The 144179-nt window shown below is 44.4% G+C and overlaps 1 protein-coding gene across 1 annotated transcript; it reads left to right on the top strand.

Annotated features, from left to right (window-relative positions):
* Positions 1-42682: 42682 nt before the first annotated feature.
* LOC311230440 (retinol dehydrogenase 12) lies at positions 42683-103254 on the top strand. Its single transcript, XM_084316711.1, has 6 exons — positions 42683-42930; positions 51647-51886; positions 68638-68727; positions 73911-74099; positions 74940-75049; positions 100231-103254. Exons 1-6 carry the CDS (start codon positions 42768-42770, stop codon positions 100408-100410), a joined length of 972 nt encoding a protein of 323 aa, XP_084172837.1. The 5' UTR covers positions 42683-42767; the 3' UTR covers positions 100411-103254.
* Positions 103255-144179: the final 40925 nt, after the last annotated feature.

Genomic DNA, 144179 nt, shown 5'->3' with positions numbered 1-144179 from the left:
TAAAAGTTGGATGTGTTAGTTGGTTGGATGTCTTAGTTGAAAGGCAGTTGGATGTGTTAGTTGGTTGGATGTCTTAGTTGAAAGACAGTTGGATGTGTTAGTTTGTTGGATGTCTTAGTTGAAAGACAGTTGGATGTGTTAGTTGGTTGGATGTCTTAGTTGAAAGGCAGTTGGATTCCAATAACACACAGTTGGATGAGTTAGTTGGTTGGATGCACTTCCGAGCTGCTTCCACATGGAGGCAATTTCTCTTTTTTGCTGTTGTGGGAACAACTTTTTCTGGCGGATGGTTTTTCAATAAATCTTCGATTAATGTGTGTTTATTGTATAGCAATAAGGTTGGATGAATGTGGCAGTTGTATAAAAGCATTACACCACTTGCAGTCGTGATTTGTGAACAATAAACCATGCCTAGGGGGGTCTAACGACCCTCGGCTGCGCCTCGGACCTAACGACCACCCCTAGGCATGGTTTATTGTTCACAAACCACTCCTGCGCGTGATGTAATGCTTAAATATACAGTTTCTCACACTAGGCAGACCCGGCGCCATGGGCGGGCATTAGGGGGCCGGGCCCGCCCACTGAGTCAGCTGTGCCCACCCTGGTAATTTTTTTTTTTTTTTTTTTTTTTTTTAATCAAAGTCGACTATCCAAATCCTTAGTCGGGGACAGCCCTAGTGGGCACTGATGTCAACAACAACACTACTGAAGCTAGCACGGCACTCTGTGAGAATTCGTTTTCTACCCTCAAGAACGTCTTTACAGAACATCGCCTTAGTATGCTTCATCGACGCAAGGCCAATTTAATTCAGTTGGCATTTGAGAAGGACTTAACAAAAAAGTTCAGGAATGAGTGGAGAGGGGCAGTGTTTTAAGAAGATTTCACTCTGTCCCCAAATGCCGCTTGCCGCTCTACTAATGATGGTGAGTAGCCTGTGGAGGAATTTTGTTTGCTTTTTTATGCACCTTATTTTTGTCAGTTCAGTTTGTCAGTGAATTCAGAAGTGTTGAATAAATGGAGACTTTTCAAAGATATAGAATAGAATAGAATAGAATAGAAATGTATTATCCTTAGGGAAATTTGACACTGCAAATCACTCAACATTAAACAGAACAAGTCACGAATAAGAATAACAAAACAAATAGCCTAAGAATAGAATAAAATGAAATAGAATAAAATAGAATAAAATATACAGTAAATAAATACAGTAAAAATATACTGAAGTCTACAGTAGGTGTAATATTGCACAGTGCTGTTTAAAAAGTAAGAGTCCAGGAAGATGGTAACTGTCACTCTGTGCTCAGTGATGCAGTGAGGCACAGTGATGCATTGTATAGTCTGATGGCTGTCGGAATGAAGGACTTCCTGTGCCGTTCAGTGCTGCATTTAGGTAGTGTGAGCCTATAACATGCTCCTCCTGTCAGCCAAGTCTGTGTATAGTGGGTGGGAGGGGTTTTCCCTGATGGCCTGGAGCTTAGCAAGGCTCCTCCTCTCCGCCACCCTCGCTAGAGTCCAGCTCCACCCCAACCACGCTACTGGCCTTCCTGACCATCTTCGCGCAGCCTGTTTGTGTCCCCTGCTCTCAGTCCGCTGCCCCAGCAGGTCTGATATCCGTTCAGTCTGTTTTTGTATAAGTGAATGTTCTTAAGATAGAGAGAAATTAGATTTTTCAATTGCCTCTCTGCTGTTTAGTTCAGCACCGTGGGCAGCGCCAAGCAAGCCACAGTGCCGTTGTCCCAGCTGAAACGTATAAAAGGGAACTTGTGTTGAAAAACCATTGTGCCCCCCCGAGAACATTTTATGCCCCCCCACTAATTTGTTTCTGCAGCCTGGTCTGCACTAGGGCGACAGTCCTAACAGTGTTCTTAAAACAACGACCAAGGCCCAGGACAGTTTGTCTTAGATATGTCATATTTTCAGAATATGCCATCTTGTCCTTTTTTTAGTTGTCTTTTGTTTCATATCAATCCTGTGTCAGACACGACAAAACCCCTAAACCCATCTTTGTTTTCCATTTTGTCATCTTTTTTTTTAAATTTGTCATTCCAAAATGGTGTATTTAATTTATAAGTCTGACCAGAGTTCTTTCTCACTTTCTGGTCAGACGCTTGTGTTACACTTGTATCTGATTGTAAACGGAGGATACTTTCTGTGGCCACAGAAAATAAACTACTATCTGAATTTCTACAGTTTCACTGTTTGGCTCATTTAAAATATTCCACGACAAACCTGACGTATCGCCGCTAAAGCCTTCTTTCTTTCCTGCATGCACAGGTAAATCTACTCTCAAAGTGTTAGCACTGCGACTCTGCTGCACAGACCTAAAAATAGCTCTAATGTCCGTGCGGACAATTTCAGTTTATAATGTCATCTGAAGTATTGACAGTTTTTAATTTTTTATGTTTTTGTATTATCTTTTCCCCCCTCCTTTTTCCGTTTTTCTCCCATCCCAATGTTAGTTGTTATACCAATTCCCAATCCCCTTCCTGGTCGTTGCGCATGTAACCCAGGTTTCAGATTCATAACTATTTAGTTATAGGAACATAAATAGTTAATGCCATTGAATAAGAACATACATAGTTAATGCTATTGTGTAAGAACATAAATAGTTAATAAATATGAGATTAGCAACGTTTGACCAAATCCTTTGAATTGCCTCACTGCCCTTTAAATTACCTCATGACGCGAGATAGATGTCACGACAGCCACGCCTTGCCTTACGGCAGGTGAGCCTTGCCATACGGCAGATGAGATTACAGATTGAAATGAGACTGACACAGCTGAATGCTGCTGGATACTGAAATGAACTAGCACCACGAAATAGTTATATATCGTAATAGCTTACGCTCTGCTCCCATATCAGTCTAATACCGAATAAATTTCTTCACATGTACACACCCATCCGCCTGGCAGTGGCCACACCCCCATCTGCTCCTCTACATAAGCGGGGATGTGGCCATACTAACAGCTCCTTCCCTATTTTCACCACCGACAAGTGTCTGTATACACCACTTGAGTTTAGTGCCGAAATAGTTGTTGGAAAGGAGCTACGTGGACATTGTATCTTATTTTTTCTCTCTCTCGCCAATGTACGAGAAAAGCTAAGTCATAATGTTTGCCCTGGGTGACGTGTATAGTGTTTTAATCCAATGAATAAACGACTCTCCGAAACCAAATTTTTGTAATGACCGGAATAAAAATGACCAGTTTACTCTATCAAAAGCTTTTTCTGCATCTAGTGAGGTGATTATTACATCGAGGTTTTGTTGTTTGATTATATTCATTAGATGGAATAATCTGCGCATGTTATTTGACCCGAGGCGTCCTTTAATAAATCCTGTTTGGTCGGGGTGAATTAGGGTGGATATGACTGTGTCTGGTGGTTAGCGCTTTAGTTATTATTTTACTATCTGTGTTGATCAGTGAGAGGGGGCGGTAGCTAGAGGGTAGGGTTGGGTCTTTGTCCGGCTTGAGCAGTAGTGAGATGAGTGCTGTGTTCATGTGTGGGGGGATTCTGGAGGTATGTTTTATTTCATTAGCCATCCTTATGAATAGTGGCGATATTGTTGACCAGAAATGTTTGAAGAATTCAGCAGGGAAGCCGTCGGGTCCTGGGGATTTATTGTTGGGCATCTGAAGTAATGCTTTGTGGAATTCAGTTAAGGTTAATGGTTTGTCCAGTGATTGTGCATGCTCTTTGGATATTTGGGGAAGATTTATAGCATCGAGGAAGGCGTCCATATCAGCAGTGCTTGGATTAATGTCAGGTGTGTATAATTTACTATACATTTTTTTAAATGTGTCGTTGATCTCTTGAGGTGCTCTCAGCGTCTTCCCTGCTGAGTCCTTTACTGCAAGTATAATTGATTTCTCTTTGTTTTTTTTTAGTTGGTTGGCTAGATATTTTCCAGATTTATTGCTGTGTTTAAAGTGGTCCTGTCTTAATCTCTGTATCAAAAATTTAGTTTTTTTTATTTTGTATTTCATTAAGCTGAAATTGTAATTTGCGTAAATCCCTCAAAATTGATTCATTAGGGTCATTAACATATGCATTATTTAATTCCTCTATTTTTTGTTTCAGATTATTTTCAAATTGGAGATATTTTTTTTTCTTATGTGATGAATATGATATGATGTTTCCTCTCAATACTGCTTTGGCCGTTTCCCATAGTAATGTGGATGAAATTTCTGGAGAGTCGTTCGTTTCCATCAAGGATGTCCACTCTTTCTTGAAATATGTGTCGAATTCAGGGTCTTCCAGCAGTGATGTGTTGAAGCGCCATCTCTGGGAAGGTGGTTTGGGGTGATTAGTATTTAGAGTGAGGGAAACAGGTGCATGGTCACTGATTGTAATGGGATGGATGGGCGTGGTGCTTTTATGTTCTGACCGTCTTGGTGGTGCCCTCTGTGATGTTTTAGATCGACACGCGTACCTACCTCCCTCTTAGGACTGGGGATGGTGGCGTAATTAGGACACAGGCCTGGTTCTGGTCGAGCCGGACCAGGTCAGTTAACCCGTTGTCCGCCGGGGCGCAGATCTGCTGTTCTGGTACCCTGAAGGACTTGTGCTTTTTCGGGGGGAAAATGCCGGGTTGGCCCGGGCGTTGCAGGGGTTGATGTTATGGAGGTGTTCGTGGTTATGTCACTGCGTATTATCCTTCACTGTTGCTTGGTCCATATTGTGTTGTACCTTGCGCTGTGCTAAAGGAGCCTGGTCCTTCTCCATTCTTTTTTCGCCCCTCTTTTCTCCTGCTTGGCGGGGCTGAGAGGGGGCTGTCGAGGTGGTTCTTGTACCCTTCTGGCATCCCTGTGTACGTCCCAGTCCGCCGGGCCCAGGTCCGGACTCGTTCTCGTCTACCTGTTGGCCTGGGTTAACCCCTTCTTGAGAACTGAAACACTTGTACTGCTGTATAGCCGGTGTATACCCGCAGTTGTGTTTTGGAGTTTTTTCTTGGGGGGGTTATAGGAACAACCGCCTCCTGTTAAACTAGACATAGGGTGGTGGTTGGTTTCCAGGTGTGTTAGTAGCAGAGTCGATTCTCGGGTTAGGCCGGGCTTGACCCCGTCTGCCTGCGAGTGTGCCCCCGCACCTTTCATAACGTCTGCCAATCGTGTCAGCCTTCTCTGCCTCTGCCTTTCTAGAGGGTCGGGGTTTTTTTGTGGAGGCTGCGACATGGTGCATAGCATACCGAACGGCCCTTCCGCCGGGGGGCTGTTTTCAGCAGACCCCTTAGGCGCCTGTCTAGTCCGCAGTGCTCCAGGCACAGGTCGAGTCCTTTTGACCTGTTGCCTGGATTGAGGAATCAACCTCTTTGGGGGTTGTCTCCCCGGTGCGCTGCCTGGTCCCGCTCTGGGGGTGTAGCCTCTTTGAGTGCTTCAGGGCGGCGTGCTGTAGGGGGGAAGGGCCTGCTCTTGGATGGGCCCTGTCCGATATGCTGACGATGTGGGGGGTGGTGTCACTAGTGACCGCCTGGTGGGGTCTCGATGCTGCGGCGTCGTTGGCCTCACCAGGCCCCCTTTTCCGGGGGGTTCTAACCCTTCCTGGGGCTGGGTCCTCCTTCGCGGTCCGCTGCTACGGCCTTGCCACAGGGTTGGGTTATTGACCTTGACCCTGTGATATTAGGGATTGTAACAGTTTTTTTTCCTTCCCGTTAGTTCCCTAGTGGCCTGTGGGTTGCGCGCCTGTGTAGTCGTGGGTTCTTCTGTGGGAAGGTAAGTCCCACGATCTGCTCACCCTGTGCGTTTGAGTTGCTAAATCCTCTTCGCACAGTCGGATCCGATTCCCTCCCGTCCTCCACTAAGGGGGTCCGGGGGCTCGGGTCCTCCCCGGTTCTGATGGTTGTGGGGGGCCTCAGCGGGTACATTTGTCGAGCTTCCACTCTGCTCAGCTCCTGTGTTCCACTACGAGCAGAGCGTAAACTATTACGATATATAACATACGGTTATCCTATAACCATAGTTATATGAGTATAGCAAGCGCTCTGCTCGGACTCACTGAGGACCCCGTGGTCTTCGCCTTTGGTGGTGAAAGACTTGGGAAGGAGCTGTTAGTATGGCCACATCCCCGCTTATGTAGAGGAGCGGATGGGGGTGTGGCCAGGCGGATGGGTGTGTACATGTGAAGACATTTATTCAGTATTAGACTGATATGGGATATGTTCCACTACGAGCAGAGCACTCGCTATACTCATATAATTATGGTTATAGGATAACTGTATCATATGTTATCAAACAGTCATAAAAGATTCCCCCAGTTACAAAACCGAAGAAGTTGTTGCAGTTAAAGAGCATACCATTTCCAGAAGCGGTTTTGGTGAGTTTCATCAATATTGTGCTGTCCATTGTCGAATGTACAAAATCGCTAGCTCAAGGCTAATCAGCTAATAATGTAGCTTCATCCTGAGTCATGCTAGCGAAGCTCCAAGCTCAATTTGGTTAAATGAAAACTAGAAAGAAACCATTTCAGAAGTACTTATATATTGCACGATAAGAACATGGTCTATATACATTTTGACTGCTTTTGAGAGTTTAATATGGAATGTGAGGAATGTTCCCATATGCTAGCGCACTTTAGCCTAACTTAGCATAGGACAGATGGATATTCCCACGTGCTGTGATAAGGTAGCCTACTTTAGCTTAGCATAGCTAAAAGTAGCCTGATTGATTATTCATTCTAAAAGCAATGAAAAGATGATGAAGCGATAAAATATGGTAAATAGCTTTTCTTTTCTGAATGCCTGTATAACGCAGGCCAGGTTTTTCTAGCACCCCGTTCCACCCCCGGGAAGAAGTTCCCAGGAGTCCCGGCCGACCACCATTCACCACCACGTGTGCCCACGCGGGACGAGGCAGTGTGCCGGACCGACACAAGATGGCGAGCCAACCCACTGAACCTCAGATCTAGATCAAGGCTATGCCGGCCTGATCTGATTACCCCTGTTGCCTCAACAACTGTTGCCTCAACCGCCTGGTAGGATTGTGAAATTGCCTTCCTCATTCCCAGTGAGGAGGTGGATCAGGAATTAACGAACTAATTGAACTTGAGTCACAAGAACTTCCAAGGACCATCATATCCTTTTCTATGACACAAACGGATTGAACGAGAACACAAGGACTTCCAAGGGCTTTGACCCCGTTCACCTTTTGTATTTTGATGTTGTATTTTGTACTTGATTGATGCACATTGTATATATGGGTACTCATATTTCTCCTATAAGAAAGGAGAGTTAAAGGGTAAATGCACCCAGTAAGATACTTGAACCACTGATATTTCTCCTATAAGAAGGGAGAGTTAAAGGGTAAATGCACCCAGTAAGATACTTGAACCACTGATATTTCTCCTATAAGAAGGGAGAGTTAAAGGGTAAATGCACCCAGTAAGATACTTGAACCACTGATATTTCTCCTATAAGAAGGGAGAGTTAAAGGGTAAATGCACCCAGTAAGATACTTGAACCACTGATATTTCTCCTATAAGAAGGGAGAGTTAAAGGGTAAATGCACCCAGTAAGATACCTGAACTACTGATGTTCTCCTGTAAAGAGGACGAGTTAAAGGGTCAATGTACCCAGTAAGATACTTGAATCTCACTGATAACATATTGATTATAGTTGAATCACTGCTGGTTCTCCTGTAAAGAAAGATGGTTTAAAGCAGTGGTTCTCAACTGGTCTAGCCTCGGGACCCAACATTTTCCTTAGTCATTAAGTCGTAACCCAAAATTTTGAACCACTATGATTTATGTAAAAAAAGAAATTGCAGTAATATGCAATCTTTCAAAACATAAAATAAACACAAAAAAGTGCAACAAAAGTGCAACTATTGCTAAAAACCCAATGAAATAAAATAATAATATATGCTTCTTAGCAGATTTCTTAGCTTAACATAACAGACCTAAGTTTGGGGGAACTAATGGGATAACTGGGGTTGCAACAAAAGTACAACTAAGGGCTAAAAACACAATGAAATAAAATAATAATAATAAATAATATCCTTCTTAGTGTGACGGATCATATTGGTCTGTGTTGTGTTGTTGTTAAATGTTAATGTCCCGAGGGGGAGTCGAACAGGGGAGCTCCCGCGCCGCGGGCGACGACACAGGCCGCTGCACTAAGAAGTGAATTCACCCCTATGTACCGTACCTATGCGTCTGTTAACCCTGTTATGAGGAAGTGAGTTTAACTTACCAGCCCGTAATGCCACAGTCACTTGTCAACACCCCTGTTTCTGTGACTGTGGATAGACTCACGGGCTTCCCCATTACACTCACCTCCCTAAACTCACGCCCCTCAGGACATCTGGGTCACTGGGCACCACTGTGACGGATCATATTGGTCTGCGTTGTGTTGTTGTTAAATGTTAATGTCCCGAGGGGGAGTCGAACAGGGGAGCTCCCGCGCCGCGGGCGACGACACAGGCCGCTGCACTAAGAAGTGAATTCACCCCTATGTACCGTACCTATGCGTCTGTTAACCCTGTTATGAGGAAGTGAGTTTAACTTACCAGCCCGTAATGCCACAGTCACTTGTCAACACCCCTGTTTCTGTGACTGTGGATAGACTCACGGGCTTCCCCGTTACATTAGCAGACTTCTTAGCTTAACATCCCAGGGAACTAATGGGATAACTGGGGATGTTGTTTGCTCCTGACAAGAGTCTCAAAGTCGGGGGTAATGGTAGACAAAGCAACTCTGAGGTCATGCTCAATGTCCAATCTGTTCCTCCGCTTTGTCTTCAGCTGGACCAGAACTGAGAAGCCACTTTCACAAAGATAGGTAGTGCAAAAAAAGGAAGAGTGTAAAAAAAAACACACACACATCCACGACCCACTCAAAATGGCCCTGCGACCCACTTTTGGGTCGCGACCCACCAGTTGAGAAACACTGGTTTAAAGGGTCATTCCATCTGATAAGGTATTTGCATTCCTATAACCTTGAATATTTCTATTGGTACTTTGTTCGTATTACACCTGCAAAGGAAGAGTTTAAAGGGTCATTTAACCTAATAAGGTACTTGCATTCCCTGCACACTTAATGGTTTAAATTAATATGTTTAAACACTTACCTATTGAAATGATAAACTGATATACATAAATTTGGCGAGCCAGCCAGGAGGAGTATATCTCAGTTAACTGGACTAGTCTTTAAGGCTTCTGACTTAAATAGCGTGTAGTGATGGACGTAGTTCAAACTAGCAGCGTGAAAATCCCTAATTCAGTCATAGTCAGCGGTATAACCGATATTACCACTGACGATGAACTGAATGATTTTCTGATGAAACACGGCTCCATTCGGAGAAAGCTCCCTGTAGACCCTTCTGACTTAGAGCCAGATCCATGTGTTATTATTAGAGGTGGGCATAGATATTTTTTTTAATCTAGATTAATCTATCTGCAATCCTGGATTTAATCTAGATTAATCTAGATTAAAATGAAATATATATCTGCCGAAGGCATTCAAAATATGTGTGTTCTACCCAAATAATGACCAGAAGTAAGTCCTTACTTTTTCTTTCCTCCTTATGTTTCTCAGGCCAGGTGGCCCATTACACCATGAGCCCATCTCCCGTTTTCAAAATGCATTACAGACTGTTTGAAAAAGCTGTTTTGCTATGATAATTTGTAATGAAATATCAAAATAATGTTCAATAAGATGTACTTGTGTTTAATAAGTTGTTTTATTCAGAAGTTAATATTACCAGTACAGTACAGTATCTAGCACACTCTCAGGAGCAAAACAGAAAGAAGCATTTCAAACTTGAACTATGTGACATGGCTTGACTCAATCAGTCCAATCTCTATTTCTCCTTCTTCCACCAGTCACTCAGGCAGACCAGCTTGTTTTATGTAGCGGTGTCTACTTATAGTGCCTATACTATTTTTCCCGTTGGGTGCCAGACAGGGCCAAACCCTGCCAATGCAAATCAACTGCTCCAGTGGAGTTGCTCAGTGGCCAATGGTGTCAACTGTGGTTGTACTGGGCAGCTCCCAGGTGTGAATGGAACTGTGTGAATGTGAAGCAGGGCGTTCCTGAAAAAGAGCATCTGTGCTCAGCGAACCTACCCTGGGTAAATAAGGTAAATTTTTATTTTTATTTGATTAGATTAACTGCGTCAATTATATTATCGCGCGATACTAGTATCGCGTTAACGCAGCACGTTAACGCCGTTAACGGCCCAACTCTAGTTATTATAGAATACGAAAGTGGCAAAGCCACGCAAGCACTTTCCCATTACCGACTAGACACGACCAACGCCAGTTACCTCATTAGAGACTTAGCCAGCATTTACGTACCTGTAGTCAGTGTCACAAACAGGTAATTTATGACAAATAGGGAGTCCACACGTGATAACAATTTAACAAAGAATGATTTATTTAAACCTATCTAACCACACAAAAACATAAGCACATGAACACTGGAATGTTTTGTATTAGAATCAGTGGTGAGTGCAGTGTGTGGATGAGTGAGTAGAAATGCTGGGGTGTGTGTTTGGTGTAAGTATCCGTGTTACAATATGTTAAAGGATGCAGCTTGGGTGTTGGTACAACCTGTGCCTGGGAGTGGAGAAAGCAGACAGAGAGGGAATTAGAATGAGACACATATATTGAGGTGCAGGCAGCTCTGCTCTGCACAGGTGAGTCTCATACAGTTAACGAGCCACCCACTCCACCATGCTTCCTGGTGAGTCAGACTCTCCATTTAGCAGGTAGAGTGGGGGTCGTCACACCCTCCCCCTAAAGAAAAGGGTTCTTCCCTATTAACAAATTACATTTTTATTTTACAAGTGACTAACCAAACTAAATCCATACATAAACTCAAGTAACACAATATTTTGTCCCCTATATTCAAATAAAAAATAAACATTGTTTTACCCTTCACCCATTCCCCTCACCATCCTGCCTCCGCTCTCAGCAACATAGGGCCCTAAGAAGCTATTTAAGAGAGCAGGAGACAGTAGGGATTGGGGAACAGATAGAGAGAGGCAAAACAAGGTATCCTCATGGGACCAACTTAGGGTATGCGGGACAATGCGTCCGCAATCACATTCTGAGACCCTTTAATGTGACGAATGTCCAAAGAATAGGGCTGTAAAAACAAAGCCCACCTCATCAACCTCTGGTTGGGATTTTGGAGGGACTTTAAAAAGGTCAAAGGATTATGATCCGTGTACGCCACCAGGGGAGTCACCCCTGACCCCAGATACACGTCAAAATGTTGGAGTGCCCAAATCAGTGATAACGCCTCCTTCTCGATAACTGAGTAGTTAAGTTGGTAGGTGTTAAATTTCCTCGAGAAGAAGGCCACCGATTTATCCACCCCATGCACATCCGCCTGCAGGAGGACTGCCCCTGCCCCCACGTTGGAGGCATCCACCTGTAATGAAAAGGAGTCATTTAAACGTGGAGCAGTTAACACCGGTTCAGAGCACAATAGGGCCTTCACATTTTCAAATGCCACTTGGCATCTGCCTGACCAGACATACTTGGAGTCCTTCCTCAACAAGTTAGTCAACGGCTCGACTACGGATGAGAAGTTGCGACAAAAACTCCGATAATAGCCCACTAAACCCAGAAAACGCATCAAATCCTTTTTTGTCACTGGAGGGGGATAATTTACAATAGCCACAACTTTATCCTGAACCATGCGTACGCTGCCCTGACCGACCACCTTCCCTAAATAGGTGACAGTGGCTCTGCGGCCCGCCTGATATCAAACCTACCGAAGTCGGCCCATGTCACCCCACTTCTTAGGGACCTGCACTGGCTCCCCATTGCTGCACGTATCCGCTTCAAGGCCCTCGACCTAGCATACCGTGCGGCAAAGGGAACCGCTCCCGCCTACCTCCGGTCAATGGTCTCTAACTACACACCCTCAAGACCCCTACGCTCTGCATCTTCTGGCCGCCTCAGACCTACTCCTATCCAAGCTCCCGGAGGGTCATCAAAGAGAAGCCGCCTATTCTCAGTCCTTGCCCCACAATGGTGGAATGAACTACCCATCCCAGTTAGGACAGCCGAATCCCGCCCAATCTTTCGCCGTCGACTAAAGACTCACTTCTTCAACCATTATCTGAAATGATAAAAAAAAAAAAAAAAAACTAACCCTGACTAACCTTACTGTCATGCACTTGTCCTAATAAACTAACCTACACTGTAACACGCAACACTTGATGAACATTGTTACTCAGCTGATAGAGTTGTACCCTTCTTGCTGTCTTGTCGTACAGAACTTGTAAGTCGCTTTGGATAAAAGCGTCAGCTAAATGACTAAATGTAAATGTAAATGTCTTGCAAATTCACATTTGGCCAAGTTAATAGTCAACCGTGCCCAGACCAATTTTTTGAACAGTGCCCGGATACGCTGAAGGTGTTCAGACCATGTGTCGCTGTAGATCACCACATCATCCAGGTAGACGGCACACCCATCCAGACCAGCCACTACTTTGTTCATAAGGCGCTGGAAAGTAGCGGGGGCGTTTCGAAGACCAAACGGCATGACTAAATATTTGTACAACCCAGAGGGAGTGATAAAAGCACAAACCTCCTGGCCACGCTTAGACAGCGGGACTTGCCAATAACCTTTTAAAAGGTCAAACTTACTCACGTAAGTAGCCGATCCCACCTGATCTACACAGTCTTCCATGCGGGGAAGAGGAAACACATCTGGTTTGGTAATGTTGTTCACTTTACGAAAGTCAGTACATGGTCTATAGCTTCCGTCGGGTTTACCGACCAACAGGCAAGGCGACGCCCAACTTGACAAACATGATTCGGCAATTTGGTTGTCCAACATATACTGAACCTCATTGTCCAAATGCTTGCGTTTCTCGGGTGAGACACGATAGAAGCGCTGCTTTATTGGGGCTGCCTCTCCCACATCCACATCATGTTCAATTAGATGTGTGCGTGAGGGTACATCTGAAAATAAAGCATGATAACGGTTAATCAGAGCTATTAACTCAACACGCTTCGAGTCATCCAAATCTGCCAAAATCACATCCAACCTCCCCAATGACTCTGAATTTTTCAACCGCCCCTGCAACACCACATCCGGGTTTACTCCTTCCTCAGGGCCGGCTACTGGAGAGGTGGACCTGTCCACTGTAGTGGTACAAAGAGAAACCTTCTCAGTCTCCCCATTATTCACCCCCCCTTCAGCATGGCCAGAGTAGTAGGGTTTTAAAAGGTTCACATGACACACCCTATTTGCCCTCCTGCCTTTGGCAATAACATAATTCAGGTCAGACACCCGCCACACAACAGTGTAAGGGCCCGTGAACTTTGCCTGAAAGGGAGACGTTACTACCGGCTGTAAAAGCAAAACTTGATCGCCAGCCTTAAACTGCCTAAGCTCAGTGCGACGATCATAAAGGGATTTCATTTTACCCTGAGACCTCCCCAACTTCTCCTTCGCACACTCAACAGACAAAAACAACCTGCGTCTGAAACCATTGACATAATCAACCAATTTCCGAGGGGGTTCTGTCATGTCCCAGCTGTCTTTCAACACAGCCATGGGACCACGGACTTTGTGACCAAAAACCAGGTAATTAGGGCTAAACCCCGTGCTCTCCTGGACTACCTCCCTGGAGGCCAATAGAAGCCAGGGCAGCCCCTCCTCCCAGTCACCCCCTAACTCCACACAATAGGAGCGCAGCAACGACTTCAACGTTTGATGAAAACGCTCTAACGCTCCCTGAGACTGGGCATGATACGCTGACGCTTTGTTGTGCTTGATGTGCAGTTGCCGGAGAACTGCCGCAAACATGTGTGAGGTGAAATTGGAACCTTGATCACTCTGAATGACCCTGGGTACCCCGAACACAGAAATGAACTGCGTCAGCGCCTTAACAACAGACTTTGTCGTTATTGACCTAAGCGGAAACGCTGCCGGGTATCTGGTCACCTGACACATTACCGTAAGCAAATACAAATGTCCCTGTTTGGAACGCGGCAATGGCCCAACACAGTCAATAATCAAATGTTCAAATGGCTGATCAACAGCAGGAATAGGAGAGAGCGGGGCCGGTGTGATGGTCTGACTCGGTTTCCCAGTTAACTGACACGTGTGACACGTTTTGATATATGCGGATATATCACGTTTTAAACGGGGCCAAAAACAGTGTCTCAGCGCACGGTCATACGTTTTCCTCACTCCCTGATGCCCTGCCACATTGTCATGACAGGTCTGCAACACCAACGGACAAAATTTGCATGGTACCACAAACTGAAAAATGGGGTCACCCACGAAAGCATCCCCATGCGGTATCCACTTCCGAAACAATAGACCGTCATGAAGACAGTATCCCTGCGCCGAGCTACCTATGTCTTCAAATGGCACGGCCTTCTCAAACAGTTCTCGTAAAGCTGGATCATTAACCTGTTCTGCAACCAAATCAGCCTTCGACATGGACTGGAGTTGCTCAGGCAGAATCAAACCCACATGAACCGATTCAACACCTGTCGCCTGGGTAACACCCGGTGTGTCACCCGCCGCTGTCATGGCACGCGTAACCGCACAGGCTGGATACACAATGACATCAGATGAAGTGTCTAACAAAGTTGGACTAGGTGACCTTTGGGTGACTACATTAGGGAGAGGCCCATCGGCCCACACTCGTACCCCGGCCAGATTGTTACCCAAAATGATGTCCACTCCATCAACAGGCAACTCAGCACGCACACCTATCTGCACATCACCATTCCCCAAACCTGAAACAAGATAAATGTTATGCACAGGAACAGGGAACACAGACATCCCCATCCCTCGAATCAAGATAACATCCCCTGTGTCAGAATCAATTGAAAAAGGTAACACCGACCGAATCGATTGAGCCAGTGTCCCGCAGTATCTTGACCGGCACCCTAACGTCACTGCCCTGTAAAGACACAAAACCATCAGAAAGAAACGCACCATAGTCTTCCAGGCATGTCTGTCCTATGGTCTTAGCAGACGGTACCGATGGTGACACCATCCCATGGGTGAGGGAATTGGCCAGCAGAGCAGGTTTTACTTGTGCCTTAAACCCACCCCTCGAGCCAAGAAGTGGGCACTCATCCTTCCAATGTCCAGAACGCTTACAGTAGTTACATGTTTTGACAGACGCCGGTGGCTGTCTATACCGTGTGTCAGACGCAGGTGGCTGTCTATACCGTGTGTCACAATCACCCCTCCTCTCTGATCCAAACTTTGAACGAGGAGAAAAAGTCCCTCTGCTATGAGCCTTTTCTATAGCTAAACCACCGAAGTTACCCTTGTGAATCAACACATACTCATCTGCCAATGCTGCAGCCTCCCCCGGCGTCACCGCACCCTGCTGTGTAATGTAAGTTGCCACATTTACAGGAACAGAGTTTTTAAACTGTTCTAATACCAGCAGATCAGAGAGTTGTTCAAAAGTATCGACACCAGACGCTACACACCAACGGGTAAACTGGGTACTTAAATCCCGTGAAAATTCAAGATGAGACTGTTTGTCCCTCTTCTTCCACGTACGGAACCGCTGTCTGTACGCCTCAGGTACAAGTTCGTACACCTTAAGCACTGCCGATTTCACCCGCACATAAACCTTACAGTCCGTGGGACTCAATGCAGAGTACGCTTCCTGGGCTCTACCAGTGAGAACACACTGTAACATCATACAACTATCCTCACTACTCCAGTGCCTTGCATCTGCCAAACGCTCAAACAATGAAAAAAAAACATCGGGGTCCTTTTCATTAAACGGAGGAAGCAAACGCAGTTCACGTAAAACATCAAATTTACCCCCCTGAGACGGATCCCCAGTACCATCAGTAACATCAGAACTGAGCCACTTTCCCGCTCCGACCAAATCTAGCTTTCTATTCTGCACCTCTACTTTGGCAAGCTCAGTCCTTTGCTTAAGTTCCTCCAAAGCCAACTCTTGATGCTGCTGCAGTAACAGAAGTTCCTTCTGCTGCTCAAAACTAAGAGGCGGTACCCCAGCTGGCTTGAGAACACCTTTCTCCACCAACTCTGCCTTCAAACTGGCCTTGACTTTTGACAGTCTAACAGGAATCTCAATCTCATACTTCTCAGCAATCGCTAACAACTGCTCCTTAGTACACTGATCAATCAGTTCCACTGATGGTGACTGCTCAAATTCCTCCACAACAGAGGCCATAATGTACCAGTGGCTACAAACAAACCAAACTTATGTCGGGACCATGAAGCGTGAACACCAATAATAAGACAGTCTGATCCAATGAACCTCCCCACCCTGACTAACTACAGGTCCTAACTAACTAACTAACTACCTCAAAACCTCAATCTTCGTGCCACTACTTGTAGGGGGTATCTATGCACTAGAACTCTCTGGGCAGAAAAAGTACCTGTTATACAGCCACTCCTCTGAGCCAGAGACGTGCTCCCGAGAGGACAAAAGCGCCTATGCCAGTGCCTGTCTCTGCCTACGTTTTTGCGGCCGCCTAAAAAAGAAAATACCAAGACAAGTCCCCCTATTGGAAACCTGCCCTCTTCGCCTACCTGGGGATTTTTGGTTCCCAAAACACACAGACTGTATTATTTAAGGCATCAAACCCCAAAGCCACAACACAAGCAATAACAACCAAACAAACTGTAACCAAAACAAAACAATAAAACAAAATAACAAATCTCTACTACAAGAAATCTGCACAAACAAACTGCTACTCTCTCCCAAATCCCACACAACCAACACCCCCAAGAACAAATCACGTGCTAACTCCCCAACACTGGCATACAAATAATTAGGCTACAAACAAACACTAGCCAACAGGCTACAAATACTAGCTGCAAACCTTAGGTCACAGACACTAGCCCAATGAAGCAGCCTAATTACTTTCCAAAATAGCCCTCCTGTACTCAGACAGAGCCCAAACAAATCGTCCCCATAGGAACCTAAATACAAATGCCAGCCAAATACACAATACAAAATGCTAATCAAACTACAAATACCAAATGCTAGCATGAATCCAACCAAAATTCAACCACACTAGGCCAAATACAAACAAATGCACCAACTCCTACAAAAAGGCCCTACAAACGGACTGAGCCCCCAATTTGTCACAAACAGGTAATTTATGACAAATAGGGAGTCCACACGTGATAACAATTTAACAAAGAATGATTTATTTAAACCTATCTAACCACACAAAAACATAAGCACATGAACACTGGAATGTTTTGTATTAGACTCAGTGGTGAGTGCAGTGTGTGGATGAGTGAGTAGAAATGCTGGGGTGTGTGTTTGGTGTAAGTATCCGTGTTACAATATGTTAAAGGATGCAGCTTGGGTGTTGGTACAACCTGTGCCTGGGAGTGGAGAAAGCAGACAGAGAGGGAATTAGAATGAGACACATATATTGAGGTGCAGGCAGCTCTGCTCTGCACAGGTGAGTCTCATACAGTTAACGAGCCACCCACTCCACCATGCTTCCTGGTGAGTCAGACTCTCCATTTAGCAGGTAGAGTGGGGGTCGTCACATCAGCAACACGGCTACACAGACTTACCTCTCAGACCTAAAGGAGATAGTGAAACAGAGTGGCGAAGAACTCGCGGAAGTCCTCAAGAGAGAACTCTCCACCATCGGCGATGTCCTCACCCTGAGCGATCCTGAACCCCAAAGTGACGAAGAACCAGGTGGGGAATTATTCTAAATGGCAGACCAACATGTTCCGGAAGTTGCAACACAAGCTAGCATCTCACCCAGAACAGTCCCAGAGCAGCAAGTCCGACTAGAACACAGCCGGTCTCCTTCACCAGCACGCTCTCAAGAGAATGCACGACCTGCTCTGAAACTCTCCGATGCCAACCCACCTGAGGTGCAAAAGATGATTGTGGAGCACATAGTGCGAAGCGAAGACTCAGCCATGCACAGCCAAGCATCACTGAGACTCAGACTCTTCTCTGGGCGAAAACCTCGGCCCGACAGAGAAGTAGACTACGAGACATGGCGTTCCAATGTGGGGCTTCTTCTCAAAGACACAAAATTGTCTGACCTACACAAGTCCCGGAAACTCCTAGATAGCCTCATGGTACCCGCCATTGACATCATAAAGCACCTGACACCTGAATGTCCTCCAGGAATGTACCTGGAGATCCTCGACTCTGCCTTTGGAACCGTCGAAGATGGAGATGACCTTTTTGCAAAGTACCTCCATACAATGCAAAACAATGGAGAGAAACCTTCAGCGTACCTTCCACGACTACAGGTGATGCTGAATACCACCTACAGAAGAGGAGGCGTAGCCGCAACCGACGTTGATCAGCAACTTCTAAGACAATTCATCAGAGGCTGCTGGGACAACACCATGATAACTGAGCTGCAGCTAGAACAGAGAAAGAGAAATCCACCCACCTTTGCAGAGTTCCTCCTGTTACTCCACACAGCAGAAGACAAGCGCTCTTCCAAAGAATGCTGCATGAGACAGTACCTCAACGTTTCAAAACCAAGGGTATCGAGTAGGGATGCTCGATATTGGCTTTTTTACCGATACCGATATTCCGATATTGTCCAACTCTTAATTTCGATACCGATACCGATATCAACCGATACCGATATATGCAGGGTTTCCCCCCAAAAAAACTGAATAATTTCAGGTAATTAATAATTTCACTGGATGCATTCAAAAGGCTTTCTAAATGTAAGCATTATCTGTGCAAAATATGATAATTAAAAAAGTAAAAATTAACATTACATATCTCTTGTTGTTGAATTAAACCAACATGCATACTTTTGACAATAAATAAAATAAGAATTGGTTCTTACTTGCTTGCCTGGGTAAATAAAGGTTAAATATTTTCCGATATCACATTTTACTGCCGATATCGGCCGATAATATCGGTCGGCCGATAATATCGGACATCCCTAGTATCGAGTAACTACCAAGGCATCTGGAACCAGTGTGAAGAGGAATGCACTTCACAGCCGATCCCGGACACCAACTCCGAAGTCCAAAGTTTAAAGGCTCTAGTTGCAGATTTACAGACACAGCTCACAAGAATGATACCGAACGACAGCAGGAAAAGACAAGCGAGGCCAGCTCCCAAGCAAGAAGCCCCGGCATCAGTTAAACCGAAGCCGACGACTGACAGAGGTACCCCCAAGTCCCAAAAGTCAGAGACTCCAAACTCAAAGAGCAACACAAGCAATAGACCAAGACCCTGGTATTGCTTCAGATGTGGAGAAGATGGACACATAAGACCTCACTGCGAGAGTGAACCGAACCCCCCTCTGGTGGTCTCGAAAAAGAAATTACTAGAGGAGAAACAGCATGCATGGGACGCTGAAAATAGAGCCTCCAAGCCTGATTTAAACTAAATTAACAGTTTCTGCTGAGGGACAGGCGGGAACTGAGTTACGAGAGAGATGTCCCAGACGGAAGTGGCGAGCCTCCAACATGTGCTCGGCCTCTCATACCAAAGAAGTAGCCCTACCAAAAGGACTGGTTGGAGCTCAGTGCACTGCACAAGTAACCATAGAGGGTAAGGAGTGTAGCTGCTTACTCGATACAGGCTCCCAAGTGACAACGATCCCGAATTCCTTCTATCAAGAGAACATGTCTCATCTACCCATCCACTCCTTATACGACCTGCTTGAAGTGGAAGGGGCCAATTCCCTACCTCGGCTACGTCAAAACTACAATCAAGTTTCCCAAGAGCATGTTCGGAGTAGACATCGAAGCGCCCACCCTAGCGCTGATTGTGCCTGATATGCGCTCCCCTCCGTCATCAGCGTTGATAGGCACAAACGCCCTGGATATCCTGTACAAGCAGTACGCAGATACCACATCTCAGAACTACCAATCCCTGCCATACGGCTACAAGGTAGTCTTGAAAACCCTTGGAGCCAGACATAAACAGTCTGCGGACTCCAGCATGGGCGAAGTGAAAATACATAGCAAAGACCCTGAAACTATCGCTCCAGATCAGACCAAAGTCCTCGAGGGATTAGTGAGTTGCAGAGCAACCAACGCAGGAAGTTGGGTGATGATAAAGTCCCCAAGGTCAACGGCCTTGCCAGGTGGAATACTGGTATCAGATGGCTTAGCAGAGCTACCACAAAAACTGCCACATTGTATACCAGTCATCCTCAAGAACGAGTCCGACCACGATATCATCCTGTCCCTGAAGGTTGTGTTGCAGAGATACATGCAGTCATGAGTGTCCAGTCCCTCAAGACACTTGACGCAGAACTATCGACAGACCCTAACCAAAAATCAAAGCTCAAGTTTGACTTTGGAGACTCTCCAGTACCCCAAGAGTGGAAAGAGAGGATAACTGAACGGCTGAACTCCATGCAAGAAGTTTTCGCACACCACAATCTCGACTTCGGATGCACTGACAAGATAAAGCATCACATAAATCTCAATGACAAGACGCCAATCAAACATCGGGCGAGACCTATACACCCTCAAGATATAGAAGCTGTGCGCAACCACAACCTCGACGCTGAAGTCATCCGAGAATCTGAATCACCCTTCTCGTCGCCAATTGTAGTCATCAGGAAGAAGAACGGCGATGTCAGACTATGCATAGACTATAGGAAACTGAACCTTGGAATGGTCTTATCTATGGGCAGTATTAGAAAGGATGGGGTTAGGAAAAGGATTCATTGATATGATTAAAGTATTATACAAAGACCCATCGGCCATAATTACAACAGGTATAATCACCTCCGAAATCTTTCCGGTATCACGCTCTTCTAGACAGGGTTGCCCTCTTAGTCCCGGACTATTCGATTTATCATTAGAGCCTTTAGCACAATATATAAGACAATCCCAATCCATAGAACCAATCGCAATCAAGGGCACACAACATAAAATTTGTTTATATGCGGACGACGTAATACTGTTCATGCAAAACCCTAACACGCAATGCCTCATCTTCTCAAGTTGATTGATGACTTTGGCAATCTATCAGGATTTAGGATAAATTGGCCAAAGTCGGCTTTCCTTCCACTTAATGCCCCTGCAAAAAATATACTCTTTCCAGAAGAAATACCAATGGTTAAACACTTTAGATGTTTGGGAGTTGAAGTATTCCCTACTATAAGCCAAACGGTGAAGTACAATTACATAAAAATCCAAAATAAGATCAAATACGACTTTGACAGGTGGTCAAAACTTAAAAACTCAGTACAGGCACGGGTATCAATAGTTAAGATGGATGTCCTACCTAGAATCAACTTCATTAGCTCAATGCTACCGTTACCCCCTCCAGATGGTTACTGGAAAAAATTACACTCTACCGCATACAAATTTATTTGGAATAACAAACCACCACGTATAAAAAGATCCACCGCACAGAGAAACAAAACCGACGGAGGTATGGCATTTCCAGATTTTTACCACTATTTTAAGGCGTACACTTTAAGACCACTGACAACCTGGTTTGATCCCCAAGCATCAGTATCCTGGAGAAATTTAGAAGTAAATATAGTAGCACCACATAGACTGCAGGACATAGTATTGTTGAAATATGACACGTATATCACGTAAATATTATAGCAGACATTCTCCCATCATTACACTATACAAAGTCTGTATCCTCCTAAAAGGACGTCTCTCTCCAGAAGACCACTCATAGATTCTTATCAGTGACCTGCTGACCCTTGGTGCATGGTTCGGTCCCTCTCACACACAAGCATACACACACACCAGATACACACACACTTACACATAGGACAAGCACACACACACACATCCACACCCCCACACTCTCAAAGCACACACACACACAAACCTACACACACGCACACATCTCCCCCCCCACACACACACACACACACACATACATACACCCTCGCTCTCAAGGCGCACACAGTGACTCCTTTGGTGCTGAAATCCCACCAGACCACCGGATCAAATAATTCAACAAAATGCCACAAGCCAAATAATATACGACCAGGTCAAACACTGGTCGCATACTCTAGTCTCCATTAATCACAGATCGTTATCATAGAGACACACACGCACAAACGCGCACATAAGTGTGCGCATAGCCGCCTGGCCCTAAGAGCACCGGGAGCGGCTGCTCTCCCACTATTGAACTTGGGGGAGCAAGGTTATGATCTTGCTCCACCACTTTTTGATCATATGAAATATGATATATAATATAATATATATATAAATCTAACCATAACTACGTAATTTCAATCAAATTAATAATACGCAATGACACTTAATAACAAGTTTTTAAGTTTCCAAAGATTGCGAACCCCCCCCCCCCTGCCCCATTATGGTTTGATCCAGTACCTCCCATCTCCAGCGCGTAGACCTTCAGCACACAGCGCTGCAGTCTGGCTGCACGGCTGCAGCGGGTAGGCTGTGAGTGTAAATCAAAGCCCACAGAGTGTGTCATAATATTGGTGATAGGCAGGCAGGCTTTTCCAGTAAGTTGTTCAAATAAAAGGATTATGTTAGACATAAGTTACTATTGAGTGGTAGTAGAACTTCTACGGACTACGGTTCTACCACGCAATACAATAAAAGTGTTTCACGGTCCCGAATTGCGATCTGGTCATACGGTTTCCTCGAATAAATAATAATAACGTTTCCCTCTCTGGTTGGCGTTAGCTTTAGTGCTAGCCGCTAGCTAACGTTATCTAGATATGTGGTGTGAGGCACTGTGAGCTGGATGACGTTGACTTCATTTGCAAACGTTAACGCTATCTATATGGCAGACGAGCAGGGCCGTATTAACGACGGCCGCGGCCCGTGGGCCTATAGTGACGAGGGGCCTCCATTTTTTTTTTTTTTCTTTTTTTTTTTTTTTTTTTTTTTTGAGATCGATGTTATGATTGTGCACTGCAGACTCAGGGAGAAGGCAGAGAAGGAGAAAAAGAGACACAAGATTTACAGGTAATGGAAATATATCTTTTTTCTCTTTCTTATTAAAAACTTGGCCTATTTGAAAGGAGATTGATTTAATAAAAATGAATGAGCGAAAAATCAATATACAGTGTATATACAGTATATATATATATTAATATATTATTATTATTATTATTATTATAGTAATTGGCTATCATACTGCAATATAAACTATGAGTTTTATAGTGAAAAGAGCAGCTTTATTGGTCAAGATTGAAGGCTCTATATTGCAGGAAATTGCACGTACAGGTTCATTAAATTAAAAAAAATATTGGCCATGAAGGGGGTCGTGCCGGACCCCCTCCAAACCACCCCTTGCCTGTCAAAAACTAAAATTTTAAAATAGTAAAAAAAAAAGAAAAAAAAAATGTGCACCCCCACTTTCAACTATAACTAGGCTGCCATGATGTGTGCGTACCACGCACTCATGCATGGCTGACATACAGGCGGACCAATACACACAGACACACAATCTGCACTCAGGACAGAGACCACATACACACTGGACTATGGGATCGCTAATAAAACACTCGAATAGGGAAGGAGGGGGACTGCTTCTTTTTCTTGTCTGTTTTTACTTCTGCTAGAGACTGGACACTGACTGAACGGACTGACTGGACTCCACAGACGAGACTACTGGATGGACCCACAATGACTTGACTGTTTTTTCTTTCTTTTATATACTCGACTGGCCGGTTGAACAATCTAGATTTCAATTGTACCTTGCTATATTCACCTTGTATAAATACTTTGCTTATTCACTTTTTATATTACATTGCTTGTTAACTTTTTATAATAAATACCTTCAAAAGTGTTTCATCTCTTATATTTTTAAATAGCTTATTACAACTTTCACGATTGAGTCTAAAACGTGACAGTATACACCAAATTATCAATTAAGCAATGCGAATAGAAATTTGGCCCCATTATTACTCATGCGATCCGGATATGGCGTGAAACACAAAAAAAATATTCTAACCCACATAAATGGCATAGTCATATTCCCCTATTCAATAACAATGCACTCCTGATTGGAAAACGACCTATAAGATACCCTAAATGGGAAAAGCAGGGCATACACACATTAGGAGACGTTTTCAACAAACGGGGTTTTTGTAAATATGAAGAAATACATAACAAATTGTATCTCACCAGTTCCACATATTATTTTTACGCACAGTTATTGTTATGTTTGAAGGCTCATGGAGTCCCATTAAGGATACCAATTGAACACCACAGATACCACAAATCCTTCTATGAAAGAGAGACATCGAGAGGTTTTGTATCAGATTTTTATCATCAATTACTAACGTCTTCGTATGGAATCCTCCACCTAGACTCAGTCTGGAGGAGGGATATACCAGACCTGGAAATACATTTTGATTGGCAAGAAGCCTGGGCAAACGTTCGACTTGCGTCACGTAACCCGGACCATCAACAAATCAATCTTAACTATATTCATAGGACATACCTGACTCCTATAAGATTGAACAGAATGGGACTTAAACAAGACTCCAGATGCTCCTTATGTACAAATGGGGATGAGGGTACATTTATGCACATGTACTGGGATTGCCCACCAGTTAAGATATTCTGGAAAGAAGTGTCCCAGCAATTATCAAATTTCTTAACTCTGAATATACCTGTACACCCCTCTGTATTGCTGTTGAATGATGTTTTTGAGTTTGCAGTCCCTATACAGCTAAAGAGATTAGTTTTATCTGGTATCACAGCGGCTAAAAAGCTGATAGCATCACGATGGTTTCAACCGGAAAAAATTTGCCGGAAGGTTTGGATTCTTACATATCTCGCTGTGATTTATCTAGAAATATCTACAGCAAGAATTTTGGGTGTCAGTGAATCCAAAATTGCAATGTGGTTAGAAGTGGTGGAGAGAATAAAAGCTAGCATATGAATTGTAGTGCCTGGGTAGGAGCGAATGATAATGGATGCATTATCCAAGTGGGGGTCCGGGGGGCCTGTTACTGTTCCGCAACTATAAGTTACTTCCGGGGTAGGCCTGATTGGCCCCGACAGGCACGTGACAGGCGCGGCCACGCCCCCGCGGCAGCCTCAGGACGCGCAACTATATTACTACTAAATTACATGTACTGTAGTAATACGCCCTTTTTCACTATCCAGAAATAGCTCAATTGGCAGTGTTGCATTGGTGTGGATCCTACCGTCTGTTGCTGGTGAGTTCGATTCCCTTCAAATTATAATTTTTTTTTTAACGTGCATTCGTTCGCCGTTAAGTTTAGGCATGTTAACTTTAAGCATTGTTTCGGAGTTGGTTAAGGTTAGGCATTGTTTCGGAGTTGGTTATGGTTAGAAAGGTTAAGTTTAGGCGCTGTTAAGGAGCTGGTTAAGGTTAGAGTTTGTCTTAGAGAATGGCAATATTCTTTCGGAGTTGGTTATGCCTTATGGTTAAGGTTAGGCATGGTTAAGGTTAAGGTTAAGGTTAGGCATAGTTTCGGAGTTGCTTAAGGTTAAAGGGTTAAGTTTAGGCGCTGTTAAGGAGCTGGTTAAGGTTAGAGTTTGTGTTAGAGAATGGCAATAGACAGCCTATTTCCGCGCGACAGCTCTCAGCAGCGGGCGTGGCCGCGCCTGTCACGTGCCTGTCGGGGCCAATCAGGCCTACCCCGGAAGTAACTTATAGTTGCGGAACCGGTACAGGCGTCCGGGGGGGGGAGCGAGCGAGAGCATATTTGATTTGATTTTATTAGGGATCCCCATTAGCTGGTGCGATAGCAACCAGCTAGTCTTCCTGGGGTCCACACACAAAAAAACACACAAAAACAATCACTATTGCAAAAAATTAAAAGTCAGTACACACAATGCATAATGAACCTACTGTAACAATTAATATAGCTAAAATTACATTAGTGTAAAACAAAAACAAAAAATTACTTTACAGTGTTAAAAACAATTTAAAAACAATTTAAGATTCTTTTTAAAAGTGAATCTACTGAGCGGTTAGGTGGCCGAGCGGAGATTGCGTTCGTCACCAACCCCGGAGCTGTGAGCTGGATTACAGGCGAATCCAGCTCACAGCTCCGGGGTTGTCACCAGCTTGGCTGGCCGTCTGCACTAATACAATTGGCTGTATTAGAGGGTGGGAGAAGCTGGCGGGGTGGGTCTGGGTCGTTGTAAACAGCGACTCCTACAGTTCGGTCGGGGCGCCTGCTAAGCGCGGATAGGACTTGAGGGGGATAGTGTGATCCTCCCACACGCTACGCCCTCTCGATGAGAATCCGCGCTGCCAGGTGAAAAGAAGCGGTGATTGGCTGGACGTGTGTCGGAGGAAGCACGTGGTAGCCTCCACTCTCCCAGATGATCTGACTGTGGGGGGTAAGTGCGCAGCGACCAGGAAGGGACTGGGAATTGGCATACGACTAACATTGGGATGGGAGAAAATCGGAGGAAAATGGAGGTCAAAGATCAATAAAAAAATTTAAATAAAAAGAGTGAATCTACTGTAAATGCAGCAGAGGTTCCGAGGCAGGCCATTCCACAGAGTTAATGCTCTAAAAATAAAAGATCTCCCCAGAGCGCTGGTTCTAGGACCTGGCAATTCAAGCTGCCCACTACTGGAACCTCTAGTGTAATGCTCGTGCACAGTATTACTAAAAACAATCTGATTATGTATAAAAACAGGAGTCTTACTGCTCATGACCAACTTGAACAGCACAAGTATATTAAAAGACAATCTATTTTCAACGTTAAGCCAAGAGAGGCGGGCATGCATACGGCTCACATTAGACCTTAGTGAGCAGCCCAGTACCAACCGTGCTGCCCTGTTCTGGACCACCTGGAGCTTCCTGAGGTCACCACTGGCAGCAGATGACCACATCGCAGAGCAATAGTCAAGATGACATAAAACTAAACTTTTCACTATCTGACATAAAAGGGGACGGGCAACAAAAGAAGCACATTTCCTGGAAATACCAATTGCTCTTCCCATTTTTAAAACAATATAATTAATATGCTGAGACCAAGACAGAGTGCAATCCAGCATCACTCCAAGGAGTTTAGTACTTTCAACTTGTTGAACTGCTGAATTACACAAGTTTAAATGAAGCTTTGGATTTGTAGATAACCTGTGCCTTGTTCCCAGCACAATACATTTAGTCTTGGAGATATTAAGGACAAGTCTATTACATACTACCCAGTCATGCACAACTTTAAGTTCTCTACTCAAAACTTCATTAAGTACATTGCATGATGGTGCCGTGTAATACAATGTTGAATCATCTGCATAAAGAACTGTTGTAGCACATTTGGTAGCCCAAGATAGGTCATTCGTAAATACAGAGAAGAGCAAAGGTCCTAGGCAACTTCCTTGCGGCACGCCACACTCTAGACCTCTGCTACTGGACAGGCTGCCATTTAGATACACCTTCTGTGATCTAGAGGACAAATAACTTAGTATCCACTTTAAAGCAGAAGAGTTAAAACCATAACATTTAAGTTTATCAACCAGTAGAAAATGGTCCAGCACATCAAATGCAGCACTAAAATCTAACAGCACAGCTCCCACCAACATAGAGTTATCTATAGCTTTAAGCCAGTCATCAGTCATCTGTATCAAGGCAGTAGAAGTAGAGTGACCAGCTCTATAGGCATGTTGAGAATCTGTTGCAAGCTTGTTTGAAACAAAATACTCTTGAATTTGTGAATGCACCAACTTTTCCATGATTTTGCTCAAGACAGGTAAAATACTTATAGGTCTAGAATTTCCCTCATTAAAAGCAGCTTTGGTATCCTAAGGGAAAGGAAAAACCTTAGCCTCCTTCCACATCTTTGGAAATAGACCCACATCCAAACATCTATTCATAATATGACATATAGGAGATGCTATAATACCAGCAGTCATTCTCAGCACTTTACTATCCAGGTTATCTAGGCCTGCTAACTTACTATCAGGAAGAGAGCGGAGTAACCGCTCCACCTCACTGACTTCAGCCTGATGAAATTCAAATTCACACATTTTGTCTTTCATTATGATATACTTAATACAGTCATTTGTTTTCCGGTTGTTTGACATATTCATAGCATGCCTTAGTTTAGATACTTTACCCACATAATAATCATTAAAATGATTTGCAATCTCACCTGGTTTCGTGAGAACAAATCCATTTGATTCCACTAAGGGTGTGCACACAGTTGTCTTTCGACCCATCATTTCATTAAAAACATTCCATATTTGTTTGCTATCATTTCTCGCATCATATAACCTTTGTTTAAAATAGTCCCTTTTTTTTACCTTGTTTAGTTTTGTCACCTGATTGCGTAAAGCACAGTATTTATGCCTGTCATCAATTGAACCAGAACTAACTGAGGCTTTTTTGGCCATGTCTCTCTCTTTCATTAGGGTCCTGAGACTGCTGTCAAGCCATGGGGCAGATCTATTTTTGACCGTGAATTTTTTTAAAGGAGCATACTTGTTTACAACACTCATATATCTTGACATAAATAAATCCAGGGCAGCTTCAGGGTCATCTTCACTACACACCATGTTCCAATCTATACTGGATATTTCATCAATAAATGAATCTTCATTAAATCTTGTATAGGACCGTGTTAATATGATTTTAGCTTTAAGTTTTGGAACCTTTGTCTTTCTAGTGACAGCTATTATATTGTGGTCACTGAACCCTACAGGGACAGAGACAGCCTTAGAGCATTGTTCAGAAACATTTGTATAAATATGGTCAATGCATGTCCCAGAAATAATACCATCACTGCCTAGACTTATTCTTGTTGGAGATGCAACAATTTGAGACAGATTACAAGCATTTAACATAGAGAGCAACTTATTCTTGTTGGGACATGACTTCACCATCCAGTCTACATTCATATCACCTAACAAGAAGATTTCTCTATTTTCATCTGATATCTTGTCAAACATCTCACACAACCCATTCATATACATAGCATCTCCACTAGGAGGCCTGTAGAAACAACATACTAGAATTGGTTTTAAATAAGGCAAGTGGACTTGCACACAGTTTGCTTCAATGTCTTCCCTCATTAGATCATAACGTATTTTGGCAGGTAAATTATTTTGAACATAAATAGCCACTCCACCTCCAAACTTATTTCTATCTTTTCTAAAAACTGAGAAACCCTCAATAGCTACATTGGAATCAGAGAAAGACTCATCAAGGTGGGTCTCAGAAATAGCAATGATGTTAATACAGTTATCTCTGACAATACACTCTACCTCCTGATGCTTATAACGCAGACTACATACATTCACATGAGCTAAAACCAGGCCCTTGTGAAGGCCTAACTTAATGCAGGGTATATCAGTATTGGATGTAGTAATAGCAATTTATAGAAAACAAAAACAAAAATGAAATGAAAATACAACATCCTCCATCTAAAAGAGCCAGGGGGTCACCTTTGAGTCTCTATACAGTTGTCCATTTATGTACAGTTTATCGACTGACAAAGCCACTCTGTGATTCAGGGCCCTGTTTTCCCTCATGATAGGAAGCAGTTGTTTTCTCCTGTCATTGATTTGATTTTTGATTTTATTTTATTAGGGATCCCCATTAGCTGGTGCGATAGCAACCAGCTAGTCTTCCTGGGGTCCACACACAAAAAAACACACAAAAACAATCACTATTGCAAAAAACAAAATTATTAAAAGTCAGTACACACAATGCATAATGAACCTACTGTAACAATTAATATAGCTAAAATTACATTAGTGTAAAACAAAAACAAAAAATTACTTTACAGTGTTAAAAACTATTTAAAGGGGCTATGCATTATAAATGTCATTTTTCAGTCTCTAGCATTGTATTATAGTAATAGGAGTTCGTATCAATGTGTTTTAGGGTCTAAATACCATATTGGCGGATTGCTCCGATTCAGCCCAGCCCCTCTCGTCCTCTAGTAAATCGGGTCATTTTGATTTGAAGGCCTGAGTCACGTCATTCGGCGCACAGTGATGAGATTGGCTCTGTGGTTGGAGCTAATGCCCGCCCCCATTCTACCTAGACTAGACAGCGAGTGGAGCTGCAGGGCTGTGCGCTTTGGAGGGAGAGAAAGGAAGAGAGAGCCGAGAGGGAGAGAAAGGAAGAGAGAGGGAGGGAGGGAGAGAGAGGGGGCACTTGGGGGGGGGGGGGGGTACCTGCCGGCCGCGCGCCACACGGGAGATTGAAAGAAAGAAAAGAAAACAGCTGCCCCGTCTCATCAGCGAGAGCCGAGTGGGAGAGAAAGGAGAGAAAGGAAGAGAGAAGGAGGGAGGGAGAGAGAGGGGGCACTTGGGGGGGGGGGTACCTGCCGGCCGCGCGCCACACGGGAGATTGAAAGAAAGAAAAGAAAAAAGCTGCCCCGTCTCATCAGCGAGAGCCGAGTGGGAGAGAAAGGAGAGAAAGGAAGAGAGAAGGAGGGAGGGAGAGAGAGGGGGCACTTGGGGGGGGGGGGGTACCTGCCGGCCGCGCGCCACACGGGAGATTGAAAGAAAGAAAAGAAAAAAGCTGCCCCGTCTCATCAGCGAGTGGAGCTGCGGGGCCGTGCGCTTTGGAGGGAAAGAAAGGAAGAGAGAGCCGAGAGGGGGCATTGCCTCTCTCTCTCTCTCTCTCTCTCTCTCTCTCTCTCTCTATAATGGTATAAATGATTATTTGTGTAAATAAGGTTATACGCCGACCATTAAGAAAATACATGTTAGTTTAGGAATAAGGGGCAGGTAACTATAAGATTTATTCTTCTTCCTGCTCCTTTTGTCCATGGAATGACTATTTAAGATTTTTTAATGAAGAAACTATGATTGTATTATTCCATGTGGCAAATAAAAACTCTGAACTGAACTGAACTCTCTCTCTTCCCCCCCCCTCCCTCCCTCCCTCTACCAGTGCAGACTGTGGTCTGACTGTCACTCAAAGTGCTTATGGGCGGAGCCAGGCCATAACAGCCTGATTTCTTGAGGCTGAAAAATGATGGTTTTGAGTACTTGATTAGAAATATAAAACAATAAATTTTTTTGAAAAAAACCTTACAAATGTCTTCAATAGACTAACAGGAATTGTGTAAAGTTGCCCAAATAGTGCTAGGAATAGCAGTGCATAGCCCCTTTAAAAACAATTTAAGATTCTTTTTAAACGTGAATCTACTATAAATGCAGCAGAGGTTCCGAGGCAGGCCATTCCACAGAGTTAATGCTCTAAAAATAAAAGATCTCCCCAGAGCGCTGGTTCTAGGACCTGGCAATTCAAGCTGCCCACTACTGGAACCTCTAGTGTAATGCTCGTGCACATGTAACGGGTGTAAAACTCACTCCCCAGAGGCATCCAAACTGAGCGCTTAGAAGGGAATTCCTTTCTTGGCGCAGCGGTTTGTGATGTCGCCCGCAGTGCGGACGCCTGGGGTTCGACTCCCACTCAAGGCATGGTCGAATTCGTGGCAGGGGCGAGTTGCCTCTGTTACACTGGTGCCGTAGACCCGGATGCCTTGGGTGGTGTGAGTTTAGGGGGGGTGAGTGTAACGGGTGTAAAACTCACTCCCCAGAGGCATCCAAACTGAGCGCTTAGAAGGGAATTCCTTTCTTGGCGCAGCAGTTTGTGATGTCGCCCGCAGTGCGGACGCCTGGGGTTCGACTCCCACTCAAGGCATGGTCGAATTCGTGGCAGGGGCGAGTTGCCTCTGTTACACACAGTATTACTAAAAACAATCTGATTATGTATAAAAACAGGAGTCTTACTGCTCATGACCAACTTGAACAGCACAAGTATATTAAAAGACAATCTATTTTCAACGTTAAGCCAAGAGAGGCGGGCATGCATACGGCTCACATTAGACCTTAGTGAGCAGCCCAGTACCAACCATGCTGCCCTGTTCTGGACCACCTGGAGCTTCCTGAGGTCACCACTGGCAGCAGATGACCACATCGCAGAGCAATAGTCAAGATGACATAAAACTAAACTTTGCACTATCTGACATAAAAGGGGACGGGCAACAAAAGAAGCACATTTCCTGGAAATACCAATTGCTCTTCCCATTTTTAAAACAATATAATTAATATGCTGAGACCAAGACAGAGTGCAATCCAGCATCACTCCAAGGAGTTTAGTACTTTCAACTTGTTGAACTGCTGAATTACCAGGGGTGTAAAAAGTACCCAGAAATTATACTTAAGTGAAAGTATGGGTACCGTCTCAAAATCTGACTCAAGTAAAAGTCAAAGTATCTGGCTAAAAACACACTTGAGTAAAAGTCAAAAAGTCCTACTTTTAAATGTACTTAAGTACTAAAAAGTAAAAGTAAATTTTTTTTTGAAAGGGATAGACCAGGGGTCTCAAATTCATTCCATCGTGGGCCAAGTTTTCATTTTAACTATACATTGCACCAGGTGAGTTAGTTGAAGAGGTGAGCCAATTAGTGAAATCATCAGCTGGTGTTTAGGCAAGGCTGGAATGAAACCAAGCATACACTCTGCCCACAATGGAATGTGTTCTGCGATAGACAATGCTGAAGACAGACAGAAGACAGAATACTGGAGTACCCTGAATAATATCACAATATTAACCACAGCACAATGCGGATCTGACTGTCTATTCTTCTGATAGCAGGTGTTTAATCAAAGATCCCTGCTTTCTAGTGTTGCACAAGGACCAATCAGCATGGGTATGGGCGGGTTCATTTTCCATTGATGGGGATTTGATTGGCTGTTTACCTGCGGTTGCAGGATTAATAACATTAACGTTAGTTCGGCCAGATAAACAATTAAAATATACTAATTAAATGGTTGGACCTGTGAGATTTGTACTTTGTACTTTGTAGGTCTGCATTTTAAATGTAAGGAGTAAAAAGTATGTATTTTTTCTCTGAAATGTAATGGAGTAAAAGTACAAAGTATACAAACCTAATAATACTCGAGTAAAGTACAAATCCCCCAAAACAGTACTTAAGTATTGTAACGAAGTACAATTACTCAAGTACTTTACACCCCTGTGAATTACACAAGTTTAAATTGATCTCCACAGGAAAGTGGTCATTTAACCACAGAGAGGACCCCTTCAACTCCTTACCACGGCTCTTCACCAACTCCTTATGCTTGTAGTGCTCAAACCGAGCTATAATTGGTCTGGTCTTTCCATCAACAGGTCGGCCCAGTCTGTGAACCCTAGAGAAGGTTATGTCCCTAACCACCTCAGGGGACAGTTTGAGTTTTTTTTGACATAAAGTCTCTTACAATTTTTTCCGGCTCAGCTTTATCCTCAGCTTTGTCCTCACTGATACCAGAGAAAATCAAGTTGTCCCTCATCTCTCTGCACTGTATTCCCAGTAAGGTCTCTTTCATATGCTTCTTCTCCAAGGTGAGAGAGACAGCAGATTGCTGTACCTCCTTCACCACACCCTTAAGGAAGGCATTTTCCTTCATCAAGTCCTCAATCTGCTTTTGACTAAACTCCAAGCTGGTTTTCAACTCACGGATGTCATGTTGTAATGAGTCAAGGATATCCAACTTGGTTAGTCTAGCGTTGATTGACTCCAACAGTGCTGCATCCACCTCCACGACACCACCCGACTCACCCACACTCTCCGACCAAGGTTGATTAGATCGTAGTAGTTTCTTGGGCAGTGGTTTATCAGCAGCCTTTTCAGGTGCCACCTTGTCACCGGTTTTGGGAGGCATCCCAGCAGGTTAGAGGGCTTGAACAGTACAGACCTCAGGTAGGCCCAAGGCTTGAGCAGTACAGACCACAGGTAGGCCCAAAACTGAATCCTCCAGGTATCTTCTCTTTTAACCATCAATCCACAACGACCCTTCACTTAAAATCACTTTACTACTACAAACAGTAGAATAAAGCTTATATTGACGTAAAATCTTTAAAAACTGAGTAAAATATCATAAAAAAACGACAACAGCAGCAGAAGAGCAATCTCCAGGTGCAGCAAACAGGAAACAGGAAACGAAGTAGATATGTGCATATGTGTGTAGTGTAGGGTATTAGATAACAAGTATTAGGTGTATATCTCGTATAATACATTTATTTAAATGGTGATTTCATTGGATGTGTACTGTTCATTAATGCTTGTATATCTAATTTTATGTTGTTATGTTTATGTTTATGTGTATGTTTAAAAAATAATAAAAAAATAAAATAAAAAAATAAAAAGGAAACTGAACCTCCAAACAGTGAAGGACTCATACGCCCTGCCCAACCTGGAGGATTGCTTTTCAGCACTGACTGGATCCAAATGGTTCTCAGTGCTAGATCTCAAATCTGGTTTTTACCAGATCGAAATGGAAGAAAAGGACAAGCACAAGACAGCATTCATCTGCCCGCTGGGATTCTTTGAGTTCAATAGGATGCCTCAAGGAGTAATAAATGCCCCAAGCATGTTCCAGAGGCTTATGGAGTGGTGCGTGGGAGAACTGAACTTGAAGCAAGCCCTCGTCTTCCTGGACGATCTAATCGTTTTCTCTTCAACACTAGAGGAACACGAGGAGAGGCTCATGCGAGTCCTGAGCCATCTGAAAGAGTATGGGCTAAAACTATCACCCGAAAAGTGCAAATTCTTCCAGACATTCGTAAGGTATCTAGGCCACATAGTGTCTGAGAAAGGAGTCGAAACGGACCCAGAAAAGACAACCGCACTCAAAACCTGGCCAAAGCGAACCAAACTGAAAGAACCGAGAGCATTTCTAGGATTCTGCGGTTACTACCGTAGATTCGTCAAAGACTATTCAAAGATAGTGGACTAGTGCAGTGCAGACAGTGTCATTGTGCCAGTGTCACTTGTGGGCAGAGGGGGGGGGGGGGACCTGAGGCATTGATCAGCCTGGCAGCTGAGGGGAAGAAGCTCAGTCTGTGACGAGCTTTCACAGCCTTTGGGATCCTCAGCCTTCTCCCAGAGGGGAGCAGGGTGAAGAGGCTGTGACCGGGGTGGGAGGGGTCGGCCATGATCTTCCTCGCCCTCTTCAGCGTCCTGGAGTCGTGCAGGGACCTGAGGGAGGGCAGGGGACAGCCGATCACCCTCTCTGCAGAGCGAATCACCCGCTGCAGCTTGGCGAGATCTTTTGCCGCTGCAGCGGGGAACCAGGAGATGATGGAGTGGGTGAGGATGGACTCAATGATGGCCGTGTAGAATTGGGCCATCATGGTCCTCGGCAGTTTGCTAAGCTTGATGCCGCAAGCTACAGATGGTTATCTGATCTATCAACCTTCGATTTCCAACTGCAATACAGAGCTGGAAAACAGAATCAAGATGCTGATGGGCTGTCCAGACGACCACACAGCAGACCAGCTGATGACCCAATATCGAGAAAAGAGATGGAAATAATACAACAGTTTGCGAAAAGACACCTCTCTGAACCAGAGCACGCAAACATGAGTGAAGACATCATTAGAGCCATCTGCAAAAGACACTTAGTTCGCGAAGTGACCGACAACGGCTCTAAAGAGACACCATCCAGCATTGCATCGGTGGTATCACTTGCCCTCCACCCAAGTGCAATCCCAGACAGCTTCCAAGGAGAAGATCAGCTGGGTGGCCTACCCGTTGTTCCGGTGATAACTCCAGCCGAAATGAGAGAAAAGCAAAGAGCCGACACCTGTATCCGTCAAGTACTACAGCTTGTGGAGTCAGGGGAGAAACCTCCACCGATACTCAGAAAGGAGATCCCCGAACTTTACCTTCTACTAAGAGAGTGGAACCGGTTAGAAGTATTGGACGGAGTCCTGTACCGGAAGAGACAAGAAGGCGCACAGACCCACCATCAACTTGTGCTGCCTGAAGACCTGAGACCCATGGTCTTAAAGAGCCTTCACGATGACATGGGCATGGACCGAACCCTAGACCTCGTCCGAAAGCGATTCTATTGGCCCAGAATGTCAGCTGAAGTAGAAACAAAGATCAGGACCTGCAACCGATGTGTACGGCGTAAAGTTCCACAAGAGAAAGCTGCCCCGTTGGTGAACATCACAGCCACACGACCACTCAAGTTGCTGTGCATGGACTTTCTCAGCCTGGAACCAGACTCTAGCAACACAAAAGACATCTTGGTCATTACGGACCACTTTACGAAATACGCAATAGCGATCCCTACCGCAAATCAAAAAGCGCTAAATGCCTGTGGGACCACTTCATTGTCCACTATGGTATCCCGGAGAAGCTCCACAGCGACCAATGTGCGGATTTCCAGTCCTGCACAATTAAAGAGCTGTGTGAGCTAGCCGGCATCAAAAAGATACGAACCACCCCGTACCATCCAAGGGGAAACCCAGTTGAACGCTTCAACAGGACCCTGCTTAATATGCTGGGCACCCTGAAGAATCAGAAGAAAAGCCATTGGCGAGACTAGGTCAAACCTCTAGTACACGCCTACAACTGTACTAAGAGCGACACTACTGGATTCACCACGTATGAGTTGATGTTCGGGCGACAGCCAAGATTGCCTGTGGACATAGCCTTCAACTTACCTGTCAACTACCAGCCAGGCTCACACTCGCAATATGTCCGCAGTCTGAGATCCCACCTTGAAGCAAGTTACAGAGTAGCTACAGAAAATGCAAAGAAGACGGCGGACCATAACAAAGCAAGATTCGACAAACGAGTTGTTGAGTCTACCCTGCAGGAAGGTGACAGGGTTCTCATCAGAAACGTCCGCATCAGAGGCAAGCACAAGCTAGCAGACCGGTGGGAAGCAGATATCTACGTTGTAGTGAAACAAACTGGAAATGTCCCAGTCTATGTAGTGAGACCTGAAACCAGAGATGGTCCACTACGAACGCTCCACCGAGACCTACTGCTACCTTGCGGATTCCTTCCTACGACCCCTGTGGAAGATGGACCTACTGTAAAAGACAAACCTAAGTGACCAAGAACTCGACAGAGCCCAAGAGAAGAAAGCTCGAATGAAACAGAGGGAGAAGACCCAGATGATGACTATCTCACTTATCACTATGACCATGGAGGTCTAGTGGTGGAAACCTCAGGAGTACAATCAAATCCTGAACCCATCAAGTCTGACACAAGAAACGCAGAAACACAACCCCTCCCAGTGTCCACTGTCGAACAAGACCCCTCAGATGTCATTCTTCCTGAGGGAGCTCCAGGGACAACTGCTGACACAACGACACTGAACAAGAATATCCCATCCGCAGTGAGACCTACTGAAGGCAGTTTACCTGACCTAGATACAGCGGATCGGGAAAATGACTTATTTGACATGGATCAGGAAGAGGAAACTCTACTAGGAAGAGACGCAGACGAGAACAACCTACCTGAAGAGACCTTACCAGTTATGAGTTCAGAGGAGAACAATACTAACATAAATGAACCGGAAACCGAACCAGATGGACAGGAGAATGTCCAAGACAATGTGGAAAGAGAAGAGGAAAGAGATGTCAGAGATGGACAGGAGAATGTCCAAGACGATGTGGAAAAAGAAAAGGAAAGAGATGTCAGAGATGAACACCCAAGAAGGTCGACAAGACATAGAGAACCTCCAAAAGTTCTGACTTACCCCCGACTAGGGAACCCACTAGTAACGATAATCCAGTAATTATTCCAGAGTCTAAGATCAGTAATCGCAGACTCTTTAGACGACCCCAACTCCCAAGAACCCCATAGGACTGAGATAATGTAGTCCTGGGCAGAGCATGTGAGCGGCGCGGAGCGGCCGAGAAATCCGCTCTTCGCTCTAGACGACTGAGTTCCGCTCTCATTCGCTTATGTTGGCCCCCCCCCCCCCAAGCAGCTCTCGCTCACTCAGCTTTATTTGCGCATCAAGCGCTCCCCGCTCCACAGCCCGCTCAGCAGAAAAAAATTATTTTTTTGGAGCATGATGTAAACGAGCTTGATTTGACCAAACTACAACAGTCTGCACCCCCTGGGCCCCTTAACAATTGTTTGTATTGAGCCGTATTGTATTGTACCCATTCTGCAATGTTGAATAACGTTTATCCATTCAACTACTATGCTAAGATAGCTAGCCTAGCCGCAATGCTATGGCCGATCTCATTCACGTTAGCATGTAAGCTAACAACAACAACAGCGCTTGTGGTACATTGTGTTGATGTTGGTTTCGTTTCATCAATAAATGAGGCAGAACACAGTGAATGTATCCTTTTTTTTTATTGCACTTTGTTTGTTTCTCACTGAAAATAAATGTTGCGTTCACCCGAGGTCCCGAGGTGATTTAAAGATGGCGGATTCTACTTTGACTTAGCAGGATGTGTAGTGACGGTTCACCCTTCTCATTGGTTGAAAATGGCCTTCATGTTTGTACATCACCACCTATTGCTTTGGCATTGTACTACATGTATATTACATCAGTTTAAACCACTGTGTGATCGTGTGCAGTGAGCGGCTGGGAGCGGCTCGGAGCGGAGGAGAGCTCTCGCTCTGGAGTCGCTCTGACCCATTTTAAAACCCACTCCATGCTCACTTCAAAATCCATGCTCCGCTCCTCGCGCCGCTTGCGCTCCGCTCACATGCTCTGGTCCTGGGATAACATGCACAGGGACGTGCATTAGGAAAGAAGGGGAGGATGTAACCCAGGTTTCAGATTCATAACTATTTAGTTATAGGAACATAAATAGTTAATGCCATTGAATAAGAACGTACGGTTATGTCTATAACCATAGTTATATGACTATAGCGGATGCTCTGCGTCCTACTGGAATCTATCCTCAGTACTAGCACTGAATAAATATTCACATGCACCTATATACACCCATCCGTCTGGCCACACCCCCATCCGCTCCTCTACATAAGCAGGGGTGTGGCCATACTAACAGCTCCTTCCCAAGTCTTTCACCACCAAGGCGAAGACCACGGGGTCCTCAGTGAGTCCGACGCAGAGTGTCCGCTATACTCATATAACTATGGTTATAGACATAACCGTACGTTATAGTATCGTATAGCTACCTCTCTGCGTCCTACTGGAATACAGGAGCTGAGCAGAGCGGAAGCTCGAAAAATGTACCCGCTGAGGCCCCCCACAACCATCAGAACCGGGGAGGACCCGAGCCCCCGGACCCCCCGGATCCGACTGTGCGAAGAGGGGTTTAGCAACTCAAACGCACAGGGTGAGCAGACCGTCGGACTTACCTTCCCACAGAAGAACCCACGACTACACAAACGCGCAACCCACATGCCACTAGGGAACGAACGGGAAGAAATAAAACCCCTGTTACAACCCCTAACATCACGGGGTTATCTGGTTATCTTTTTCCCCCTCCTTCTTTTTCCGATTTTTCTCCCATCCCACTGTTAGTCGTTATGCCAATTCCCAACCCCCTTCCTGGTTGTTGCGCACTTTCCCCTACTGTTGGTCCGAGAGGCCGGAGACTGTCACATGCTTTCCTCCGACGCATGTGCAGCCAGCCGGCAGCCAGCCGGCAGCCAGCCTGGCCGCGCAGATTCTCACCGGGAGAGTGTAACGTGTGGAAGGTCGCACTACCTCTCTCCAGATCCTACCCTTGCTGAGCAGGCGCCCCGACCGAACTGTAGGGGTCGCTGTCCACAACGCCCAGGACCCACCCACGGCTCCCCTCCCCCTAACTCAGCCAAACGAGTTAGTATAGCGATCAGCCCGAGCCAAGGCAATGCTGACTCTCCGGGAGTCGAGACCGCAGCCTCTTGCATTGGTGACGAGCACAATCTCTGCTACGCCACCTGACCGCCCATAAATAGTTAATGTTATCGGGTCATATGTATATTCATATCAGATTAGCAATGTTTGACCAAATCCTTTGAATTGCCTCACGGCCCTTTAAATGACCTCATGACGCGAGATAGATGTCACGACAGCCACGCCTTGCCTTACGGCAGGTGAGCCTTGCCATACGGCAGATGAGATTACAGATTGAAACGAGACTGACACAGCTGAATGCTGCTGGATACTGAAATGAACTAGCACCACTAAATAGTTATCAAACAGTCATAAAAGATTCCCCCAGTTACAAAACCAAAGAAGTTGTTAAAGAGTTAAAGAGCATACCATTTCCGGAAGCGGTTTTGGTGAGTTTCATCAATATTGTGCTGTCCATTGTCGAATGTACAAAATTCATCAAGGCTAATCAGCTAATAATGTAGCTTCATCCTGAGTCATGCTAGCGAAGCTCCAAGCTCAATTTGGTTAAATGAAAACTAGAAAGAAACCATTTCAGAAGTACTTATAATTGTATTGATATGCTGCACGATAAGAACATGGTCTATATACATTTTGACTGCTTTTGATAGTTTAATATGGAATGTGAGGAATGTTCCCATATGCTAGCGCACTTTAGCCTAACTTAGCATAGGACAGATGGATATTCCCACGTGCTGTGATAAGGTAGCCTACTTTAGCTTAGCATAGCTAAAAGTAGCCTGATTGATTATTCATTCTAAAAGCAATGAAAAGATGATGAAGCGATAAAAGATGGTAAATAGCTTTTATTTTCTGAATGCCTGTATAACGCAGGCCAGGTTTTTCTAGCACCCCGTTCCACCCCCGGGAAGAAGTTCCCAGGAGTCCCGGCCGACCACCATTCACCACGTGTGCCCACGCGGGACGAGGCAGTGTGCCGGACCGACACAAGATGGCGAGCCAACCCACTGAACCTCAGATCTAGATCAAGGCTATACCGGCCTGATCTGATTACCCCTGTTGCCTCAACAACTGTTGCCTGGTAGGATTGTGAAATTGCCTTCCTCATTCCCAGTGAGGAGGTGGATCAGGAATTAACGAACTAATTGAACTTGAGTCACAAGAACTTCCAAGGACCATCATATCCTTTTCTATGACACGAACTGATTGAACGAGAACACAAGGACTTCCAAGGGCTTTGACCCTGTTCACCTTTTGTATTTTGATGCACCCAGTAAGATACTTGAACCACTGATATTTCTCCTATAAGAAGGGAGAGTTAAAGGGTAAATGCACCCAGTAAGATACCTGAACTACTGATGTTCTCCTGTAAAGAGGACGAGTTAAAGGGTCAATGTACCCAGTAAGATACTTGAATCTCACTGATAACATATTGATTATAGTTGAATCACTGCTGGTTCTCCTGTAAAGAAAGATGGTTTAAAGAGTCATTCCACCTGATAAGGTATTTGCATTCCTATAACCTTGAATATTTCTATTGGTACTTTGTTCGTATTACACATGCAAAGGAAGAGTTTAAAGGGTCATTTCACCTAATAAGGTACTTGCATTCCCTGCACACTTAAAGGTTTAAATTAATATGTTTAAACACTTACCTATTGAAATGATAAACTGATATAGAGTTTACTGAACGATAAACTATGAGAGAGTTTACTGATCTGCAATTGCAGAAGAAAGATAATGAGTTACTCACGAAAAAGGGATGTCCAACTTTAAACCTAGCTTTTAGCTAGTGACAACCTCAGAGACGTCTGAACCAAACCTAATGTGTTGATCCAATCAACCTAGGACTTGATATCGAATTAACCTTCCTGAAAGAGGGAGTGGTTAAGAAAATAACCAAAAAGGGATACTTCACTTTACGTTGTATGTATTGTAATTGTCTAGCTAGCGCTGTTGTGAATAAACTACCGGTCACTGTTATAACCTTGTTTTTGGTCTACTACTCCTTTAACTGTGTATATTACTCCTCTCCTCATTCGAACCTAGAACTGGTCCGTGGCGAACAGCTGTTACTGTTAGTGACACAAGTGCTACACGCACTCTACCCCCTACGTCGGTCTGGGAGGGCGGAGACTATCACATGCTTCCTCCGACACATGTGTAGCCAGCCCACCGCTTCTTTTCACCTGGCAGCGCGGACTCTCACTGGGGGAGTGTAACGTGTGGAAGGATCACATACCTCCTCCAGATCCTTCCCTCGCTGTGCAGGCGCCCCGACCGAACTGTAGGAGTCGCCCCGACCAGGACCCACCCCACCGGCTTTCCTACCTGTGACACTGCCAATTGTGTCAGTATGGACGGCCGACCAAGCCGGAGGTACCGCAGCTAGATTCGATCCCACTGTCTCTGCGGTGGTAGACAGACACTTAGTCCGCTGCGCTACCCGGCCGCCCTGACAGTTTTTTATTTGATGAATGTGGGCACTGATATGCGAAAAGGAACTGAATCGGTTTTATATCTATATAAGAAAATATATTTTAAAAAGCATACACCAGTGGGGGCGATGAGCAAGTAACACAAACAGTGGTAACACATACCATGCAAGAACATTGTGTGCCATAGTTACAATGTAATGTTTACTAGTGATTGGTAGGTTATGCCTCTGTATCTGTATGTATGAGTGGTTTAATCTGACACTGACTATGTTTACATGCAGATAATTCCGTTCTTAACCTGGCTACTCAGTGGGGACTGTATTATATTAAATAATGTGAACAGGGAACACCACTCAAAAGACGAGTGAAGTGAGAGACAGCCTTGGGATTTTTTGGGGGGAGCTGCTCCATTGACAATTTACATTACATTATATAGAGGTAAGACTGCTGATTTTTTACAAGTTACAAGTTCTACTAAAGTAAAATAATCCTTTACAGGTCAACACCACTGAAAGTAATAATTCTTATGGTATTTCCATACCCTAATATTATTAATCAATATTATTGGGGTACATGAGCTACAATCTTCCAAAGCTATTGCTGCTCTATTGACAATATATATTATGTACATTATGGTTATGAATAACACTTGGTGCCAATGTGCCATCATTAGTGCTTGTGGGGAAGAAAATGCATATGGCGACAAAGTCTGATATAGCGAACAAGTTACAGACTTTAAGACCCAGCGGAAAATGGCATTTTCCAGTTGGACTTTGCTTTTTGAGTGACAGTATTATTTAGACAGACTTGGTGACTGGTCAAAGTTATCAAGTGAGCCTTATAGTACTCATTCGGATTACATGTTCATATATTCTCTTTTTTTTGGGAGATAGTTAAATGTCTTGGGTTTGGAGTGATATATTCTCTCACCCGTTATGGGCAGTTTCCACAGTATTACTGGGATGCGTCGTGCGCGTCCTGCGGAGAGGACCGTGGATCCCGCGCGCCTGCACCGTGCAGCTGAGGGGGAAGACGGCAATAGTGACAGGGGCTAATACTGGTCGGTATGCATTATGTGCCCCATGTTTCATTATTAACCTCTGCTACCTTTATGTACTGTAGTGTAGACGTAGTAAAATCAAGTGATCCATTGCTAATTACATTGTACAGTAGCTGCACTGCAGGCGGCGGCATAGGAACGTCTGTGCTTTGTTTTTATATGGTAGCTGTTGTGGAACGTTTGTTTTACCATGTCTGGTGAGTTTAGACTAGAGAGTTAAGAGAAATTGAGGTCAAGGGATAGACAATAAAATGGTTTATTCTGTACACAGAAGTCTCAGTTCAATACAGAGCGTACAAGACAATCTGAGAAGTGAGCCCCGACTCCCCGAGTAACGGGTAACCCTGAGCTATAGGCCTACAGACAGAGTAAGAAAAGCAAGGTTTACATACAGGAAAAGTGTATGTCTCATACTGACGTTTGCATCCACTGTGGCTATAATAGGAGTGGTTTAAGACTAAACATGTTATCATGTCGGAGCGTTCCATAGTAAGCTGATTTCTCGTAAATGGAGTAAAGGTTAACAACGCATTAAGATGGTGAATATATGAATATGAATATTGAATGTGCAATATCAAAAGTAAAAGTATATGTGTCATCGTAAAATGTTTGTGTATCCAGTGCTTGGGAGCGTTCGAACCTCGCACAAGGTAGTATGTGATCCAGTTATGATGTTGCTATTGATTAAGTCCTTTTGGGTTCAGAATGATATGTAGTGAAGTTAAAAAGTACAGTATTTCCTTGTGGAGTAAAAGTACAAAGTTCCCAAAAATACTTACGTGAAGTACCTCGAAATTGTACTTACGCTTGAGTAAAATACTTAAGTTACTTTCTACACAGCTTTAATTAATCAGAGGCCTTGCCAATAATTTTTGGCCTTGCATGGGATGTTTATTGGTCTCTATTGGCTGTGGTTTTTGGAGCCCATGTACTCATGTACTGCCTAATGTACAGCCCGTTTGTAATGTTTTTATACTCTTGGGTGCTGGCTACACCCACCAAAAATGAAGGTTATCCTATAACCCTAGTTATGTGAATACTGGCTGAGCGCTTCCGCTCTAGCCCTATTGAGATATTCGTCTTTTGTGCGCCTATTGTGCACGCATTGAAAAAACGTCCATGCGCCTGCATTCGTCTATGGTCACGCCTACCCTGTGTTTCCTTTAAAACACAGGATGTGGCCACTTCCATGCCCTTCAGAGTCTGAATTTCACACGTGAAAAAACAGCCAAGGGTCCTCAGGGTGTGAAGAGCGGAAGCGCTCAGCCAGTATTCACATAGGGTTATAGGATAACCTTCGTTAAGTTTCATCTGACTGAGCGCTTCCGCTCCAGCCCTATTGGGAACGCGCAGCCACTGACAAATGCACCCCCTGAGGGCCCGTACGCCCATCGAAAAGGGGAGGGGGGGAGTCTCATCCCCCCGCTCGTCCTAACGAGGAGCGGGGGATAGCAAACTCCGACCAATATGCGTAATAGGGAACAGTCACCCTAGGACGCACAATGTGAGTGGGGCCGCGTGTGAAACACACCCTGCGGTCCACACCCACACACTCCTGCTAGCCCACCCGGTGGCAGGGTGCAGGAGAACCAAATTGACAGGCGTTGCTTGGACAGCACCTCACCCGTGTTGGGGCCACCGTAACAGACAAGTAGTTGACTGGTAGCCCTGAGGTCCTGTGTGCGTCTAAGGTACACCGCTAGCACATGGACAGGACACAACAGGTGAAGGCTCCTCTCCAACTCACCTGCGTGAGGGGGAGGGTGAAACGCCTGTAGCACAATATCCCTGGAGCGATAAGAACTCTGGATATTCTTTGGCACAAAGGCTGGATTGGGCCTCAGAGTCACGCTGCTATTACCCTGTATGACAGACACTCGGGCCGAACCGAAAGAGCACATAGCTCACCCACACGTTTAGCGGAGGTGATGGCCAGAAGGAACGCCGTCTTGAAAGACAGCCGATCCAACGGCGCCTGCTCAAGAGGTTCAAACGGGGCCCCCGACAGCCCCACCAGGACCAGTTGGAGGTCCCAGCTTGGGGACAGAGCATGTTCAACAGGCTTGAGGCGGCGTGCGCTAGGGGTGGGATACGTATCGATACGTAGTAGTATCGCGATACTTTGTGTGGTGATACTGTATCGATACAGGGACGCCAAGTATCGATATTTAATTTTTTTTGTATTTCTTTTTGTATAAGGAAGTTGCATTGTTCATTTCAATACCTGTAATAGAACAGTAGTCCACACACATGCACACATCTGCATTCAGTTAAGTTGGAATATGACTGTAATACAAACTGTTCAGTTTGTCAGGTACATGCAACACAGATTACAGTGTTTACATCTGTCTGCTTGAGAAAATACCATGTTCTGCAATAAAAATAATTGAAGTGAGATGAACAGACTGAACTTTATTTTATTATATAAAACATGTTGACAAAGTTTTACTTTGCAGTTGAAAAAAGGTAATAAATCGCAATATATCACAATATTAATATTGCAAAACGTCTCACGAGAGGGTGGCTGAATAACGTTCTGCCCTCAAAGCCCACATGACAAGAAGATATAGCCGCAGCACATACTTTCACTGTCGAGGCCGAAAGCCTATCCACCATAGACTCGAGGAAGGACAGAACCGAGTTCAGGGGACATGATACCGGGTCCAGACCCTCAGCCTCACACCACTCTCGAAACATACGCCACTTTCCTGCGTAAACCGCGGTAGTGGACGGAGCGCATGCGTTCTGGATGGTGTTAATCACATTAGTGTTAAGACGCATCCCCTTCAAATTAAACCTCTCAGCAGACAAGCCATTAGAGGCTGCCCCAGGACAGGCGGTAGAAACACGAGCCATGTGCCTGAGAGAGGGCCCGCGGCGACCATGGGACAGGCCATGGCGGGGCCACCAGGAGTTGAATTAGGGCCGGGAACCACAAGGCTGAGCCTCGGTCCGGCGCAACCAGGATCAAAGTTTTGCGCTCCTGATGTACCCGCTCCAACAGCTGGCCTATCAGATGTATGGGGGGGGAACGCATATAGAATCCCGGGTGGTCACGGGTACGTCGAGAAGGCATCCACTCCCAGAGGGGGGTTGTCCTTCCGACTGACCGAGAACTACAGGGGGCACTGGTAGGACTGACTGCTCGCAAATAGGTCCACCGTGGCCTCCCCGAATTGGTTCCAGATCAGTCTGACTAAGTCTGGATGTAGTCCCCACTCGTCTGGGTGGGGACCTCCCTGTGACATCAAATCTGCACCCACATTCTCCTTGCCGGGAATGTGGAGAGCCCTCAGACTGCACAGATTGCGAGACGCCCATAGCCAGAGTCTGACCGCCGCCTGGTGGAGATGGGGGGAGCGCACTCCTCCCTGTCTGTTGATATACGATGCTGACGCTGTGCTGTCTGTCCTGACCAGAACGTGCTCGCCCATCACATGAGGGCAGAGCCGTTTGAGGACTAGAAGCACTGCCTTCAATTCCAACACATTGATATGTAGGGTAGACAGAGCAGGCCAGCTGCCTCCTACCGCGTTGGTCCGACATGTCCCCCGCCCCCCATCCTGTGAGGGAGGCGTCGGAGAAGACCGTCACGTGCAACGTCTTGCTGCCCATGGGGACCCCGCCGGTGAGGGTCCCCGGCCTCCTCCAGTGGTTGAGGTCCCCTATCACTGAAGTGGGGACTCTTCCAGACGCTTCCGCTTGCCTCTCACAGGGTCTATTTTCATACGGAAAAACCACCCCTATATCCTCCTCATAAAGAGGAGACCAAGCGGGACCACGGAGTGGGCAGATGCCATCCTGCCGAGCAGGCACATCACGAACCACGCCGTAACCGTCCTGCCAGGATGGAACCCCCTGAGTGCACCGAGAATATCCTCTCGACGCCGCTCTGAGAGAGTTGCCCTCATAGACCTTGAGCTTAGAATCGAGCCTAAGCACTCCACCTGTTGGCTGGGAAGAGGAGTACTCTTCTCCCAGTTCACAGCAAAACCGAGGCTGGTGAGGTGTTCCACCACCTGCCTGGTGTGAGACCTGGTGACCTCCTCTGACCGGCTGAGGACCAGAATGTCGTCCAGGTAGAATAAAATGTGTATTCCCTGATGACGCAGGGGTCCCAGCTCGGTCTCCAAGCACTTGGTGACAGTGCGAGGGGCCAGAGAGTAGCCGAACGGCAGTCTCTTGTATTTGTACGCTATTCCCTGAAACAGGAAGCACAGGAATTTCCTGTGAGGAGGAAAAATCGGGTTGTGAAAATACACATCCTTCAGGTCTATGGAGGTGAACCAGTCTCCCACTCTGACAGCACATAACAGGTGTTTGACGGTCAACATTCTGAACCTTCTCACCGCAATCAAACGATTGAATGAGGACAGGTCCAGTATGGGTCTGATACCCCCCGTTTTCTTGGCCACCAGAAAATATCAGGAGTAAACCCCACTCATCGCGTCCTCCCGTGGGACCGCAACGATGGCCTGCTTCTTCAACAGAGATTGAATATCGTCGGCCAGGGCTGTCGCTGCCGTGGGCTTTGATAACAGTCTCTTTCAAACCCAAAAACGGAGGGTGGGGGTGTGCAAATTGCAACACGAGCCCCGATCTCAACATTCTCTCCATCCACACTGACATGTGGCACTTCTGTAGCCACACATGGTAAAAATCACAAAGCGGCCTCGCAGCCAACTGGCGCTGACCCGCTAATAATTATAGATAGGAAGCCCGGTCCCTCCCGCTGTGCATTGCAAACTCTGACTCTGCCAACGAGGGGTCTCGTGGGGTCGGGGTTTCGCCTGATTCTGCCAGCAAGGTATCTCGTGGGGTCGGGGTTTTGCACCCTGACTCTGCCAGCGAAGCTGGGGTCGGGGCAATTGCACCCATGGGGGTACCCCGAAAGGGGTGGTTTGAATCGGGGGGAACAGCAGTCATCACTCCTCCTGTGTCAGGGGTTTGTGGATGAGGCGGTTCCCCCGCTGAGCATTGTCCCGTTTTAGCCAAGCGATTAGCGCGCTGGGGATGGCCTGCTCTACGGCTGGACATGCATAACGCGTGGTCTTTACTCTGCCTTGAGTAAAAGTTCTTCACACACTGTAACCCTGTAGTGATATTACTATCACCTATAGCCGGAGGGTGGCGGAGGAGAAACACCACAAGGAGCTAGCTTCAGCTAACAGGAAAGGCTTTGGCTAACAGACCAGGCCGCAACAACCATCGAGCTGATGAAGAAGAGAGATCATTAGAATATTGAATTTAATAGGCTTTTCAAAGACTTTCAGAACTTGTTTCCATCTTGTACGAGTCTATGTTTATGGAATAAAAATCAACATCAAGGAAAGGTATCACGTTTCCAGTGTGTTAATTCTTCTGATTACGAATGCATTAACGGAGAGACAGAGTGTGCCAGCCAGTAAGATGAGTAAGAGATAACAAACACAACGCAGACTTCACGGAACCACAGAGAGATTACTGACTGATAACACGAGAATCCAACAATCATCATAAAACAATGAGCCATTTAGATAATCTTTTTAGCAATATGCTGTGGACATATTATTTCTCCTGTATACTCTTTCTGTATTAAATGTTAACCTTGTGAAATTGTGTACTGCTAAAATAATTTTCAACTGCATACAATGGAAGAAATACAAAGGTATGTTCTACGATTTCATATAAAATGATGACATGGACCATATATCAGCAGGCCTAAATATTTTCATATTTCTCATTCAGAAAATTGCACCTAGTGCATTAGGTTATACTACTACTACTACTATTACTACTACTATGATCAGCTTATAGAAGTAATTATTCTGTTGTCAATAGAAAAATAAAAATGCACTCCTCTCAATGTAGATATATTTGTCTCATCAACATGATTCAGTTGTGTCTTCACCAGGGTGTCATGATAATGATGACAAAGTTACACACTGCCAAGTTTATGGCCAGGCATAAGTAACTTGAACCACCTGTGGAAACAAGTAACTTGAACTTTCTGGCAGGTTTAGGCAATACCACATGTGGAACTGGAAAAAAAAGTTTGTTCAAAGGACTCACTCACTCACAAATATATACACAACACAAATATCTCTCACTCACTCTCATTCTCTCTCACACACACACACACACACACACACACACACACACACACACACACACACACACACACACACACACACACACATGCTCACACCAGGGGTGGACTTAGGATTGTAGGAGATCCGGGGCTTAGCCCAGATGGGCCCCTTTTTTTTTATAATCTTTTCTAATTTTTTTTAAATTTTTTTTAAAATTTTTTCTTTCTTTTTCTGACAGGCAAGGGGTGGTTTGGAGGGGGTCCGGCACGACCCACTCCACGACAGATTTTTTTTTAATTTAATGAACCTGTACGTCAGCGTTTCCGTTAGCCGGTAATTACCGGTATTTGACCGGCAAAATATGTTGAAGTCCGAATATTTAAATATCTCCGGTCTTAATGTCCGGTGAAAATAATTCCTCTAAGCACAATTTTATAATTTGAATTGTATTAAAATCGGCTAAAATTAAATAGCCTATGCGATGAACGAAACAATAATTCCATTTTCAGTTTAATTGTTGCTTCACTCTGATAGGATGGCGCCGCTCAGATGTGAAACTTATTTTTCTTTTTTTTGAGCCTGCGCGCTCTGGCCACCATAACGACAAACAGGTATACGAGGAAGAGAGAGAGATGGCGAAACAAGCTAAGCTTAGTAAATATTTCATGAAACCAAGCACAAGCAGGTCTAATAATGACAACGAAGATGAGTCTTCTGAACTTGAAGTCACAGAGACCGCTGACGCTCCGTGGTGGCTCCCGCGGAAAAGAAACAAAAATGTCGAGCGTACTTTTACTATTAATTTATTGATTGAACCACAAAGAGCATCCCCAGTCTGCTGCTACCGTTGCGAGCCTCGCCTGTTCCAATGGGGATCTATTAAAGTCGAACCAGCAACTAAAGTCGCTGTTCTCGCAGCCGTCGCAGGTACAAAACGGATAGGCACAAACAACGAGAGACGGGGTGAGTGAGTGTTGACATTTTTAATCATATGCAACTGTTGGTTGACTGCCGTGTCACATAGTAATGCATATTATTGATTATAACTAAATGTAGGCTATAACCTATAATGAAATTAACAAATGCGTTACACGCATGTGGCTCCACTGGCTCGTCCTCTCTGCATGTGGCAACGAGCTAGCAAACGAGGCAATGTGATGATCAACTACAGTTTGCTGTGTGTGAAGTTGAACATTATGATATGTGTGACGTGTCTGATACAACGAGGTGAAGCGATGTCTACTCGAGATTCATTTGGGGGTGCGTGTGACAGCTGCTGCAGCGGGAGCCTGCAGGGCGGGAGCTTGATGCTGGTAGCGTATCGCACTAACTTGAGAGGCGAGAGATAGTCATTTGATTCTGCAAATCAATTTCTCATTCTTCGCTTGATGTAATTAATACACATGTCCAATTATAACGGAATTCGTTAGCTCATAAAAATGTGATTATAATAGACTGCTGTTTAAAACTCTGACCGGAATATCTCGAATATGTCCGGTGATAGAAATCTTGCAGGACACCCAGACCGGCACGAATATGTTCTAACGGAAACGCTGCTGTACGTGCAATTTCCTGCAATATAGAGCCTTCAATCTTGACCAATAAAGCTGCTCTTTTCACTATAAAACTCAGTTAATAATAACGTAGTTATGGTTAGATTTATATATTGGGGGGGGATATATCATATTTTTCATATAATCAAAAAGTGGTGGAGCAAGATCATACCTTTGCTCCCCCAAGTTCAATAGTGGGAGAGCAGAGATGCTCCGAATGCTCTTATGGCCAGGCGTCTATGATTCACTGATACAAAGTCAAATAGTGCAGTGCAATAAAATAGTTAGTAAAATAGAATAAAATAATGCAATAGTGCATTGCAATAAAATAGTTATCATCGTATTTTTTCGGGAGGCCGGTAAGGAGTGCATTACAGTAGTCGAGTTGGCTTGAGATAAAGGCATGGATCTGGTTTTCAGCGTCCTTTTGATTTATAAATGGCCGTACTTTAGCTATGTTTCTAAGGTGGAAGAATTAAGTTTTTGTCAACTTGTTGATTGTGATTTAAAGCTTAGGTCTGAGTCTACCATAACACCAAGACTTAACTCACTCAAATACAGTTAGCAGCTGGATAGACCACAGATGGAAATTAGCTTCTGCTAAATCGGGTGCAAACATATTTTCATGTAACAATGATGAATTGTAAAAAAAAAAAAAAAAAAAAAAAATTTTTTAAATAGATTCGGGGCTTTTCAGAATACATCCGGGGCTTGAGCCCAGGTAGCCACCCCCTAGCTCCGCCCCTGGCTCACACGCTCACAGCTATAACCTGAAAAGTGCTGTTTCAACCCACAACTAAAACTGGCGCATACAACATTGTGCACAAGGCCAGTGAGACTCCTTCTCACCAAGCAAGCTTCCTTCCATGTCTTGGTTATCATGTGCGTATCCAGGCCATCTGTTTTCATTGAACTGGGCAGCTTGTTATCTTCCTCAGGGATCTTATGAGAACAGGTTACTGCTGTGATAACATCTTTTAACACACAATCACATGAAAAGCCTCAACACAGCACCTAACCACCTTCCTCCTCCCTCTTCAACTCTCCAATCCCTCCATCCTCACCAACTCCCCCCCCCCCCCCCCCCCCCAGGCATTGGCAAATTCATTGCCCTGGACTTTGCACGGCGCGGGGCCCGTGTTATCTTGGCCTGTCGGAGTGAGGCAAGGGGGACCGCAGCACTGGAGGAGATCCGAGAGCGGACAGGGAACTCGGATGTTCACCTGCGCCTGGTGGACACGTCCTCTCTGGACTCAGTCAGCACCTTCGCTGAGAAGATCCTAGCGGAGGAGAAGGAGTTGCACATCCTCGTCAACAACGCTGGGGCATCAGGTGAGAGACCACTGAGAAGACGGCACAAGTGGAAAGTAGGGCTAGACAGATATATTAGTGAGTAGGGATGCACCAATACTGGTATCAGATATCGGTGTCTGATACAGAGTTACACACTGCCAAGTGGCCAGGCATAAGTAAATTGAACCACCTGTGGAAACAAGTCATTTGAACCTTTTGCCAGGTTTAAGCAATGCCACAGGTCCAATGATTAATTTGCAGAATTCTTGACACTTTAACTCTCTAATGGGGAGAAATTTATTAAATCTACTCTGTACCGGCCAATACCCAAAGCCCAGGTATCGGTATCCATATTGGGACAGAAAAAGTCAGATTGGTGCCCTATTATCAGCCGATATAGGCCTTTTACTCACAAATCATCATCAACAAAACTGACACAGATAAAGCACTAATAGAATTCCTCACAACAATAGCTAAATAAATACATAACCCTGTGGCATGTTAAAATGGTTTTAAGTATAAGGCTATATTGTGTGAGACATAAATAATTGTATTTATTTGAGGTTAAAACCACAATGTTTTTGTTAATTATTCCTGTGCACTGTAGTGCTTTTGGTTTCTTGTTTGTTTTCAACTGCTAGGCAGTGGAGGTTATTTTGGGGTATTTCCCTCTGATATACTCCATATGGACTCCAGATTTTCTCAAACTTGTCCGAGGAGCCCAAACTGTGAGTCAAGTTTCTCAAGCTTAAAATGCTGCATCACATCTCTTAGCCACTGAGTCCAGCTTTGACTTTTTGTGGAATCGGAATCGTTCTAGTGCTTTAGCCCAACTGGAAAAGCCATCTCATACAAAAGCTTTCAAAGATTCTTGATCGTGTGTTGTGGATGGAAGCGAGGCACCCATGTTTTTAGCTGTAGTGCAAAATTCACAAAACACCTTGTTTTTTGTTGCTTCATAGGCTATCCACGGGAATTTTACTTTCCAGCTAGCTTGATAAATCCATCCCTTTCTTTGTCCATCTTCGCCGTTGCAGTTGTTGTTAACTTCGTTACTCTTGTTAGTTGACTGGGCAGCCCTGCTTGTGCCGCTGCCGCCGGTGCTGCTAGCTTCCCCTGCCTCCAAAACATAATTTTCGGTTAAATGTCCCGACGCAAGGCCCCGCGGCTGCTTCTGACACGGTCGGTCGCTGATTTTGGTGATGCATTTATCAAATTAACTTCTCAGCGAGGTATTGAACACTTGTTTTTTCTTTGCTTTTTTTCTTTGATCATTCCCTGAGTCAAATGTCCTCCATTTATCTTCTCTTGACATTGTGTTTCAAAATTCTAATTACCACTGTTGACAGAGTCACCTGGGGAGCAACAATAATAGGTTCATGACGACAAGGTCCTTCTTTAGCCTTTAATCGGCGTGGTTTATTTCACATAGCTTATGCACCATGAGACCTTCTCTCTGTGAGAGGCGACGGAAGAAGAGACAGAGGGGGAGGGAACAATCCCTTAAATACCCTCTTACCTGACGTCAGCTACAATAGCTACATCTCCTTGCGCCTATAGTGCCCTCTTGTGGAACAGTTAAGCAGTTACATGCAATCATATATAACACATAAACTCAACACTCCCACTTATGGATGTGTATACTGTACAACTTTTCCAAAAACAATTTTTTTTTTTTTAACAAATGTTTTTTTATTTATTTTTTTGACATGACATACAAACATTTACAGTAGAAATCCACTATAAATCACAGGGCTATTACTGACATAATACTAACAATAATGACAGCCTGGTTTTTAAAATTAAAATAGATGTAGATTAAAGATTAAAGATATACAAAGATTAATTACAATACAATACAACACATAAATGCTCTTGCTCGTTCTACCCCCCCCCCCCCCCCCCCCCCCCCCCCCCCACCGGACCCCCCTTGGATACATCCATTATTCCGTTTGACACCAAGGATTAAAAGTTCATATAATGCTTTATCCTCAACTTTCAAAGAAAATAATACAGTTCAGAACATCAAAAAGAATATGGCAGTCAATATTACATAACAGGCAATATTTTACACACCAAACATGACCTCTGCAAATCTTCTCAATTTCAGTTTGGAGACAGGCATGGTCATAGCATCTACAACCATGTCGTCTGTAGGACAGTAAACAAGTGTCAGCCTTTCTTCTCTGATGACAGATCTGATGAAGTGATATTTTATATCCACATGTTTACATCTCTGTCGGCACACAGGGTTTCTAGCGAGTGCAATGGTTCCGTGGTTGTCTTCATAAACAACAGTTTTCTTATATACATAGGTATCCATTCCTTCGAGCAGTTGTTCTAGATAAATACATTCATGTATTGTCATAGCTAGAGCCATGTATTCGGCTTCACAGGTTGATAGTGCCACTGTGGGCTGTTTCTTTGTTTTCCATGAAACCAGTGAGCTGTCTGTACCCAAACTCACACAATACCCTGTGGTACTTCTTCTGTCTGTGGCGTATGCCGCCCAATCTGCATCACTGTAGGCTTGAAGCCCTAAGCCCTCGCTGCTCTTTCTGAAACAAAGCTGTTTATCTGCTGTGCCTTTGAGATAGCGAAAAACATGTGTTGCTGTAATCCAGTGCTCCTCTGTGGGATCAGCAAAATGCTATGATAATTTACTCACTACAAAACATAGGTCAGGGCGAGTACATGTTGTCAAATAAATTAGGCTACCTACAGCTTCTCTGTACATTTTTACATCTGTCAATTTCTGAGCATACTCTTGGTAGTCTAGCTTTTGATCACATGGTGTTTCCCTGGTTCTATTCTTGCATGTCAAAACGTTTCAGGATCTTTTCCACATATCTCTTCTGGGATATTTTTACACAACTGGCAGACTGTTCGAAGTCCATGCCTAGAAAATGTTTTAACCTACCTAGGTCTTTCATTTTGAATCTGGTGGAGAGCATACTTTTCACCTGCTCTAGGTTTCTAGTGTTGTCCGCTGCGATGATTAAATCATCCACCCAAATCACAATTATCACTTTTCCTGACTCTTTTGACTCCTTTGAGTAAACACAGGGGTCTACTGGGCTCTGTGTGAAGTGATCTTCAATTAGACATGTATGAAGCATCTTGTTCCAATTTCGTCCAGACTGTGTCAGGCCGTAAATGGATTTTTTTAGCTTACACACTAGCTTCTCTCCTTTCTTCTCGTAACCTTCAGGTTGTTCCATATATATCTCCCTATCAATGGGTGCGTGCAGGTCTTCACATCCATCTGGTGTCAAATCAAACTATCCTCAGCTGCTTTCTGCATCACTACCCGTACACTGGTCAGATTGGCTGTGGGTGAGAATGTCTCACCGTAGTCTATACCTTCCCTTTGACTGTAACCTTTAGCTACAAACCTGGCCTTGTACTTGTCGTGGCCTTTAATTAGGGCTACACGATTTTGGGAAATAATCGAATTGCGATTTTTCTGACAGATATTGCGATTGCAATTACATTTGCGATTATAATAAAAAAAGATATAAGCAGCCCCACAGAGGTTTATTGTAAAATGCGGCTTGCATTTGGCCTACGCGGTGGGTCTTTTCGGGACACCGAGCCTGAAAATGTTTATTTTTACCTGGGAATCGATACCGTCAAGTCAAGAGTTTTATTTGTCACGGCATACAAGTATACAATGAAATGCGGGTGTTCTTGCCCGCAACGATGTGCAATAACATATAATAGAATCCAATAGAACAGCATTGTGCAATAAACAAGTAACATTGTGCAATAAACAAGTAACAAAGTAGGGCATATCGGTATATGTACATAAGTTATTTACAGAGCATGGAGGACATGCTAGCTCCTTTGGTAGTGCAATTCTCCACTTGCACAATCTGAAAGTAGCCACTTCCGGCTGACTTCCGGTTGCCAATGGCACTTCCTGTCCCATCCAAATACATTGGTTTTAGCTACTTTTCTCCCCTTATTTAAACAACTTTGTCGTCACAGAGAGGCAATGAAACGTTTGTATTATTATAGTATAGAATGTATTTAATAAGCAAACGTTTGTCAGCAGGGTTTTTGGGCTGTATTTCATGTAAAAACGTTTACTGTTAGTTTCCTTGCTCAGCCAGCATTAGCTAACAGAAGCTAGTGGTTAAACAGGCCGGATTAGCTTTGAGCTAACTATCTTTCCCGACCCATGTATTCATTCCATTCTAAACATAACGTTAGTTTACAAAACATGACCTGTCTATATAATGTTGAGGAACAAATTATAAGTGTGTGGGTGTGTGTTTTGGTGAACATTGGACTACAACAGAAAATGCATCACAGTTACAGACAGTAGCTACTGTTAGCTGCACTCAGGCTGGCTGCACTCAGGCGGCGCGATCAGCCTGTTGGACAGGGAATGAAGATCTCCAGCGAACACTTCATTGCCTCGGATTATGTTGTTGGGGGTGGAAGGTTTGTCCAGAAGACCACTAATCAGCTGAAGCCTGATGTGGTTCCCTCGGTCTTCGACAGACAGACCGGCGCAGGCTCCCGGGAGCGATGGCTAGTTAGTTAGCACCAGCCGAGGACCGGCGTTAGCTGCCGGGAGCGATGGCTAGCCAGTTAGCAACAGCCGGGGACCTGGAGCGATGGCTAGCTAGTTAGCACCAGTCGGGGACCGGCGTTAGCTGCCGGGAGCGATGGCTAGCTAGTTAGCACCAGTCGGGGACCGGCATCAGCTGCCGGGAGCGATGGCTAGCTAGTTAGCACCAGTCGGGGACCGGCGTTAGCTGCCGGGAGCGATGGCTAGCTAGTTAGCACCAGTCGGGGACCGGCGTCAGCTGCCGGGAGCGATGGCTAGCTAGTTAGCACCAGTCGGGGACCGGCGTTAGCTGCCGGGAGCGATGGCTAGCTAGTTAGCACCAGTCGGGGACCGGCGTCAGCTGCCGGGAGCGATGGCTAGCTAGTTAGCACCAGTCGGGGACCGGCGTCAGCTGCCGGGAGCGATGGCTAGCTAGTTAGCACCAGTCGGGGACCGGGAGCGATGGCATCCGTCATCCGTCATGACTCAGACCCCAAGCAGTGGTTTCACGTACCTACTGATGAAAACCCAGCAGACTATGCATCCAGGGGGAAAACAGTAGAGGAGCTGCTCTCTTCTGATTGGTTCACTGGCCCTAGCTTTCTATGGAAAAAGGAGATAGAAATGCCAACCGAGGTGCCGTCAGAACTACCCGTCGGTGACCCAGAAGTCAAAAAGGCTCAGACCTTTCAGACAAAGAGCTCAGAACATGTCAGCCTTGTAGACCGACTGAACAAGTTTTCATCCTGGTCTCAGGCCATCAAGGCAGTGGCGCGTCTCCTGCGGCGTGCAAGAAAAGTCAAATCATGTAACCTCTCAACAGTTGATGAAAGACAAAGTTCAGAGAGACTCATCATCAAGGACATACAAAGCCAAGAATACGGAGATAAGATAAAGCTACTAAGCAAAGGACATCGGCTACCAAGACACAGCAAGCTGCACCACATAGACCCTTTCCTGGACACAGAGGGTGTGCTTAAGGTCGGAGGTAGGCTCAGCCGTTCATCTTTCCAGAGCACATTCAAACACCCAACTGTCATTCCTCAGAGATATCACATGACGAATCTGATCATCGCCCATCATCATGAAAGAGTGAAACATCAGGGTAAAGGCTTCACCATCAATGAAATTAGGTCCAGTGGCTATTGGATCTGTGGACTGAGCAGAGCTGTCGCAACCTACATCCGTCACTGTGTGACGTGTCGAAGGCTGAGAAGGCCTGTTGAAGGCCAACGGATGAGTGACTTGCCTGTTGAACGAACAGAACCCACGGCACCGCTCACATACTGTGGGATGGACTGTTTTGGCCCCTTTTTGACAAAGCAAGGAAGAAAACAAGAGAAAAGGTATGGGTTGCTCTTCACCTGCTTCTGCTCTAGAGCCATTCACATTGAGATGCTGGAAGACTTGTCCACAGACACTTTCATTAATGGACTGAGATGCTTCATTGCATTAAGAGGTGCTGTGCGACAAATTAAATGCGACCAAGGCACAAATTTCATGGGTGCAAAAAACGAACTGAATGCTGCTTTGAAAGAGTTGGACACAGACAGACTGAACACATTTCTCACAGAAAAGCAGTGTGACTTTGTAACGAATGCACCTCATGCCAGCCATGCAGGAGGCGTGTGGGAACGGCAAATAAGAACTGTGAGAAGCATCCTCAGTGCCACTCTGCTGCTCGCCCCTGGCAGGCTCAGTGATGCGTCATTGCGCACCTTCTTTTATGAGACCATGGCTATTGTGAACAGCCGTCCACTCACGGTCGATACTCTAAACAGCCCAAATAGTTTAGAGCCACTTACTCCAAACCACCTGATCACAATGAAATCCACTGCAGCCTTGCCTCCCCCTGGCAAATTCGAAAGAGAGGATCTGTATGGACGAAAGAGATGGCGTCAGGTTCAATACTTGACAGAACAATTTTGGAGTAGATGGAAAACGGAGTACCTCCACAGCATCATGACAAGACAGTGCTGGCATAACACTAAAAGGAACCTGCAAGTCGGTGATGTAGTCATGGACAAAGATGACACCTTGCCACGAAGCCAATGGAGGCTTGGGAGCGTCTCAGAAGTCATTCAGGGCAAGGATGGACTTGTGAGACGGGTCAAGATCTTGCTTGGAGATAAGGGACTGAACCACAAAGGAGAGCGCAACGGCAGGCCCTCCATAGTGGAGCGGCCTGTCCAGAAATTGGTTTTATTGCTAGAAGCTGTTTAAGCACTATGCATTGATGACATGTGATATTGTTTTGAATTGAATTATATGTTTTGAAGGTTTACTTTTAGTAAAAGGAAAAGAAAAAGAAAAACATTATAATTTGGTGGGAGTGTAAATAACCCCAATAATGGTTTATTATTTTTTGAGTAATTACCTGTGTAATATTTGTGTGTTTTTTTTTTTGTAACTTTGACCAGTCACCTGGTTCTTTTAGCGTTTATCGCTTTTTCTTCGCATTCATACTTGGTCAAGTTCGACCGACAGAAGCAGGCTGAAAGGGTTCAGATGGGGGGGAAAGACACTCTGGGAAAGGCACGGCTGCCGTCCGGGATTCGAACGCGCTCAGCCCCAGATCCGCGCGAGCGCGGTTGTCCACGGCGCTGAAATAGCACTCGCGGTACGTGGTGAGCTACTGGAGCTCCCCGTAATATTTGTGTTTAGGAATATTTACATTTATATATAATATGAATATCCAGGACTTTTTTGTTATTAGAATTGATAGAAGCCTGTGTGTGTGTGACTTTAATTGATGTAAATCCATGTCGCGAGGCAGTGTTTTCCGGTCGCTGTCACTGGCTTTTGTTGACAGTTTGACAGTGCATTGCGAGAGAAGGAATAGGCAACAAGTTTTAATGGACCCGTATGAGGCCATATCTCTTACGGTGAGAATGTTATTGTTTTAAAAGGAAATGTAATACGATGTAAAAGGATAAATAAAATAGTGATTATACCATTAGTACGTTTATAAGCCACTCAATATATGGGGATCCGTTACAAAGACAATATCGCCGTATTTTCTCGAATATAGTGAGAGAGAAAATAAAGATATGATGTCAACGTGTCCCTTGTTTTCCAACTTTCTCCTACTAACAACATCGTCAAGTGGGGATCTACCGAAGGCACTTCCTTGTGGTGAAAGCGAAGAAGGAGGCGAGTATGTGGCCCCACCCCTGCTTATGTAGGTAAGCTGATAGGGGTGTGGTCAGACGAATATTGGGATATAAAGGTACACTTGTGGAATCTTTATTCAGTGCGCGTGCACGAGTGAGGTACTGTGCAGTAGTGATGCAGAGCGGAGCCCATTACGATACAGAACCGTCAACTTGTACACTCCCTGCCTGGTGTTGTTGGCCTGTAGTCTGCCCTCCAGCCTGTCCTTGTAGCTGCCCTTGGTTTCCCTTAGCTCTTTTTTTTGCTCCCTTTGGACAGCCCTGGCCTGCTCACTGTCCCCTGCCATGAAGGCCCTCTTTTTCCTGTTTAACAGGTGTTTAATGTCCTTGTTAATCCAGGGTTTATTGTTTGAAAAGCAGCATGGGCAGCATACCTCTCTGACTGCATTTTGCAGTACAGATCACTTTAAAATTATTTATTTATTTACTATTATTATGTTATTATATTTGTATGTTTTCCTCTACCATTGTACTATTGTAATGCTCATGTCATTTCAGATGTTAAACAGACATACACAATTGAACAGTCTTCTCCCAAAACAACCCACCCCACCCCAGAGATTCCAACATACCAACACATTGTTAAATTGCAGAGTCAGATTTCCCAATCCTTCCTCTTTCAAGGAAACCAGTTGCTGAGAAAATCAAATGCTCTCAAATGAAAACAACGTCAGTGCAGAGTCAGCTTCTCCCCTGTCTGCTACACATCTGCATCGCTTGCAGTGCTTGAGTTGCAGTGAAATGTCCAAATAGAGAACATATGTGTGTGTGTGACAGGGACATTTACCAACACACTCTCTTTCTCTCCCTCTCTTTCTAACACACATGCACAAACACACTATCCCTCTCAGTCTCTCTTACTATCACATTCAAATGCTCATGTCATTTCAGATGTGAAGTGGCATGCAGCTGCTACTGAATACACTTTTACATAACAGCTGGGATGGAGTTTGGTTTCACAATAGATGTTGTTGGATTTAGAGTTGGACTTTGATCAATCAAGGCTGAGGGAGAGAATACCTAGTAAATAAATGTTATGGGCTGTGGGGTAATTCCCATGCAACTAAGAAAAGAAAAGGAAAATCAATGGTATTTTCTTTTTATGAATAAATAAGTAATAGTCCTCTGAGGCGAACTGGGTCCCTGGAACACTATTTGTTCACACTGCCTCAAAAAGATTTAGTTTTAATGTGATAACATTAATACTTTGAATGCCCAACCCGAGTTTTCTCGGGTTTACCCCCCGCGGGTTGAATGCCCATAACGAGAATATTAGTTTTTTCTCTATTTTTATTTTTTTATTAGCGATCTGAATTCATATTTCATCAACCGAGTCTACCGTTAGTAAATCAGCCACCCCAGGCGCTCAGATGTGAAAAAGCGCCCCCTATCGTCTCCCAGATGGTAATCCACCCTTTTGGATTGGACTCAATGAAAATGCATGGGGAAAAAAACCCCGGACTCCACATTTTACTTCTCACGCATGTAACCGGGCCGATCAGCTTCATGTTGGACCCTCAGCACAGCGTGTATACGCTGTTTTACAGTATACGCATGGGATCAATAAAAGGATAGATTTTTGGAATGGTCGATCAGGAATTGGAATAATCCATTTGGATACCATCTGATCTCAGGTAAGGAATCTATTTTACCAGTATTAGGATAATCAGACCTTTTTTCACAGAGATATAAGCTTCCTCTTACTATGACAAGGAAACCAGTTGCTGAGAAAATCAAATGCTCTCAAATGAAAACAACGTCAGTGCAGAGTCAGCTTCTCCCCTGTCTGCTACACATCTGCATCGCTTGCAGTGCTTGAGTTGCAGTGAAATGTCCAAATAGAGATGTGTGTGTGACAGGGAAATTTACCAACACACTCTCTTTCTCTCCAACACACATGCACAAACACACTATCCCACTCAGTCTCTCTTACTATCACATTCAGACAAACACACGCGCACACACAAAATCACATACACATTGCCTTCACTCCCAGACATATCTATCTAACCCCCCCCCCCCCTCTCTCTACACATAACCGTCAACTTATACACAGACACAGCCTTCTTATAGTCCACTTAGTTTTGTCTACTCTCCTGTATACTGTACATACTTTGTTAGCTCGCCATTCTACAGAGATCTAAACTAGGATCATTGCTGTAACCCAGGGCTATTCAACTGGCGGCCCGCGGGCCAGATCCGGCCCGCGGGATGATTCTGACCGGCCCGCCAAAGATTACATGATAATAAAAAAAAAAAAAAAAAAAAAAATTTTTACTTTTTTCTTTTCATGTCAACGTTAACACGCACAATTGAGCCAAAAGTCACTCAATTAATGACAGATTTCATTGATAAATTGAGGGAAAACTTTGCAAGTCGATTTGATGAATTTGACATGTCCAGAGAATTGATGCATTTTGTGAGCAACCCATTTGCCAATGTAGACTATTTCCACAAAAGGACAAGAGTTCCTTGCATCACTTCACATTGATGAAGGTCTCCTGCAACTTGAAATAATTGACATGCAAGCATCATCTGCTCTGAAGCAGGCACTTGAGAATGAATCCACCACAACATTTTGGATAAAGTGTATTCATGTCAAGACATTCCTCAAAATAAAAACGCTGGCAATATCTGTGCTAACAATGTTTGGCTCAACATACACCTGTGAATCCAGTTTCTCTCACATGAATGCCATTAAAACAAGCAACGTGCCTCCTTGACAAATGAGCATTTGCATCACTGTTTGCGGGTAGCCCTCACTTCCTATGAACCCTCTTTCTCTGCCATTGCCCAGTCAAAGAAGTGCAATCGCTCTCATTAGATGTGTGTATGTAGGCTAGGCCTGTCTGCCCCCCACCCCCCTGATGTTTGAGAGTTAAGAGTGGACAATAAGTGCTAATAAGATGCTGTGATTTGCTGTTGTTGCACAGACATGAAGCACTTTTTCACAAGTTCAGCTGCACTATAAATGTGTTTTTTTGTTCAAGTGTTGATGTTAGAATGTTCAGATGCACATCATGCACTTGTTTGTTTTTTATTTTATTTTTATATTGAAATGTTGAAGAGGAGATGTTGCAGTTGTTGCACAGTCATAAATGAAGCACTTTCTGCAGGAGATGTTGCAGATGTGGCACATAAATGAAGCACTTTTTTTGAAAAGTATACTACTTTTGCAATGTAGTTAAATAAAAGTTGTGAAAATGTGGTTGCGTGTTGTGTCAAGTGTACATATATTCATAGCACAGGGAGGCGCCGTGGCAGTCCGGCCCCTGGCCCCTTGGGTTTCTGACAATGTGGCCCCCTGAACAATTTAGTTGAATAGCTCTGCTGTAACCTATAGGTCTCTCTATGTTGCAACTTGTCATTCTGTCAGTAAACTCTATCCTTAATCAAAGACTCGACCGTTGTCCACCTCCGTGAATAATATGTGGTCAAATTATTCCACATAAATTATTAATATATATGTAAGGGATAATGTATAGCTACGAGGTCATTGTCGCAAAATAATTGACCGACACAGAGTTTAGAACACCGAGGCGCCTCGCCGAGGTGTTTTAAACGTCAGTGAAGGTCAATTATTTTGCGACAATGACCGAGTATAGCTATACATTATCCCGCTTATTACATGGCTAACTTACTAACAATATACCTAATTCATTTTACATCGACAAGACGAGATCAAATGCAGATGCAGTTATGTTCTGGCTCCGCTGTCATCGTCACACACACTCCGCTGTCAGTGCAGCCAGCAGGTGTGTCTGATTGGTTGCACTGATGCAGTGTGTCAGTGGCCTTGATTGCGAACAGCTGCGCACAGCGGTCATTATTGTTCCACAGAGGTCCGTTATCGAGTAATATCGGACCTCTGACGAGCGCTATTGACCAATCACAAGCAAGCATTTCGGCGAATGTGAAAACGCCATGTAATAAAATAATGATATCAAAACAGACAAAAAAAATCAAGTAACTTCAAACTAAAGTGTTCTTCATAAAAGGACGTAAGTACAGAGCACCACAAATGTTGTACATTTTGTGCAAACTCAAATTGGAAAATAGAAAAGTAACCCTATTTTTATATTTAAAGGCCCAGGAGGTTTAGAGTCTTCCTGGAAAGAAAGGGTAAAGGCCCAGGAGGTGAGAGATATACTGTAAGTAGATATAAAAGAGCTCAAGGGCTAAAAGTTGATTGAATATATATAAAGAAAGAACCAGGGTACAGTGTTGGGAAAGTTCACTTTCTACATGAACTAGTTCAGTTCACAAATTTTAAAATGAACTAGCTCAGTTCATAGTTCATAATTCAAATTTTTTAACTAAAGTTCATGGTTTCAAAAATGAACTAATTTATAGTTTATAGTTCTTTTTTCAATACATTGCTGCAAGCTATTATTTGTCAAATGTATTGCCACAACCCATAATAGAACCACAGAATACTGGCATTTCCATAACGCTTTGCTGCCGCCCATTCAGTCCACACTAGTAGCAGCTGCAGCTTTCATCTCTACAGTATATTTTCAAAAACATGAGGAAAACGTGCTGCTTGAATGGTCTTTATTAAGTATAATAATCTAAATATACTTAAAGTATCAAAAGTGAAAGTAGTCATTGTGCAAACATGTGCCGACATAACTCTGTACTAACACAACACGAGGTAGGAACCAGGCTGAGGTATTTGATTTGATTTGATTTTTATTTGTCTCGAACATAGAAACATAAAACAAGTTTAAAAAACAAAAAGGTAAATAGTCAAAGACTATTTCCATACAATAAGTGTTTGAGAAGGAACAGGGGGAAGTAAAACAACATATCAAGCCCTGCCCCTTCCTTACAATGTTTGACATTATAATTTAATAAAAATTAAAATAATATAACAAATAATAAAAAATAAAATAAAAGTACAGTTTTTTATATATCCAAATATCCAAATGAGAAATAATAATAGGCAGTCACATTACTGCTCAAGCTCCTCTCTCTTATATGTGTCCATAAGTGCTTGTTTATAGCTACCTTTAAATGTATTGATATTTTTGCTTAATTTTATACTCGCATCCAGACCATTCCAGAGTGATACCCCACAAACTGCAATGCACATACTTTTAAGAGTTGTACGTACCGTAGGTTGCTTTAAAGCTAATGTCCCTCTAAAATTATAAACACTCTCTCTAGCCATGCATTTTTTTTGAATGTTTCTTGGTAATTTGTTTTTTATTGCCAGAAACATATTTTGTGCAGATTTGAATTTGATTAAGTCCATGAATTTTTATGTTTGACTCCTTACAAACAGACTATTTGTGTGATCTAAATATCTACCATGATGTACTATCCGTATGGCTCTTTTTTGCAGTGTGCATATCTTTTGTAAGTTGCTTTTATAAGTATTTCCCCAGATTTCAACACAATATGATAGATATGGTACAATGAGTGTGCAATATAATGTATATAGAGTTTTCTGATTCAGGATATATCTAGTCTTGCCCAGTATACCAATACTTCTCGCTAACTTTGAACACAAATATTTTATATGGGGTTTCCAGCAGAGTTTGTGGTCTATTAAGACCCCTAGAAACTTGTTTGTATATACTCTCTCAATTTTTACATTATCAATTTTCAGTTGAGGATCAGTGTTTATTTTCCAATTTCCAAATATCATGATGTTGGTTTTTTTCAAATTGAGTGATAACTTATTTGTGTTGAACCAATCTTTTAATTTGTCCATTTCTATGTTTGCCACTTCTAAAAGCTGCTGAAGGTCATCCCCCGAACATAAAATGTTTGTGTCATCCGCAAAGACAACAAGTTTCAGTATGTCAGATACTTTACATATATCATTTATGTATAAAATGAACAATTTGGGTCCCAATACTGACCCCTGTGGAACACCACAGGTAATGTTTAAGCATTGTGACTTGTGCTGACCCATCAGAACAAATTGCTGCCTGTTACTAATATAGCTTTTCAGCCAGTCTAGAGCAACCCCTCTGACACCATGAAACTAAGGTTGTACCTCAAAGTTCAATATTCAAAGTGCAAAACATTTACTGACTTTAACTAAAACTCCTTTAAATGCTCATACACCGACGTCGTAGAGTCTGACTCTGAGCGAGTGCAGAGCCTTCTAAAAGTGCGAGTACTGCTGCTATACTACCAGACTCCCCGAAGCCCCGCCCAGAGCGGTTGCCAGATTGGGTGTTTTTCCGCATTATTTTAAAGCCTGTTTACGGTGTATTTTAACTGGGTTTTCGGCTGAAAGGCATATGAAATCTGGCACACTTTTGAACGCCGTTATAATATAGTGCTGAGAATGAACGCACTTTTGAACGCCGTTATACAGTGTGTGTGTGTTTGTGTGTGTGTGTGTGTGTGTATGTGTCGCTGATCAGGAAATGAGAGAATCGATATTTCAGCCCGCTTCTATAGCGTGCATAAATACACATATACTATCGATAATCTAGCGTTTATTTGAAAACGATTCATAAATAGGCAGAAAAATTACAACGTTTTTGTGTATGCCAGAATATTCCAGTAAATGCCGTTTATCACGGAATCTTTATATTTTCCTGAAAAATGAGGGCTTTTCAAAATGCTATAAAACGGAAATGAAGCGATTAAAAAACAATCCGTTTCAACAATGTTGACTGCAAACAAGTCCTTGATAAGCGACGGGCAGATTAGACACATAGCCATAATTTAAGACAAAGATTATGCGTTCACAACGCTATCATTGAAGTGGGTGCTGGCATTCAGCCAGGCAAGTACGACACCCCCTGGTGGCTCTGAAAGTGTTAATGTATCTAAACTATATTATTAGTACCTCCTTCCTTTAAAGTGACTTTCTATTTTTTTAAAGTGACATTTTGTTTACGTGGTTGTTTTAGCGGTTGCCGCATGAGTGTTGTGTGTGTGTGTGTGTGTGTGTGTGTGTGTGTGTGTGTGTGTGTGTGTGTGTGTGTGTGTGTCTGTGTGCTCATGTGTACTTGTGAGTGGAGAGTTCAGTGTTCAGTGATCTGATGGCCTGGGGGAAGAAGCTGAGCCGGAGTCTCTCTGTTCTTGCAGCGTGTGACCATAGGTGCTTGCCTGACCGCAGCAGCTTGAACAGGCTGTTGTTGGGGTGGTGGGGGTCTTTCATAATTCTGCAGGCTCTGGATTTGTACCTCCTGTTATATAAGTCCTGCAGGGGTGGTAGTGCAATACCCGTAGTACGCTCTGCTGAGCGCACCACTCTCTGGAGTGCCTTCCTGTCCTGTGCCATGCTGCTCACCCTGTCCATGATAGCCCCGTTTATCCACAGTGGCGTGTGTGTCCCCTGCTGTATTCTCCTAAAAACCACAATCAGCTCTTTGGTTTTACCAATGTTCAGGAGTAGGCTGTTATCCCGGCACCAGCGTGCCAGTTCATCAACCTCCTCCCGATAGGCCTTCTCGTTAGAGATCAGCCCCACCACCACTGCGTCGTCCGCAAACTTCACTATGGAGTTGGAGCTGAACCTGGCCACACAGTCATGTGTGTACAGTGAATACAGCAGGGGGCTCAGAACGCAGCCCTGGGGGGACCCGATACTCAGGGTGATTTTGCTGGAGGTATGACCCCCCACCCTGACCGCCTGGGGCCTGTCACTTAGAAAGTCCAGGATCCAGGCGCTCATGGCGTAGCTCAGACCCAGATCGATCAGCTTGTCAACCAGTCTGGTGGGGACTATGGTGTTGAAGGCTGAACTATAGTCAATGAACAGCAATCTCACATAGCCCCCCTTCTGACTGTCAAGGTGAGATAGTGTGTTGTGTAGTACTTGGGAGACCGCATCGTCAGTGGACCTGTTTGTCCTATATGCAAACTGCAATGGGTCCATGTTACTGGGGAGGGAGGCACAGATGTAATCCTTGACCAGCCTCTCAAAGCATTTCATGACCACAGAGGTGAGTGCCACCGGTCTGTAGTCATTAAGGCCTACTGGAGAGGAGTTTTTTGGCACAGGGATTATAGTAGACATTTTGAAGCAGGCAGGGACCACGGACTCAGCCAGGGATAGATTGAATATGGATGTAAATACTGGGGCCAGCTGATTTGCACAGGACTTAAGTATTCGTCCTGTTATCCCATCTGGGCCAGCTGCTTTCCAAGTATTCACACCCATGAGCGCTAATCTCACGCTGTGTTCCGTCAATGAGAGAGTGTGTCGTCCCCCCGCAGATGAACCCCCCCGCACGCGCGGCAGCCGGCGAGTCAGTGACGTCGTTAGCCGGTGAGCTAACGTCACCACTGCTCGCTCCAAACCGCGCGTAAAAGGAGTTGAGTTCATCCGCGAGAGAGGCATCGGCACTCACCATTGAGGGGGGGCTGACTTTATAATCAGTTATCATTCGTACTCCCCGCCATAAGCCTCTCGTGTCATTCTGTGCCATCTGTGTCTCCATCTTGTTCGCATAACGCCTTTAGCAGCCCGCACCTCTTTTCGTAGCATATAGGCTGCTACCTTATACTCTTCCATACTTCCCGATGCTCGGCCCGAGTTGTAGAGTAGCCTATAGCACATTTTCACATACACACACACACAAAATCACATACACAGGGCGGCTAAGTGGCACAGTGGGCAAGGCGCTCGTCACTAACGCAGGATATGCTGGGTTCGAGTCCAGCTCTCTGCGTTGCTTCCGGCTTGGCTGGTCGTTCATACTAATACAATTGGCAGTATTAGAGAAAAAGTTGATAAAAAAAAATATCACATACACATAGCCATCACTAGTAATGGCAATTCACGGCAAAGATGTTAATGTCAGAACCCATTTTACCTGTACTATCTCTGTATTTTTTATGATTTTAAGTAGCCAAACGTTACACTATAAAAACAAACTAGATAGTTGATGATGATAAATATTTAACTTCATTAGCTGACATATTCTAAAATTGTCAGTGTGTGTGTGTGTGTGTGTGTGTGTGTGTGTGTGTGTGTGTGTGTGTGTGTGTGTGTGTGTGTGTGTGTGTGTGTGTGTGTGTGTGTGTGTGTGTGTGTGTGTGTGTGTGTGTGTGTGTGTGTGTGTGTGTGTGTGTGTGTTTTCTAGGCTTGCCCAGCAGGATCACTGATGATGGTCTGGAGGTATCCTTTGCCACTAACCATGTCGGCCCCTTCCTCCTCACCAACCTGCTTCTGGGTAAAGAATCTACACTACCTCTCTTACACCCATTCCTAACATACTGTGAGCGAGCAAATGCTGACTATATCGCTTTGGAATGTATCCTGACATGATCTGAACGATATCGCAAAGATAAGACATGGAAATCAACCAGCCTTTATGGACATTCTGTATTTTGTGCTTTTTTTCCTTGTTTTTTTTTTTTTTTGTATTTTATTTTTTTATTCTTTTTTAAACAAACATATAAACAAACATGACATCCTTGTTTCTTTTTATAAATGAGTGTGCAGGCAACGTAAATCTTATGTAGTAGTAGTAGTAGTAGTTTATTCAGTCATCATCTCACACAATACAATATACACCATCATTTAACAATATTTGATTTTACAGTGACTGAAAAGGTACAGACTGAAGCATAATATGCCTGTCCTATATTCTTAACAAAAATTAAGACTCCAAAACGGTATTCTAAAAGAAAATAGCAAAACAAACAGTATTATTCACCTTTTTTTTTGTATTTTTTTTTGTATTTTTTTTTAAACAAACACATAAACAAACATGACAACACACGATTAGATATACAAGCATTGTAAAACAGTGTACATCAGTTAACTCATCGTTTGGATAAATGTCTTATACAAGATATACCCCTAATACCTGCTATCTATTCCCCTACACACATATGCTCTTGCTCGCACCCCCCGCCCTGGACCCCCCCCATGGATATTATTCATTCAAGTATTATTCACCCTTGTAGTTTTCAAAAATAGCTTTACAAACTATTTTCTTAAAAACCAAAAGCAAATTACTCATTCTTAACTGTATTCTTATCAGCATTGTTCCACAAGTTAACCCCAATAATAGAAATACACCTCCTTTTAATCCCTTTCTTAGCTTTTTGAACAGTAAATTTACAAATATCTCTCAAATGATATGATATGATACATTTATTTATATTGCGCCCCTCAACCAATAGTTACATCGGCACAGGGGCGCATCCCGGGAGAGAAAGAGAAAACAAACTAAAAAGACAGGAACAAAACGAAAAACTGAAAAAATACAGGCAGTCCAACCATCAGATAGAGAACAGACAGACATAGTACACCACACATACAACAATACAAAAAAAGAAAAAGAAAAACTAGCTCATGGATTGTTTATGGCGAATAGGTGGGTTTTGAGCATGGCCTTAAAGGTCCGTAGGGTGCTTGCAGATTTCAGGTTGAGTGGGAGCTTGTTCCAGAGTGTCGGAGCTGCGACTGTGAAAGCCCGGTTTCCCTTTGTCACCAGTCTTGTGTGGGGGATTTTTAGGCAGAAATCATATTTTCTTTCATGTATTGAAAAAAACCATTGCACCCCATCTAGGAGTAACTTTGCTTTAGCTCTGTACATTATTTGCATAGTTTTATAATAAACCAAATCATTAAATTTCATAATATGAGACTTTATAAACAATGGATTTGTGTGTTCATAGTAACCAGCCTTGAAAAGGTTCCGAATGGCCCGCTTTTGCAGTAAGACTATTGGATTTACTGTCTTTTTAAATGTCGATCCCCATACTTCCACACAGTAAGATATGTAAGGAAGTATAAGTGAGCAGTAAATTATGTGCAAGGCTTTGTAGTTTAATATATCCTTACATTTATACAATATTGCCACTGACTTAGATATTTTTCCTTGAATATAGTTAACATGTTGTTTCCATGTTAATTTCTGGTCAATAACTACCCCTAGCAATTTTATCTCAGAAACTCTTGCTATTTTTACATCACATATTTTTAACTCGATATCCCCCTCTATTTCTTTTCGATTACCAAAAACCATACATTTAGTTTTCTTAATGAGAGACAATTTATTAACATCAAACCAAGTTTTGAGAATTTCAAGCTCTCTTTCAATATCAAACAAAAGTTCCTTTAAATTACCTTTTTTTTATGCACTTTTTCTCCCATTTTCTATTTTTCTCCCATCCCAATTTTTCGTATCGTCCAATTCAACCCTCCCCTGTCTTTGAACGCTGTTTCATGCCTCCCACAAGCCGGCTGCAATGTGGACTAAGTCATACATAGCACGAGTCCCCTCCGATACTCGAGGTAACAGCAGTCGCATCTTTCCACCTGCGCGGCTCGATCTTTCAGCGTCGGGGGTCTGGGCTTTGGAGGGGCCCCACCCCCGTCGCTTCCTGATTCTACTGCGCAGGCGCACCAACCGACCTGTAGGAGTCGCTGTCCACAACGCCCGATCCCCACCCATCAGTTTCCCTCCCCCTAATACTGCCAATGTGTATTAGTGCGGACGACCAGCTAAACTGAAAGCAATGTGGAGCGCTGGGCTCGAACAGGGAGATGATCTGTTTGAGCCCAGCCTCCAGTATTTGTGGTGAGCGCATTGCCCACTGCACCACGTAGCCGCCCCTTTAAATTACTTCCTGAGCAATATAAATTTGTATCATCTGCAAAAATAACTAAATGTAGCAAAACTTGGAGACATTTATTCCCATATGTACAGTGTGATTTGTGAAACTTGGTTACATACTGTATCTTTTTCTGTAGGTGTTAGGAACTAGAGTGCATCTAGCATCTAGGTGCATGGAGGTTAGTCATCCATCTCTAACCCTAAGTGTATTATTGAAGAAAATACGATGGAACAGAACATACGGTTATCCTATAACCATAGTTATATGAGTAATAGCGGCGCTCTGCACTGCCTACTGGAACATATACAGTGAATAAACACACAGTTTGTAACAAAAAACAGTCCCTCACCAGGAGGGACCCTTTATTTAGTCTTAACAAAATCATATGGTTGGGGCGGGGAAGGGAACAGGGGTAAACAGGGGAAGTCACTAGCAGCACCTGCCGCGTGCAGCACAGGGCTTGCCCCTACGGGGAGCCGGCCCGGAGGGACGGTTCTGGGGCGCCTGGTCACGTCGATCCCTACCGTCACCTCCGGGCGTGGGGCGGCTGGCTGCGGTGGACAAGGCACTCCCTCCACTCCTGGCCTTCTTGGACGAAGGCCCAGCAGCGGCGGCGGAGGCAACGGTCGCGGTCCTCCGACGACGTTGTTTCCGTCGGCCATCACCGGTGGCATCGGGTGGGGTGAAATGGGGTTGGAGCACAGCGCGCTCCTCCTCCATCTCTCTGCAGGCAGCCGTCATCTGCTGCATGGCCGACCCGAAGAGCCCAGCATCGGAGAGGGGGGCCGTGAGCAGGGGAATCCTCTTCTGGATTCTGTTCAGCGCCCCTTCCCGGCGGCTATCGCCTGCAGCTGGGTAAGGTGCAGGATGGCTCCAGCCGACTGGGCGTGAAGATATTGTTGACGGTCGTCCAACACCGACCCGCCCGCCATCATCCCCGACATGTAGCGCGCTAGCTAGCATGACGTGGCGATGTACGCCTGGTCACTCCAGTTAGCCATCTGCCTAGCCGATTTCCCTTGGGGAACCAGCTTCCGCAACGGCTCCCACACCACTTCGGGACAGAGAATGGATGTCATCGGGCTATCAAGCCGAGGCACCCCATCCCTTAGTCCCTGGACCAAACCCGCCACCCGCGTGACTGGCACGTAGGCGGGGGTAAGGCCAGTGATGCGGGAGATTACCTGTCCCTGTCTTACGTAGGCCTCCATTGAAGGGAAGAATGGGCAGACAACGCCCGTCTCCCTCACAGGACGACGTTGCCAGAGATGACCTATCATGTCATCAGGGACAGGTGCAGGCAGAGGCTGCGGCAACGCCACGCCATGCCATTAGTGGCTGCGGCGGCCGCCATGAGCTCGGGGAACAAGGCACGCAACTCCCCTTGCGCACCTTCCTCCACGTCACCCGCGTCCCTCACGTGCGGGAGGCTGCCATGTCTGGCGCCACCATCCGACGCGGCAGATAGCCGGGCATCTTGTATCCGGGTCGCGTCTATGCCAAATACAACGCAGTTCGGTTTCCGGGTTCCTCTGATTGACCATTAAGCCCACGTGACCGCGCTCTAGCACGCCCTCCTTATCGCCCGCTGCCGCGCTGTGAAGCGGAAGAGCCAGCGAGGCGACGCGAGGCGGTGGTTTCAGCAGCAGCGGCCGTCTTCTTCCGAGGCGGCTCGTTCTTATTAATCCCTAATGTCATGTATGTTGTGTATGTCATAAATGTCGATATGAATTGAAAATGGGGACCCTGATGTAAACAAGACGAAAGTCTTGCGAGGCGGTGGTTTCAGCAGCAGCGGCCGTCTTCTTCCGAGGCGGCTTGTTCTTATTAATCCCTAATGTCATGTATGTTGTGTATGTCATAAATGTCAATATGAATTGAAAATGGGGGACCCTGATGTAAACAAGACGAAAGTCTTTCTCTGGTCTGCATCCCCTTAAGTGTATTGCGCCGTACTGTACCCATTCTGCAATCTGTTAAATAAAGTTTTCATTCATTCATTCATTCGTTTCTCCCCCACTACTCCCAAAAGTAACACTAAATAGATAAAGTACAACAACGCCAGACTCAAGAAACTGTCTTCCCTTTGGCGCAATACACACAATTGTTAAGGGAATGCAGACCAGAGAAAGACGTTTGTCTTGTTTACATCAGGGTCCCCCATTTTCGACATTTATGACATACACAACATACATGACATTAGGGATTAATAAGAACGAGCCGCCTCGGAAGAAGACGGCCACTGCTGCTGAAACCACCTCCTCGCTTCGCCTCGCTGGCTCTTCCGCTTCACAGCGCGGCAGCGGGCGATAAGGGGAGCGTGCTAGAGCTCGGTCACGTGGGCTTAGTGGCCAATCAGAGGAACCCGGAAACCGAACTGCGTTGTTTTTGGCATAGACGCATCCGGGTCGGAGGTTCTAACCCAACACCGGAGAACAAGGGACCCCAAAGAGACGCAACACCCCCTGCCACACCCTGAGGGGGAGAGTGATACGACTCCATTGGGGCATCACCCATTGGGTGAAAATAGGGAAGGAGCTGTTAGTATGGCCACACCCCTGCTTATGTAGAGGAGCGGATGGGGTGTGGCCAGGCGGATGGGTGTGTACAGGTACATGTGGAGAAATGTATTCAGCATCTAGGCTGATATGGGATATGTTCCAGTAGGCAGCGCAGAGCGTAAGCTATGACATAATATAACAAGAGGGGTTGGTTTTTAATGGACAAAGAAACAACCAAAGATCAACCCCTCTCTCTCTTTTTCTCTCTCTCTCTCTCGTTCCAGACCTGCTGAAACGTTCAGCACCAGCCCGTATTGTCAACGTCTCCTCAGCCAACCACTGGAGGGGTAAAGTGGACTTCTCTCACTTCCGTGGGGAAAACCTCTCCCACACAATGGACACCACATACAACCACACCAAGCTACACAACGTCATCTGCACCAACGAGCTAGCTCGCCGGCTACACGGGACAGGTAGGCTAACTGGACATCCACACACTATGAGCTACAAAGTGACAGACACTCATAATATTCAATGGAGGTCACTCTTATGACCCTGTGAGGCGTTAGCGAATCACAACAGAGAAAATTATGTTTCTGCTGAAAGAGAAACCCTGTACCTTTCAACTGAAACTCAATTTAAATATCATACAACAGGTTGCTATCATTGTTGGAACTGCCGGTATGTAAGCTACTATAAGCTAAACTGTAAGCTATGTTTGACTGTAAAATAATTTTATCACAATGAAAGAAGATCAGGTCAGAACATTATTTTATGTAGGGGAAGTTCACCCAAAATAAAAATCAAACATAATTTTCCTCTTACCCGTAGTGCTGTTTATCCATCCAGGTAGTTTCGGTGTGATTTGAGTTTTGGAGATAAATGTGTCTTTCCAAAAATCATGACATGGTTGCTAAAGATACTCCACATACCTTTGTTGTGAAGAGTTTAACAAATATTATTATGGGGGGGGGGGGGGGGGGGGGGGGGTACTTTTTGGTGTATGTGTATCAAGGAGCGATATGTGAAAAAAAGTCATTTTAATTGCCTTGTGTAAATTGACAATAAAGGTACTCTCTTACCTCCTCAACTACCACTACACCACTCTATGGGGACAATCCTCTATCTTGAACCTCTGTCTATTTCATATCTAATCTGCCTGTCTGTCCCTCTTAACTGTGTCTGGGTATTTACCTGTGTGTGTGTGTGTGTGTGTGTGTGTGTGTGTGTGTGTGTGTGTGTGTGTGTGTGTGTGTGTGTGTCTGTGTGTCTGTGTGTCTGTGTGCGTGCATGCTCTTGCGTGTGTCATACAGGGGTGACTGCGAACTCCCTGCACCCAGGAGTTGTTATGACAGAGGTGATGAGACACTACAACGTCATAGTTCGATACATCTTTAGCCTGATTGGAATCTTCTTCTTCAAGGTGGGTGCTTTTTAATACTTCAATGCATACTCTTCATAAACTAATAAGCATATTGTTATGACCCAGCCTAGGGAAAAACCCCAACTCCCAAGAACCACCGGCAACAAGGGTATTGAAGTGTCAGGGTTAGGGCTAATGAGGTAGCTCAGCACAAATTAATGGAAGCTGATCCTAAGCTCGGCTAGCTTGCAGCCGGATAGCTTTCTACTGAACACACAGAGAGGAATTTGGTATCTATCTTCTTGTCTGTAAGCGCATTTCCCATAATTTTGGCATGTACCTTTAACCCATTCTCTGCCACGCTTATATCCATCGCTGTTTGATCTCTGCCAGCACTGTAAGTCTATGGAGATGTTCACCTTCTTTGCAGGGCTATAACTTTTTAAATTGTATTGCTAAATTGACATTACTATGGCCCATTCAACATCGATTATCTATCGTTCAGGATGTAGGAACGTTTTACTTTTTCATTCACACATTCATACGAAAATACCGTCTAGAGTATAAATATGTTTTTATCGTTTTCTGCAGTATTTCCCAGAACGTGAGATATAGGCACAAATGCATATATTAGATCATCAAATGCAGTTTGATACCGATCGACGCTATATTAAAATTTTCAACTGTACATGGTCCTAAACGTTATGACTGATCATGCGCGGGTGAATGGAGGGGGGGGGTCGTTTATAATTCCGTGATAGTCGTTAGATGCTTCATGTAGTATGGGCCATGAAGTGGGCCATGAAGTGCTTTGAGAAGCTAGTGAAGGGCTACATCTGTTCCTCCCTCCCCATCAACCTGGACCCCCTGCAATTTGCATATCGCCCCAACAGGTCCACGGAGGACGCCATAGCCCATGTGCTGCACACAGCAGCATCACACCTGGACAAGAGGCAGGGGAACTATGTGAGAATGCTGTTCATCGACTACAGCTCAGCATTCAATACCATAGTCCCCTCCAAACTCATAGCCAAGCTCAGGGACCTGGGCTTGAACTATGACCTCTGCCAGTGGGTCCTGGACTTCCTGACGGGCAGACCCCAGGTGGTAAGAGCAGGCAACTGCACCTCCTCATCCATCACGCTCAACATAGGGGCCCCCCAGGGCTGTGTTCTGAGCCCCCTCCTCTACTCCCTGTACACACATGACTGCGTGGCACAGCGGAACAACAACACAATCATCAAATTTGCTGATGACACAGTAGTGGTGGGCCTGATCTCTGCCAACGACGAGAGGGCCTACCTGGAAGAGGTAGAGAATCTGTCACAGTGGTGTCAGGAGAACTGCCTCTCCCTGAACGTCAGCAAAACAAAAGAGATGATTGTGGACTTCAGGAGGTCGGGGGTCAAGGACTACAGCCCCCTCAGCATCGACAGGGCACCGGTTGAGAGAGTGAACAGTTTCAAGTACCTCGGAGCCCACATATCCGAGGACTTGACATGGACCACACACATTGACAGTGTTGTGAAGAAGGCACGACAACGCCTCTACTTCCTCAGGCGCCTAAGGAAGTTCCAAGTCAGTCAGAAGATCCTTAGGAACTTCTACTCATGTACAATAGAGAGCATCCTGACTGGCAACATCACCTCCTGGTTTGGGAATAGCACTGCACAAGACCGTAGCAGACTACAAAGAGTGACACGTTCAGCCAAACGCACAATTGGAGGGGGGCTTCCCACCCTCCAGAACATTTACAACAAGCGGTGCAGGGGGAAGGCTAAGAGAATTATTAAGGACTCGAGCCACCCGAACAACTGCCTCTTTGAACTGCTGCGGTCAGGCAAGCGATACCGGAGTCTTAAGGCGAGCACAGAAAGACTCAGAAGAAGCTTCTATCCCCAGGCCATCAGGCTGCTAAACGAACAATAAACACTATGCAACAACCATCAAATGCACACAGCACACACACACACTCACTTAAACCACACAAACACACTTTATATTTATTGATAAAGGATTTGCACTCCACCTCGTACACCCACTGTAAATTGTACCTAAATTGCACCTCATCCCATTTCTGCCTTGCACTATATAGTATTGTATTAGTACACTGCACAGTATTGTATATTATATGGTAACTCAGTTACGTCTATTCTGCATCGAACATTGTACATATGTCTATACTGAACACTGTGACCTAATTATTTTTTTACTTCTAATTTACATGCTATACTATGTTATTTTATTTCATACTTATCTTGTCTTGCACAGTCTCTGGAGCGTAACAGTAAGAAGCATTTTGTATAAAAGTATTCTGTACTTCTGTATGACAACTATTAAAGAAACTTGAAACTTGATATATTGATCAGAGCAGTTTGTATCGAAAATGATAAACAAAAACGCTGAAACTCACGTCAGTCTCCTCGTACCGTTGGGCGATGAGAGTGGAGCAAACAGATCCCAGTTATGTGGTGGGGATCGAGGCGATCCATTTTCGGTTTGTATATTACTAATACACGCCCAAATCATGTAGATTATTGAGTTATGGCAAAGATCCATATCCACGGTGTGTGTATTGAGTCCCGCGACGATAAACGAGTGGCCGGACGGAATTGGGAGACGCACCGGGATCACAAGAGATCCACTTCCGGTTGCAACTCGCCGATCAGCCACCAGATGGCAGTATTGAAGCGTTGCAGAGTTGTGCTGGCTCACACAGCATCCGACAAGGCTCCGTGAGTGAAATATGAATACCATGGCGAAAATATGAAATTTTTATCAGAATCACGTCGTACGACGTTATTGGCAGAATTCGCATGAACTTGAAACCCGTTGTACGACGTTATTGGCGGGGAAAGGGTTAACGAACACAAAAAAAACAGAATGAAAATGCCACCCACCCCTACCAAACCTGAGCTGTCAATATAGCACAAAGGTAATCACAGATAAACACATCATGTACATCATGCTGGCTGGAAGGCTGGTTGGAAGTGGAGAGGAGAGCCAGGGGAAGCCATCTTGGAGGCTGGAGCCAATCAGCTAACTGAAAACCCACACAAACAATCACTCCACGAGCTCACCTGCAACCCATCACACACCAACACCACAACAGGCTCACCAGTGTATATATATATATAGAGAGAGAGAGAGAGAGAGAGAGAGAGAGAGAGAGAGAGAGAGAGAGAGAGAGAGAGAGGTTGATCTTTGGTTGTTTGGTTGTTGAGAGAGATCCACGAAAACAGGGAGGATTAAAACACACACCAACAAACATTGTTCATGTGACCTTGAGGTCATAACAATATACAACAACCAACATACTGGTAATTGGAAATGTTGAGTCAATCCAAATCATTTGTAGTGTGTACTGTATGTATATCACCGGTAAGTACACAATCTACTGCATTCACTGTGATTCTACATGGAATTCAATAGACCATAGTGTACCACAATTAAACCCCAGTTAAATAGGACTATTTGTGTGCATTTGACTGTGATCACAGGGATCCCTCGCACTCTTGCAACTCAACCAGACTTACCAACAGCTGTTTTAAATAAGTTTACAAACAACAGCAACAAAGTAGCATGAAATATCAATGAACTGGAATAATTTCCTTATCTCTCTTTCATCTGCCAATTTTTTTTAACTGATGAGTGTTCATTATACATACTGTACATTGCCTAATATCTTCTAGGAACCTTAATCACTGAAGGGGAAACATTTAATTCACATATTGGTATATTCTTAGACCATGTTTTATTTTCTGTGGTTGTTTTGTCTAGAACTGTGCCGTATGTACTGCTGTCTTCTGGGCCACATCTCCCATTTCTCTCTCTCATTTTCTCTATTGTTTGATCTTTAGATTAACTTAAGCTTTTGGGACTGCTTTTGATTAATTCACTAACTATGCAACTAATTAAATCACTTCCTAATTATAGCGCTGTATGAGGTAATGCAGCTTTGGGCTCCTGATCTTGTTATGGCACATTCCTCCGTGGAAGATACAAGGTGAATAGGAAGAAGGCAAATTAGGTCAGGTCACCATTTAACTTGACATGGGCGTGTGTGTGTATTATCTGCATGTGACACCTGCCAGTTTTCCAGACAGACCTTGTTGGGTATCTGTCTTTTTGTTTAAACCACTGCTGGATCATACAAGCCGCCTTCTTGGTTCACTCTCCGTTCACTCTGTTTGCTCTCAACATGAAACTGAAAACAATAAGCAATAATTTAACAAGATACAGTAGGCCTACATGTTTGAAAATTGGTCTGTCTGTGGGTGGGTGCACACATACACACATTTTTTATATCATACAGTATGCCTTATACAGTACATGTGAGCCATATACAGTACATGTGAGCCTTATACAGTACATGTGAGCATCTACCTTTGTGTGTGCGGCGACGGCGTGCATGTCTCAGCAACCTTCCACAAAGTTCATTCTAATCCCAAAAGATATAATAAAGTATTTTGGATGGCTGCTTTCCAGAGGCAGTTCAGCGAGTTTTACAGCTCAGTGTTTCCAGGAAAAAACAAATAAATAAATAAACAATAAACAAACGCTAACACGTGTTCTTCCAGAGAACTCAGTGTTCCTCGTCTGTGGTGTGGAGAACATTTGGAACAACAATCTCAGCTGGTTATTATTGCTAGAAACCTATCCAGAGAAGGCTGTCGAGGCCTTGAGGTGTGTGTGTGTGTGTGTGTGTGGGGGGGGGGGGGGGCGTATGCTTCAAGCTGGTTTTCAATCTAATTGCATTTTTAACACAAGGTATATTGATGTAAAATTTACCAAGAGGTTAGAACTGTTGTTGTGACAATGCTGACTAATGCCCTTTGATCACTATCCCCCTGGATATCAACAGAATCTAACCATTTCAGATATCCAATCTGCTTCCCTGAAGAGAATGCCTAATCTAGTCCATCGGTCGGTTGCTACCAGGCCATGCAGCTGGAGCATGGCCTGGTGGCCTTGATGACTACCTCACAAACACACCACAGTACATCAGATTGCAGGGCAGTCAGTCAGATGTATTGGTGAGCAACACCGGCCCCTCCAAGGAACTGTGCTTCCTGTTCACCCTCTACACCTCCGACTTCTGCCATAATTAAAGTGGGTGCCACCTACAGAAGTTCTCAGATGACTCCTCCCTTGTTAGTTACATCACAGATGACAACAATGACGAGTACAGGGCCCTGGTTGAGAGCTTTGTAGTGTGGAGCGACAGCAACCACCTCCAACTCAACATCATGAAGACTAAGGAGCTGGTGGTGGACTTATTTTTATATTCAGATTTTATTTTATTGCCTATATTTATGTCTTTCTTTTATTACCCTGCCCATACTTGTACCTCCCCTCCCCCATGCTGCTATAAAGGAGATGTATCTTATCTTATCTTAAAGGATATCAGCTAGCTAGTCCATAAACAAGTAATGAAACTAATTTGCTACAATTTAGTTAATTTTAGTGTTTCAAAAACATCCACAGCAACTGTTTTTTTATTTATTCATCACTAGCACAGGTTAGCTAGGCAATACATTGGTCGCCAAGAACGACTTACGCCGTTTTTGCCCACCATGCGTTGAACGCCAACAACGGCGTAAGTCGTTTTTGGGATAAATATTTCATTTTTCCGCCATGGCATTCATAATTCATCCAGTCTCTCTCCGGACTGCAGCGGCACCCTGTATGAAATTGCAACGCCTCAATACCGCCGCCTGGTGGATGGTCGGGCGAGTTACACTCTCGCCAAAACCGGAAGTGGCGCTGGTGCATCGAGGAAATCCCTCCGGCAGTAATATCTCACTTTCTAAACTCAATAATCGATATGATTTCGGCGTTTATTGCGCCATACAAACCGGAAATGGATCTAGGAGATCGGCATCAAATAATTGGGATATTTTCCCTCCAGTCTCATCGGCGAACGGTAAGAGGACACTAACGTTATTTTCAGGCCGATTGTTTATTCATTTCACTGTAAACCATCTGATCAATGTATCAACCCATTCTAAATAAAGCTGTTACTGATGATCAAGGAATTATAAATGACCCCCCCCTTTCCTTCACGCATGATGAAGCATAATGTATACCGATCATATACATTTGAATTATTTTATATAGCGTGTATAGGAAAGAAACGCTGATCGATAATCTATCATATGTGTCAGGGCCTATAACTCGTTTTTGGAATTACAGCAGAAAAGCTTAAAAACATACTTATATTCTAGACGGTATTAACACAACAATGTATGAATGAGAAAATATAACGTTCCCACATCCTGAACGATAGATAATCGATGTTGAATGGGCCATAGTAATGTCAATATAGCAATACAATTTTAAAAGTTATAGCCCTGCAAAGAAGGTAAACATCTCCATAGGCTTTCATCGGTGGCAGACTGGGTACAATGATGGGCACAACCCCCGGCGCCCAATGTGTTAATAATAATAATAATACATTTTATTTGTGTTTATTTTAATAAAAAACACAAGGCAGTTAAAAGTCAAGGTTAACAATAAAACAAGCAACAGGAAGACACTGACGTCACGAGACCGCCGGCCATCTTCGTATAGGGGACAACAAACAGGTTTCTAGATCAAATGTATGCGTTGAGCTCTGTTTTTATTACATCTTACATTCTTGTTAATTTCATAACGTAAGGTTATCAAGTTCAAGTTTCTTTATTAGTTGACATGCAAAGATACAGAATACCTTCACATGGAATGCTTTTTTCTGTTATGCTCCTATGAGGATCGTAGGACGCTTGGATCATACACATACAGCTCATTACAGTAATATTCCACAATTATTACATTTTAGATAGTAATAATGGTACAGAGCCTTGAGACAAACATATGCATATGCACTCTGCTCTATTGGAACTATCCCTTTATCCATTCTAACAATGAAAAACTTTCTCCACATGTACACACCTATTTACCTCCGCCTGGCCACACCCACATCCGCTCCTATATAAGCGGGGTCGTGGCCACACAATCAGCTCCTTCCCGGGGAGCTCCAGTAGCTCACCACGTACCGCGAGTGCTATTTCAGCGCCGTGGACAACCGCGCTCGCGCGGATCTGGGGCTGAGCGCGTTCGAATCCCGGACGGCAGCCGTGCCTTTCCCAGAGTGTCTTTCCCCCCCATCTGAACCCTTTCAGCCTGCTTCTGTTGGTCGAACTTGACCAAGTATGAATGCGAAGAAAAAGCGATAAACGCTAAAAGAACCAGGTGACTGGTCAAAGTTTAAAAAAAAAAAAATCAGCTCCTTCCCAAGTCTCTCACCACCGAAGGTGAAGACCATGGGGTCCTCAGTGAGTCAGAGCAGAACGCTCGCTATACTCATATAACTAGGGTTATAGGATAACCTTACGTTATAGATCATATAGCTTTACGCTCTGCTCTATTGGAACACAGGAGCTGAGCAGAGCGAAAAGCTCGACAGATGTACCCGCTGAGGCCCGACTGTGCGAAGAGGGTTTAGCACCTCAAACGCACAAGGTGAGCAGACCGTGGGACTTACCTTCGTTCAGAAGGACCCGCGACCACTCGGGCGCGCATCCCACATGCCACCAGGGAACGGACGGGAAGCAAAAAAAAAACGTCACAGCCCCCAACATCACGGGGTCGAAGGTCAAGAACCCAACCCCGTGGCAAGGCTGCAGCACCGAAGCGCGGAGGAGGTCCCAGCCCTAGGACAACCTGAGGACTAGGACCCCCTGAAAAAAGGGGCCTGGTGAGGCCAACGAGGCCACGGCATCGAGACCCCACCAGACGGTCACTGGTGAGGTGACACCACCCCCCACATCGCCAGCGTATCGGACAGGGCCCAAATCAAGAGCAGGCTGTTAGATTCTGATACATTCGGCCAGTATCATGTCTTCTTGTGTTATCATCTCTCCATCCGATCCCTCTGCGTTGTGTAATTTTAATGATCCTGATGTATCATATACTGGCTGTACAATCCTTATCTCTCCCCGTTAGTGCAAACCGCCACCATAATGTTTCACCACCTTCGTAAGAATTCAACACCTTGACAGTATACCTTTCTTGAAAGAGCGTCGTTTATTGATATAAACAGAAGCTTCAGCCCAGATGTTATCAGATTGTATTTTCATTGCTATCGTCTCTTCTGTTATTCAGTCCAATGGTGGCTCAGGCCTTGTCTAGCCAGAACCCTTCTCCCGTCTGCCGAAGATAATGATGATGTGTCATCCCCCCCCCCCCCCCCCACCGGCGAGGGTGAGAGGGATGAGAGTCTCTGATGGTTTCTTCCCTCCTGTGGGATTAGTTTCTTTTGTTCTGCCCTTACCCGGAACTACTGTTCGATTTATATGATCTTCGTCATAGCAACGACGGCCCCGCCCTTCTTCTGGTTGTCATGTGCCGCTACCATGACAACCGCGTTTAACCTTTAGACACACATTCTAAACGTTTCATTACTGTTTCATTAATGATGAACCTCTCTCCGCTCTGTGCTGCTGTTATCAATGTTGATGTACTGGGGAATTCAAAACATTCTGCCCTGCTCAGTGTGGTACTCACACTAACACCCTGCTCGCTCTGAACCACCGTCTCCTGCTCATTTCGACCTCTCTGACCTGGCACCTTTAGATGCTACCATCTCCCCCCAATCTATACATCACATACATTGAAAAACACCCCAAAACACCCGTTTTCTCTCAAGGCCCATGCGGTCAGGTGGCGTAGCGGAGATTGTGCTCATCACCAATGCAAGAGGCTGCGGTCTCGACTCCCGGAGAGTCAGCATTGCCTTGGCTTGGGCTGATCGCTATACTAACTCGTTTGGCTGAGTTAGGGGGAGGGAAGCCGTGGGTGGGTCCTGGGCGTTGTGGACAGCGACCCTTACAGTTTGGTCGGGGCGCCTGCACAGCGAGGGTAGGATCTGGAGAAAGGTAGTGTGACCTTCCACATGTTACACTCTCTCGGTGAGAATCTGCGCTGCCAGGCTGGCTGCCGGCTGGCTGCACATGTGTCGGAGGAAAGCATGTGACAGTCTCCGGCCTCCCGGACCAACAGTAGGGGGGAGTGCGCAACAACCAGGAAGGGGGTTGGGAATTGGCATAACGACTAACAGGGGGATGGGAGAAAAATCGGAAAAAAGGAGGGGGAAAAAGATAAAAAAACAAAAAAAGAGCAGGCCCTTTCCCCCTTGGCACGCCGCTCTGAAGCACTCTTCTCAAGAGGCTACCCCCCCCACAACACTGCTGGGCCAGTCGGCGTGCCGGGGAGACAACCCCCAAGGAGGTTTATCCCTCAATCCAGGCAACAGGCCCCAAGAGCAGAACTCAACCTGTGCCTGGAGCACTGCGGACTAGACAGGCGCCTAAAGGGTCTACTACAAGAACAGTATCCCGGCGGAAGGGGTGTTTGGTATGCTGTGCAACATGTCATAACCTCCACAAACCCGACCCCCCAATCCAGCGGGGTCGAGGTTCAAAGAAGAGGCTGACACAATTGGCAGACATCATGAAAGTTGCGGGGGCATACTCTCGGGCAGACGGGGTCAAGCCCGGCCTCAACCCGAGAGTCGACTCTGCTACCAACACACCGGAGAACCAACTACCCCCCTATGTTTAGTTTAACAGGAGGCGGTTGTTCCCTTAACCCACAAAGAAAACTCAGAAACATAACCCTATAACCCCCATAACCCTAACCCGCATATACACAGGCTATACAAGCTATACAAGTGTTTCAGTTTTCAAAGGGTTAACCCAGGCCAACAGGTCGACGAGAACGAGTTCGGACCTGGGCCTGGCAGACCGGGACCTACACAGGGATGCCTAGAGGAGTTGACAGCAACCTCCCCGACAGCCCCCTCCCATCCCCGCCTAGCAGGGGGGAGGGGTGAAACAAATGGAGAAGGACCAGGCCCCCTAACACAGCGCAAGGTACAACACAGTATGGACCAAGCACGTCACTGTTAAGGGCAACTCGTAGTGGCATACATATGACACACACATCCACGACATCAATCCCCGCGACGCCCGGCCCGGAATTTTCCCCCCGGAAAAGCACAAAGTCCTTCGGGGTACCAAGACCTGTGCCCCGGCGGGCAATGGGTTAAACTGACCTGGTCTGGCGCGACCAGAATCAGTCCCGTGTCCTAGTCACACCGCCATCCCCAGTCCTAAGATGGGGGTAGGTACACGTGTCGATCCAAAACATCACAGAGGGCGCCACCAAGACGGTCAGTACGCAAACAAACTGCTCCTGGTGGCCCACCTCATGGGCGTGAGACCCCTCCGCCAATGTTTTGATCTACTCCGTCATCTCCCCCCGGAGATGCACGTGAGCCGTCGAGTCTAACCTAGTGCACTGGCGCTCGGTAGAGATAAAAATCTCCTTCCCAGCCGCCCGCATAGAAAATGCCGTTTCTATGAACTGGGCAACCAAGGCGCGCCAGCCATAAAGTGGTTCCACATGGAAAGCACCCAGGGCCAGCGCTATATGCACGTCGAGAAACCGAAACATATCGATGGCAAATTCTAATAAGAAACACCAGACAACGTTTCCTCCATGCTGTCTGGGACGAGCAGCAGGAAGCCGGCCTATAAGACACAGACACGGGCCTCATATGACGTGTCTGAGGGTAAACCCTGTCAATTCTGCTCTTTACATAAGAGGGGAAGACAGAAGTTCCCCCAGAGAGACCTCTACGTGAGTAGCAATTGAAAAAGATATATGTAATAATTGGGCCAAGTGACCAACGACCCAATACACACTTTGATAGAGAGCAGAGCAGAAAACAAACAGTTTTCGAATGCATTGCATCATCCAACTTTGACAATGACAGCGGTCTGCAGCACAGAGCCTGAAAAACTCACGGATGTCTCATGGCCAATAGGAAAAACGTGCCCAGTGACGTATTCCATGGCCGGGGGAAATCCTGTGACCCACCCATCCTAATATGGAGTGGAACCAGGGAACCCCCCCCCCCTCCCCCTCCCTGTGACGCGCTGACCCCTCAGCCGACAGGGAGACTGACAGGCAGGAGGTCCAACCTCCTGGCCAATCAGTAAAGGGGGGAGGGGTTTATTAGTCCACCTCTTATGACCCCTCACCCCTGATACGATGCAACAACAAAGCAGAGCCATGACACCAGTCGTAGCGCACTACATGAAAGCGCATATACCTGTTAGGGTAACAGCTTCACATTCTGCACGCCAGCCACAGACGATAACCTCGTTTGTGCAAAAAACTGGCTTTATACACGGCTTCAGGCTCATGTGCAAAACTTGCCATCTGAATTTTTACACCTTTACCCTAAAGCAGTGGTCACCAGGCCACGTGAGCGGATCGGCGCGGCCGAGAAATCCGCTCTTCGCTCTTTAAAGCTTGGTCCGCTCCGCTAATCGCTCATGTTGACCCCGCCCCCAAGTCGCTCTCCGCTCGCTCCCCGCTCACCTTGAATCGAGCGCTCCCCGCGCCAGATCGCTCGGCAGATTTTTTATTTTTTTTGGAGCATGGTGTAAAGTAGCTCAAACTACAACAGTCTACACCCCCTGGGCCTCTTAACAATTGTTTGTATTGAGCCGCATTGTAATTGTACCCATTCTGCAATGTTAAATAACGTTGTTTATCCATTCACTAGCTCTATTAAGCGATGATAGGCTAGCCGAGCCACAATGCTATGGTCGCTGCCATTAACGTTAGCATGTAAGCTAACGACAACAACAATGGCGTCGATACTTTTTCTAACAGGAGTGAGTGACAAAGCCTGAACAGGATATCACAGGTTCACCCTTCTCATTGGTTGAAAATGGCCTTCATGTTTGTACATCGCCATCTGTTGCTTTGGCATTGTACTGCATGTATATATTACATCAACAGTGTTAAACCACTGTGAGCGGCCTGGAGTGGATTGGAGCGGAGGAGAACTCTCGCTCCGGACGTCGCGCCGACTCATTTTAAAACCCACTCCTCGCTCACGTCAAAACCGCCCGCTCCGCGCCCCGCGCCGCTCACATGGCCTGGTGGTCACCAACCTTTTTAAGCCCAAGATCACTTTTTATTTTTTTGGTGAAGGCAAGATCTACCTATTGAAGCGTTGAGAGAAAAAGACAGCCAAGATTGTACTTTAAACTAAATTACTTTTATTTGCCTGTATTCTAATTACATGCAATGCTTTGGTCCAACATTAAAACGTCAAAGTAGAACTGTAATATGTACTTTCTCAGTCAGTGCTAAGTGCAGTCATCTTATGCAGCATCACTTTTCACATCAAAACAAAAGTAGAACTGTAATGTGGACTTTCTCATATTATTAACATTATAAAATGCTAATTGTAAATATGTTTGTCAAAGTAGAACTGTAATATGTACTTTCTCAATCAGTGTTAAGTGCAGTCATCTTATGCAGCATCACTTTTCACATCAAAACAAAAGTAGAACTGTAATGTGGACTCTCAGGGAAAGATAAAAAAAAGAATATATATATATATATATTTTTTTTTTCAGGGAAAGATCTACAGGGAAAGTCTCAAAGATCTACCAGTCGATCGCGATCGACGGGTTGGTAACCACTGCCCTAAAGTAAAGAAAAAACACAGACCAAAGAGAGGGGCCAAAGGCCTTGGTACAAGAGCTATACATGTAAACTTCTTTAGGCCCAGTTGTGGTCTCAATGCCACGTTTACTTAACGTAAAAACACTATACACACAACCCTCTTTACACAATAAAAAAGGCAAAAGTTCACTCTCACTACTGCAAGAGGAACGCCGTCTTTTATGACGAGAGAAGACATAAGTCCTCGACCAAGTGCTAGCTACAGGCCTTGCTAAGTTACATAATAGCGACCAAACAATTTTCAGAGAAAACTGCACCACTCCCTAAGCAAGAGCACAACCCCAGCAGTAGCTGAGGGTTTACACCGTATCCCCAAAAATATTGTGAATCAACACACGTTTGATGGGGGGGGGGGGGGGGGGGGCAAACCGGGGGAATAATTTCACTCACCACCTCACCCCTGATACGACGCCAAACACCAGGTGCATGGCGCGCGCCAGATGAAGCACATATACTCACCTGTAGAGTAAAAGCTTTACATCATGGACGCCAGCCACAGCCGATTTCGCCACAGCCGTTTGAAAACAGGTTTTATCCACGGCTCTGCTTATGTGTGAAAACTTGCCACTCGTTATTTTTACCATTACCCTTAAGCAAAGAAAATAACAAGCTAAGAGAGGGCTCAAGCCCTCACATGCCACTATGTACAGCACTGTAGGTTAACACCCAGCCAGTTGTGGACTCAGCCACGTTGTCTAAACGTTACATGAACACACACACACAACTTCTCATCATACAACAAAAAAACCCAGTTCATTTGTACTCACGTAAAAAATAATGCTGTTTTTAGGTAGAGAGAAAGACATAAGCCTTGGCCAATGCTAGAACCTAAGCTATACAAAATAGCGACCAAGACAATTTTCACTAAGCACACGTCGTATCTCCAAATGCAGTAAAGTAACATATGTTTTGTTAAACAAAGACATCGTTATTAACCAAAAACATTCGGGAGGGGGAGGAAGGAAGAGTGGGGCAATGTCCTACGGACACCTTACCTGCACCTCGTACGCAGGACGAAATGGCCGCAAACACAGGTTGGTCTACCACGTTGACGAGGCCTCTCGCTGGTGGGGCCAGAAGCGGCGACGGCTGGAGCTTCGCTCCGGCGCAACGCCCCCCTCCTGCGGCCGGTCATGGCGCAGGCCCGACGACATCTTCTGCCAGAGATGACGCCGTAGTCAAGAGTGCCAGGGCCCGCTACCTCCTCACGGCTAGCACCAATGGTTGTAGCACAAGCTAACAGCTAACTCCAGGCTAACTGATAGCATCAAGCTAACGTTTCTAGCCGAGCATAGCCGCCAGCTAACGACTTAGCCTAACAGCTAACTGGCTAACAGTTAGCTTCTACCGGCTATCGATAGCCACCAGCTAACGCAGTAGCAAGCTAATCGGCTACTACTGAAGCTGTATAATGTGAGAAATAGCGATACAGGCCAACACTTCTGACAGCCGCTGTCTCTTCCTCTTTTTATCCAAAAGGGAAAAAAGGCAACACACGTTTCTCTCACAGAACGGTGTTTACCAGACACAGCGGCATCGGCAGTAAGCCCCGTTGTACGCGGGCTGCAGCCGACATGAGCTCGGAGATATTCTCATAATGAAACACCAAGCTCGCATCCTTCATGCCGGGTGTTTTCGTCTTGAAAAGCGGGGCCAGCGTGGTGGCAGAGGGTATCCGTTTTTCAGAGACCCGGGGAATTGAACCGCAGACTCTGAATCACGGCCCCAGGAAAACAAAGCTACGACTTCACTGAGGAGGAGCACTGTGTTATCGTGGGGCATCAAACTAGAACCCCCTCCACGCCGCTATGAGGGGCAACGAAGGGATTCTAGCCTGGAGCCGACCTTACGCAAGCTGCACAGTTGTCCCCTCACAACTGACACACCTGAGGCTCGCGTCGCAAAAACATCACCCGCCCAGGGAGACCGTCAGCTCTCACACAGCCGACTGCCTCCCGAGGCATAGTATCCAACTGCAGAGCCGGAGACAATGCCGGCGGGAATTGCTCAGCGACGCGTGCCCCAATGCGAAGCGCCGGTGGAGGTCAGAATGATCATCATCTTCTAGACCAGTGTTTCTCAACTGGTGGGTCGCGACCCAAAAGTGGGTCGCGGGGCCATTTTGAGTGGGTCGCGGATGTGTGTAAAAAAAAAAGTTAAAATAAATAAATTGTACTTTTTTTTTTTGCACTACTTATCTTTGTGAAAGTGGCTTCTCAGCTCTGGTCCAGCTGAAGACAAAGCGGAGGAACAGATTGGACATTGAGCATGACCTCAGAGTTGCTTTGTCTACCATCACCCCAGACTTTGGGCGTTGTTTGTCAGGAGCAAACATCCCCAGTTATTCCATTAGTTCCCTGTTATGTTAAGCTAAGAAATATGCTAAGAAGCATATATTATTTATTATTATTTTATTTCATTGGGTTTTTAGCAATAGTTGCACTTTTTTGTGTTTATTTCATGTTTTGAAAGATTGCGTATTACTGATTTTTTTTTTTTACATAAATCATATTGGTTCAAAATTTTGGGTCGCGACTTAATGACTAAGGAAAATGTTGGGTCCCGAGGCTAGACCAGTTGAGAACCACTGTTCTAGACTCTCTGGTGGTGAAGACATTATCGCTTTATTTTCTCGAAAAATAGTGAGAGAAAAAAAACAAAGATACGCAGCTCCTTTTCTTTCTTTTCCTAACTAACTACTTTTGGCACTAAACTTAAAGTGGTGTATACAGACACTTTCGGTGGTGAAAGTAGGGAAGGAGCTGATTGTGTGGCCACGACCCCGCTTATATAGGAGCGGATGTGGGTGTGGCCAGGCGGAGGTAAATTGGTGTGTACATGTGGAGAAAGTTTTTCATTGTTAGAATGGATAAAGGGATAGTTCCAATAGAGCAGATCGTAAAGCTATATGATCTATAACCTTATATAAGACTTTCGATTTGGATTTTTGATTTAGTTATTAGTACAAAACGTAACACAGCAGCTCTTTGGCATTGTGATGCACCGAAGAAAATTACCCTTGATTGTGTTTAATTTGCCGCTTTTCCGATCCGTTTTCTGCACTAAATGAAGCTTAAACAATGTACCAGGAGTGAATTTTTTCCCCAAGCCGTAGTTGCCTAGCAACAACAGACAGGAAGTTGACTTCTAGAATAAAAACAGTTAAGTTAAAATAACAAAACAAACAAACAGCAGGGGGTAAATGACAGTGGCAGAGGTTACAGTGAATATGCTAGTTTGAACAGATGGGTTTTCAGTTGAGATTTGAATGTTGATAGTGAGTCAGACTGTCGGATATGTGGGGGCAGGGAGTTCCAGAGTCTGGGAGCCGAGCAGCTGAAAGCTTGGGCACCCATGGTGCTGAGGCGTGAGCTGGGGATGGAGAGGAGTCCAGTAGATGATGAGTGGAGGGTGCGGGAGGTTCCTGGAGGAGGTCAGGGATGTAGATGGGGGCTAGATTGTTGAGAGCTTTGAAGGTGAGTAGTGTCACAATCACGGCGAGAGCGTCTCTCTCTCCTCCTGCTTCCACGCCCTTATATGGGCAGCTTCCGGCTCCAGCGTTCTCACGCTGTCACATGGCAGCAAGCAGCACAGCTGAGAGTCATCCACTCATCACCAATCAATCAATCAATCAAATTTATTTATAAAGCACATTTCACATGACGCGTGTCAACCAAAGTGCTGTACAGAGGGTAAATACATAAATACATAAGATACATATAGACAACAGTCACACTCCGTTTTATGGGAGGGCACACAGGCAAACACATAGAAAAACAGGGCATGAGTCAGTGAACGGGAAAGGCTAGTAGGTAGAAGTGGGTTTTGAGCCTCGATTTGAAGGCATCTATCGAGGGGGCGAGCCTAATGGAGGTGGGGATGCTGTTCCACAGTTCAGGGGCTGCGATAGCAAAGGCACGGCCCCCCCTGAGCTTGAGGTTAGACCTCCGGACTGTCAGGAGCCTCTGATCGGCTGACCTGAGGGACCTGGTGTTGGAATAGGGGGATAGGAGGTCTGAGATGTAGGAGGGTGTGTGACCATTAAGGGCTTTAAAAACAAATAGGAGAACCAACCCCGATATCAACCCTACGGATCCTGCCCCTCATCGTCCGAGTGTTATCCTATCAACCCAGGACCATCACTCCCGGCCTATGCTGTCTCCTGACGCACCGCCCGCTCGGACGTTCCTGGGAACCTCAAGCGAGCACCCCTGCTCGTCCAAAGTCGCACATTCCTGTATATTACTGTTGCCTTGTCTGCCTGGTACCCAAGGAATGAAAACCAACCTAAAACACTCCATTCTCTCTCTCCCTGTGTGTTCTGCTATTGGGCTCAGCCACCGCTGCCGTAACAAGTAGGAGGTTTTTGAAATCGATCCGGTAGTGCACAGGGAGCCAGTGTAATTGAATGAGGACGGGGGTGATGTGGTCAGATGAGTTGGTGCAGGTGATGACCCTGGCAGCAGAGTTTTGGATGATTTGTAGTCTGTTGAGGAGTTTGGTGGGAAGGCCGGTGAGGAGAGCGTTGCAATAATCGATCCGGGATGTGACGAATGAGTGGACCAGGGTTTCCGTGTTTGATTGGGACAGGGATGGGCGGAGTCTGGAGATATTTGGGAGGTGAAAGAAGGCAGAACGGGTGATGTTTTTGATGTGTGGTGCAAAGGAGAGGGAGCCGTCCAGGATGACACAGAGGCTTTTAACTTGGGGGGAGAAGGGTACAGGGAAGCCGTCGATGGTGATGTTTGGAACTGGGGTGTTTTGTGATTTGGTGAGGGTGGATTTGGAGCTGATGAGCAATAATCATATAATAATCTCCCATAGCTACTGATCATGCTGGTCCCATACATTTTACATTTGAAGGCTTAATGTATATGCTACTAATTTTACATCTTCTTTCAATTAACCAATTAGCCACACCCCCTCAACATACTGAGAGTTGACTGTGCTCAGAGAGGGTGAAATCAAGATGTGTGGCTTGCAGGGCTACAGTAAATCAGCATGGGGATTATGTCATAGCAGACCACATCTCACAGCATTTCACTGCACCAGCAGAGCTGGAATATTTACATGGTACAGAGATTATTATTAGCATCGAACAACTGAATACTTCTGCTCACATGACTTAATCATGACTTAAAAGGTCCCATGTTTTTAATAGTTCAACCTTTATTTAAAATCGTGAGTTTCTGAGGTTTTCCTCATTTACCGAAACAAATACAAAACATTAACACAAATAAAGAAGCAATATTCATGGAAAAGACAAAACATAAATAAAAATAAATAAATAAAAGGCCACCTCAGGCCACCTCCTGCTGCATCTGAGGGTTGGTGAATGGGGTCATCAACCAGCGCATATCTGCAATCTCCTAATAAAACAAGTCATTAGAAGAATAGAAGCCCACTGTTGCTGGAATGATTAAGTATGCACAGTTACTTACCAATTAGCCATGAATCTCCAGTGTCTCCTTGCTCAAGGTGCACACCCACAGAGCTGTTTTGTAAGATGTAGGAGTCATGCACCTCCTGGGAAGTGGGAGGCCATGTTGAGCAGGTGGTTCTGGTCATCGCAGATGATTTGAACGTTGATGGGGTGGTATTTATTATTATAATTTTTTTGCCTTTCTATATTTTTCTCCCATCACAATTTATTCGTTATGTCAATTCCCTTCCTGGTCGTTGTGCGCATTGCCCTACTGTCAGTCTGGGGAGGGTGTAGACTATGTACTCTGATACATGTGGAGTAGCCAGCCGCTTCTTTTCCCAGTTTCACTAGGAGAACGTAACACGTGCTGATGTTCACGCTATTTCCCCCAGATCCCCTCCCTGCTGAACAGGCACCCGACCGACCAGTAGGAGTCGCTGTTTGCAATGACCAGGACACATACCCCACTGGCTTCCCACCCGCAAATACTGCCAATTGTGTTCATAGGGATGACTGACCAGGGGTACCGCTGACAGCTGGATGAGATATGAAAACGCATCTGGGGAGGGTGCCTTTATGCACACGTGCGTGCAGTCAATTGCGCTGATGGTGTTGGGCAGACCAGCATGGAATCCTCTTCTGACTGGGATCTGTTGTTGTTCAGTATATGGGAATTGGATGTATTGTATGGCCAGTTGTATGATTCCATCCACGACTTGCTGGAGGCGGCGATATGCCCACCCTGTCTCCTAGCTCCCTCTGGAATGTCCCAGTGGCTAAAAAGTCCAAGGTGGACAGTACCTGGATGTGTGGTAGCACAGGGTGGACAGTACCTGGATGTGTGGTGGCACAGGGTGGACAGTACCTGGATGTGTGGTGGCACAGGGTGGACAGTACCTGGTTGTGTGGTGGCACAGGGTGGACAGTACCTGGATGTGTGGTGGCACAGGGTGGACAGTACCTGGATGTGTGGTGGCACAGGGTTTGGAGTGTCTTGTTCGGCTGCTCAGTGCTGGCTCCAGGGTATTGCACAGCTCCATTAGGACAGGTCTTGGTAGCCTGATGCATCCCACTAGGCCGCTCTCTGTGAATAGGTCTGCATGTTCGCAAGTACTGGCACTCCCTCCTCAGCGTACGACCAGCAATATCTTCCAGCAGCAGTAGATATGCCATATTGTGTGTGTAGGCCTACGATGCCAACTTGGTTCAAGTCCACGTGCAAGTTCAAGGTTTTATTTGTCACATACAACATCATATCAGAATGTTTCTCCGCTGGCTCTTACAATATGCACACTAAGTGTGCGGGAGCTTAGAGGACTGTATATAAATTTCACCTTAGGGGTTTGGTCGGATGCCTTAACTGCTAAACTAATTGTACCAAATTACACAACTGAGTAAACAACTTAAAATGGAGTCACCTAGACTAGAAAGAGCGAGGTAACTGTTTGAATCATAATCCCATTTTTTATATAAACAAAAGGGGGAAAAAACATACATACAAATATTATTATTACTTTACACAATTCCTAATTAAATACTATAGCTAAATTTAGATGGGCGCCCAAATGGTTCTATTAAAGTGTTCTGGCCAACGTTGCCGCGGTTACCAATGCAGCAGAGGAACAATTCCCTCTGCAGTACGAGAGAGGTGGAGAGAGTTAGTAATCCTGGTGGTGAGAAAGAACCCGGATGGGTTCTGTAACGAGGAGTAGTCGACCGCTGCGTGGTGATGAGGGCGGGAAGACGCTGCCCGGTCCGATTGGCGCTACCAGTCTGCTCCTGCAAACCAGATGCACCGCTGTGGGGGTATCCGAGTGTCTCCTCCGCTCCTTAGTGAGCACGCCGACAGCCACTAAAGACACGCTGGTCCCTTCTGTTCAACAGGCTACTGCTAGTGGCTACTGTCCTAGCAAATGACTGGTTGTGTGCCTTTTACAGAGTCCCTTTGGCACAGACCCTATCTAAATGTCCTCCAGTCTGTGCTATATATCGTCTGATATGTCCAGTAGAGCAGCTAGCAACACATGAGCATCAGGCTACGTTAGATATTAGCTCCGAGCTACTGTAGCTAGCGTATGCTAACGGCTAACGATAAATGGGAAATACTATAGTTGGCTGTAATCCGCTAATCCCAGACGTTTACTAAACATCTGATTAGCTGATTACTAAAACTCACTCTCTCTTGGTGGAATAATGTCCGCTTGGTAAGCAACGTTACATCCTTGGTCAAACTATACGTGACTCTAACGGGACGGGCACACTGAACGCGCACGAAGTTCACGCGCGGCTCCCTTGCGGGAACGAGCGCCTGGCCTGGCACACAGAGTCCGACTTCTCAGCGCGCTGCTGCGCGGAGCCCTGATAGAACCAGCAGCAGCACGAGCTCTCTCTCTCCCTCTCTCTCTCTCTGTCTCTCTCTCTCTCGCTCTCTCTCTCTCTCTCCCCCTCTCTCTCTCTCTCCGAGAAAGAAAGAGAGGGGGAGAAAGAGACTGGAGAGAGAGAAAGAGACTGGAGAGAGAGAAAGAAAGAAAGAAAGGCAGGGAGAATAAAGAGAGAGAAAAAGAGAGAGCTGTACTGTATTGTACCCATTCTGCAATCTGTTAATAAAATTTCAAATCAATCGGGCGGCTACGTGGCGCTCGCAACGAATGCTGGAGACTAGGTTCGAACAGGATGCCTCCTGTTCGAGCCCCGCTCTCCACATTGCTTTCAGTTTAGCTGGTCGTCCACAGTAATACACATTGGCCGTATTACGGGGAGGGAAACTGAAGGGTGGGGATTGGGCATTGTGGACAGCGACTCCTACAGGTCGGTTAGTGCGCCTGCGCAGTAGAATCAAGAAGCGACGGGGGCGGGGCCCCTCCAAAGCCCAGACCCCCGACGCTGAAAGATCGAGCCGCGCAGGTGAAAAGATGCGACGGCTGTTACCTCGAGTATCGGAGGGGACTCGTGCTATGTATGACTTAGTCCACATTGCAGCCGGCTTGTGGGAGGCAAGAAACAACGTTCGAAGACAGGGGAGGGTTGAATTGGACGATATGAAAATTGGGATGGGAGAAAAATAGAAAAATGGGAGAAAAAAGTGGATAAAAAAAAAATTCAAATCAATCAATCAATCAATCGCGTGGCGCACGCCTCCCGCGCCGCCTCGAATCCGATTGAAGCGGAAAAGATAGCTTGCCGCTCGGGAGCCGCCCGCGAGGCGCGCTCGCGGCCAGTGTGCACAGTAGCGTCCGTTAACATGGGAGCGGAAGTGAAGAGGCAGCCGTCCGTGTTCATTCGTGTGCAGTGTGCCCGTGCCGTAACGCTGGATGCATTTCTCCGGTCTCCTCTCTACAAGTCTGGGCAAGTTCTACCTCCAGAGAACAAAGTGTCCTATAGGAAGTGACGCACTTGCGCTAAAAACACTACCACCTCTGGCCCACTAGATGGCAGCACTGTCATATAACATGAGATGCCAGCAGTAGGCAGACAGTGTTAACATTATGTGGTAGATAATAACTTAGCTCCCAAATATTAAACAGGTTGGTGAACTTAAAGGGGGGGTAATCTTAGGTCTATTTTTACCTAAATGCAGACCCTTCAGCACACTAAGCAAGGTAAAAACTTTATAAAACTAACAATACAAAATTACAATAGAGAACAAGATGGTATATGGACTATTAATGCAAGTACATTAAATACAAATCATACAAAATGGCAAATATATAGCCTACATGAAAGGAATGGGCTGTGCTGAGAGCAGAATGTAGATGTGTCCACTCTATTCCACTATAGCTATATCCATGCGATTGAGTTTAGTGCTTATTTATTTATTTATTTATTTATTCACTGCCATTTGCAGTGTTTGTGTAGTGCTTTTATTTATTTTAGGACATCACAATGCCTTTGTAGAATCATGACTATAAATGTGAAACATAATTGTTAATGATACAAATATTCTCATATTTATTATTATTAGTATTATAATTATTCACCAATCACCAATAATTTCTCACAAATGAAGCACTTAAGAACATGGGCACACTCGGCGGCTACGTGGTGCAGTGGGCAAGAATACTGGAGACGCTGGGTTCGCCTGTTCGAGCCCAGCGCTCCACATTGCTTTCAGTTTAGCTGGTCGTCCGTACTAATACACATTGGCAGTATTAGGGGGTGGGAAACTGATGGGTGGGGATCGGGCGTTGTGGACAGCGACTTCTACAGGTCGGTTGGTGCGCCTGCGCAGTAGAATCAGGAAGCGATGGGGGCGGCGCCCCTCCAAAGCGCAGACCCCCTGACGCTGAAAGATCGCGCCGCACAGGTGAAAAGATGCAACTGCTGTTACCTCGAGTATCAGAGGGGACTCGTGCTATGTATGACTTAGTCCACATTGCAGCCGGCTTGTGGGAGGCAAGAAACAGCGTTCGAGACAGGGGAGGGTTGAATTGGATGATACGAAATTGGGATGGGAGACAAATTTAAAATGGGAGAAAAAGTGGATAAAAAAAAAAAGAACATGGGCACACTCCAATCTAGCCTATCTACTACTGCTTTTCTGCATAGACCACCGCAACACTTCCGGTAATTTGAGCTCATGGGAAAGAGCGGGGGGAGGGGAGAAGGGGGGGAAAGAATGAATGAATGTTGATTAGCGCTGGAGACATGATCCAATGTATACGCATGAGTCTCCTGAACATGGAGAGACCAACCCCAAGTAGGCCGGCACTTTCTTGGCCGAGCTATAGTCACTTTTCCGCACCTACTCCCCAACCGGCCTTTCTCCCCCCTCCCCCTCATGAGCTCCATGTAACGCAGAAGTGCAGTGGTCTATTCTTAAATCCTCTTCTTAGCTAATAACGAATCCCAGATAAGAAACCATTCAGGAATGCCAGAATTGTCCCGGGAACAATTTCTTCTTAACTTTTTCATAACTGCGTTCAGGAATGAGGTCCAATGTTTCTTATCTAATGCCGAAATTATATAATTTGTAACCAAAGTAATGGCTGAACTGTGATTGGCTCTAAAACTGGATTGATGGGGACTAAGTACTGAGTGGTAAAAAAAATTCTAAATAAATAAACCTGGAGATAGGACGATAATAATCCTAATAGTCCCCATCATCTCCTTTATGCAAAGGAATTACCCGGGTGGAATTGCAAACTAGAGGAAATCTACCTGAAGTAAGTAAGTAAGTAAGTAAGTAAGTAAGTAAGTAAGTAAGTAAGTAAGTAAGTAAGTAAGTAAGTATTTATAAAGCACCTTTCATACATGTCATGTAGCTCAAAGTGCTGTACACAATTATAGGCATATATAACGATAAAAGCAATAAAGTCACAGTGATCAGTTAAGATCAATGTTTAAAAAAATAATAATAATAATAATAATAGTAACGTAAAAATGAAAATAACGTAAAAACAGTCATTTGCTTACCAGTTTGGGAGAACAGGTCCGCACAAACATTTCCGCTCAGTGGCAACCGGAAGTGCACTAAACCAATGCACTTGTATGGTAGGTAGCAATGTTTAGCTCTTATAACGCTAGTGTAGTTACGTTTTTATCAGTGGTCATAGTTGGGTCCATAGTGCTTTACCAAGTCCCATGGATCCATCAGTGGCCGTGTATTGTGGTAGAAAGAAAGAAAAAGAAAAACGTATAAAGAAAACAGTCTAAAGTTTGAAAGTTTGGGAGGTCCGCAAAAACACGACCGTTCAGCTCAGAAGCTGAGGCGTGTCAAAAACTTTTGAAAAACTGGAGGCGTGTCTCCTATGTACCCGTTCCTTCATCTAAAAAGTTTGAACGTTTGGGAGGTCCGCAAAAACACGACCGTTCAGCTCAGAAGCTGAGGCGTGTCAAAAACTTTTGAAAAACTGGAGGCGTGTCTCCTATGTACCCGTTCCTTCATCTAAAAAGTTGGGTCCACAAGGCTTATCCTAGCCTCATGGATCCATCAGGTTTTTCCAAGCCATAACTATTTGTAAGCTAGACTGTATAGGTACGTTTTTAATTTTCCTTTAAAAATGTGTATAGAGCTGGCGTTTCTGATGTGTGTTGGTAGTGTGTTCCATAGTTTTGGGGCATAATTGGCAAATGCCATACTTCCTATCCTTTTTTGGTTTCTGGGCGTGTCTAGTAAACCTGTAGTGGATGACCGTAGCGTTCTTGAGGGCAGATAACTAACTAGGGAATTTGCTATGTATTTTGGGCCTTGCTCATTAAGAGCTTTATATGTTAGGAAAAGGACCTTAAAATAAATTCTATGAGTAATAGAAGTAATGGAAAGATTCAATATTATATGCAGCCAATTTAATAGAAAAAATAGTAAATACTAAATTATCCTCCCCTGTAGAACACAGATCAGAATCAAATGCATACAAAACAAAATGCCTATTAAAAGGCCAGACAAATTAAATTCTGATCAAAGACAGACAAAGACAGAGTGAGAACGTTTTGTTTTTATTTAGAGTCACTGCACTCCAAAACTTAGCCGGATTATAATGTGCCCGTAACTAGCTCCAGGTAGTAATCTGTTCAGCTTTACTTACAGCCGCAGTACATCTGTTTGGGATTTGTCTAAGGAAAGCCAGTGTTGAGGGTCTCCTGAATGCCTGGCAGGGGACCATGCAGTGTTTCTGTCTTTAAACAAAGTTGACAGTTCCTGAGAAAACCAAGGTGTTACTCTATTCTTAATATGAATCCTCTTAAAACCATGCAAGGTGCCAACCTGCTTATCGGGAGCAGTTAGGGGTTAAGTGTCTTGCTCAAAGACACTTCGACACACTGCCCGGGAGAAGCAGGAATCTAACCAGGATCTTCCGGATTACCAGACGACTGCTCTAAGATCTGTGATCTATTAAAACCTGTACAGCCAGGCAGACTTGGCAGAAAGTGCCACCCTTCTTTAAACCACTGAGGATGGCTTTTTTTAATGCTTTTATTTAAACACCCCATTACAAAGTTCATTGCTTACTTGTAGTCCATTTATGTCAAAGATAACACTGCTTCCATTAGAATAAGTAGTGTGAGTGCACCAAGTCAACCTCGAGGTAAATAAAGGTTAAAGTGTGTGTCTTTGTGGGAAATGATATCTACAACAAAAAAGTACACAACCACACACGTGTATACATATATTATGTATGTATGATATGTAGTTGTACTGTGTATTTATACAGCATGTGTGTCTGTGTTATTTTCTTTGACTATCATTTCTCCTCTCTATCTTCATTGCTCTATCTCTCCCTCGCAGTCATCAGAGGAGGGAGCTGTTAGCAGTATCTACTGTGCCGTTGCAGAGGAGACAGAGGGGATAACTGGGAAGTACTTTGACAGCGACTGCTCCCTGGTTCTGCCCGCCCCCTTGGCTCGAGACCCTGCCTTGGCAGCCAAGGACTTTGAGTTCTGCGAGAGACTCACGTCAAAGCTTTAAAGCAATTCCCTGACTCACTGAGGCTTGATAACCTTCTATAAACAGGGTCAAATTCCATCCTGTTGAAGTAAAGGACATTTGGCTTGGAGTCTGTCTTCTAAAGGGATTATCACTCAGTTTAAGGATTTATATACGTTATTCTGTTTGTATAGTCTAGTCCAGTGGTTCTCAAACTGTGGTACGCGTACCACTAGTGGTACTTGGTGGTACTGCTGGTGGTACTTGAAAACATTTACAAAAATGCAAAAAAAAAAAAAAAAAAAGTGTCAGGCCACTGAACTTAGAAGCAGGCCAGGCCAGTGTTTCTTGTTGCGGCGGCGCGATAGTTAGATAACCTAAGTGGGGAACAACCAGGAGATCACTGTGACAGAGAGTAATGCAGTCTAAACAGTCATAAATCTTTAATTCAACTTCAGCCCTGATCATAACCATTTATTTTTTGATTTTTTTGTAATGTCAGATACAAAATTAAGTACTCCCACTTTTCTGAAAAGAGTTGGTGTTAAATCTGACATTACAAAAAATCCATCAAAATCTGTGTTGCTGCTAATCATTGACACATGCCTAGCCTGTAATACCCCCCCCCAGACAAATGTACTTTGCATTTGATATATTGAAAATATTTTACTTTTTTTGTGGTTTTTTTAACAATAATTTGTGATGCCATCACACAAACTGGCATTTAAAGGGAAAACATTCAAAAATGTATTGAATAAGTGTGTTCTTTTCTTGTTTACAATAATTTGTTATGCCCATCACAAACACTGGCATTTAAAGGGTAAAAATTCAAAAATTCCTGCACCAGAATGCAGGAAATTAAGTTTTTGTAACAAAATGTGTGTGTGTGTGTGTGTGTGTGTGTGTGTGTGTGTGTGTGTGTGTGTGTGTGTGTGTGTGTGTGTGTGTGTGTGTGTGTGTGTGTGTGAGAGAGAGAGAGAATGACGGACAATTGCTTGCTGTGTGAGAGAGAGAGAGAGAGAGAGAGAGATAGAGAGAGAATTAAGTACATTTGCTGAAATACAGTTGTTCTTAATTTTCTCACTTGCTATGTGAGAATGTTAGTTATTATGTTCTCAATGCCCCTTGCATTGTATGAGTTGTGTGGAAGCGTTTGCTAGTTCTAGTGATATCCCTTTGTACATTGTGGCTGTGTCTGACTAAAGTTAACAATAAATAATGGTATTAGGAATACATTTGCCTCCTGCGTGAACTGTGCATAGCTGAATAGACTGTATTTTAACGCCGGTCATATGGTGGTACTTGGAGAGCTAGCTACGTTCTCAGGTGGTACTTGGTGTAAAAAGTTTGAGAACCACTGGTCTAGTCCAGTGCCTCTCAATTAGGGGTGTATGTGGCACTAAAGGAAAGGTCACAATGTCTTCAATCAATACGGTTCTTCCTCTAGGGGTCATGAATCTGCACCGCAAATGTGAAAAGTTTTGAATGAAAGCTATTTGAGATACATTCATTTGTAAATTGAATGTTTAGGCTCATGGTGGCACTAGAGGAAAGGCCATGTGGTCACCAATATCAATAGGGTTCTTCTATGGGTCCTGAATGTGCACTGCAAATTTGAAAAGATTCGAATGAAAGCTATTCAAGTTATAGCATTCACACTAGGATCTGCCACAACGGATGCAGTGGCAGTCAGGGTGAATCCTTCTCGGATATAATTACTAAGGTCGCTTTCACATATAGTTTTGGTGGACTCGGTGCGGTTCTGGTGGTGAAGTTGCAACATTGTTGCATTCTTCATTTGGTTCGTCTGCGTTCACATAGCAATTTGTGAGGCGCACCGAACTTTCTGAACAATGTCACGCGGTCGAAAAGGGCGCTCGTCTATTGGACAGTGGAAAGGTGTGTGTGTGGCTGCAAGCCCGTGTGTGCGCGCGTGTGTGTGTCTGTGTGTGGACTGCGAGCCCTCCAGATCAGAGGAGGCGAGTTTTGACGTGATCCATTGTTCTATTGAAGCCCATTACCACCATCCTCTCGCTAAACAACTTGTACACCACATTGTTTTTATGAGTGCCCACAAGTAGCTGTTTTATTTGGTCTTCTGCCCATATGTGTACAGTGTGCTTGTTTTGCAGTGAATGCCGTTCGCCTCGGTAATAATATAATAAGCCGCGTTTTTTCTTCCTTCTTCCCAAGATGCACAGTTAGATAGGTAGATAGATAGATAGATAGATAGATAGATAGATAGATAGATAGATAGATAGATAGATAGATAGATAGATAGATAGATAGATAGATAGATAGATAGATAGATAGATAGAGAGATAGATGCAGTGTGCTTGTTTTGCAGTGAATGCTGCGAGCAGTGGTAATAATAAGCACTTCCTATATTTGGTCCGATGAAGCCGAACCGAGACCTATGCTTTTGGTCGGACCAGAGTTCGTGTGTTTGGTCCGCGGACCGAGTTCGACGCGCATTCACACAAACCCCGAAAAACCGGACTATCGAATTCTGGTCCGATAGTCCGGACCAAACAGCCCCTGTGTGAAAGCGACCTAAGAGGAGGTACACAAGCCAAAAATAATTTAGAACAACTGGTCTAGTCCAATCAATATTTGTGAACATGAACAACTCTCTTACGAAATGTAGACCATATAAATAAAGTTGTATACTAATAGATAATTGTGAGAATAGATAATCATTTGAGCACTTTGATTTACAGTTATTAAATGTTTCAGTTTTGCAGGCAGTTTCAGATTACCTTCTTTAACGACATAACAAGTTAATTTGGTCTCGATTGTCTTGGCTTTATATTTGGGAAATAATTGTAAAATGTTTTATGTGACATATGTTTCCAGGTACATATATATTGTTATATAATAAATAACCTTTTCACTTATTAAGATAATGTTTGTACTCTATATGTTACTGTTTTTATTTATTTATTATTAATTATTATATTATATCAAGCAAGTCCAGTGACTTGAAGACAGTGCGGTGAAAGGCTGTTTCCTGTGAGATGCTTCTGAGTTCCACCATGGGGTTAGTTATAATAAGACATGTATTTGAAAGTATAAAAACTCTATTTAGTAGGGTTAGAACCTTTTGACATGGAAGGCCAAGGGCCAAATTGTCGCAGTACTACTAACCGATTAGTGTTGATAGTCTCACCCTCATCTATTTAGCACACATTTTAAGAACGGTTTGAGGTAATATCAATACAAAAACAGAAAGCTGAGCCAATTGCAGAATACGCCATATGTGACTACCATGTGACTATGTTGATGATGCATTATTTAAGATAAATCTGTTGGTAGGTTTGTGTGATTTTACTGCATCCAGCCCTATTTTACACCTGCTTCGTCAAATTGGTACTGATCTTCAGCCCAACAGCTTGGTTCAGCTCCAATAACAATATTATACAAACCAAGCTGGGGAGGTTGACATACTATGGACATAATTAGTGAGATTCAAACAAACAGAATGGCAAGTGCACTCATGAAAGCTCGTAGCTGGGTGCTCAGCCCAAAATAATATTAGGACCATCTTAAAAATGCCTCAAGTCTTTGCTTTTTTATTTAAAATGTTTATTTAAAATAAAAAATAACATGCCTGACACATTTTTGTCTGTCGACTAGAAGTCTGCTCTATTGAAGACGTGGTTGACAGATGAAATGCCTCAGCATGTTTGTGGTAATTCTTTTTTTTTTTAATATATATTTTTTGTTTTGTTTGTCTTTTTATACAAATTTAAAGACCAGTAAAATTAAGACCTTGAAGTGCTGTCTTTTCAGCTTTTTTCAAAATTGTATTTAATAGGATTATTGTGAAACAATAAAACAAGTCTAAAACAACTTGTTTCTTTTACTATGGAGTACTAGCACTGGTATAATGGTCCTCCCTATTGCTACAGTAGTGAGACCTTGTCAGACGTTTTTATACATATCTAATTATTTTATGAAAGACATATCAGTGAAGTAGTATAATTATCTGTATTCTATTCTCAATTTAAAACAATATATTAGGTAGTATTGGTGGCCACATGCTAGCCATTTTACTTATGCCATGCTCAAGAATGACTTTTCCAACCTGAGTGTGACATAAGAGTAAAATGGCCTTTGTGAATACGGTCAATGTGGAATAAGCTTTGAGTATGGTTAGTCAGACTTGGGGTGAAAACAACAGAAACTCAAATGAGTGGCACAATCACTTCCCTTTATTAAACAACAAAATAATAATAATAATAATAATAATAATAATAATAATAATAATAACAAAATATTTGTGCATTTTGCAATGATTAGATAATTTAGGCAGCATTTGTCTCCCATTGTCTTCCATTCGGTTACTATTTGGCTGCAGAAAAGGAGAGAGAACATTGTGAATGTTACATACTGAATACATATTATTATACAGGTTACATACTGGTATATATATACTGTATATATATTATTATACAGGTTACATACTATATATATATTATTATACAGGTTACATACTGTATATATATACTGAATATATATTATACAGGTTACATACTGTATATATATTATTATACAGGTTACATACTGTATATATATATATTATACAGGTTACATACTGTATATACTGTATATATATTATTATACAGGTTACATACTGTATATATATTATTATTATTATACAGGTTACATACTGTGCACAAATTATCAATGTCCTAGTGACTCAATGGTCACCCCCCCCCCCCCCCCCACACACACATATATATATTTCCTGTCACTCTGTATTAAACCTCTATTGTCTTTCTGTGTGCATGCATGTAAATAATAACGTATTAATAACATAAATAAACATACATTTCAGTTACTATTAATTATACATTTTCCAGATCTATATCGTTGGGTTTCTCCACATTCTTACTGATGCATCAATTGTTTTTTTTAAGCCTCTACCTGGTTGTGTGGCAATAAAGGAATCTTGTACCTCTCTCACTGGTCTCCACTATGTCATGTATGATCTCCTCCAACACAGGGGCCATTTCATCCAGCTGCTTGACCGACAGCCGAACTGCAATCTCCACTGTCTTGTCCTGCTCACACAGCCACGCCGACAGGGAGCAGAGGAGACATGGTGCATTGGGTGAATGGACAGTACTCACTGGAGTTATTTGAAAATGGCATATAGGGTGGTGATGATGATGATGATGATGATGATGATCACATTATTATTATTATTATTATTATTATTATTATTATTATTATTATTATTATTATTATTATTATTATTAGTAGTAGTAGTAGTAGTAGTAGTAGTACTAGTACTAGTACTGTGTGTCCATTCATTGGTGTTTTGTGTCCTATTGGAAATAAGGTGAGTGAGTGAGTGAGTGAGTGAGTGTGCGTGCTTACAGTATTTGCAGGGATCTCCTCCTCAGGAAGCTGTTGGATGGTGATTTCTTCAAAGTGCCCATCCTCCGACCGTGGCTCCACCCCCTTCTTACCCTCCTGCTTCTGTATCACACACAAACATACACACATATTTGTCACAGTGTTGTCAGATAGATAGATGATATTTGAAATGCGTGTTGCAAAATGTGTGTTGGAAAACCATTCCTTTCCTTTCCACAGTACTTCCCAGCCTCTTACCTTCAACATCATCATCTCTTTGGGGCTGAAGAAGGTTATGTGTCCCTCTGCCTGCTCGGCCAGCAGTGCCACCAGACACACCACCACCACACAACCAGCCACCGCCGTGCGCATGCTCATTTTTGCTTTGTCCTGGAGACACACACACACACACACACACACACACACACACACACACGCACACACACACACACACACACACACACACACACACATAAACGCATATACTCTCAAGCCCTCACCCACAAGTGTAGATACACCCACATAAGCAGGGGTCAGTGGCACTGAGGCCAAACCACTTACAGAATGCGGAGAGTTGTTTCTCCCCAAGCTATGAAGGGAAATGGTGGTAGCACTCAAAATAGGTCAACGTATTTTCACATGACATACAGTGTGTGCCACAAGAAACGATTGACTTTAACAGACCGGCAAGGGTTATCGTGAGATTATTATATCATATCATTATGTAAGAGAGATAGTGGTGACAAACTGCCCTATAAGGACAAGAGAGATATGAGGTTGAAGACGCCCAGCCACACTTGAAATAAGTCAACTCTACTCTGCACACAAAACTCTATTAACACAAGGTTTAAAGAGGGGCACTGAGGAGAAGAGGGAAGGGGGTAACAGAGGGTGGGAGGAATATAGAAAGAAAGAGAGATCAAGAGAAAGGGAGATGGAAGGAAAAGCCATACTCACGTGCTGTGGCTTGGTCAGTTGTTTGTAGGGAGGTCTGGGTTAGGTGTTGTGCTGCTGATCTGTCTGTCTGTCAGCTCGTCCCAAGCAGCCTTTATATCAAGCTCCTGTCCTCATCCCCTGGCTCTTCTTTTTACTGACCTCCCTCATATCCGCTCCTCAACAAGCTCCTTCAACCCCTCTCTCTCAGACCCATGGAAACGTGGACACCCCTCAGGAATCCTGGTCTTTTATTATGGGGGTGGGGAGGGCTGTCCACTCATATCTAGGCCTTTGACAACATTGCCTTTGTGCTACAGTGGTGCGTATTCCATTCTTCTGTGTTCAGTGGTTTGCATCGATACAGTATACATTCAACATGGACTGTTGCCGGCAGCTGGAGAACTAGGGGTGGCAGAACTTGCTAACTGTTGAGAACTGTTAGAAATGTCTGACTCTTAACTACTAAACCCTGCACGGACTCTAGCAGTGTGTATTATGACCGAGAAGAGTATAGACCCTCATCTGCACATTCTTAAATTTTTTACTTTTATTCATATTATTTTTATATTGTCCTGTAATTTATATTTTTTATGACTTATATGTATTGTCTTTCTATTCCTGCCTGTACCTCCCATCCCCCATGCTGCTACGACACCTGAATTTCCCCAAGGGGATCAATGAAGGAACATCTTATCTTATCATACATTTATTTATTTACAATAAACTGTTGATGTTCATGAACTGTTCATGCTGGGGCCATATATACTAAAACATTTTGTTCTTGTGATATTGTAAGGACATCCACCCAATGGCATAAGCGGTTATATTGGCAAATGTACAGCATACGTACATTTTAAACACATCATCTTAATCACCTATAGGCGCTTTGTGGTTGACCTTTTTTGATGACCTCATAGAATAAGAAGTAATCCATTATAAGTGATCATATATTTCTGGTGTGTGTCTGTCCATAATCACGTGCACATACAAGCATGTTTGTGTCCAGCCCCTTAACTATTGTTAAGCAAAGGCTAACCAGCAAAAGACTATGTAGCTGGAAGAGGTCAGTCATAAATTCTCAACTCTTAAGTAATATCCCTGCATACTGTGACTTTTATGACCCACTTTTATGACCCACATGCGTCCCTTTCCCGGTAACAGGTGAATCTGGAGGGCTTTTACCATGGCCTCTCCTGATAGAACACTCTACCCGTTTCCTGTATGCCATTGAAATGCTATCTTGGATCATTTTAATAATACACTGCGCTATTTTTGGTCAACATTGTTGTCAATATGTGAATGGAAAATATAGCGTGACGTAGTCCATTCTCACTTGTTACATCGATACCCTACTATGAGTTTTTCAATGATGCATTTCATGTATGCTACCTGTACATGTGTAAACCAACAAGAATATCAACCCCCACATGTGTGTAGCCTAATAGAGCCCCCCTCCCCCACACAGGCGTTAGACGAGTATAGACACAATCTGTAAAACCCCATTTTAAGGTGTGTATGGCTCAAATAGAGGAATCGTTAGACGAACAGAATTACGTACCCTTAGCTGCCAGAGATGTACTTCGCCTGCTGACTTGTACACAATTTGTAAGTTGCTAAATGACTGAATGTAAATATAAATATGTTAAGGCTACAATATGTTTGAATTTGTTAAATATTGCTCCAAAACATCTCTTAACATGTCCATACTAGCTTACAGTCTACTGTGTACAGTAGCAGCAGTACAGCGATATTCCATTCTAAGGTTTTACAGAAGCCTGCCGTTCTAACCAATCAGGAGCTCAAACTGAATTTTGTTGAAAAAAGCACTTTTAGCGGATGAATACTGTACGTGGTCCTCATTCAACACAGTCCGGCAATGAGGACCATGTAGACTAACCATTTGTCACGGTATGTGGCGGCGCAATAGGACCCAGGAGCAGACAAGATGAAGGCGGGCAGCGAGTCCAAGGGTTTTTAATAAACATAGATATCAAACAGAACAAAGTCGGCTTTCCTTCCACTTAATGCCCCTGCAAAAAATATACTCCTTCCAGAAGAAATACCAATGGTCAAACACTTCAGATGTTTAGGAGTTGAAGTATTCCCTACTATAAGCCAAACGGTGAAGTACAACTACATAAAAATCCAAGATAAGATCAAATACGACTTTGACAGGTTTCAAGTTTCTTTAATAGTTGTCATACAGAAGTACAGAATACTTTTATACAAAATGCTTCTTACTGTTACGCTCCAGAGACTGTGCAAGACAAGATAAGTATGAAATAAAATAACATAGTATAGCATGTAAATTAGAAGTAAAAAAATGAGGTCACAGTGTTCAGTATAGACATATGTACAATGTTCGATGCAGAGTAGACGTAACTGAGTTACCATATAATATACAATACTGTGTAGTGTACTAATATACAATACTATATAGTGCAAGGCAGAAATAGGATGAGGTGCAATTTAGGTACAATTTACAGTAGGTGTACGAGTTGTAGTGCAAATCCTTTATCAATAAATATAAAGTGTGTTTGTGTGATCTAAAGTGTGGAGAGTGGGTGCTGCAGTGTGTTGTTTTTAAGGTGGTCCAAACTTAAAAACTGAGTACAGGCACGGGTATCAATAGTTAAGATGGATGTCCTACCTAGAATCAACTTCATTAGCTCAATGCTACCGTTACCCCCTCCAGATGGTTACTGGAAAAAATTACACTCTACCGCATATACATTTATTTGGAATAACAAACCTCCACGTATAAAAAGATCCACCGCACAGAGAAACAAAGCCGACGGAGGTATGGCATTTCCAGATTTTTACCACTATTTTAAGGCGTACACTTTAAGACCACTGACAACCTGGTTTGATTCCCAAGCATCTGTATCCTGGAGAAACTTAGAAGTAAATATAGTAGCACCACATAGACTGCAGGACATAGTATACATCAAATGATCAATTAAGCAATGCGAATTGAAATTTGGTCCCATTATTACTCATGCGATCCGGATATGGCGTGAAACACAAAAAAAATATTCTAACCCACATAAATGGCATAGTCATACTCCCCTATTCAATAACAATGCACTCCTGATTGGAAAACGACCTATAAGATACCCTAAATGGGAAAAGCAGGGCATACACACATTAGGAGATGTTTTCAACAAACAGGGTTTTTGTAGATATAAAGACATACATAAAAAAATGTATCTCACCAGTTCCACACATTATTTTTACGCACAGTTATTGGTATGTTTGAAGGCTCATGGAGTCCCATTAAGGATACCAATTGAACACCACAGATAGCACAAATTCTTCTATGAAAGAGACATCAAGAGGTTTTGTATCAGATTTTTATCATCAATTACTAACGTCCTCGTATGGAATCCTCCCCCTAGACTTAGTCTGGAGGAGGGATATACCAGACCTGGAAATACATTTTGATTGGCAAGAAGTCTGGGCAAACGTTCGAATTGCGTCACGTAACCCGGACCATCAACAAATTAATCTTAACTATATTCATAGGACATACCTGACTCCTCCTATAAGATTGAACAGAATGGGACTTAAACAAGACTCCAGATGCTCCTTATGTACAAATGGGGATGAGGGTACATTTATCCACATGTACTGGGATTGCCCACCAGTTAAGATATTCTGGAAAGAAGTGTCCCAGCAATTATCAAATTTCTTAATTCTGAATATACCTATACACCCCTCTGTATTGCTGTTGAATGATGTTTTTGAGTTTGCAGTCCCTATACAGCTAAAGAGATTAGTGTATCTGGTATCACAGCGGCTAAAAAGCTGATAGCATCACAATGGTTTCAACCGGAAAAAATGTGTCGGAAGGTTTGGGTTCTTACATATCTCGATGTGATTTATCTAGAAATATCTACAGCAAGAATTTTAGGTGTCAGTGAAACCAAAAATGCAATGTGGTTAGAAGTGGTGGAGAGAATAAAAGCTAGCATATGAATTGTAGTGCCTGGTTAGGAGCGAATGATAATGGATGGATTATCCAAGTGGGGGTCCGGGGGGGGGGGAGCGAGCAAGAGCATATGTATGTAGGGTATTAGATAGCAAGTATTAGGTGTATATCTCGTATACTACATTTATTTAAATGGTGATTTCATTGGATGTGTACTGTTAATTAATGCTTGTATATCTAATTTTGTTATGTTTAAAAAATAATAAAAAAATAAAACACAAAAAAAAAGATATCAAACAGAACAAGGGTACAAAACAACTAATGACAAAAACAAAAACCTCTGAGTAAAAACTGGAAGAGGGGGAAAGAGGGAAAACTAAAGTACTAAACTCTAACCAGAACATCAAACACAAGGAACACTTACTTACCAACATAGACAGTGCAACAGAGACAATGGACCGACACAGAGAACAGGAAACAAGGAACTCAAAAACACATGACCAAATGACAAACGAGAAACACCTGGAATGATTACAACTGGAGACACATGAATGAGAGCGAGAGAAGGGGAGAGAGAGAGCAAAAGAGAGAAGAGAAATAACACAAAGAGACAGCGAGACAAGGAACACACATACATGGACAGGGAGAGGTACATCAGGGGAGAACAGTCCATGGACGGGTGACATGTTACACCACTAAATAACTAATAACTAACTAATAACATTTTGTGCTCATTTCAATAAAATAATTTTTCAGCTTCTGATTGGTTAGAAGGGCAAGCCTCTCTATGAACATTTTGAATGGAATATCTCTGCACTACTGCTACACTGATCAATAAAACGCACTCACAGTCAACTCTAAGTCAGTGTGTTCATGTTAAGATATGTTTTGGAGCTAAATTAAAACAAAGAAAATCTTACACATTGTAGAAAACCTATTAATACGCCTATTTCAATTGTCAGATAAATATCTCCCATCTTAAATGTAATTTTGAGATTGTCTCCTAATTTATTACTACAAGATAAACTGCTTTTGTGGGGGAACATTCCAAGCACATTCATGCTTTCCTCCATTATAGTCAAAGCAATATCTGATCTATTCACTCACTGTGTCTGCGGGTGAATCATGCGTTGATATTCAGGAGGCAGAGTTTGTGTTGACTATCTTTGATTCACCCCCTTTATACTGTATATTTGATTCTTTCCTAAATCTTTGATTCTTCCCTTTGAGGTGGACTGAGGAAGTTCTGCTGTATGCATATTCCAGTTCACATCCCACTAATTCCATGTCAGTATGACAATATAATAATAATATATACTACTAATACTAATAATATATTAGTCAATATGACAATATAGTCTATATGTGCAATTGTGTACTAAAGCCTCATCACATTAGGGATGTTTCATGTCCATATGCATACATTTTTCAGATAGGCCCTAATCAATATGTTATTGTATTGAAATATATGAGCAATAGCAACCTAACACAATTACTAGTAACATCACATCATGGTAACGTCATTGGACCTAATTCACCAACATTGTCTTAAGTTTTCTCTTACAAGGAGGAAGTTCGTAAGAGAAAGCCTACGACAGTTACCCCGGATTCATCAACGCGTGGAGAGGTTGTCTTACAGTAAATTGCCAAAATTAACGCAGTTGCGAACCCTGAATCAAGTACATCACTCATTCACAATTTGGAAGCACGTTCTCGTAGACCTGAATTATGTTACAGGTACCAGGATGTGGCACCTGGTAGCAGATTTATGTTAACCTATAAAACAGGTTGTAGTTAGTCATGGACAAAAGGAGGCGCGGACATGATGTTACTGGGTCTGAATCCTCTCGTTTTGTGTTTATTACAACATCATTCAGTTAGTCATAATAATCTTCAATCAATCATCTTAACATCATACAATCACTTAGTTCAATTATTTTACATTACTTTAATACATTCAATTATAGTTCCGTTCTTGTCATCAATTCAAAGGCATATTCATCATTACAGTACACATTCTACCCTTTTAGGACACCCTGGTTCACTTCAGTAGCATTTTCCTTTCAAATGTAGTTATCCAGGGGGAGCTCCAGTAGCTCACCACGTACCGCGAGCGCTATTTCGGCGCCGTGGACAACCGTGCTCGTCACGGATCTGGGGTTTAGCGAGTTCGAATCCCGGACTGCAGCCGTGCCTTTCCCAGAGTGTCTTCCCCCCCCATCTGAACCCTTTCAGCCTGTTTCTGTCGGTCATCCTTGACCAGAATAAATGTGATAAACACATAAAAGAGCCAGGGGAATGGCCAAAGTAAAAAAAAAAAAAAAAAAATGTAGTTATCCAGCATTATATAATTTGAATTATGTCTTTATGCATATTTGGTGTCTTAAATATAAGCATGTGAAAAAGGAGCATTCTCCTGTTAATCTCAGTCTAGGCATATTGGAAGAGAACATCGTATCTGTCTTCTTTTAATAAAACACTGTCATTCTAGTGGCACGGTGGTGTAGTGGTTAAGACTGTCGCCTCACAGCAAGAAGGTCCAGGGTTCGATTCCCGCTTGGGGACCAGGTTTCCATGATGCCAGGTACTCAGGTGGGGTATCTCCCAGGCCTTTCAGTGTGGAGTTTGCATGTTCTCCCCGTGCTCGCAAGGGTTTCCCCCCTGATAAGATAAACCCAATGGAAAAACATGCACAACAGATCGCTAACGCTGTGGCGTCCTTGACGAAGACGGACAGGAGCACTTGGATTGGTCCCCGGGGGCGCGGCTCACGTTGACGCCCTATCTGCTCCCGGCTGCCCATGGGGGGAAGGACAACGGGATGGGAAAAGTGCAGAGAGACATTTCATCTGCGACTCAGTGCATGTGTGTGTGTGTTCCTGTGGGTCGCCCATCTCGCGTGTCTGTGTTAAACTGCATGACAAATAAAGACTTCTAGTCTAACAATTACAATTACATTAGCTATTACCTTTATCATCAGTCATATCCACTATTCTATAGTGCACAGGAATACCTCAACACTTCTGTGGCACTCATATTTGTGTGCCCACTCAAGTTTGTTTGAACCTTTAATCAATGTGCATCGAAAGTGCATTTATATATATTTATATGGCTGATCTCAGGAATTGCTAAACAGTGACCATGGTGAAACCCAAAGGAATAGATTTATATTTACATTTACGGTGAGCGGGATAGAAAGAGAGAGAGTGAGCGGGAGAGAGAGAGCGAGCACGAGGGACGGCAGTACCTAGCTAACTTCTAGCTAGCGTGGGCTAATGCTAGTCCTCTAAACCATCTTTTAACATTTATACCAAATATGTCAATATTCATTTACCAAACAGCATTTCAACTCAAACAGTACATATTTCCCAAACATAACCTTTATAACCCCCTTGGAGATACTTAGCTCCGACACTTTAAGGATTAATGGGGAATTGTATTTCAACACTTTATTTAACGTGCCACGAGACACGGCGTCATCAATTGACAGTCCACTTCTAAACCACTCTTTATTCGTTGTCTTAAACTTCTTAAACTTGACTCAAACAACCTCATTTGGCTCTCGATTGCATGTATCATTATTAACCTTTATGTGTGTTTTGTAATGTATCACCCACCTATAAAACAGGTTGTAGTTAGTCATGGACAAAAGGAGGCGCGGACATGATGTTACTGGGTCTGAATCCTCTTGTTTTGTGAGGACCAGCTCGCCTCGTGCGCCCCTAGACAGCAGGGTACGGTTCCCTAGAAGGCGAAGTTACTGAACACAAGTCCTATACTGCCACCTATTGACCAAATTATATTAATGTTGTCCATTAAGTATGATGACTGTTCTACCTTATTTCTGATGGAGGTAATACTGTACAAGTATGTTCACAACGTTTTGACACATAATCTAATGATATTAACACTTTGAGTGCCACGCCGGGTTTTCATTTTTACCCCCTTGATGCCACCATCCACTTCAATGTTAACGTTAATATCGCCTAATCTATGTTTTAAATTATGGCTATGTGTCTAATCTGCCCGTCGCTTATCAAAGACTATTTTCCAGTCAGTGCTGTCAAGGCAGATTGGTTTTTTATCGTTTCATTTCCGTTTCAGAGCATTTAGAAAAGCACCCGTTTTGAGAAAAAAAAACAGTTAATTCTATGAAAATCGTCTTTTACTGGAATATTCCACAACGTTGATATTCGTCAGCCTATTTATGAATCGTTTTCAAATAAGCGCTAGTTGATCAATATTATACGTGCACGCAAGCACATTCGGGCCGCGCACGGATAATCGCAGCGTTGATTTCCTCTTGGACTTTTACAGTGAAACCGAAAGAGCCCATTTCACAAAACAGCTTATAACTTCATCAAAATTAGTCTGATTATCCTAACACTGATAACATAGATTCCTTACCTGACATCAGATGGTATCCAACTGGTATATTCCAATTCCTGATCACCATTCGAAAAAATCGATAAGTGTATAGATCCACCGTGCGTACAGTGCAGTACATGATTCCGCGCATCTCAGAGGCTCCAGAATGAACTGTGGTAACCCCGGCTGGATCAGTGGACTGGAAAATGTGGAGTACCGGATTTTTTCCCCCATCCATTTTCATTGAGTCCATTCCAAAATCCCTTATGTCATCTGGGAGACGATAGGGGGCGCTTTTTTCCACATATGATCGCCGGCGGCGCTCGTGTATACTCGGGTAGGCTTGCGTGATGATATATGATTTCAGATCGCTAAAAAAATAAAATAAAAATCTGAGAAATCTCGTGAGTGGCTTTCAACCACATATTAATAAACCCGAGATATCTCGTGTGTGGCAGTTAAAGTGTTAACGTGATACCACTTCTAGTGGGCATCACACACTCCCTGACCTTAAAAAATGGCTCCTGACATTTCCGAAAATCATCAAACTCAAGACACTATTGCTCAATTTCACCTTCAGGCTTTCTCCTGGACCTCTAACAAACTCCCATTGTGGGTGGACCGTGGGTGTTGGTCGGATGGTAAGCATACTGAACATCTTGTGGAAGGTTGTAAAAAAATGTATGCAAATATGGCATAACGAAGGGTAAGAGGTATTGCATCAATGGATGTGGTAGTGGACTGTGGTGCGGTGTGGGCACTATCGGTGGGAATTGCACTGTGTGTCCTACTACTGAATTCACGGTCACCTTATTCTGCACTGACGGTTCACCTAGTAAATCATATGTGAGACATTGTCTAGGCCTTCTGTCACGGCCAGACCTCCTAACCTCTGACTGGACCTGCTCTACCGGTGAGAGTGGAGATTGGGTTCGGGGACTGAGCTGGGCTACAGGGGAGTGAGCTTGGGAACGGGGTTGGGCTATTGGAGAGTGAGCTTGGGAACGAAGTTGGGCTATTGGAGAGTGAGCTTGGGGACGGAGTTGGGCTATTGGAGAGTGAGCTTGGGGGCGGAGTTGGGCTATTGGAGAGTGAGTTTGGGGGGGCCTCACTTTCCTCTTCTTCCTCAGATTCGCTAATATCTTCATCAGGTCTGGGGTAAGACAGGTATGTTTCCATCCGTGTTTCCTCCCCTGTTGTCTTCACTCTCAGGGCACAGGACTGGCACAAATTCAGGTCGTCGTTCACGGTGTACAAGTGGTCCTTCCTATGTCCTTTCAACAGGTATCCTTAGCCAGTATCCTCTGTTACTGTCATCATCTGAATAACTGTCAGTGCTGTCACTTGTCTCTACTTATCTTTGTGTGTCTGACATTCTTCCTTGTCTTGGTCTGTCATTTGTTTTCTTCACAGGGACAGTTCTGGCTGGGGGTGGAGTCATATCCACTGATAAATCATTTACCAGCAATAAGAGATTGCGGTGTAATGTTCTGGTCTTCTTCTGGTCTCTGTGTTCAGGGCAGACAATGTATACTGGACTCTCAGCAAGCTGGCTTTTGACCACGTAGATCGCCTTCTCCCAGTACGACCTCAACTTGCCTGGTCCTCCACGCTGACTGAGGTTTCTTACCAGAACTCTGTCTTCTGACTGCAGTACTACTCCTTTTGTTTTCTTGTCATAAGCCACTTTTCCCCTTGCACTGGACTTTTTGCTATGCTCACAAGCAATCCGGTAGGCTTCAGACATCTTCTCAGCCCATTTCTCTGCGTATCCTCTGGGTGAGTACGGTACCTCTTTCTTCGTTAACCCAAACAACAGGTCAACTGGGAGGTGTGGATGACGACCGTAGAGGAGGAAAAAGGGTGAGTAACCAGTCGATTCATGTTTGGTACAGTTGTACGCGTGTAACACATGCGGGAGGTGGTCCTTCCACCGCAATTTCTCATTTTCAGTCAATGTCCTCAACATCTGGAGTATGGTTCGATTGAGCCGATCAGCTGGGATGCTCTGTGGATGGTAGGGTGATGTTCTAGAGTGGCCGACCCCAGACAGCTGTTGCAGTGCTTGGAACAGTTTATTCTCAAATTCTCGACCCTGGTCGTGATGTAGTTTCGAGGGATAACCGAATTTGGGTATAAAGTCATTAAAGATACGCTCTGCAGCTGTTTTTCCACTCTTGTTCTTGGTGGGGTACACCTGGGTGAACCTAGTGAAATGGTCGATCACCACTAGGATATATTCATACCCTCCACGACTGGTTTCCAGATGTAGATAGTCGATACACACGTTCTAATGGGAAGTTGGAGGTAATGCTGCCCATGGGAGCTCGGACATGTGTGACAGGCTTCTTAGACTTGATACAAGGACATCTTCGGGTCACATATTCTTCAATCTCTCGGGACATAAAAGGCCTGTAGAATCTCTTTATCTTGCGAGGTGGATCACTCTTTCTGTTCCAACATGACCCATCTCATTATGTAGATGTTTCAGGGCAAGTGTTCTGTATTTTACAGGGAGGACCAACTGTTGGTATTGATTGGTCTTTCTGTAAAGGAGATCATCGTCAATATGTAATCTGCTCCATTCATGAAGTAGCTTTCGGGTCACCGTGCTTACAGTTCTTCGTACGTCGTCTGACAACTTCGTGTTCGACTCTTTCAATTCCCTGATCGTGTTGATGGCTTGATCCTCTTTTTGGGCCTTCACCAGTTCATCGTGACTGATTGTTTGTAGGTGGGGGTGAGACTGCTGGTTTGAGTCTGGGGACGTGATGTTAAGCGCTGCAACCCATGCCACGTCTTTCCTTTCAGCTGCTTGGCTTCCTTCCCATGTCGCTCGCACTGCTTCATTGGAGAGCTCCTCTGTGCAGGTTCTTTCATATTTCTCCATATCCAGGGGAAGGCGGGAAAGTGTGTCTGCATCTATGTTGGATCTTCCGGGTCTGTATTTCATGTCAAACCGGAAGTCTGCAAGTTCCCCAACCCACCGATGACCGACCGCATTGAGCTTGGCAGTACTCATTACATAGGTCAACAGGTTGTTGTCGGTGTAGATAGTGAAGTGGGGGGCATAATACAAGTAGTCGCGGAAGTTCACACACACACAGCCCATTTCAATGCAAGGAACTTCAGTTTTCCACTGTGCATATGGTAATTACGTTCGGCTGGTGACAATGTTCTTGACCCGTACCCGATGACTCAGTTTTCCATCTTGATGTTGATACAGAACAGCTCCCAGGCCTTGGTCGGAGGCATCAGTGTGTAGCCTGAAGGGTAGGTTGAAATCGGGATACGCCAAGACAGGAGGGTTTGTGAGAAGGTCAATCAGTTGTTCAAGGGCTCTCTGCTGTTCCGTGGTCCACTCTATGGGCTCTCTGGAGGTTTGGTGTTCTTACTCCGTGTTGGGACTGGGGTCTTTCCTGGCTTTATTTGGAGTAGCTCGTAGATGGGTCTGGCAATCCGGGAAAAATCCTGAATGTATGAGCGGAAATATCCCAGGAATCCTGTTACTTTCCTCACTTCGCCAACAGTTCTGGGCGTCTTACTTGACAGGGCTTTCACGGCTTCAATGTCTCATTGGTCTATCTTGACCCCTTCTGCTGACACAAGGCGACCCATGTACCTGACTTCTTGCTTCAAGTGGTCACACTTCTCAGGTCTCAATTTCACTCCGTGACGTTGAAGGGCCTGGAGAACCTTGCGGAGGGTCTCTGTAACGTTCTGGGTTCTCTGGTCTTGTTAGACCTGAGAGCCCGTCTACCATTCTGTCACTCTGTGGAACGTGTGGAATGTCGGGAATGCTGACCTTAAGTAACTCTTGTTTTCTTCTGTTCCTCGTCGGCTCTTCACCATTCTCAGAACCAGTTCTCGACAGTACCAGGACTAGTGCGGCGGTACTTGTTCCTTGCCATGTTTCCTATTACTTAGTTTATATTGTTTTGTGTTTCTCTCAGTTAACGTCCTACGTCTGCCTGTTTTCCTGCCTGCTCTGAATTCTACTATTAAAGAGGATTCATTGTTCAAAGAGCTATACCACCTCTCCGTCTCATTACTTGCCACCACTACTGGAACTCTGATATCTCTTACCTTCGTAACAGAACAGCCGACCACGATGAGTTCCATAGAGGCAATCTGGGCGGAACTCCAGGCGCAGGACAGTCTTCAGGTCGTAACCGAACGCCAGATAGAGGTGGGCAACGAGCTGGGTCGCCTGGGCAGTATGTCCGTTACAGTCCAGGAGACGGCGGATTCAGCTCTGGCTACAGCCAACATCGCTCGCCAGGCAGCTGCCGGGGCGAGGTCTACAGGGGATTTCTCGCCAGAGGATGCGGCTTCCAGCGGCGAGAGGGGACGAATGCATCCCGCGTTCCCGGAGGAGGTTCGGGAGCAAAGGCTACGGAGGAGCCCCGGAGGGTTGTCGGGAATTCGTCACCCAGTGTTCACTTGTGTTCCAACTCCAGCCACATTCATTCCCCACCGCCACCGTGTGGCCTACATCATTACACTCCTCACCGGCCAGGCCCTCTCCTGGGCTACGGCAGAATGGGAGAGTGGGTCTGCCACGATGCGGACGCCTTTACCGGGGAGTTAAGTGGCGCAGTGGGCAAGGCGCTCGCCACTAACGCAGGAGATGCTGGGTTCGAGCCCAGCTCTCGGCGTTGCTTCCGGCTTGGCTGGTCGTTCATACTAATACAATTGGCAGTATTAGGGGGTGGGAAAGCCGGTGGATGGGGATCGGACGTTGTGGACAGCGACTCCTACAGGTCGGTTGGTGCGCCTGTACAGCAGAATCAGGAAGCAACGGGGGCAGCGTGAGCCTCCCACGCATTACTCCTCGCCGCTGAGAGATCTCGCTGTGCAGGTGAAAAGATGCGACGGCTGCCTCCTCGTAGAATTGGATAATATGAAATTGGGATGGGAGAAAAATAGAAAATGGGGAGAAAAAGTTGATAAAAAAAATTTACAAAGCCGGTGGGCGGCTTATCGCTTGCCGGCAAGGCCTCTGCACCGTGGCAGATTACGCCATTGATTTTAGCATTTTGGCCCGGGAGGCGGCCTGGCCCGAGATACCCTGTTGTGTCCTGTTTGTCCAGGGGCTCTCGGTTCGGATGAAAGATGAGCTGTCCGTTCGCAAGTTGCCGGAGCGCCTGGCCATCAGAATGGACAATCGGCACCGGGAGAAGGAACGTGAAAGAGGAACAACAGCGTCTCAGGTACGATTCCCTTCTTCTTCCGGTGTCGATCTCATCCCGCAGTACACAGGTGAACCACTGGGTGACGAGCCCATGCAGCTTGGAGCGCTGTCGCTGTCTGACACGGAAAGGAGAAGATTCATCGAACAGAAGCGCTGCTTCCGGTGTGGGCGGACTGGTCATCGCTTCGGCAGCTGTCGGGAAACGGGGGAGCTCGCTAAGTTTAGGAGAAGCATTAGCAGGTGGGCTTTTTTGTCCTTTCACCCATGATGCACGCACTCTTTTTTAGGTCACTGTGGGTTGTGTCGGCCCCCGGCAAGAGTTTACCCGCCCCTTCTTCCTCTTCTTTTTTGTCTCCCTCTTCTCTCTCCAGGATGGTGGTGAGCGTTGCAGACTCTGTCATACCTCCTAATCCTGATTTAGTAGGCGTGCCTGAGATCTATTTGGACCTGGCGGACGTTTTTAGTAAGACGCATGCTAAAGCACTACTGCCTCATAGGTCATACGACTGCCCCATTAATCTTCTACCCGTAACCTCTCCACCCCATGGGCATATATGTTCTCCCTCTCTCGCCCCGAGACAGTGTCTATGAACAATTACATTCAGGAGGCATTACTCGCGGGGCATATCCATCCTTCTACATCCCCTGCCGGCGCTGGGTTCTTTTTTGTAGCAAAGAAGGCCGGTACCCAGCGACCGTGCATTGATTATAGGGGATTGAACAACGTTTCCATTAAGAACCGTTACCCTCTGCCTCTCATGGACACCGCCTTTGAGTGCTTACAGGGGGCACAGGTATTTTCTAAACTTGACTTATGTAAGCATACAACTTGGTCAGGATTAGAGAGGGAGACGAGTGGAAGACTGCATTTAATACACCTAATGGGCATTATGAGTATTTAGTCATGCCTTTTGGTTTAGCTAATGCTCCGGCAGTCTTCCAAGCCCTGGTTAACGACGTGCTGTGGGATTTAATTGGGGTGTCAGTTTTTGTGTACCTAGATGACATCCTCATTTTTTCTCGCGATATGGTGCAACACCAACTGCATGTTCGTGAGGTGCTTCACCGTCTCCTTAAGCATCAGCTATTTGTTAAGGCAGAGAAGTGTGTGATTCACACTGACACCGTTTCCTTCCTGGGCTTTGTGTTGACGAAGGGTGATCTTCGCATGGATCCAGCCAAGGTGAGTGCAGTCTTGGATTGGCCACGGCCTTCGTCGCTCAAGGAGTTACAACGGTTTTTGGGCTTTGCAAATTTTTACAGACGTTTTATTCGCAATTTTAGCACCTTAGCCAATCCTTTAACAGCTCTCACTAAGTCCTCTCTCCCTGGCTTTGAATGGTCGCCTAGGGCAGTCTGCCTTCTGCGACCTCAAATGTCGATTTACCTCCGCCCCGGTACTGATCCGCCACGATGCAGAGACTCCGTTCATAGTGGAGGTGGATGCATCTGACATCGCGGTGGGAGGGGTGATCTCTCAGAGATGTTTAAAGGACGGTAAGGTGCATCCGTGCGCTTTTTTTTCACGCCGGCTGTCTTCGGCCGAGCGTAACTACGACGTGGGTAATCGGGAGTTGTTGGCAATCAAGTTGGCACTGGAGGAATAGAGACATTGGTTAGAGGGGGCGGCACATCCCTTCATTGTTTGGACTGATCATAAGAACTTGGCTTACATCCAAGGGGCTAAACGCCTTAACGCTTGCCAGGCCAGGTGGGTGTTATTCTTCACTCAATTTCGATTTTCCATCTCCTATCGGCCCGGATCCAAGAACGTCAAACCTGACGCTCTGTCACGCCAGTTTGATCTTCCGGGTCGGGAGGAGAAGCCCCACCCTATTATTCCACAGGCCTTGATTTTGGCACCTGTGTCATGGGGCATAGATAGGGTGGTAAGATCGGCTCTGACAGGGGAGCCCGATCCCGGTGGGGGTCCTCCGGGGCGAATGTATGTGCCCAAGGCTGCACGCTCGCGCCTGCTGCAGTGGGCGCATACATCCTCTCTCACTGGCCACCCTGGGTCCGCCAGAATCCTGGAGTTTATCTGTAGGAGGTTCTGGTGGCCAACAGAGGAGGGGGATACACGCTCCTTTGTGGCGGCCTGCCCGGTGTGCGCGCGCAGTAAGACCTCTCGCCGTGCGCCGGCGGGTCTCCTCCGACCACTTCCTATTCCCAAACGTCCCTGGTCGCACAAATCCCTGGATTTGATTTCCGGCCTTCCCTTGTCGGATGGGTTCACTGCCATCCTGGTGGTGGTGGACTGGTTCTCCAAGGCGGCTCACTTCATTCCCCTTCCCAAACTTTCCTCTGCCCGAGAGACGGCTGACCTGGTGGTGCAGCACGTCTTTCGGGTCCACGGGCTTCCAGTGGATATTGTGTCCGACCGGGGGCCTCAGTTCGCCTCCAGGTTCTGGAAGTCGTTTGCCTCCGGCCTTGGCGCCTCCGTCAGCCTGTCGTCTGGGTTCCATCCGCAGTCGAACGGGCAGACGGAGCGCGTAAACCAGGATTTGGAGGGTGTCCTGAGGTGCTACGTTGCCGGGTGTCCGGCGACGTGGAGTAGGAGGTTGGCCTGGGCAGAGTACGTGCATAATACCCTCCTCTCCACCTCTACTGGTATGTCTCCCTTTCAGTGTCAATATGGTTTTCAACCTCCTGTTTCCCGAACAGGAGCAGGAGGCTGAGGTGCCTTCGGCCCAGGCACATGTGGCTCGCTGTCGCAGGACGTGGAACAGGGTGCGGGCGGCACTGCAGAAGGCCTCGGTTAAGGCTCAGCGGCAGGCTAACCGCAAGCGTTGTCCAGCTCCGGTTTTCCATCCTGGGCAGCGGGTTTGGCTTTCCACCCGTGATCTCCCTCTCCGGGTGGAATCCAGGAAGCTGGCTCCTCGCTTCATAGGCCCCTTTAAAGTGGTTTGTCGGGTGAATCCTGTGGCTTACAGGCTGCGGCTTCCGGCCTCTATGAGGGTTCATCCGACGTTTCATGTGTCCCTGTTGAAGCCATTCCCCTCATCGCCCTTGACCCCGTCACTTCCTGTGGTCCCACCGCCGCGCATTATTGATGGTCAGCCTGTCTACACGGTGCGGAGGATCCTGAGTTGTAGGCGGAGGGCTAGGGGGTTTCAGTTCTTGGTGGATTGGGAGGGGTACGGGGTAGAGGAGCGTTCTTGGGTGCCTCAAAGGGATATCTTAGATCCCAGCCTGATCGATGATTTCCGGCGGCTGCATCCCGAGGCCCCTAGGTGAACGTCTGGTGCCGTTCGTCGGGGGGAGGTACTGTAACGTTCTGGGTTCTCTGGTCTTGTTAGACCTGAGAGCCCGGCTACCATTCTGTCACCTGTCACTTTCCCTCTGTAATTGCATTATTGTATGTCACCTGTTATTGGCTGTCACTCTGTGGAACGTGTGGAATGTCGGGAATGCTGACCTTAACACATCCTGCGCCATAAACGAGTTACGCCATTTTTTAAATCAATATATATAAAGTTTTTAGCCATGGCATTCATAATTCATCCAGCCAACCTCCGGTGCTGCAGCGGGACCCTGAATGAGATTGCAACGCCTCAACGCCTGGTGGATGGTCGGGCGAGTTACACTCTCAAAACCGGAAGTTGTGATCGGTGCGTCGAGGAAATTCCTCCGGCAGTAATATCTTGTTACGTGGGTCTAGATTCAAGATTCAAGAGATTCAAGAGTTTTATTTGTCACGGCATACAAGTATACAATGAAATGCGGGTGGTCTTGCCCGCAACGATGTGCAATACAGTGGTACAACATATAATAGAATCCAATAAAAACAACATTGTGCAATAACAGGTAACATGGTGTGACATCTCGGTATCTGTACATAGTTATTTACAGAGCATATAGGACATGCTAGGTAGCTTTGGTAGTGCAATACACTGTTTCTGTTGCTATACTAATTTAAAGTGGCCTTTCCTTTTGGCCATAAGTGTGGTTGTGTGCGGCATGAGTGTGTGCCCGCTCATGTTAAAGTGTAAAGTGTTAAAGTGGCTGCTAGTGTGTGAGCGTGCTCAGCGTGCGTGTCGTGTGTGTGCTCATGTGTGCTTGTGTGTGGATAGTTCAGTGTTCTGTGGCACTCAATGTTCATTGTTCAAGGCTCTGATGGCCTGGGGGAAGAAGCTGAGCCTAAGCCTCTCTGTCCTAGTAGCTGGGGTTCGCAGGCGTCTGCCTGACCTCAGCAGCTGGAACAGGCTGTTATTGGGGTGGTGGGGGTCTTTCATTATTCTGCAGGCTCTGGATTTGCACCTCTTGTTGTATAGAACCTGCAGGGGAGGTAGTGCAATACCCGTGGTACGCTCGGCTGAGCGCACCACTCTCTGTAGGGCCTTCTTGTCCTGTGCCGTGCTGTTTCCATACCAGGCAGTGATGTTTCCGGTCAAGATGCTCTCTACAGCTCCTGAGTAGAAGGACTGGAGTATCTTCCCCGATACTCTGAACTTCCTTAACTGTCTCAGGTGGTAGAGGCGCTGCTTCGCCTTCTTTACGACTGTGTCTATGTGTGTTGACCATGTCAGATCCTCTGAGATGTGGACCCCCAGGTACTTAAAGCTGCTCACCCTGTCCACGGTAGCCCCGTTAATCATCAGTGGTGTCTGTGTCTCCTGCTGTCCTCTCCTATAATCCACGATCAGCTCCTTGGTTTTACCAATGTTCAGGAGCAGGCTGTTGTCCTGGCACCAGCGTTCCATTACCTCAACCTCCTCCCGGTAGGCCTTCTCGTCGTTGTCCGAGATCAGCCCCACCACCACTGTGTCGTCTGCAAACTTCACTATGGAGTTGGAGCTGAACTTGGCCACACAATCGTGTTTGTAGAGTGAGTACAGCAGGGGGCTCAGAACACAGCCCTGGGGGGACCCGATGCTCAGGGTGATGGTGTTGGAGGTCTGACCCCCCACCCTGACCACCTGGGGTCTTTCACTCAGAAAGTCCAGTACCCAGGCGCTCAGGGCGGAGCTCAGACCCAGCTCGATCAGCTTGTCCACCAGTCTGGTGGGGACTATGGTGTTGAACGCTGAGCTGTAGTCAATGAACAACAGTCTCACATAGCCCCCCTTCTGACGGTCAAGGTGAGAGAGGGTGCTGTGCAGTACCTGGGAGACCGCGTCGTCAGTGGACCTGTTTGTCCTGTATGCAAATTGCATAGGGTCCATATCACTGGGGAGGGAGGCACAAATGTGGTCCTTGACCAGCCTCTCGAAACATTTCATGACCACAGAGGTGAGTGCCACCGGTCTGTAGTCATTGAGACATGTTGGGGTGGGTTTCTTCGGTACAGGGATGATGGTAGACATCTTGAAGCAGGCAGGGACCACTGACTCCGCCAGGGATTGATTAAATATGGCGGTGAACACAGGGGCTAGCTGGTTGGCACAGGACTTAAGTATGCGTCCTGTTATACCATCTGGGCCTGCCGCTTTCCTGGTGTTCACCTGCATAAATGCTCTTCTCACACTATGTTCCGACAACGAGAGAGCGTCCCCGCCCCCCCGTGGTTGCCCCCCCCCCCCCTCCTCATGTTCTGTTATCCTGAACACTGAATCTCCATCAGCAGCGCCCCCCCCCTCCATTGCAGTGGTTTGTAGGCTGGTGTTGTTATTCACAGCCTCAAACATTGCATAGAAGGTATTGAGATCATTTGCTAAGGAGATGTCACTGTTCAGTTTGAGGGAGGTGCCTTTGTAATCTGTCATCGTTCTGAGGCCCTGCCACATACCTCTAGAGTCAGCCTGTTCAAACTGAAGTTCAACTTTATCCCTGTAATGCCGTTTTGCCTCTATTACTGCTCTCCTGACGTTGTATCTCGCCACCTTGTGGTCATTCATGTTGCCTGTCACAAGCCCGCCGTTGTAGGCTGAGGTGCACACTTTCAGAGCCTTACGGACGGATTTATCTACCCAGGGCTTTTGATTTGGGTAAACTCTAATTGTGGTAGAGGGGATTGTTTCTTCTACCAGAGTACAGTCAAAGTCAAGCACCGTTTCAGTGTATTCGTTAATATTGGCTGTGTTATCACGGAACACACTCCAGTCTGTGCATTCAAGTGCAGCCTGGAGTGTCTCCCCTGACTCCACATTCCAACGCTTAACCTCTCGCGATACTACCGGCGCGCGATTGAGACTTTGTTTGTACTTTGGCAAAAGAAAGATGGCGGCGTGGTCCGACTTGCCGAATGGACTAAGAGCCTGTGCCTTGTACCCATTCTTAAATTGCGACTATACGGTCTAATATGTTCTCGCCTCTGGTGGGACAGGTCACATGCTGATAGAAATTCGGCAACACCTTTTTAAGACTTGCGCTGTTGAAATCGCCCAGAACCAAAATAGCAGCGTCAACATTAGCTGTCTGTAGTTTGTTTACCTCATGGTGTAGCTTCGAGAGTGCGACCCCAGTGTTTGCATGTGGTGGATATACGCTCCGATCAGGATGATGGACATTAACTCCTTCGGAAGAAAGAAAGGTCGGCATTTGATGGTGATAAACTCCAGGTCTGGGGAGCAGTGGTTAGACAATTCCTTTGCATTGCATGGATCGCACAACTCCTTGTTTACCATGAAAGCTATGCCGCCTCCTCTCGTCTTTAGTGATTCTTCTGCCATTCGGTCCTTGCGGAGAACCAAGAAGTTATCTGCCGGTTCTATTGCATGGTTTGGGACATCCGGAGTCAACCAAGTCTCGGTGAAACAAAAGACGTTGCAGTCCCGAATGTCCCTCTGGAATTGAATCCGTGCTCTGATGTCGTCCAGTTTGTTTCCTATTGATTGCATTCAATTATAGTTCCGTTCTTGTCATCAATTCAAAGGCATATTCTACCCTTTTAGGACACCCTGGTTCACTTCAGTAGCATTTTCCTTTCAAATGTAGTTATCCAGCATTATATACTGTACATTGTAATTAATTATGTCTTTATGCATATTTGGTGTCTTAAATATAAGCACGTGAAAAGGGAGCATTCTCCTGTTAATCTCAGTCTAGGCATATTGGAAGAGAACATCATATCTGTCTTCTTTTAATAAAACACTGTCATTCTAATTGTCTGTCAAACAATTCCTTACATCATCAATAGCTATTACCTATCATCATCCGTTTATCATCAGTCATATCCACTATTCTATAGTGCAGAGGAATACCTCAACACTTCTGTGGGACTCATATTTGTGTTCCCACTCAAGTTCGTTTGAACCTTTAATCAATGTGCATCGAAAGTGCATTTATATATATATGTATATGGCTGATCTCAGCCTTACTAGGAATTGCTAAACAGTGACCATGGTGAAACCCAAAGGAATAGATTTATATTTACATTTACGGCGAGCGGGATAGAAAGAGAGAGAGAGAGAGCGAGCGGGAGAGAGAGAGAGCGAGAGAGAGAGAGAGAGCGAGCACGAGGGATGGCTCCAGTACCTAGCTAACTTCTAGCTAGCGTGGGCTAATGCTAGTCCTAAACCATCTTTTAACACTGATACCAAATGTGTCAATATTCATTTACCAAACAGCATTTCAACTCAAACAGTACATATTTCCTTATAACCTTTATAACCCCCTTGGAGATACTTAGCTCCGACACTTTAAGGATTAATGGGGAATTGTATTTCAACACTTTATTTAACGTGCCACGAGACACGGCGTCATCAATTGACGGTCAACTTCTAAACCACTCTTTACTCGTCATCTTAAACTTCTTAAACTTGACTCAAACATCTATACTTAGCTCTCGACATTGCATGTATCATTATTAACCTGTATGTGTGTTTTGTAATGTAATGTAATCACCCACCTATAAAACAGGTTGTAGTTAGTCATGGACAAAAGGAGGGGCGGACATGATGTTACTGGGTCTGAATCCTCTTGTTTTGTGAGGACCAGCTCGCCTTGTGCGCCCCTAGACAGCAGGGTACGGTTCCCTAGAAGAATAAGTTACTGAACACAAGTCCTATACTGCCACCTATTGACCAAATTATATTAATGTTGTCCATTAACACTTTCCGTGCCAGCAGGGGGAGCCAAAAATAGCGCTTGAGTGCCAGCGCTGTAGTCAATGGGAGGGCGATCACATTTGCGAACGCATAAACTATATCTTAAATTATGGCTATGTGTCTAATACGCCCGTCGCTTATCAATGACTTGTTTGCAGTCAACATTGTCGAAACGGATTGTTTTTTAATCAGTTAATTTCCGTTTTATACCATTTGAAAAACGCTTGTTTTTTTAAACTTCCAAAAAAAATAAAGATTCTGCAGGAATCGCGCTTTACTGGTATACACAAAACATGTTGTAATTTTTCGGCCTATTTATGAATAGTTTTCAAATAAACGCTAGATTATCGATAGTATATGTGTACTTATGCACGCTAGAGAAGCGGGCTGAAAAATCGATTATCTTATTTCCTGATCAGCACACACACACTCACAGCCACACACACACATATGGGACACGCTGAGATATAGGTGAAAAGAGCTCTGATTATCCCAAGACTGGTAAAATAGATTCCTTACCTCAGATCAGATGTTCTGCAAAAAGATTATTCCAATTCCTGATCGCCATTCCAAATATCGATCGTGTTTATTGATCCAACATTAGACCTCGAAACAGATAATCCACGCTGCTTTCGGTTGCCCCAATGAATGCAATAGTCTCGGGTTACATACCTGAGAAGTAAAATGTGGAATCCCGAGGTTTTTTTTCACATGCATTTTCATTGAATCCATTCCAATGGGTGCAATACCATCCGGGAGACGATAGGGGGCGGTATTTGCCCTTTTCGAGCTCAGAGACAGTCCCAATGATAACGTGAGGCTGGATTGATAAAAAATGAATGGATATCGCTAATAAAAGAAATAACGATTAAATAACGAGATTTCTCGTCATTGGCACTCAACGCATGGCGGCCAACAACAAGATTTCTCGTTGTTGCACTCAATGTGTTAAAGCCGCCACAGAAGCACAGCGTTTCTACGACCGCCACTTCCCTGAAGCTAGCATGGTAAGCGATGCTACCTAGACTGTATGCAGGAACGCCGCGCTAGTCGGCTAACTGGGAGAACCCTGAACTATTACGATTGACTGTATTCTGACCGGGCCGGTTGACTGTTAACTGATCTCAAGCTTTGTAAGTGCCCGGAGAAGGGGAAAAAAGACACTATCCACTGAAAAGAGGTGACTTGAACTAACGTTACTACAGTAAATATCACGGAACACTGTCTAACCTATCCTGGCCGGACGAGCTAATGCTAGCTGAAAATGGCTAACCTAGCTAACCTGGCTTCACAGTCCGAAACTACAAAATCTCTGTGGTTTGTATAAATGCTTGAAGTTTGAAAACGTTACACAATACCTAAACTAATCTTGATGTTCATAACAATGTGTCTTAAACTTGAAGATTATCCCAATAGTATATTAGCCCATAGAAAACTGTAGATTCTCGAAATGTGAATTTGAGAGTGTTTTAATTTACTTTCCTTTTTATTTTTGTTTTATTGATTCCGAATAAGGTCCTGCGACAATTTTATACGTACACTCTCTCAGTCATATATATATCCTCCTACTGTTAACCTTTATATATGTTTCTACTAATATGTGCTGACTGCTTGAACCAACCAAATTATTTGCACTACTGAACTGTTCATAATCTCCGGAGTTTACATAAGGACGGCAGCGTCGTTGAGACCATACAATGTCCAAACCAATTTCAGCAAACTCTTATTTCCTATGTACATAAGCTTATTTGAAAAGTATATTAACCCATAACCAGTGTTGGGCAGTAGCTATCTACAAGTAGCGACGCTACATAGCTTAACTACATTTATCAGTAGCATGACGGTAGCGTCGCTCCTTTTTAACCAAGTAGCGTTATGTGTAGTGTAGCTATTTTTAGACCCAAGTAGTGATGTAGCGTGAACAAACGCTATACGCTACTGCCCGGAGAAACTGGACTGCTAAATAAAGATTAAAGATCTAGCGTTGATGCTATTCAATGCTATCAACATTAGCTAAATAGCTCACCAATGAAATACAATGACAGTACCCAACTAACGATAGCTACAACACACATTAACGTTAATACAAGTTAAGTTAAACATGAATTAATTTAATACAACAGGTCATTTCGAGTTGCGCTGTCGTAACACAAGTTGTCCGCTCATAGATAGGTTCCGCTTGGTAATGACAACAAACATTCCAATATCAGGTTCCTCTCATGGAACGTAAAAGGCTTAAACGGTCCAATTAACACTTTCTCTGCCAGAGACGCCTAAACTCGTCATTCCCCGCCATGCAAATTCTGCCAATGACGCCGTAACACGTCATTGAGATCAATATTTCAAAAATCTGTGATCGCAATCATATTTCTCCCCCGGAGACTTGAGATCTACTGTTGATCCCCTCTCAGTTCAAGAGCGCCATCTGGTGGCCGATCGGCGGATCGCCCAAACCGGAAACAGGAAACGGAAGCTGGTGCTCATTCCAATTCGGTCCGATCACTCGCTAATAGTCCCGGGACTCGAGCTAGACACAATGGATAGCAAACAACATGATTTGGACATATATACTATTATACAACCTGGAGATGGATCGCATATTTCTACATCCCATAATATGAATATTTTTGCTCCACGCTCATCGCCCAACGGCCCGAGGAGACTGGGGTAAGATTCAGTGTTTTTTTTTACCGTGTTCGATATAAACTGCTCTAATGATCATATCACCCACACTAGATGAATCATCTAACGTTGGCCGCGGAATTATAAACGACCCCCCCCCCCCCCCATCCGGTCAACATCAGATGATAAGTAGTAACTGCTAGAAGCACGTCCATTTGATTTTTTTTTTCTCGTGCAGATCGCTATCAAACTGTATTTGATCATCAATATAATGCATTTAGGGCTATAAATCACGTTCTGGAGAAAGCTGCAGAAAACGATAAAAACATATTTATACTTTAGACCGTATTTTAGTATGAATATGTGAATGAAAAAGTATAACGTTCCTACGTCCTGAACGATAGATAATTGACGTTGAATGGGCCATAGTAATGTCAATTTAGCAATACAATTTAAAAAGTTATAGCCCTGCAAAGAAGGGGAACTTCTCCATAGACAAATAGAGCTGGCAGAGAGGGGTATAATGATGTACATAAGCCTGGCGAAGAAAGTGTTAAAAGGGCCAGGATTTTTCAACAACTAAAACCTCTAAAACCAGATGTATCCTTCCTACAGGAGACTCATCTCCAGATGTCAGACCATGCTAGGTTGCGTACTAACTGGGTTAGCCAATGCTTCCACTCAACCTTTAATGCTAGGGCAAGGGGGGTGGCTATTTTAATTAATAAAAGACTTAATTTCACAGTATCAGATGTTAGTGCAGACACACAGGGCAGATATCTAGTTGTGACCGGCACCCTTCGCCAGACACCAATCGTCTTGGTAAATATATATGCCCCTAACTGGGACAACCCAAACTTTGCTAATAATCTCCTGTCATCCCTTCCATGCCTGAATACTCACCGTCTTATTTTAGGGGGCGACTTGAATTGTGTGATGGACCCTTTGTTAGACAGATCGAGCCCCAGGACTCAACAGCAGTCGGCAATGGCAAAAGCCTTCAGTGTATTTAAATTTTATGCAGGCAAACGGCTGTGTGGATCCATGGAGAGACCAGAATCCCCATGGTAAGACATTTTCCTTCTACTCGAACCCTCACAACACTTTCTCTCGTATAGACTATTTCTTCATTGACGATCCTTCTTGACGGCTGTCGAATCATGTGACTACACAACTATAGTCATCTCAGACAATGCAGCGCTGCTTGTCGACATAAATTTCTCTATATGCCAAAAAGAGCAACCTCTTTGGAGATTTAACTCTTCTTCTATCAGACAAGGCATTCTGTAAAAATATTTCAGACTCAATTGACTTGTTTATTAGCATGTTGTAATTTTTCGGCCTATTTATGAATAGTTTTCAAATAAACGCTAGATTATCGATAGTATATGTGTACTTATGCACGCTAGAGAAGCGGGCTGAAAAATCGATTATCTTATTTCCTGATCAGCACACACACACTCACAGCCACACACACACATATGGGACACGCTGAGATATAGGTGAAAAGAGCTCTGATTATCCCAAGACTGGTAAAATAGATTCCTTACCTCAGATCAGATGTTCTGCAAAAAGATTATTCCAATTCCTGATCGCCATTCCAAATATCGATCGTGTTTATTGATCCAACATTAGACCTCGAAACAGATAATCCACGCTGCTTTCGGTTGCCCCAATGAATGCAATAGTCTCGGGTTACATACCTGAGAAGTAAAATGTGGAATCCCGAGTTTTTTTTTCACATGCATTTTCATTGAATCCATTCCAATGGGTGCAATACCATCCGGGAGACGATAGGGGGCGGTATTTGCCCTTTTCGAGCTCAGAGACAGTCCCAATGATAACGTGAGGCTGGATTGATAAAAAATGAATGGATATCGCTAATAAAAGAAATAACGATTAAATAACGAGATTTCTCGTCATTGGCACTCAACGCATGGCGGCCAACAACAAGATTTCTCGTTGTTGCACTCAATGTGTTAAAGCCGCCACAGAAGCACAGCGTTTCTACGACCGCCACTTCCCTGAAGCTAGCATGGTAAGCGATGCTACCTAGACTGTATGCAGGAACGCCGCGCTAGTCGGCTAACTGGGAGAACCCTGAACTATTACGATTGACTGTATTCTGACCGGGCCGGTTGACTGTTAACTGATCTCAAGCTTTGTAAGTGCCCGGAGAAGGGGAAAAAAGACACTATCCACTGAAAAGAGGTGACTTGAACTAACGTTACTACAGTAAATATCACGGAACACTGTCTAACCTATCCTGGCCGGACGAGCTAATGCTAGCTGAAAATGGCTAACCTAGCTAACCTGGCTTCACAGTCCGAAACTACAAAATCTCTGTGGTTTGTATAAATGCTTGAAGTTTGAAAACGTTACACAATACCTAAACTAATCTTGATGTTCATAACAATGTGTCTTAAACTTGAAGATTATCCCAATAGTATATTAGCCCATAGAAAACTGTAGATTCTCGAAATGTGAATTTGAGAGTGTTTTAATTTACTTTCCTTTTTATTTTTGTTTTATTGATTCCGAATAAGGTCCTGCGACAATTTTATACGTACACTCTCTCAGTCATATATATATCCTCCTACTGTTAACCTTTATATATGTTTCTACTAATATGTGCTGACTGCTTGAACCAACCAAATTATTTGCACTACTGAACTGTTCATAATCTCCGGAGTTTACATAAGGACGGCAGCGTCGTTGAGACCATACAATGTCCAAACCAATTTCAGCAAACTCTTATTTCCTATGTACATAAGCTTATTTGAAAAGTATATTAACCCATAACCAGTGTTGGGCAGTAGCTATCTACAAGTAGCGACGCTACATAGCTTAACTACATTTATCAGTAGCATGACGGTAGCGTCGCTCCTTTTTAACCAAGTAGCGTTATGTGTAGTGTAGCTATTTTTAGACCCAAGTAGTGATGTAGCGTGAACAAACGCTATACGCTACTGCCCGGAGAAACTGGACTGCTAAATAAAGATTAAAGATCTAGCGTTGATGCTATTCAATGCTATCAACATTAGCTAAATAGCTCACCAATGAAATACAATGACAGTACCCAACTAACGATAGCTACAACACACATTAACGTTAATACAAGTTAAGTTAAACATGAATTAATTTAATACAACAGGTAATTTCGAGTTGCGCTGTCGTAACACAAGTTGTCCGCTCATAGATAGGTTCCGCTTGGTAATGACAACAAACATTCCAATATCAGGTTCCTCTCATGGAACGTAAAAGGCTTAAACGGTCCAATTAACACTTTCTCTGCCAGAGACGCCTAAACTCGTCATTCCCCGCCATGCAAATTCTGCCAATGACGCCGTAACACGTCATTGAGATCAATATTTCAAAAATCTGTGATCGCAATCATATTTCTCCCCCGGAGACTTGAGATCTACTGTTGATCCCCTCTCAGTTCAAGAGCGCCATCTGGTGGCCGATCGGCGGATCGCCCAAACCGGAAACAGGAAACGGAAGCTGGTGCTCATTCCAATTCGGTCCGATCACTCGCTAATAGTCCCGGGACTCGAGCTAGACACAATGGATAGCAAACAACATGATTTGGACATATATACTATTATACAACCTGGAGATGGATCGCATATTTCTACATCCCATAATATGAATATTTTTGCTCCACGCTCATCGCCCAACGGCCCGAGGAGACTGGGGTAAGATTCAGTGTTTTTTTTTACCGTGTTCGATATAAACTGCTCTAATGATCATATCACCCACACTAGATGAATCATCTAACGTTGGCCGCGGAATTATAAACGACCCCCCCCCCCCCCATCCGGTCAACATCAGATGATAAGTAGTAACTGCTAGAAGCACGTCCATTTGAATTTTTTTTTCTCGTGCAGATCGCTATCAAACTGTATTTGATCATCAATATAATGCATTTAGGGCTATAAATCACGTTCTGGAGAAAGCTGCAGAAAACGATAAAAACATATTTATACTTTAGACCGTATTTTAGTATGAATATGTGAATGAAAAAGTATAACGTTCCTACGTCCTGAACGATAGATAATTGACGTTGAATGGGCCATAGTAATGTCAATTTAGCAATACAATTTAAAAAGTTATAGCCCTGCAAAGAAGGGGAACTTCTCCATAGACAAATAGAGCTGGCAGAGAGGGGTATAATGATGTACATAAGCCTGGCGAAGAAAGTGTTAAAAGGGCCAGGATTTTTCAACAACTAAAACCTCTAAAACCAGATGTATCCTTCCTACAGGAGACTCATCTCCAGATGTCAGACCATGCTAGGTTGCGTACTAACTGGGTTAGCCAATGCTTCCACTCAACCTTTAATGCTAGGGCAAGGGGGGTGGCTATTTTAATTAATAAAAGACTTAATTTCACAGTATCAGATGTTAGTGCAGACACACAGGGCAGATATCTAGTTGTGACCGGCACCCTTCGCCAGACACCAATCGTCTTGGTAAATATATATGCCCCTAACTGGGACAACCCAAACTTTGCTAATAATCTCCTGTCATCCCTTCCATGCCTGAATACTCACCGTCTTATTTTAGGGGGCGACTTGAATTGTATGATGGACCCTTTGTTAGACAGATCGAGCCCCAGGACTCAACAGCAGTCGGCAATGGCAAAAGCCTTCAGTGTATTTAAATTTTATGCAGGCAAACGGCTGTGTGGATCCATGGAGAGACCAGAATCCCCATGGTATGAATGAATGAATGAATGAATGAATGAATGAATGAATGAATGAAAACTTTATTAACAGATTGCAGAATGGGTACAGTGCAGTACAGCTCAATACATACAATTGTTAAGGGGATGCAGACCAGAGAAAGACTTTCGTCTTGTTTCCACCAGGGTCCCCCATTTCCAATTCATCGTAACATATATGACATACATGACATACAGATAGACAGTACTGCTACATCTATACATTTATGACATACCAGATTTGCAATTACAGTACTGTATTTGTGATACAAAAAGAGTCCAGAAAGAAAAGAGTATATACATTAGGCGTAGAAACTGTACATTGGATTGGGTAGGTGGGGGTGGGACTGTACATTGGAGGTGGTTGGGGGGGGGGGGGGGGGGGGGGGGGTAGGAGTGGGGGGGGGGGGTGTTGGCGGGGGTTGTGTTCGGACATTTACAGGGGCCAGTTTCGAGTTGCAGTCTCCCTTAGGTGTTTTTTGAGAGTGTTTTTGAAAGTGGGTAGTGATTCACATTCCTTTACAGCTTTGGGTAGGGCGTTCCACATTGATGTGGCATAATTGCGAAACGTGTTTAGTCCCTTGTTTGAGCCGAATCTGGGTTTAACATGATTTGTGGAGCTCCCTCTGGTGTTGTGATCGTGGTATTCACTGACCTTTGGGAAGTATTTAGTCATGTACATGGGTACCTTGGTCGTGTAGTGTATCTTGTAGACCAGGCCCATTGCAAGTTGCTGTACTCTGTCGTCTACTCTAAGCCATCCTAGGTTGTCAAAGTGGGCAGGGGTGAGGTGGGTTCTAGGAGTAAGGTCAAGCAGTAGTCTGACCAGTTTGTTTTGAGATGTTTGTAATTTTGTTTTTAGCGCCTTTGAGGTGCTTTGGTACCATGAGGTGCAAGCATAGTCGTAGTACCCTTGAATGAGTGCTCCTGCTAGAGTCTTCAGGGTATTCTTGTTTACCAGTGAGGAGATCCGGTACAAGAAACGAGTTCGTTGGTTGACTTTTTTTATTACATTGGATGCCATTTTGTCACAGGAAAGATTTGCCTCTAGGATGGAACCCAGGTAGGTAATATCTTCTTTCCTTGTGACAATATTGTCACCCACTGTAACTGAGAAGCCGTCGGTCTTGCTGAGTTTGTTATTTGAACCGAAGAGAATGGACTCTGTTTTGCCCATGTGTAATGATAGTTTGTTATCAGCGAGCCATATGCAGATTTTGCTTAGTTCTGAGCTGAGGGTTTTTTCAACCTGTAATTTGTTCTTGTCAGAGACCAGCAGGGCTGAGTCGTCCGCAAACAAGACATTTTCCTTCTACTCGAACCCTCACAACACTTTCTCTCGTATAGACTATTTCTTCATTGACGATCCTTCTTGACGGCTGTCGAATCATGTGACTACACAACTATAGTCATCTCAGACAATGCAGCGCTGCTTGTCGACATAAATGTCTCTATATGCCAAAAAGAGCAACCTCTTTGGAGATTTAACTCTTCTTCTATCAGACAAGGCATTCTGTAAAAATATTTCAGACTCAATTGACTTGTTTATTAGCATAAATTCAACACAGGGGACCTCTGCCTCCCTTCTGTGGGAGACACTAAAAGCCTTTCTTAGAGGCCAAATAATTTCATATTCTATTCTAGCCAATAAGAATACCCAGATAGCTAAAAGTGTTTGAATCAACATTGTGTTTTTGTCAGGCTGAAGATTGGAATTGATGTCAGACATAGAAAATAACATTGAAAGTGCTCGCTATGCAATGCCTATTTTTTTGCCCAGCTGTCTTCGTGAGTATATGGGGGTTTTGCCATTCAGTTTTGGTAAGCGGCGGTGGGGGGTTTATTGTGTTGCCAGCCCTTATTGTTATATTTTTGTATCTGAAGTCTCTTTCAAGAAGGTGGATGATCAATGTATTAAAATCGACTTCATATACCATGCTGTTTGTATTAACACATTCCTGCCCAAGCACGGAGATCTCCGTGTTTCGATTCCATGCTTAATGGACAGAAAAGTTGTTATTGCTTTTATTCCATTTTAATAACCTATTCCAGGTCGCCGAGTGGCACTGCAGATTTACCCTACTCTTTGAATTCGCCAACATGCAATACCGGCCAGATCCTCTTAGGGGCGCTATCGCGATAAGGGGATTTATCATCAGCCAATGGACATATCGATCTACCAGATGGCGATCGATAACGGGGAAATGCTCGGGGGATCCAACCGGCTCATGGTAAGATCTTTTTCACGTAAATTACAGGCCGATCGGGCATTGTTTTGATAGCCATCCAGGCGATCGGCCTATGTGGCTAGTTAGACGAACACGGTTATTGGTAATCAATAATAATAAACGACGTCCCCCGCCCCCCCCTTTCATGCATACATGCTTTGGGAGCGTGCCGATCATATGCAGTTTGAGTTATTTCTGTAGCATCTGTAAAACGGAAATGCCATTGGATATAACGTTAGCAGCTATTAGCTCTATATCTAGCCTTCCAGAAAATATACTAGTCCCAAATCCCGTATAACGCTTATATTCACAGCGCTATAAAATGAGAACCTATTGATGATTTTTTTTTCTTTAAGCCATTTTGAAGGGACGGTTTATGGACTCAATAGACCTGTCGCTAAACCACGCCCTTTCAAAACTCGGACAACAAGCTGAGCGTGACTGACTATGGCAGCGGGAGGACATCAAGTTCAATTGTCAGATTTACCACAGCAGGTAATAGACCTGTTTTTTAAAGATGACACAAATATTTCGTCTAGAAGCAGACAGAGAGGGTTACAATATGCAGTGGAAAAGTATGTTCATGAGATAAACATTTACAGAAAAGATACCATTATTAGAATCGAGGCTAAATGCTACCACTCGCAGCTGAAAAGTGAGAAACCCCACATGCTCTCTATCAATGTTGCTGATGACAACACCATCATGGAGCAGTGTTGTTCATGTATTGCAGGGTAAGTGATTTCTAACACATTATTACCTTAGACCTCAATGATTACTGCTATTGCTGATATATTTTAGTTTAATTTAGTGGTCCAACGCAGTATACCAGCTCTCTCTCACCCACCCGGTATACTGAGTGGGTGGGGCAGGGCTAAAGTCAGGAAGACATTGGATTTACATGTCAAAACCACTGTAGGCCCGACAGCTGTGTCATTTATGTAATGTTAGTGATATTCAAGTAGCAGCTAGTACAAGCAGTGTTCTCAAACAGTATTTCTTTTCTCCCCTTCTCATTTCTGTTGAAATCATAGGGCACCAGGGTACTGTGCACACATCATTGGGCTCATGTACACCTTAGACATTTCTCGTGCCCAAAATGATGACACCTCATGTACCAGTCGGCCACAGCAGTGGCATAAACCCAGAGGGAAGAAGATAGCAGGCCAGCCTATAACCTCTGCAGTCGTGGCAAAAGCCAAACTGAACCGCAAAAGGAGGCCAGTGATCCCTACCTACACTCCTAACAGGTAGTTTCAAAGCACAATAAAAACACATAGGTAATAAAGGCAAAATGATGCTGCTTCACAGTTTATTGAAAAAAATAATAGCAGGCACAACATCCGATACATTTCTAACACAGTTAACAGTAACATGTATCAAATCAACATTTTACAAAGTCCTCTATTTACCGTTGGAAACTGTCCTTCTATGAAGTATTGAGAGTATTGAGATTAGAGACATCCATGCAGTGCTAGAGCACAGGGAGCAAGGACAGAATCGATCCAAATATTACTTACTGCGGCCCATAAGGTAAAATCAGTACTAGGTTGAACACTTGTAACTTGACACCAGAGAATTAACAAAATCATGTTTTTTTATCTTTTCTTTTTCTGTTTACTGTTATATTTTTTAGTTGTTTCTAAATTGTATTTTCCCCTATTACTTTGTAACAGGATCAGAGGTTATCTAACAAACATAATTATGATTTATTTTTTAATTAATTGTATCCTATACATTTCCTAAAAAGTTGGTCACAAAAAAAAACAGTAACATGTATCTTTCTGCCTTTAGGAAAGAGTCAGGAATCAGTGAGGAAATATATGAGACACTGAGAGGAATGAGAGGCACACCTATAAGCTACATCGTTAACAAGACCCCTATACTGGTAGCAGTATGTGGAAAGGACTACCCCATTGGATGTGGTTTGAGCTATCAGGTAATGGTATTCTTGAGGATGCAAGGCTGGAAGTTAGACAGCATACTCACAACATACCAGATCTGGTTGATGTTTGTCAACCTTATGTTAGGGATCCTCTCTGACACAATTTTAAATTTCTTTATCTTTGATATAGCACGTTCAACATGAATCCTGTGTGCAGCCACTTTCTTTGTCAGGCAGACATCTGTAGAGGGCATCTGCCTTTTTCCTCTGACGAAGGGTGGGATGTTTATTTCAAGTCCAATTTCTTGTAGCTCATTTTCAATTAAAAATCCTTTATCTACCATAAGCCCATCCCCTTCCTGCAGATAGCCATGTTTAAGCAGATTTTTCATTAGCTCAATAAAGTTGCTCTGCCTAACTATTTCCTTGTCAGACATAGATCCAGTGAAAAGAGTTGAACAAAATATTACAGAACCTCGTGGATCACATGCTATGAGGGATTTCAATGTGTTTGCAGACTTGTAGGTTGAGTAACTTTGACTCTGCAATACAAGTGAAGTTGGGGTTTGAATTTTTAACTCTGTACAGTCTAATATTGCCATCGTTGTAGGAAATTCCTCTCTGTACTTTCCTGGCATTTGTGCCATTATTACGTCTCTGTGAGGCCACGCGGGTAGTTCCCCTAGAACTGTGAACATGTAGTCCACCCATGCGTTGAACAAAGTACCAACACTACGTTCATCAATCATAAATCTAAATGCCAAATCTTTTAAATCATGATTTTGTCTCAGTTTCATAAGAACAAGCAAGAGCTGCACACGCAGGGGCATTGTGTTAATTTGCCAATCAGTTCTGCTATATGTCAATGGGACTGAAGTTTGCTGTGCTGTTTCACTACTAGGTATACTAAACACAGTACATAGATTGTTGAATTCATCATAAGTGAATCCAGTGGAATATTTGAAATACGCTGGTACACGGCTGTGCTGCAAGACCTCTGGTGTTAATCTATTTGGTTCTTGATTCTGTCTCAGAACAGTATTTATACTAGTCAGTGATTCAATTTGTGCTTGTTGAGTTCTCAATCTTTCATCTCGCTCCTCTGGTCCACCTTCCATTGGGGGAGCCTGCTCCACAGGCCGGCGCTCCTCATCTGGAGGCTCCTCCACACCCTGACCTTCTTAGAGAAGAGAGAGGAGTAAGAGGGGAGGAGAGAGGGGTAATGGATAAGGGGAGAGGGATGAGGGGGAGAGGTGAATGAGGAGAGAAAGAAATTAGACAAATTATTTCTAATCCATTTCTTTTTTCTCTCGCTGCAGCTCCCACTGTTGCAGCGACCACAGACCAACCCAACAACATCCCTGCCTGTATCCTCTCACTGTACCAAGACCATCCCCATGCCCCTCTCTCCAGACATAGGCATACCAACACCACAGCACATCCAGAGCTTTGATCTGGAGGAATCAAGACAACTACAACTGCAAACGACGGGACAGGCTGCATGTCCACTGTGGCACAAGGAGCGAGAGGGCAGGCTGACAGCATCAGAATTTGGCAAGATACTAAAGAGAAAGAAAATTTCAGATGCCTTCATACAGTCCACATATTACCCCAAGCCCTTCACTGCTACTGCAACAACCTATGGCTCTGCCAATGAGTCAAAAGCCAAGCAGCTGTACCAGGAGAAATTTCCAGATAGGCATGTTCATAACTCTGGCCTCCTCCTGCAACCAGATCTCCCCTTCCTTGGGGCAACACCAGATGCTATAATATGTGACAATGGTCAAACAGGCTTGCTTGAGGTGAAATGTCCCTTTGCAGCAAGGGACATGACGGTAGCAGAGGCAGCCACAGCCATAAAAGATTTCTATGTGCGTAAAGACGGAGAAGCCATGCACATCTCAGAGAGGCACAACTGTTATTACCAAATTCAAGGGCAACTGCTACTTAGCGGACTCAACTTCTGTGACTTTGTACTTTTTACAAGAAGAGATATATATATTGAGAGAGTTCACAGAGATATTCAGTTCATCAATGACATGATTGTAAAGTTGCACACATTCCATGATGCTCACTTTAGTCCAAAAACATAAATCATACCTCTTTCATTGTCACTCATGTCCTGTGTTGGATTGACCTGTGTCGTCTCTGTGAGGGCAGTAACATCTCCAGCACACCTCATTCTGTGAAAAAACACAAAGCTGAGTATTAGTGTGAGGTTTCTGTCCTTGCTTTCTCACTCGTTCTGTTCCTTTAACCACCCTCGCTTTGTTTTCATTCATTTTTTCTGTCAAGTATTTCAATTCCCTCGTTCACACGTTTCTCCCCGTTGACGTCATCTGAGACGTCGCTGATTGGTTCTCTCACTTCCCCACGCTTGTCAATCACATTCCCCAGCTGTCACTGCTTTTCAATCAATCGATCCCTCATTATTTATACCCCGTTTTCCCCACCCTAAGTTGTTGGTTCGTCTTGATTTGTCGCTGGATGTTTTTCCCCGTTGCTGCTGTTTCACTGTGCTGTTCTCCAGGAATTCCTAGAAGCCTTCGCTTGGATACCTGCTCCGTGGCGCGCGCTCGCCTCCACTGTTGTTCCTGTTCCTTTTACGCAGCTCGTCTGGGTGAGTTTTCTAGATTGACTGTCTTGACCTATTTCCGATTTTCGTGTGTAACCTTTACACTGAAGTCTACCACCTTTTTGTCAGACAGTCACTCACCCAGCCATTATCGATTTTGCTCTTTCCTTTATGGAATAATATTTTTGGGATCTTCCACCTCCCTCTGTGTGTTTGCTCACGCCGAAGATATTATTTCACATTTGGACAGTGTTTGGATTTTTGCTCACTGTGTGTTTACACGAAGATATTATTTCACATTTGGACGGTGTTTGGATTTTTGCTCACTGTGTGTTTACATGAAGATATTCACTTGGGCTGTTTTTGGAATATTGCACATCACTGTGTTGTTTAACACGAAGAATATTACACCCTGTCCTCCAGCTCGTTTCAAGTCTGCTCTGTCACTGACTCGTTCCCTCTCTCCCTCTCTCGGTCTTGCACAACATCTGAGAGATCCGCCGTGAGAGTCTGCAGAGCGGTACAGAGGTCTGCTCCTGCTTCCCAAGACTACCCTTCCGGGAGAAGCTGCAGAGCAGCAGAACTTTGCCCCTTGTTCATTGTACCTGTTCTTGTTGACCTGCTTTCCCTGTTTCACTTATTCTTATTACCAAATAAACAAGCCCTCGTATTTGGCTACTCTGAATCCAACTCTCTTGTGTCGTAGCGTTTGGGGTCGGTGTCAAACCATAACATTTAGCTAAGCATAGACAGATCGTTGTCCCTGTTGTTACTGGTTTCAAGTGGCACTATGGCATCAGAAGTGCATCGAGCATTCTTAGTGCATGTAGTAGTATTCATGTTTCAGTTCATTCATGTTTCAGTTTTTTCTTTTATAAAAAAAAATCATTCATGCTCATTTGTGCATTAAAAACAATTATTTTCATCAACAAAGTGCATAGAGACATTACTCATCGTTCACCAGAGGTTCCTATATATCCTGTTGTTACTGGTTTCAAGTGGCACTATGGCATCTGAAGTGCATCAAGCATTCTTAGTGCATGTAGTAGTATTCATGTTATTAGTATTCTGTTGTCTGTTAGCCAGTTCTTTATACTATCAATGGTGGTCACTACATTACATCTACAACTGTCCTTGTTGGTCATCATTTCCACTGTTATGCACCTGGCTTGCGGTAACGTTACCGCACATACAGTTAGAAGATGTATTGATAACAGTTAGAACATGTATTGATAACAGTTATAACTTGTATTGATAACAGTTAGAAGATGTATTGATAACTGTTAGTCTAGAAGATGTACAGTTAGAAGATGTATTGATAACAGTTAGAAGATGTATTGAATGGAATAACAGTTACAAGATGTATTAATAACACAGTTAGATGTATTGATAAGACGGTTAGATGTATTGATAACAGTTAGAACATGTACTGATAACACAGTTGGATGTATTAATAACAGTTAGAACATGTATTGATAACACAGTTAGATGTATTGATAACAGAGCTAGAACTTAACGTTATGATGCAGAAATATCTGCGGTATTGTACCTTTTTTTGAGTGAGGGTCTGTGTCTTTTCGGAGCAGACACGAGAGCCCGGATGGGATCTGGATTTTCCAGAGTTGGATTGACCTGTGTTGTCTCTGTGAGGGCAGTAACATCTCCAGCACACCTCATTCTGTGAAAAAACACAAAGCTGAGTATTAGCTAAGCATAGACAGATCGTTGTCCCTGTTGTTACTGGTTTCAAGTGGCACTATGGCATCAGAAGTGCATCGAGCATTCTTAGTGCATGTAGTAGTATTCATGTTTCAGTTCATTCATGTTTCAGTTTTTTCTTTTATAAAAAAAAAATCATTCATGCTCATTTGTGCATTAAAAACAATTATTTTCATCAACAAAGTGCATAGAGACATTACTCATCGTTCACCAGAGGTTCCTATATATCCTGTTGTTACTGGTTTCAAGTGGCACTATGGCATCTGAAGTGCATCA

This window comes from Notolepis coatsorum, assembly GCF_963971535.1.
Source record: "Notolepis coatsorum genome assembly, chromosome: 6".
Lineage (NCBI taxonomy): Eukaryota > Metazoa > Chordata > Actinopteri > Aulopiformes > Paralepididae > Notolepis > Notolepis coatsorum.
This window is presented reverse-complemented; position numbering and strand designations above follow the sequence as displayed.

What these genes read in the sequence shown, in the direction of transcription:
- LOC311230440 (XM_084316711.1), top strand. Translation starts at nt 42,768, where the DNA reads ATGTCTTGGGTTTGGAGTGATATATTCTCTCACCCGTTATGGGCAGTT. An exon ending in CCTCACCAACCTGCTTCTGG is followed by an intron (nt 68,728 to 73,910) that starts GTAAAGAATCTA and finishes CTCTCGTTCCAG; the next exon opens with ACCTGCTGAAACGTTCAGCA. An exon ending in TTGGAATCTTCTTCTTCAAG is followed by an intron (nt 75,050 to 100,230) that starts GTGGGTGCTTTT and finishes TCTCCCTCGCAG; the next exon opens with TCATCAGAGGAGGGAGCTGT.